The sequence below is a fragment of the Pogona vitticeps genome, chromosome 8, assembly GCF_051106095.1.
Source record: "Pogona vitticeps strain Pit_001003342236 chromosome 8, PviZW2.1, whole genome shotgun sequence".
NCBI lineage: Eukaryota > Metazoa > Chordata > Lepidosauria > Squamata > Agamidae > Pogona > Pogona vitticeps.
The window spans coordinates 111,479-243,419 of NC_135790.1; the positions used below are offsets into that span (position 1 = coordinate 111,479).

Consider the following 131,941-nt stretch of genomic DNA (forward strand, 5'->3'; position numbering starts at 1 on the left):
TCTCCCTGAGAGGTTTCTAAGCTGGCCTATCCATGGGTCACTACACTCCCCACCCCGGAGCCCAGGCCGGGAATGAATAGTGCTGCCAGCGCTGCTGCTGGACCCTGATTCTCCCTGCTGTTCGGGGTCTCAAGGAAGGGCTGCAGGCCCACAAGGCCCCGAGATGCCTTTCACAGCAGCGCAGGAAGCCTCTCGTATGGACAGGGCTCCCCCTCCCCCACCTTTGCAGCACACCAGGAAGAAAAGGGAGCAGGCAGGCTGGGCTGCTTTCTGGGCAAGCACAAAACGAAGAAAAGGGCACCCCCCTCCTCAGCCACCCCAAAAAGGGAAGGGGTCCCATCTTCCTCCTTTTCTCAATGGGCCCTTGAGGGCTCGTTGGCTTCTCCCAGGCTGGAACTACACACATGGCAAAAATTGGTTTAAATGTGAAATAACGTTTGCTGTAAACGTTACTTCACTTTAAAATCATGCCTATTGAGTGGCCCTTTTAAGGATTTCAGGTGGGTGGGTGGGTGGAAGAGCCCATCCTTCTCTTGCATGGTGGGCAGCTGGACTGCAAAGGGGCTCTGGTGGGCTGGACGTTCTGGTGCCTGAAATGCATTTTATTGCCCTTCCTGTGTTGTGAGAGTAGCCATGCTTCTCTGTTCAAACATATACAGACAGAAACATCTCCCTCCCTGTCTCTCCCCATCTCTCCTTCCCACCCAGAAATGTTGTGGCATCTTAACAACTAACTGTTCCATTTCAGTGTGAGCTTTCATGATTACATTTACTTCTTCAGAGACACACAGGTTCTTCTTGCCATGCCAGCTCATAAATAATGAAATAAGTGGGTCTGAAAAGAAATCAGAACATTAGTGAAGCTTCAGAAGCCCCTGACCTCAGCCTTTTGCTCACCTCCCTGCACCACCAGGTTTTATGTGCAGAATTCCTGACCCCAGATCTCAGCCTTGGGTCAAGTCTCCAAAAGGTAGCTGGCGCCTTTCCCACATGAACCCAGTCAAGTCTGAGCATGTTTGCTTTGACCTGAAAGGGGGGGGGGAGAAAGAGAAGGGAGTGTTTCCTCTCCCCCCCCCCCCCCGCAGTGAAGAGGAGGTGGGATTCTGGGGAGACTCCTATCAGGATAGAGACCCAGCATTGTCTTGCACTGCAGCCTTTCTGGACCCTGACCTCGGCAGGGCCTTAGGCAGGGTTAACGCCTCTCTCACGGCTTGCGAGGATCGTTCAGGCTGAGGAACAGGAGGCTGGCAAAGAAATGGAGCCCCTTCCTTGCCTTCCGCAGGCAGTGCTGGTAAAGGAGGGTTGCCATAGGCTGGGCTGGAGGAAAGCAGCCCCCTCCCACTCCCCAGTGAGTTCGACCTTCTGATTCCTGGTGCTTCTCCGGGGGGGGGGGCTTCTGTCAAGGGGTTTCCCAGTGGCTTAGGAACCAGAAGGGAGGTGGGCTGAGCCAAAAGGTTGCTTCCACTCCTGACCACCAGACCTGCGCCTGAGCATTCCTTCCCTTCCGTGCAGGCTGGAGCGAGGAACGCTGAGCCCTAGCGGCTGCGGGCCAGTCCTCTCCCCTTCCATACTGGGGGCAGGGGAGCAGGCTGGCCTCTCCTGCTCAAATGCCAGGAGCCACCCCTGGATTAGCAAGGCTTTGCCTCTCCAGGGTCGGGCGCTACCCAAGACCAGGCGGAGAGCGCAGCATGAGCTCAGCTGAAAGTAGACAGGGGGGGGGGGCGGCGGCGGCGAGATGGTCTTCAGAGCAGGGGCGTCCCGACGCACGACGACGGGGCTCTCCCACTCCTGATGCCTGCGGGGCGCGGGGCGCGGGAGAAGCGTCTTCTTCGACGACCGCCCCCCACCCCGCCAGTTGCCAGAAATGCGCTGCCGCCGCCGCCGCCCCCCCCCCCGGTGCCTGCCTGCCTGCCTGCCGCGCATCGGAGGCCAGCAGGAGGGAGGCGGATAAATAATGGGAAATAAAACTTTATGGAGCAGAAAATAAAAGGCAGATTATACAGATGTGCCAATTTGCAGGATCATTGCCTTTGTCCTCTTCCGACCGGCGGCTGCATCTGGAGCGTCGAAGCACCAGGCCACCCCCTCCGTCCCCACCCTCGTAGCGTCTCGGGAACGGGCCGGGCATCAGGGGTCCTGGTCCGCTGGCGACTTCCCCCACGCAGCTCCTTGAGCCCCCTGCAGGGCGGGGTGTGGGGGAAGGAAAGACGGGTCGAACTGCGAATCCTTGCCCGGGGCTGCAGGGAAAGGAGGGCGGCTCTCCGCTTGCCTCGGGGCGGGCCTGGGAAGGCACTCTGCGCGGGCTCAGAGGCCAAGCGGCTGGGGGGGGGGGGGAGGGCAGTCCCTGCCGCGCGTTGCCGTGCCCCCTAAGGTGACCGGTACGAAAGCGCCTCCCTCCGGCGGCTGCGGGGCACGGGCTGGCTTGTCCGCGGGCGACGTGTTTCAAGGGAACCAGCCAGCGGGAAACCTCGCCCCGAGCGGAAGCGAGCGACTGTGGTCGCCGCCGGCTTTTCCCTTGCCCTCCCGGAGCGCCCGGCGAGCCGCTCCACGGGCAGCCCATGCCCGGGGTAAAGGAAGGCCGAAGCTGGCGTGACCCTCGTGCTGCGGGGGTGGGTGCCGCCGCGCTGTCCCGGGCCACCAGCTACCAGGAGGAGCGGGTCTCCTGCCTGCAAGGGCGCCCCGTTCGCCTCCTCTGCGGGTCCGCAGGGCTTTTGTGTAAGTCTGCCGAGGCCCCCACCCCAGGCTCTTCCAGGGGAGAAGCACCCCGACCGCACTCTGGCTGGAGGCGGCTGGAGTTCTGCCCTTGCCCCCTCCAGGTGGAGGTGCTTTTGCCCCGGCGGCTAGGTCGCCCTCATAGGGGTGGGTGGGCGTCCTGCTTGCTCTCCGGCTCCCTGCTCTGCGGACACTCCCCCGCCTGTTCCCTGCTGCCTGGCACTGAGGCCAGCTTGCTTTTGGAGGAGACCCACCGCTGAGATCGTGGGAAGGGGTCCTTGCTGTGGGGGGTGGGGGCAGGAGAAAGGGGATGAGGCCGGCAAGGCCAGCCCGGGTGACAGGAGTTGGCGGGGGCGGCAGCAGGGGCGGGGCTCCTTTTGGTGCAATAACTCCAGCATGTTTCTTCCACCCACGCTGGCTACCCTCCTGAGGAGCTCAGAGTCTGTGCATGCGCAAGACAAAAGGGTTCCAACAGGACCCAACATCCGGTCCATCTGTATTTATTGCACAAAGGTCCTGGTTGGGCACAGCGCTGATTTGCCAAGGCAGGAAGGTCCTGAGGTTCCTGACCCCCCCCCCCCCGCGCCCAAGACCAGGCTGGTCCCCTTCCCTGAGTCTGGTGCTTGACAGGTCCCTGGGAAATCCCTCTGGGCTGGATGGGAAAGGCTCTCCCTCCTCACCAGGAGGGGGCGCCACCGGGTGCCCAAATACTGCAAGGGCGTTTTTCTCCTCTCCTTTTCAGAGCAGCTTTTTCCTGACTGCAAACAGCAGCGACCCCAGGAAGCCCCCCACCCCCCCGCGTGGCCTGTGGCTGTCACAGCAAGTGCTTGTTGCGCCTGGGGATGATTCTGCGAACTGTCCTGCGTTCAGAGATGTTCCGCTTCACCTTGACGGTGGCAGCGGCAGGACCCTCTGCATTCAAGGAAGGGCTGGAATGAGACTTTTGCAGGCTGGGGCAGCTTCCCTCCGCCTCTGACTTGCCTAGCCGAGCCTCCCACTGGTCCAGGTCTTCCTCCGCGGCGCTGCTGCTGAGCTTCACCTCCAGGAGCCGCACATACGTCTCGTACCGGCGCTTCTGCAGGGGGGAAAAAAGGGAAGGGGCCAGATGGCATGGCATGGCATGGCATGGGAAGGGAAGGGAAGGACAGGGCCCAGGCCATTTTCCAAACATGGCCGTGGTGGTCATTTCAGGAGTGTGGGGGCCTGATCCAGGGCCCCGATGCAAGGATGACCTTATCATAGGCATCCTTCAGTCTCGAGAGACTATGGTGACGTGCTCTGCATGGAGGACTTGGAACAGCGTCTAGTGTGGCTGAGAAGGCCAATTCGAGAGTGACAACAATCCCTTCCACACTTAGGACAAATGCAATCTGTACCCCGTCTAGCTCCCTGATTTTGCTGCTTTCGTGACCTATGGATGACCTATGACTTAGGTATTTGGATAATCAGGTGACACATTCGCAACCTATGAACATTTCAGGTTTCTGAGCAGATACAGTGGTATAGGAGAGAAATTGCAGTCATTACAAAGAGTTGCCAGAAATGGCTCAGGAACACACCAAAAGCAGACAAGGTAGCCAAGATTGCGCATGATTTACGAAACCTTGCCTTCCTCTGGTAGCAAAACAAGAGTCCCCCACATGCCTCGAAGGAGTCAGAGCGCAGGCCAGTTCATGTTTTGGACTACAGCTTCCAGAGTCCCCTAACCGGCATGACTTCCAAAAGGTAACTTCTCAGGGCGCCTGCCTCTCCTTCCCCACCCCATTGTGACAAGGCAGGATTATAAGGGAGAGAGAACCGGAGAGAGAGAGACTCTGCCGGCCTCCGCTCACTCGCTCGCTCGCTCGCCATACCTCATAAAGCAAATACTCCTTCTTGAGTCGATACTCCTCCAGGTCCCGGCCCCGGGCGCCGCGCTTGTCTGGGAGGTTTCGCTGGAGCTCCAGGAGGTCCTCAGAGGCCTTGTCCAGGCAGCTCTCGTGGGCTTCGTGCTGCTCCTCCTGTCACAAGAGACCTGGCGCGGTTGGCTCTCTGCCCGCTGGGCAGTCAAGCCCTCTGCCCCCCCCGCGCTGCCTCTGCAAGGGTCTCAGAGGCGGAGCTCTGACAGAACCCGTGAGGAGGGCAAGAGCGGGCAAGCCTGACGATGCCAGGGTGCCACCTGGGTCGTCAGGGCTTCACCTCCCCTCACCCTGATCCAGGCAGGTGGAAGGAAGGAGCCTCTTCAGCCCCCCAGGGATTCTGAGACGAGATTACTGGGGTGGGGTGAGGACTTCAGCTCCCCCTCCCATTTTAGCAATCTTGCTCCAGATAACGCAAGAGGCCTGGAGGCTTCAGCTGGTCCCCAGCCAGGCATTTCCCCAAGGTAGGGAGCAAGGCTGCTGGAATGGGGCCTGAGCTTCTGGCTGCCAGTAAAGCAGGAGGAGGAGGAGAAGAAGAAAAAGTAGGAGGAGAAGAAAGAGAGTTCGTAGCAGTAACGCCACTTGGCAGGGTCATCGACAGCAGCACACAGAGGCAGGGCAGAGGCTGCAAATCAGGTGCCCTGTAGGGAGAGCAGGGGCCAAGCGAGAAAGATCTCAGGAGGAGCAGGGTGGGGTCGGGTGGGGTGGGGGGAACAACGGGGACCACTCGCTGGGGGTTGAGCCACCTCCTTCCGAGCTCTCCTCCTGCCAGTCCTATAGACTGCCTGCTTGGCATGCTGGGCATTGTAGGAAGGAGCGGCTGGGAAAGCGAACAGAGTGCAGAGTTTCATCTCACCAGAGAGTTCTTGCAGGGGGCCGTTGGGAGAATGGGCCGGAAGAATTTCCGCTGGGAACCCACGGCCGCTGGGAAGGGTGGGGAGGAGAACATGGCAGCCACCAGGTTGATGCGAGAAATCCACGAGCTCATCTCTTCTGCACTCCTTGGAGAAGAGAGAGAGGACGTTGCACCAGGTTCTGAGCACCCCTTGCCAACAGGTGCGTGTGGGCTGTGTCAGGGCAGCAGCCCTGACCCAAGGGCTCCCCCAGCCCACCAGCGGAGGCTGCTGTTAGCTGCCATTCATCGAGGGCAGTGGGGCAAGCAGTCAGAAGGAAGGAACTGGTGAAAAAGACTTGGGAGCCACTGCCGTCCAAGGCTGGCAGTCTCTTTCTCCCCATGATTCGCAGTGCATGAAGGTGGGATTGCCAAGAGGTTCTCGGAAGGCTGAAAGGGCAAGTGAAGAAGGGTTGTCTGCATACCCCCCCAGCCCAAGAATTTCTGCCCCCTTCCTAGGAGGAGTGGACAGAGGAGGGGGTCCTCAGCGGACAGAAGAGGGCATTCGCACGGTTGCTGTTATGTCACGGGCATGCCGCCCACTCCCAACCTGCAGATACTCACGGGGCTTGAAAGAGGAAGACACGCCAGTCGGCCGTTTGGAGCCAGAAGACGTGGGGCCGCTTGGTGTACTTGCTGGCTGGCTCTGCCAGGGCATGGTGCACCCCGAGGGGCTCTTCTGTGCCCATGCCCTCTGACCGGCTCTCCTCCTGGGGAAGAGGACAGACCTCTGCATAGAGGGGGGACAGGCCCAGGGCTCCTTCTAAGGGGCTGGGACAGGAGCATGATAGGGCGGGGGGGCCCCCACAGCTCCCTTCTGGAGCAGGACCATGTCCAGAGCACTGGAATGTCCCCCCAAGCAAGGGCTTTTTCCTCATCTGGCCAGAGGGGCAGGAGCAGGGATGGTGCTGGTGGAGGAGGTCTAATCCGGCAAAGGACGCTCAGAGCCAGAGCCTTGGGCTTAAGGGAGCTGCTGGCTGCTTTCCCTTGGTGGTCTGAAAGGCTGGGGGAAAGGGAGGGGGCATGCATGGATAACTCTTACCCAGGAAACACAGCCTTTAGGGTAGGGGGAGGGGGGGGGAGGGGAGGGGAGGGGAGGGAAGGAGGGCCACACACTGTTCTCTCTCTTCCACTCTGGGGCTTGCCCCTGGGCCTCCTTCCCCCACAGGCTGAGTGGCCCTGTTAAGGTATAAGCCCCTTCTGCTCGGGCTGGGGCCGGTGGGTTCAGCTTGCATGCCCTAACGGCATCCTGGTTTTTTTGGCCACCCTTCCTCTCTCTCCCTCTCTCTCCCTCTTACCTTGAAGAAGTACAGCACCATTCCCTTCAGCACAGTATGGAAGATCTTCCAGCCTCTCTTGCCCCAGGGTGCTACAGGAGAGGAGAACATGGTTGGGGCGGGGGGGGGCAGGAGGGGAGGCAGAGTTAGACCAGGGAGGGGACTTCAAGCCACCCCAACCCCGCCGTCCCAGCCAGGCCACTGAACCCCGTGGCCTGGCCCCTCTGAAGGGCCCCGATCTGTCCGGGTGTCTCTCTCCCTCCCCCCTCCCCCGGGCAGCTCCAGGCACTCACTCTTCTTGCCGTCAGCCTCTGCATGCACCTTGCGCGCCAGGAGCCCCTGCCGGTAGGTCTGAGCCCCAGGGTCGTGCGCCAGGGACATGAAGGGGTTGCTCTTCTTCTGGCTGGAAAAACTGCCGCCAGAGGCGCTGGGGCGCTGGAGCTGTTTGGCCCCAACCTCCGTCTCGCCCTCATCTCTGCAGAGAAGAAAGAGACGCTCTCTAGCTTTCTAGGAGAGGAAAAGCTCACGAGGTCTGAGCTGAGCACCACAAAGGGACATCAGCAGCAAACCACCGGCCAGACCAGAACACTTGCTGGTGCTGCTCCTGTGCACAGATCGGGGCTGCCATCCAAAATGTGCCTCCTCAGGAGTAAGTCCTGATGCAGGGGCACGGCTTACCCCCATGGAAGCAGCAGAGGGCCTCAGAGTCCAAATGCTTGTCCCCCTTTCAGGGGTTCTGCTGCCAACTTCTCTGGAGTACTGGGGGAGGGGGAGAGCCTGTACTTAGGAGTCATCCACACCCGCTGGGCAATTCAGAGTCGGTTTGCACTGAATGTGTGGCCTCATGAGCTCTTGCTATGGAGACTGGGCATCCAGATTATTCAATGGCGTCTCCCTCTCCAGCCCCCAACTCCACCCCTACCCCACCCACCCCCCGCAGTAATTCTTGCAGTTGGTCTGCTTCTTGCTCCAAACCAGGTTTCGCCCAGGTATTACTTACACAGCCCACTCCAGCTTCTCCTGGCGGATGGAGTAATACAGCGCCTGCAGAAAGAGCAGGAGAAGAGCAGCTGAGGTCTTAGGGGTCCTCCCCTACCCACACCCTGGCCCTCCCCACTCTACTGGGAAGCACTTCCCCATAGAATAGCACACGTTGCCCCATCTGGCAGACAAGGCTCAGCCTTTCCCCTTCTCCTCTGCCCCACATCCATGCTCACCTATCACCAGAGCAACCCACATGTCTTGATGCTCTCATTTCTGCCTCCTCGAGGCTTCCAGAAAACTTTGGCTTTTCGTTTTACAGAAAATGGCAACTAGCTATTTGGAAAGTCTCCGGCTGTCCATGTGTCAGTCCCACCCCCCACCGCACCATGACAGCCCAGGGGTAAGGGCCCCCCTCCACCCACACTGAGATGCTTCCACAGCAGACCCATTCTGCTTTGGGCAGAAGTCACGCATTTGCCACATGCAGGATTGTGGGGGGGGGGGATTCATTTCCCACAGAACCTGCCTTCTCTCCCTTGATCCCTCCCCTCTCTCAAGATGGCAGCTTAGCAGCACTGCAGGTTGAGAAGGAGGAGGAGGAGGAGGTAGAGGAAGAGGAAGAGGAGGAAGAGCAGAAAACAGAGGAAGAAGGCCTGTAAGGGTGGGTGGCTTGCAGGCTACTGGCCTAGCCTGGGAGCTCCGTGTGACAGGCAACCTCTTCTTCTACCCCCCCCCGCACCCACCCATATACCTGCCAGAGAAAGAACACCTACCCCGGCAGGGCAGGGGCCCCCATGCGGGCAGGTGGGGCGGGCACCTACCTTCAAGAGCTCTTTAGGGAAATTCTGGCCATCGTTCAGGCCCTCCAGGTTGACTAAGAATGCCTGGCAACTCATGATCCGGCCAATATTCTGCTCCCACAGGCAAAAGAGAGAGGAAAGGAGGCACTCAGGGTGGGGGCAGGGAGAGGGAAGCCTGGCAGGTTTCAGCTTCCATGGCTCCAAACAAGACTGAACCCCCCCCCAACAAGGCCTCCCCTCCCCCTGAGCTGTGGACTCCGAACTGTCAGGTGGAAGGCCTTCCCCTGCAACTCTGCTCCATGCACCTCAGCACCTGAGTTCCGTTTCTGGGGCCCTGCGTGGGGGGGGGGAAGAGTCCCTAACCCATTGCCCTCAGGGGCCCGGGCTTCACACCTGGGCTTCTGGGAGCAGGCGAAGCCCCCTGCCCCATCCTCCCCCCCACCTGCTGCTACGTCCATGGCATTACCTGCCCATGCAAGTCAGTGTTGAGGAGCATGAGGGCACAGGTGAGTGTGTGCACAGCATCTGCGGAGGGAGAAGGTGCCAAAGAAGCAGAACAGAAAGGTGTGAAAACCCCCACTTGCTCCCTCCGCCTCTCCTGCATCACAAGGGGGGTGTGAAATCTGTGGCCAGCTGGGCAGGGCCACGGGAGGGCTTCCCAAGCTGCTAAATGCAGGCTTCACTTTGCAGGAACAATGCCTGCTTGCCCCCCCCCCCCGCTCATGGTGGGAATATGGAATGCCAGGCTTGAAGGGCTGCTCTTCTGAAGAGCTGCTGCTTACTCAGGAGTAAACCTCCTCCACTTCCAAGAGTGGGCATCTGGGTGGAGGCCACAGCCATCACAATCTTGCAGGGCATCTGCACAAGTGGGTGGGTGACGTGGCACATTGTGCAGTAGAAGTGCAAGCCCCCCTCCAAATACACACATTAACCCATTTGTCTTCTTTCATCGTGCACTTCCCTCCTTCCCACACCCAGTTCTCCCAGCCCCCACCAGCCCTGAGGGATGTCCATCCTCCAAAAGAAAACCCAGGGTGGAGGAGCCCTGGCAGATGCCTGCCTGCCAACTACTTCAAGCTTTTGGAGTGGGGGCGGGGGGAGAAAGCCAAGGTGGGGCCATACCTGGACTCTGGAAGGCCTGTGGGTTGCAGCGATGGTAGCGTTGGGAGAAATGCCAGAGAATCCTCTCCCGCTCCTGGGTCTCTCCTGTGAGCACAAACACCTTCAGGAAGGACCTGCCCGAGGAAAGAGAAGTAAGTGTGTGTGTGTGTGTGTGTGTGTGTGTGTGTGTGTGTGTGTGTGTGTGTGTGTGTGTGTGTGTGTGTGTGTGTGTGTGTGTGTGTGTGTGTGTGTGTGTGTGTGTGTGTGTGTGTGTGTGTGAGAGAGAGAGAGAGAGAGAGAGAGAGAGAGAGAGAGAAGGTGAATGGTATGGAGAGGATGCACAGCTGTGATACGGTGACATCGGAGCCTCATCAGTCCCTGTCTACAACCAAGCCAAAACTACACAGACTGGGCGGGGGGAGTTCCTTCCCCTTTCCTCCCTCAGGTTCCTACCTCACGGGGGGGGGGGACTCGAGAAATGCTACACACACACACACACACACACACACACACACACACACACACACACACTGTCCCAAGCTTCAGGACCTTCAGGAACAGCTCTGCCCCCTGACTGGCCTTGAGATGGGCCGAGGAAGAGGGGAAGAGCTGTCAGACCTTTTCCAACTGAGGAAAAAGGGTGGCCTGGCTCGCCCTGGCAAGCTACAGATATGTTCCATTTCTATTTTTTGACAGAGAAAAATGGAAATGCTTATCCCTCTCCACCTTACCTCAAGGCTTGGTCCAGAGTTTGCTGGCTGAACTCAAAGAAAGAGAAGTACGCTTCTGCCACCTTCTGGCTGAACTCGTTGCTGCAGACAAATATACAGAACACACTCAGTAGTTCAAAAACAGGGGACTGGGGGGCTGTCAGGCACATTTGGGTGGATGGGTGAGCTCTCAAGGCCCATGCCCCCCCCGAGCCTGTAGAAGAATGCCCAGACCATCTTGTCAAAGTTTATCACCTGACAGGTGTGTTTGTGTGTGTGTGAGTTAGGGAGAAAGACCAACGCCAGGGCTCTAGAGGATGGTGGTATGGCGACTGTAGTCCCTCAAACCCGTCTGCAGTCTATATTGTCTGTCCTGCCACCTCCCACTTGACCAGAAAAGCTTCATGGCAACAAGAGCTGCATGGAAAGAGATATATATATATATATATATATATATATATATATATATATATATATATATATATATATATATATATATATGTATGTGTGTGTGTGTGTGTGTGTGTGTGTGTGTGTGTGTGTGTGTGTGTGTGTGTGTGTGCGCGCGCGCATGCATTGAGGGTGTGTGTGCCTTCCTTCCCTTTCCTGCTTGTTTACAAAGCCTCACAGTGTGCAGACAGAAGGATGAACAGACTAGGAACTTTCCACTGGGGGAGAGGGAGGTTCTTTAGGGTGGGGGTCAGCACATGCCCACCCGGAGACACTGGACTGCAAGCCCCGGAATCCCACCATTGAAGTTTCTGACTGGGACCGAGGGGAGCAGCAGTCCCGGGAGGGGCGCAGAGGAAGCCCTAAACAAAACGGAGGAGGGAGGAGAAATAAAGCAGGAGGAGTGAAGCAGGGAGGGAGAAGAGGAGCCAGCCTAAATGGCAGGATATGGCCTCGCTGGGGAGAAGCAGAGGGAATGTCCAGAGTTGTTGTAGCAAGAAGACTTCCCGAACGCCACCATGAAGGCCCCCCTTACTTTTTCTGAAGAAAGGCCGCCACCTGCGACCTCTTGAACCCATCCAGGTGGTAGAGACGGGTGGCCAGCCTCAGTGCAGCAGCTTGATCCCCGGCGGTGCCGTTGGCAAAGAGGGGAGTTCCCTCTGGATCTCCTGGGTTCTTCGCCTGCAGAGCTTCCCCTGGCCTGACAGGATCCCTGGAGAGATGGTCTTCATCGGGAATGCTGGGGCTTGGGGGTGGAGTGAGGAAGGAAAGCGAGAAAGAAAACGGGCACAAAATGGCCACCGTGAACAGAGGCCAGAGCCTTGGCCTCCTCAGGCAGGAGAAAGGAGGGGGCCCCTGCCGGGAGCCTTCAGCCGCCCTCCCACGACTGGCCACCCGCATTCCCACCCAGGGGGACTCCTGCCTTGACAGCTTGTTTACACAACCCATCGAGCGAGGCAGGTCAGAAACCCCCAGACCAGCAAGACAGCCCTTTCTCACTGTCTGCATGAAAGGTCCTGGGTTTCCTCCCCTGGAGCATCTCCAGAGTGGGTTGGGGGACACCCCCCCCCCGCATGCATCCTCTCCACCTTACCCCACCCTAAGAGCCCTGCCTGCTCCCACCGCCCCATGTCAACCCTGAGCCACCCAGGCCAGCAGTAGAGGGGGGGGGAAGCAGCTCAGGAGCCCCCTCTTCCAGGCCAGCCAAAGGAGCCACGGGCTGCTCCTCTGCCTGGTAAGACCCCTAGACCTTCACCCGGCCAGGGCCAGGTGCGCCTTCCACAGCCTGCTGGAGCTGCTCTGCTTGGTTAGGGGTCGAGAGATGCAAAAGTCATGCCCACTCTCCCCACACGTCTCTCTCTCTCTCTCTCTCTCTCTGTGTGTGTGTGTGTAGGGGGAGGATGGGAAACGAAAAATGAAACCATCTATAACGGATCAGAATTTCTTTAAAAGTTTGGATCTTGACCCCAGAAATGTCCATCCAGATTTCTTGTTTTCTCTTGAAGACTTTCCTGCCCATCGTTTCAAACTTCCTTTCCGTTCCTAGCCTTCCACGGAGTGCCTCCCCTCGCATTCAGAGAAGGGTTCTCCACAATTCCCAGCATGGCTTTTCAGCTGCTCGGTTGTGGTCCCTGTCAAGGACTCAGAGCTGTGGGAAGAGGGCTTCTGGTCGCCAGGAGGTCCAAGGCCACGGCCAAGATGAGGAAGGCAGCAGCAAGCGCCAGCAAATGGAGGCTCCCCAAAGCCACTGCCACCTCCTCAGCGGAAGCCTCTCCCCCCCCCCCGCCGCCAGCCATGAGGCTGCCTCTGCTGTCACTCCCTCAGGCGCAGCTGCCCCCAACCACAGCAGAAGGATGTTGTGGGCAGGTTAAAGCAGTGGGGGGGGGGGCGGGCGGGCGATCGCCCCTTGATTAAGTCACTTACCACTGAGGGCTGGGTGCTTCCTCCTCTTTCTCTTCCTCCTCCTCCTCCTTATCATCCAAGGGTTCTTCCATTGCATCAGGCATCGCAGGGAACGCCACCCTTGCAACCCCCTCGGCTGAGCTCCCCAACTTCCTTCCTGCCCCGTCAAGGGTGATGGTGGAGGAGAGCAGCTCGTGCGCAGCCGCTTCCTTCTGCAAAGAGGAAGTTCCCCTGGGCGGCCCTGCCCTTGCGCAAGGAGGCACATGGCGGTGGCTGTGTGACGGAGCCCAGGGGCCCAAAGCCTGATGTTCCAGACTCTGTTCCGCATCTGTAGGGGCTGGGAGGGCTAGGCAGCTGGCAGGGGCCCCGCTGGCCTTTGCTGGAGGCAAGGGAGGCTTGGAAGGGGGTTGGCTCTCGGGAGGGTCCTGCAGCAGCAGAGCGGACGTCACAGAAGTCCTGGAGGGCAGGAAGAGCAGGCCTAGCCCTGGCGGGTGGAGGCTGCGGGTGGCACCTGTGCAGGGGGAAAGCTCAGTCACATGGAGCCCGGCTGGCCCTCGCGCTCTGCAGATCTGCCTGCCCACAGGGTCAGAATGCTTCCATGTGTTTGGGAGCTCAGTCAGGGAGAGTAAGGCTCCCGTCTCCACATGACCTGTTCTTGGGATGGCAACCAGCTCGTTCACAGTTGGGGAGCCCTCCCACCAAAACAGCACTGCTGTTGTCGCAGGGATCAGCAAAGGACCGTCTTGACCACAGGAAGGGTCCCTCCCCAGCTTGTTCTCGCGGGGCCTCCACAAAGCGCTGAGGCTTGGCCTTCTGAGGGTTCCTGCAAAGCCAGCTTGCTCTATTCCTTTGGCTGCCATTGAACTGGTGACTCTGGGGCCCTCTGTCACAAAGGGAGGCCATGTGGTGCAGCGGGAGTGACTGGGAAGTGCCTGCCCATTCAAACCAGCCCTCTTGGAGGCAACATCCGGGCTGTGCCGCCATGTGCATGGAAGCCACGAGTTTGGCCTCAATTGCTCTGGAGGACTGTCCTTCCACTGGCAGGGAAGCCGCTTTCTTTCAGAAGTGGGGGGAAGGCACTGCTCCGTGTTCCTGCAAAGAGGGCCGGACCCACAGCAGAACTCACCTGGCACCAAGCTTTCTGGAACACTGATGATGGGACTTTGGGCTTGTTGATCTGGAAAGCCACCCTGAGCCTGGAAGACAAACCGCGGGGGTCACAGAAAGCTCAGGAGCCCCGGGAAGCGGCTCTCAGCTGGTGGGGTGTGTTGGGAGCTGGCCAGTGTCTGGGGTGTGTTTTGTAAGTCAGAAAGCCAGCATATGTCTGGGGGGAGGGGCGCCAGTGTCTGCCCAGGTGGGACCAGACACCACAGCAGAGCCAGAAGGGACGGGTGGAGCCCAGAGTGACCTTGCAGACTCTGTTGGCACAAGAGGCAGAGGCACGTCGGAACGGAGCAACAGCCACGGAGAGTCCTGCCATTTAGCTGCCCGTGACTCAAACAGCTGGTCCTCAGGCAGCCATGCAAGAGACTGGACCTCCCCCCCCACCCAATCTCTAGCCAGTGATCATGGGCGCCTGCTGGCTGATACCACCAGCTTCAATCTGAGTTCTTGCCAGCCCACCTTCACCCGCAGCCCAGTCCCTGTGATGGGTCCCTGTCAAGTAGCAGCACATGAAACACGCCCAGCGAGGCAGGGCTCTTACCTCTCTGCCCAGCACCAGCGGACCTGGCTCCTCGGGATCCCCCTCCATGATCACCAAGGGAGACAAGGAACGGCCGTGGGACACATAGCTCGAGAGAGGGCATGGGGCCTCATCAACATAGCGCTCAGCTGCTGAGCTACGCTCTGGGCTTGGAGGACTCCCTGACCCACGGGTTTGGCAAAGCGGGCCCGCCTCGTCAGAGCCCAGATCACTGCTCGAGAGTCTCTCCTCACCATGCACAGTGGCTGGTCCCTCCGGATGGCCAAACAGATCAAGTCCTTCAAATCCAATGGCTCTTGTGGAGGATGGACTCTCCTGGAAGAGTGGGTTGCTGTAAAACAAACCTTCCACCTCCTCTTCTTCCAAGGAGGACATCTCTTCTTCTTCTTCCTCCTGCCTCCCTGAGCTCGCCTCCTCTTCCTCCTCACTGTCCATGCCCAGCTGAAAAGGCTCACTGGGAGCGGCCCAGTCCTGCAACACAGCCGTCGCTGGCGCTTCCTCCAGAGTCCGGGAGAGGACCTCCTTGGGTGGCTCCTTCTTCCTGTCAATCTCCCCTTGGAGGTCCAGGACACACTGCTGGGCTTGGCGGATGCTGGCCCAGAACAGGGCCTGGGTGGCATCGTTGCGGTTCTGCTCAAGATGATTTTGGTTCTCTGGTGATGGCACAAGAACATCTCCCAGCCAAAACTTCTCAGAGGAAGAGGCAGCCAGGCGGTCTGACTTGGCGGGAGGAGGAGGAGGAGGAGGAGGAGGAGGAGGAGGAGGAGGAGGAGGAGGAGGAAATTCCGTGTTGACTGTTCTGCCATGATTCTGAGGTAATTCCAGAATTGTCTCCTTAGGGGACAGTGGGGACTCTGAGTGGTTTTGTAAGAAATCTAAGTCTTCCAGGGTTGAGAAGGAAGATGGTGTTGACATGGCTCCTGGCACAGTTCCAGGAGTTGCCAAGGGGTCCTGCTCCCCTCCTGAGCCAGCACAGCCAGGATCCCAGCCCAGCTCGCCTCTTCTGTCAGTAGCCAGAAGGTGCCGGAGGTCAGCATCCCTGCAGGGCCCGAAGTGCTCCATGGTGGCGATCACCATAGAAGCTTCCCGTCAAAGTCCTGTGGGGCAAAGCCCAGGATCCACCTTTCCTTCATCCTTTTGTGTGGAGGACTGAGCAACACCGAGGTCTTCCCAATCCAAGTTCCATGGATCTCTTGCTTGGAAAAAACAGGAAAAAAAAAAGGCAAAGGACAAACATGAACGTTCACATTGAATGAAATGAAGAAGGCTTTTTGCCTGCTTCTGCCCGAGTGGAAGACCACTGATTGGGGGCGGGATTGGATTCACAGTTGCCGGCAGCTGGTGCACTTGCACCTGAGGAGTTCTGACCATCCCTGGACAGGTGGTCAGGAGAGGAGCAGGGAAAGGAGAAGCCAAGAGGAGAAAAGGGCAGAGGCCCCTTCTCTGGCCATCCATCAGTGGCTCTTTCCCTCACTCTGCCCTCAAAGTCTAGGCATGCAGGCCCCTCAGCAGCAAATGAAAGTCTGGGTACCAGACAGGCTGAAAAGGGGTGCTAGAGAGAGCAAGGGTGGGCCATGAGCACAAGCCATCCGGATGTTGCTGGGCTGGTGAGGAAAGCGGGAGCTGTCATAGGACAGAGTCCAGAGACCCTCAGATTCTCCACCTTTTAGAGCCGGTGAAGTGGCAGCCGACAGCCTATGCTGGGTGTAGATACATTATGAACGTAAATCGAGAGAGGGATCGAGATGTCCAAAACCAGTTTAAAGTCATGTGGTAGCCACATGGTTTTTGGGTGAGTGTGTGCATCCTCTTGGGAAAACTTTTCATCTGTTCTGTGTTATATCTCGGTTGAAGGAACTACCTGGGCCTTTAGAATTCTTGCACTTTAAGCTTTGCTCTGTGTCTGCCGACCCTCACACTGGCTGCCTCTCACAAGCACAAGCTGCTGCTGCTCTGGTGTTATTTTAAAGTATTTTTGTATTTCTTGTGATCTACCATAGCACTAGTATGATAGATTTTTTTAAATTAAAACTGATTGGATTGCAAGCTGTCATTGCAGCCCAACACACATGCATGGAGAGGAGACAGACAGACAGACACACACCCCTCCCAGAAGGTGGAGAAGGCAAGTGAGGGAGGGAACTGTGAGAGGCAGCCAGGAGAAAGCAAGATGAAAGGCAGGCCAGTGACTAGCAAAAAGAAACTGACCAGAGGGATTTACAAGATCAGCAGCTTCTAGGCTTATGAAGAAGGGAGCACTTTCCCTTACACAAACTTTCTCTCTCTACTGGCTCTCTTTTCAGATTGGATTGGAAGGTTTCCTGCAGCCCAAAACCCATGATCCTGGCACCTTGTCTGTGTCTCTGGACTTGATAAAGCCCAGAGACACAATCTACAGTAACAGAGGTGTTCACATATGCCAAAACATATCTGAAAGTTGAGTCATGGCATGACGACTGGACCTCTTTCTTATTAGGTTGAAACGTTTCACTGATCTTAAATTCCAACCTAATAAGACAGAAGTCCAGTTGCCACGACTCATCTTCGAGATACTGTAACATCATCTGGATGACGGAGAATCTTCACAGATATGCCAAAATGATTAAAAATAAATTGATTTTACAAGCGATTTAAAATAAACGACCCTCTCCCAGCCAGGTGAAATACCTTGCTTTCAAACAAAGGGGGAAAAAAACACCACCCTGCACTTGATTAGCACCACCCTGTGCTAATCCAGGTTTCTTTCCATGAGTAAGTGAGCTCTCTGGCACTTTACAACCCAGCCAGTCAGCCGGCCACTTGCTGAATGTGCCACAGGATCCTGCACGCTGCTGAAGTGCAAGGGGGTGATTGCACCTTGTGTACCAGGAGAAGAGGATTAGGAGAAACAGCTCAAGCAGGCAAGGTGGAGCCTTGAGCCCTCTTCTTGGTTTGTTTCATTGTTTCATTCCCTTGGGTTGAAAAGATTTTCAGTGCTCTTAAACCCTTAATCTGCTCAAAATGGGAATGAAGAGAGCTTGCTCTGCCTTGGAAAAACGTGGAAAGCAAGAGAGAAAAGAGGATTTTCTCCTGTTGTATCCCCTGCCACACAAGAGATTACACGGGGTCTGAACATTAACACGCTGGAAACCATTCCAAATACACAAAAATACAGGTTGGGGATGCAAATTTTGCAACAGGATCGTTCTAGATTTCATCCATGGAGATATATTTTTTTCCAGATGGCAGCAAGCAACAGGTAGGCAGGGTGGAATAGAGTGGGAATGGGAATTGATCCAGTAGGAAAGAGACAGTCTCCGATTGCCCTCCCCACCAAGGCAAAACATCCAAAGCCCCAGCTGTGGAGAAGCTCTGACAGATTTCTCCTCTCCAGCTGCAAAACAGAGAACAGGAGAGGGCAAAAGGGTACCCCCTGCCCCTAGACCCAGGCCTGTCTGGGTGAAGCAAGATCACTCCCCCCCCCCCGCATCAAATGTAGGTGACATTTCTTGACCACAGTCACCTTTGCCCTACTTGTGTTCCACCCCCACTGCCCATGGGCACACCTGCCCCAGGCAAGTGGGGCAGTCATGGCCATTTGCTGGCACTCCCCAAGCCTATGCTAGATTCTCCTGGAAGTCCTGGGGGTAGCAGGTGAGAGGCTCCCTTCCTTTCTTATCGGTCCCTAAAAGGCCCTCCAGCTGCCCCTCCCCCATGTTGACCAGCCTGGGAGGGAGAAAAGGATCCCGAGTGAGCTGCCCACTGCCTTGCAGATCAGCCCACAGGCTATGCCACGAGGTGGGTGGGTGGGTGGACCTGGCAGGAGGCCTGGAAATACCTATGAATCGCCACCTCCCCGACTCTCCCACACCTGCCCCCGGGGCTGATCCACGCCCAGACCTCAATAAAAGTCCGGGCAAGCAACTGTCTAGAAACAACCCCCTCCCGGAGGCCTAACACTGGAACAGGGAGTCAGCCGTCCCACAGGGTCTTCCTCCGGGTGGCCCCCTCCTCTGAACTTGAGAGGCGTCCCTTCGGTCCTGCGGCAGAAGGCCTCCTCGGGGACTCTGGACCGATCCGCCGCCGGCTCTTCGTCCCTTTCCGCAGGGCTCCCGACATGCTCGGGGTCGCTCGCTCGCTTTTTCTGCACGGCCTTGCGGACGCGCCAGGGAGAGGTCGCGCGTCCCCGGCGCCCCTTCTCCCGGGTCTGGCAGCGGCAGACCAGCCGCTGTCAAAGAAGCAGCCCTCCGGAGGCCGCAGGAGGCGAGACCCCCGGGCGCCGGCCTCCGAGCGGCAGGTGCGCCGGTCAGCAGCCCCAAGGGGGACGCCCGTCCGGGCGCGACGTTTCTGCACGCCTCGCGTGGCCCCGGCCGCGCTCCCCCCCCCCGGCCTTCGCCCCAGCCTCGGCCTCGGCCAAAGTATGGCGACTTTTCCGAGGGGTCCGGCCGGAGGACGTCGGCTCCGAGAAGCGTTTCCGGCCGGACCAGGACAGCCTACCTGCGGGAGACGAGGCAGAGGCCCGGGGAGGAGGCGCGCGGGCGCGGGCCGGGCGGTGGTTTCCTTCCCGGCAGCCCTCGGCGAAGGAAGGACGGTCCCGGTCCTCGAGCGTCCGCCGCCGGCCGGCCCTTCGCCTTTCCCCGGCCGCGGTCCCGGCGCGGAGGCCACTTCCCGGCGAGCAGCGCCACGCCTCCCCGGGCCCCGCCAACTCCCGCGAGCCTTCGCTGCTGCCGGGCCTTGGCTTCAGCCGCTTCCCCGCCTTCCCCGCCGCCGCCGCCGCCGCCGCCACGAGCGGGCCCTCCTCGGCGTCGGGAGCATCGCCCCACTCGTGGATCCGCAGGGTGGGAAGGCCCGACGCGTCCTCCGGCAAGGCTCCCGGGGGCGCTTCGGCACCGCTGCTGCGCCGCTGCACGGCCGGACTTGGGCGCCCCGCCGCTCCGCTCCCCTGCTCCGGCTGGCTTGCTCGCGGGGGGGGGAGCTGCCCGGAGGGGCGGGACGGCCGGTCCGCGACCCGAGCCCCCCCTTCGGCCCTCTCGCCGGGAGTCCGCGCGGCCCCCGAGCCTCTGGCGGCCCCAGGGAACGAGTCGTTGTGGGCGCGGACCGGACGGGACCGGACGGTTTCGCGCAACAGGGCGCGGGGGTGGGAAGTTCGCATCCGGGCCTGGACCTTCCCGGAACGCCGCCATTCGACTAGAACCGTCCGGTCCCCTGCCTTCGCCTGCTGAGGCCCCGGAGGAGGCAGAGCAGAGCAGGAACGGAAGCCCCGGCCAAGTCGCTCTCCCGGCCCGGCCGTTCCAGCCCACCGAACGTGGCCCCGCTCGGGAAGATGCTGCGGACCAGAAGAGCGAGCTTCCGAGGCTAGCGAGGCGACCGGCCCCTTAGCCTCGCCAGGTCTCCCTGACGCGGGTCCCGCGCGCGACCCACTCGCCCGTCCCTTCTCCTTGCCGCGCCTGTGCGAGAAATAGGGCCGACGCTGTTCCCGCGCGTGGCTGGTCAGGAAGCCCCGGGCGACCCCTCTTCTTCTTGGGTGGGAGGACAGCGCCGCTGCCCTTACGACCCTTTGGGTCTTCCCCCCCTCCCCCCCCAGCCAAGGGGGCCCCCCCGGCGGCGCTGGCCTGGTTCCCCCCTCTGTCCCCACACTGCCAAGCGTTCAGGTCACTCACATGGCGAAACCCAGGCCTCTAGGACCCCCCCCCCCAGATGTAGCTTCCCGGGGGGGGGGTTCTGGGCTGCTCCTTCTCTAACTACGGGTCTCTCTCTCTCTCTCTCTCTCTCTCTTTCTCCTCCGTGCTCCCCAGCTGGACTGGCGGGCGGCCTGGCCTGGGGTGCTGGGACAGATCCCTGGGATGGCGGAGCGGAGAGGGCCCTCAGCTCGTTCGTCCCTCGGAGCTTCCACCCACCTCTGCCGGGGCTCAGGCTCTTTCCTGCAAGCAAGAGTGTGGAGAGTGGTTGCCCCACAGGCTTACCCAACCCTTCTCCAGCGGCCAGGTTGGTGCCTGTTTCCCCAGCAAGCTCGGTGGGGGAGCAAGCGGAGGGCTTCCTGTTTCTCTGCAGAGCGAAGCCTCTGCCTCCTTGCCCGGAAGAACCTGGGCAGCCTACCTTCCAGGGCCGGGCAGCCCTTGGGCCCCATGGCCAACGCAGGACTGTGGCCTTCCGGACCGGAGGCCGCCCTCCCTGCGTGGAAGGACAAGGGAAGGACAAGTGCCGGGCAGAGGGGTGAGGGGCCGGCTGGCCACTGATTCATTCCCACCACCCCTTCCTCCTCCCTGCTCAGCGGAAAGTCTGCCTGTCCTTGGGCTTTCCATCCAGGGCTGCCTTGGGGGAAGGGGCTGGCCAGGGCAGCATCCCAAATTCCCCACTTTTAGTGGGGAAATGGTAGGGTGGGGCTGGGGTGGGGGGTAGACCCTTGATAAAGAGCCTTTTCAGCTATGAAGGCAGAAGGTGCCTCTGGGAAGTTGAAACCAGCACGGGAGGCCGCAGGATGTGGCCCCATGAATCCCTTGTATTGGAGCAAGAGGGAGAGACCCGCCAGAGCCTGGACAATAGCTGCAGCAAAGCCAGAGATTCCTTTCGGGGAGTGGGTGCAGGATGCCAGCCTCCCGGTCCTGTACATGTGCTCCAGTTCCACCAGCAGAGCAGGGTGATGGGGGGGGATGAGGTGGCCGTGGTCCCCCCGCCTCTCAGGTGGTGAGCAGCCTTTCCAGCTGCTTTTCATTCACTTCCAGAAATCTCGTGCCTTGGGGGGGGGGGTTGGGGGTGGGTGGGTGGAAATGGATGGCCCGCAGAGACCTGGGATCCTCTCCCAAGAGCTAAAGGTCAGGTCCCGGTGGGAGTGGGGGTGGGGGCAGACGGGAGTGTGAACATTTCCCTTCAGTCCCTCAGCCTTTCCACAAGACCTACCAGGCTTGACAGAAGACTAGACCGGTGGGCGCCACAGTGGATCCTGGCTCCTCAGCCCCAGGGGCCCTTGGGTCCTTTGGTTTGTGCCTTCAGAGCCAGTGGCCATTCCCCCTCCCCTGAACAAAGGCCATAACCCCCCAGGAGGAAGGATGGAGGCGGGTCCCCCCCCCTGATGGGCTCCTTCTCTTGCTGCCTGGAGAGGAAAAAGGTTAGTCACGCGAAGCGGCTTGCAGAGCACCTCTCTCAACAGGAAACCACCGCGGGGGGGGGGGGGGGGACGGAGTGACAGGAGCCACCAACCCCCTTCTCTCTCACTCTCTTCCCCTCAAGAAGTCAGCAGAGGAGGGCAGAGGGGGGGGGAGACCGGTCGCTGTGCCTTGGCCACCCAGAAGGCGGATGCCTTGCCCTGCCCTGCCTGCCATGGGTGATGAGGGGGCGCCCCATCCAGCTCCTCAAAGGCTGGGGGTGCCCGTGCCACCCTTCCCAGGCCACGCAGAACAAAGAAGCACCACCTCAGCCTCGGCCAGCTTTGTTGGCGTTCAGGCCGCCTTGCTGGCAGCCTCATTGTGTGCCAAAGTCTGTTCCTTTCCACAGACCAGAGGGACCAGGCAGAGAAGGATCCGGTGCTTCTGGGGTTTGGGGGGAGAGGGTGAAAGCAGACGGCTTGGAAGGCTTTGCCTTGCAAACTCACAGTAATGAGAATATCAAAGGCAAGTCATTAACGACCCCTGGTAATGACCATGGTTTATTTTGGCCCCTCCTTGGAGGGAAAGAGATGTTGAACTGATGGTTGTTGTGGGTTTTTCGGGCTCTTTGGCCATGTTCTGAAGGTTTTGTCTCTCCCCGCTCCCCCCCCCCCACGCACACAGAGGCTGTGTTTGCCGAGGACATCTTAAGGATAAGGAAAGAGGCGAATGGAGGTGTGGTAGGCATGATGTTGGCAGAGGGATTTTCACCCTGCATTTCCAAGTTAAATGGCAACCCTGAACTTAGTACAGGGGTTGGAGTGGCTGCCATTCTGTTGGTGGCACGCCAAGTGTGGAGGAGGTGCCACACTTCCTCCTGAGAACCAGGTTTCCCTTTTCCTGTTCTGAGAACACGTCAAGTCCATGGGCCAGCAAGAGCCCACCTCCTCCCTTACATTTCACTGCTAGGCTCAGTTGGAACCAAGATCCTTTCTCCTCACAAGAGCACAGAAGCTGCAAGGCCCTGTGCCAGCAAGGAAAGAAGGAAGGGAGGGAGGGAGGAAGGAAGGAAGGAAGGAAGGAAGGAAGGAAGGAAGGAAGGAAGGAAGGAAGGAAGGAAGGAAGGAAGGAAGGAAGGAAGGAAGGAAGGAAGGAAGGAAGGAAGGAAGGAAGGGAGGGAGGGAGGGAGGGAGGGAGGGAGGAAGCAAGGAAAGAAGGAAGGGAGGGAGGGAGGGAGGGAGGGAGGGAGGGAGGAAGGAAGGAAGGAAGGAAGGAAGGGAGGGAGGGAGGGAGGGAGGAAGGAAGGAAGGAAGGAAGGAAGGAAGGAAGGAAGGAAGGAAGGAAGGAAGGAAGGAAGGAAGGAAGGAAGGAAGGAAGGAAGGAAGGAAGGAAGGAAGGAAGGACCCTGTCAAGGAGGAGGGAGCCCTCTGGGCAGCAGGACAGGTTTTGCAGTGAGGCAGGCTGTGGCATGTGAGCCTGACAAAGGCAGGATAGCACACTGCCTGCTACACCTTACCAGCCCACATCTGCCTGAATTGTGAATCCTTATTATGACTCTGGAATCAAATGGTGGGACTGAAACCCATCTCAGCAAAAAGTTGAGGTGGGAGAAGACTGAAGTGCACTACTCTGTCACCCAGTGATCCTGGAAAAGAAAGAGGTGCTCACTTCTCTTGTGCAGCCACCCGATGAAGGAAACCCACGACTTTGCCTTCCCTGTGCATTGATGTGGGGTGTGGATGGTGGCTTAATTCAGATAGCCAGTCAATAATTTCCTCTTCAGGAAAACAAACCTCACAGGCGGATGCAGAGAGAGGTGGAAAGGATTCTTTGGAGCAGATGCTCACAAGAGAGGCCTTCCTCAGCCACAGGATGTGTTTTCCAAAAGCAGGGAATATGGAGAAATCGAGCCATGCTGGAAGCAAGGAAGTTTAGAATGGGTTCAAGAAACCACAGAAGGGCTGCAGGCACTTTTGATGAAAATATATTTAATATATTCGGAAAGGCTTTCATAGCCGGGATCTAATGGTTGTTGTGGGTTTTTCGGGCTCTTTGGCCGTGTTCTGAAGTTCTAACGTTTCGCCAGTCTCTGTGGCCGGCATCTTCAGAGGACAGCACTCTGTGCTCTGGGATTTTGTGACTTCATTATTAAAACATGGTCCATGTGGCTATGACAGTGGTGCACAACTTTAATTAAAAGAAGTAAAAACTTAGCAGGAGACATCATAAACATAAAAAAAAAAAACCTGGGCGTCTGACATCCAATTGACATGCATAGGTGAAAAAAAGAGGGGGGGGATTGGAGCTTGTATTGAAGCCATGGCAAGGACCACCAGCCCCCCCTTCTCCCCCAAAGGGATCACCTTCTGTCCTTGGGGCTCTCCAATCCAGAAGGCAATCCTCCCCGGCAACATTCTCGCTGGTGTTCCCTTCCAAGGGCTGGGAGCACACAAGGGGACGCGGGGCTTTTTCCATTCCTGGGAATGAGGACTTAAGCAACACACAGCCTGAATGCTCAGCCGTGACTTTTGCTGGCACCAAAGAGTGCCAGACCACCAGTTAGTCTTGGGCATTCCTCTGTTTGCTGAGTTCAGCATTACCATGGCTGGTGGTATGAGGAAGGCCACCAGGCTGGATCAATCATCTTCTGCTCAATCCTTCTCCAAGAGGACAGCTTTGTGCTCAGTCAAGCCAGAACCTATTCAGGAAAGACACCTGGGAGTAGGGAGGAAGGGGGCTGCGGCACTGCTGAGCGAAGTCCTGGGAACGGGCTCCATGTCAGGAGGTCTCGAGAAGCTCTGCCGCCGGAGACAGCAACAGGGCAGGCTCAGCAGGGCTGAAAGTAGAAGTCCACCACATGAGACGGCCCCAGCTTCTGAGTGAGGCTGACCGGCTCATTGGTCCTGGAAGAGGTACAGAGGAACCAGCCTGGATGGGCAGCTGACTCAAACCGCCAGATCCCACCTTGGTTAGATAAGAAGAAGGTGAATCGGGCTGACTCCTCTCGGCTGTCTTCAAGGAAGTCTGTGATGTTGATGGTCTGAGGCGGAGGAGGAGAGAGGCAGGTTACAGAGGGCGGGGGGTGGGGAAGGAGGGACGCCGCCATATTCCTGGCGTAGGAGGAGGGGAAGATCGGCCAAGCTGTTATGGGTCCCCGTGTCCCCTGGACTGGACAGCAGGATCCACCTTCCCATGACTACAATGATGCATGCACTGTGAAGGGATATGTGGCACACATTTGTGTTGCAAAAGGACACACTTCTACCCACTTGGCTGTTCAGCTGCTGCACCTGATTGCATTATAAACAGCAGCATCTGTGTGGTGCATCTCAGAGCATGTGCATCAGAAAGGGCATTGCACTGGGTCATTGTGGGCACCACATAAAGCAGATCCTGTCCACATGCTTGCTAAATGGAGACTGAGCTATAGCCATGGGACCAAAGCTAGGAGGGCTTCTGCAGGGCAAGAGAGGGAGGGGGCCTTGCTGCATGCTGCATCTCAGAGAGCTCCCTCTGCAGAGACTGAGAGGGCGGGAAGCTTGAGAGCCTCGAGGGGCAAGGGCTCACAAAGCCAACAAAGGCAGGTCATGGGGCAGGGGAACCCTTAACAGACCTCGTTTCCTCCAGGGTCCCTATTCCCTCCAGCCTGGGACTTATCAGTGGGTGATGTGCTCCCGTCTCTCCCACCCATAAATGTGCTGGAAAAGAAGGGGGTATACATGGGTCCCCCCCCATGCCCTAGGAAGAAAACCTAAGTGGGTCTGATGCTGCCCCTCCCTTGCATCTATGGGGGGGGGGCTTCCAGAAGTGAGGGAAGGCTTCTGGTGAGCCTGGTAAAAAAATAAAAATAAAAGCACAGTGCCCCTCTTCCCTCTTTTCCTTTTCAGCCATGTATTTCTGGTAGGAAGTACAGTGCCCAAAGGTGAGGGAGGTGGAGAACCAACAGGAGATGCTCTCCTCCTCCTCCTCCTCCTCAAGCCCCTCCCCCTCCCCCCAACATCTGCCCCGGAGGCAGGAGAAGCTGCGCTGGTGGGACTGGCGGGGAGGCGCCGCGCGTATCAGGGCTGCAGCCTCTCTCTGGCTGTACCTTGAAAGCTACCCTCTTTCTGAGGACAGCCCTGCTGGTCTCTTCCAACATGTACAACAAACCAGACCAAAGAAACAAACATTGTCACAATTATAAACCCAAACACTCCTGGCACTAAAACAAACGGATGAATTGTGTTTCCTTCCTTGTGTCACAGTCTCTTTCTTGGAGTACAGTATATGGTTTCATGAAGGCCCACATTGAAACACTGTATAACGTCTAGTCTTTCAGGTGCCACAATGTTTCTGTTGCTTGCCTCTTTCATGTTTGTTTCCCTTTTCCCCTCATCTGTTTCTGCTTCGGGTTTCTAGGCACTGGGTGCATAGCGGGGGGGGGGGGGAGGAAAGGGACCAGGAACAACAGCTCCAAAAAGCAGGCACGACCACTGAAAACTGCCCCAGTGGTGCCGCCTGACAGCCCTGCTCTGGCCGCTTCTCTTCCTCCCCACCCTGACCCCCCCACCTCGTTGGAGGCTTCAAAGGTTGGGTCCCCTCAGGAGAGGGTGGAAGTCAGGGGAGCTGATTCTCCCAATGGATATGTAGGGTTTCTCTCTCTCTGTCTCTCTCTCTCTTATACACACACACACACACACACACACACACACACACACACACACACACACACACACACACACACACACACACACACACACACACACACACACACACACACACACACACACACACACACACACAGAGAGAGAGAGAGAGAGAGAGAGAGAGAGAGAGAGAGAGAGAGAGAGAGAGAGAGAGAGAGAGAGAGAGAGAGAGTTCTCTGAGGGTGCTCCATGTGTGGCTTAGGGTTGGCTGTCCTGCGCTGCCGCCCCCCCCCCCCCCGGCCACACGACGGGAGCTCTCTCACCTCCAACTGCAGATGGGGTGAAGGACCCACGGAGGAGGAGGAGCAGGTCAGGCATCGCTTCCCATCCTGGATGCTCAGGATGACGGGGAATTTCTCACGGCCAAAAGCATGGTTGTGAACCCAAAAAAACTTCTCTGGGGGGTGGGGAAGGAAGGCAGAAAGAGGCTGTCAACATCCTGAAGACTCCCCAGGAGTATCTGTTTATTGAGTTACATTTTTTTTGTTCTTGCCTTTTCTCCCTTGAGCTGACAGGGCACCCACCCTGTGTCCCTTCAGTAGCCCTGGATTCTGTGGCTGACAGAATGAGGGCAGGTTCCCAGCCCACCAGGGAACTGCCAGGCTTCAAGGGCTTGGGAGGATATCCCAATGAATCGTCTCCCCCATCTGGGTGCAGGACAGACCGGAGGACAAGCCAACTAGGCAACCAAAGCTCCAAAATCCCCCAAAGCAGCCTGGCCATTAACCCCGCTGTGGAATTTGGGGCGCTGTCGCCCAGACTCCTTGAGGGAGGATCTGAGGACCAGAGTCAGGAGGAAGGGGGCAAGCAGAGAAAGAAAGGGGCCAGTAGCCCCTTGGCCCACTGTCTCCAGAGGGGGAGCCTAGGAGAAAGCCAGCAGCTCCAGGGCAGACAGACGGGGCGAGGAGATTCCATGTGGGCTCTTGGCCACAGCTTCTCGTTTCCTGCTCCCATGACAGACAGTAGGGCCCTGACGCAGGATCCAGCCAGAGGAGGCCACAACAAGGATGATGTCTTCAGCAGAGGCAGGCAAGGTGGAGTGCGGGGGGAGGCCTGAAGCACAGAGAAGCCCAGTGTGCTGATGAAAGTATGAAGGAGGAGGAGGAGGAGGAGAGACTGGGCCCTCCCCAGGTAACAAGGGGACCACAAGTTCCAGGGCTGGAGAGAAAGCTGGTGGGAGAGACTGGTGCCTGCTGTGCCTCCCCAGGCACATTCAGTGGCCAGCAGAAGACTCCGTCAGGAGGAGCGGAGCAGGCCAAGCCTTAGCAAATGCAAACAAACCTCCACGCTCCTCAGAGGTTTTCCGAGGAGACCTGCCAGAGGAAGACCCACCCGCGGCACCCACCCATGAGCTAGACAAGATGCAGCCTCCTGGGGCCACCAGACTCGGGAAAAGGGAGACTCACCTTCCAGGGCAGAATTGGGGCCTTGCAGGTACCCAGCCACAAGCTCATTGTTCTGCAGGTAAAGGGACTTCTGGCTCACATCCCAGATTCTGAAACATGAAAGCCAGGCTTATGGAAAAGAACGCTCTGCTTCTCTCTTGCTCTCTCTCCAGTCACCTCCCTGCCAGGGCTCCACAGCGCTACCTGGAGTGGCCTTACTAGCACCCAATGCTCCATCAGACCCAGGTGTTGCCTAGTAGACTGATTGGCATTGGTTGTCTCACAGATGGCCTTGGGTCACACACAAGGATTTAGCACTATAAAACCACACTGGGCAGGAATAACCCCCATAATCTCCCCTGCCAACCCCCAAGCTCTGCCTATCCCTACCGTGGTACCCTCTAATGGGAAAGATCCTTCCAGATGGAGGAGCCCCAAGACTGGCAATTAAAAGGCAGGCTCCTATCAGGGTATGTTTCTGGCCATCCTACTGTGGGCAACACACCAACAGTGGGCACTGTTGTGTGCCCACTGCACAGGGTGTGCTTTTTAGGGTTCATTTCCTCAAGGCTGGAATAGTTCTGCGGAGTCCCAGTAAGGGCATTGAGGCACACGGATTTCTGCATCGCTGCAGCTCTTCTCCATGGCTCTTTCACCAGATACATAGCCCAGCCTCCATCCTTCTAGGTTGCAGGAAGAATGCAGGACACTTACCGTGACCGGAAGACGGCTGCCTGAGCGCCAGCCTTCTCCCCACCTGAACAGCAAACGGCAAGGACAAAGAGGACAATGTTACTCCCTGGAGACTGCTGGGATATCATTGTGTCTATAAACTGGGCAGCTCTGTTGGACCAGCAGGGCCGACGCTTTATAAGTCCCTCACCAACCAGTGGGTGGGTATCTACGTTCTTGGCAGAGAACATAGTCAGTGAGGTCTCTGTGATAGAAGGCCTCAAAATTTCCAGCAACAGTGTTTTATGTTGCAATTCATGTTGCAACGCTGGATGCTGGAACTTCACTTCCTTAAAACGATGACCCAAATTCCTTTTGCTGCACACAAAAAGGGGAAGGAAACAGCAGCACAGAGTCCCAGGGGCATAAAGAACAGAATCAGTGCTATGTCTGCAGCAACAAACACAGACATACAAAAAGCATTGGTCCCTGAAAGTCAGCAAAAAGACACTTCTACACAGAAGCTGCAGCATCTGATGCTCTTCTAGAAGAGCAATTTGGAGATCTCGGATCAACAGCTGGCCTCTTTCTCCTTCGATCTTACCTCAGTTCTGGTCTGCACCTCCTGCTGCCAAGACGATTTCCCCCAACCACTCTGCCCCACCATTGCCACAGAAAATTAACAAAAGTCAGCTACAGCAAGGCAACCACAGAAGACATTTGCCTTGCTTGGTTAATGGGGTGATACAAGAGCAAAGCCCAAAGTGAGACAAGCGGCGAGCGTGGGGACTCCCCTGTGCTACCATACCAGTCCTAGATGGCAGCTCCTCCATCTGAGAATCACACATTGTTTGGACCTCGTGGGCTTGGACTGAGCTGTCTGAGGCCTCACGCAGCTATTTATGAGGCTGCCAGACAAGTCTTAGGAGGAGTGGCCACCCCAGGGAGGGCTGGCTGCTACAGAAGCATGTCTCTATAGGACAGTTGTATGAGATATGCCATTTCAGACCAAGTCTTCCAAAGTCTCCCCCCCCACATGCACCTTTATGATCTGTGCAGGCTGCCATGCCTAACTGTCCCGGTAGTTCAGGTAGGTGCAGGAAAGGCAGGAGGTGCCCCAGTAAGTCAGGAAGAGCGGGGATGGGGGTGGGGGAAATTTTTTGTGTGTGCAGCCCCACATTGAATACAACTTTCTGCCCCTTTCCCTGAGAGGCAGCTATGCCAGTCAGAAAAGATGGCACTGCCTAAAAGAAATAAGGTGGGTGGCCTGGCTCATGATCTTGCAGTAGCTTTATAACCAGTGATAGGGGCAGAAAGCAGCTTCCCAGAATTCTCAGTACTGTTATACTATTTTTTATTATGATTCAAAATGTGGGTTTTCTGCTCTTATGTCAAATTTATTTATTTATTTATTTGATTTGTATCCCGCCCATCTGATCTAATAGACCACTCTGAGTGGCTGAAAGGAATGCCTCAGCAGAAGACAGGGGTGGCTGTGAGAGGTCTTGGGGGCTTCCCCCTCCTAATACAGAAATTAATGTGCTTGTCAAACCACCTCTTATCTTCCTTCCCAACCTGTTGTTGAAAACATCCATTGCTCCTCTTCTCTTTTGAAAGAGACATTTTGCTGGCAAGGTTCATGTCAAACGCCAGATCAGTGACTCAGGTGAAGGCCCCAAACCTGTGCTCGCTTCAGCAGCACATATACTAAAATTGGAATGATACAGAGAAGATTAGCATAGCCCCTGCACAAGGATGACACGCAAATTCATGAAGCATTCATGAAAATAAGTAGAGGCCTAATGAAAAATAATGATTTTAAGAAAATATGGAATGTATTTCTGGAACATGTATTTTGGAGAGGGAGGGGGTTTACACCGAGGGAAGAAACAATGAAATTTTGGAGTGAAAATGAATGGAATGAAGTGTAATGCTAGTCCTGAAGGTGACGGGTGCACATGGGTAATTGTATTTTATTGTATTGTTTTGTTTTGTATTTTATATAGGGTTTTTCTGTGTAGTAGTAGGTTCATTTTGTATTAATAAAAAAAAATCTTTTTTAAAGCAAAAAAGGTCTCAAACCTTTGCTTTAGAAATGAGATAACTCATTGGAGGACCTGGCTAAACATCTTTTCTTTAGCACACCAACCTCCTGAACACACTTAACCTTCTTTGCTTTTGGCAGATGAAAATACTAATGGGCTTCATTAATATTTTGGTGAGATCAACACGGAACCCCCAGAGATCTACTGATAGACCTAAGAATCCCTGGAAAGCAGCCACAACTGCTGCTGGTCAGAGCTGCCACTACTACTATGCTAGAGGGATGAAGGATCTGAATCAGGAGAAGGCAGCTTCCTATGAGCCTAAAAAACTGGCTTTGATTTATCAAGCCTGGGGTGGAGGGGGGGCGAGGGAGGACTGCACCTCTGCAGATGATATTGTACCAAAATTCCCAATAGCCTTAGCCAGCCTCATGGTGGGGCTACTCCCCTCTGTCTCTTTACTATTTTGACGGATATACCCTGTTTCCCCCAAAATAAGACCTAACCTGAAAATAAGCCCTAGTATGATTTTTCAGGATGCTCATAATATAAGCCCTACCCCCAAAATAAGCCCTAGTTAAATGAAACCCCGCCCTCCACCATTGTGCAGCAACCAGAAGATGACATGACTATCTGAATAAATGTAGATTGTTGTAAATGAAAAAATAAAACAACCCCTGAAAATAAGCCCTAATGCTTTTTTTGGAGCAAAAATTAATATAAGACCCTGTCTTATTTTCGGGGAAACATGGTAGACAAACGCAATGTTTTGTACTTGCTTGCATCACGCACATGAATCACGTCCTTTGGGAAAATGTCCTTTAACACCATGTCCTTTCTCAATGCCAGGATTTCCCAGAACATCAATAGGACAATGTGTTTACCCGGCAGCAGACAACCTGAAGCAACAAAGAGGAACCCACAACTCAAGAGAATAAAGGAACCTGAGACTGGCTCATTCCGGCAGGGCACACTGTGCCTGTTCTGAAACATGTTTCACCATCATCACTCATAGACTTAGGCCACTACTATTCTCCATAGTCACAAAACATGGCAACAGAGTGTTCACACACAGAGGACTTAGTTTTTTTCTCAGAATGTAAGCATAATCTGCAAGGAGACAATCTGATCATGGAGGCCTCAGCTAATGGGCAACCAATATGACACTTGGTCTCTAAACTTATGAAGTTGCACAAGGAAAACGGTACAATGTTGCCGTGATGACTGCTTGCTCCCACACCCAGTATCTGCATCAGTAAATCTCTGGATATCTCTGGCCATGTTGTGAGCAGACTGCAGGGCCAGGGAAGCCTGTGTGTCCATCTTCCATCTTGTTCAGAGATTTAATTCTAATGGACTTCTCCCTTCCCTTCCAGTTGCTCCTTTGATTCTGAATGGTGGGACACCTTAATGTGGGGATTCCCTGCATTGTTTGTTGTTGTTTTTCCAGAGCTGCGGAGATTTGCAGATTAGTATCCTGACCAATGTGTTACCTAACAGCTGGAGTATAGCTTTTATTATCCTTCCCCCTCTGATGAGAAAGGAGGACTGCCCAAAATATATCCCGGTGCAGGACCGAAGACTTCGGTGTCTTCTGGTGGTTACATGACATCCGTTTTGTTACTGAGTGTTTGTTACTGTTACGTTTGTCACCCGTATTTTTCCTTGTTGCGAAACTGCTCTGACTTCAGCAAGCACTTCCTTTCCCGCTCGGCTCGGTTTTGCTCCGAGCAAAGCTTTGCCCTTTCGGTTCGCAGCGAAGCGGAAGGGCGAGGGGTGGACTCGGGGCCCCCTTCCTTTGGTGGACTCTTTCCTCCCGGTTGCTGGAGGGGGCGCCGCGGGCTCTGCTCCTGCGCGGGGACCGGCCCTTGCAGGAAGGGGGAAAGCCGGCCACCCCCGTCCGGCCCGGCGGTGTTTCCAGGGGAGGCCCACAGGTGCGAGGAACGGACGGAGGGTGAAGCTGCTGCCTCCGTGCCCGGCTCCCGCTTCCGGGGCTTACGTTTGACCTTCGCCTCCGGGGCCGAACGCGGAAAGGAGGGGGACTCAGCCAACGACATCGACCTGGGGAAGAGGCACGGCACACGCTTCCGACGGAAGTTCCGCCCGGCCCTTCCTTGCCCTCAGCGCCCGTTGCGCAGGCGCAGAAATTCCCTTCCGGGTAGCTCCCCCCGCCAAGCGATGGGAAGCGCATGCGCAGACCGCTTCCGTTCCGGAAGGCATTGCGTGGCCCGCCGAAGCAAGCGAGCGAGCGAGCGCGAGAGGGAGGCGGGAGAGGGGGAAAGCCGGGGCGTCGATGGCGGCGGCCATGGGCGAGCGGGGGCGGGCGGCCGCCTGGGCCGGGCTGCGGCTACTCTTGCTGGCGGCGCTGCTGACGGGCCGCGGGGCGCTCACGCTTTACTTCCACATCGGGGAGACCGAGAAGCGCTGCTTCATCGAGGAGATCCCGGACGAAACCATGGTCATCGGTGCGGGAGGAGGGGAAGGGGGAGGAGGGGGAGGAGGGGGAGGGGGAGGGGGAGGGGGAGGAGGCGGAGGGGGTCTCGCTCCCGCCGCCGCCGCCGCCGCCGCCGCCGCCGCTCACTCTCCCTTCCCGCTCCCTCCTTCCCCCGCCCCGCTGTCTTGCAGGGAATTACCGGACGCAGTTGTGGGACAAGCAGTCCGAGTCCTTCCTGCCCTCCACGCCGGGGCTGGGCATGTTCGTGGAGGTCAAGGACCCCGACGGGAAGGTGAGGGCGAGGATCTGGACGGGACGAGGCACCCCTCGTGGGACCCGGAGCTCAGTCGGCGGTCTCCCCGGACCCCGCTCTATGAAAGCGCTGGGACTGCCGCCGAGGGAGGGAGCCGGCCGGCCGAGGCCACCGGAGGCCGGGGCTGGCCAGGGCCTTCGCCTGGCCAGCCCAGGGACGGGGGAGGGAGAAAGAGGCGATGGGTCTCCGCATCGCCCACCCGGCCTGCCTTTCCTTTCCGCGGGGAGGCTTGTAGGTGGTGGTGCGCGCGCTCCAGATCATGTCCGCGGAGGGCGCAGCTCAATCGCTCCTGGTGGTTGCTCCTGCAGGTGGTTCTCTCCCGGCAGTACGGCTCCGAGGGCCGCTTCACGTTCACCTCCCACAGGCCTGGCGAGCACCAGATCTGCCTCCACTCCAACTCCACCCGCATGGCGCTCTTTGCTGGGGGCAAACTGGTAAGCCAAACCGGGCCCTTCACCTGGCGATTCAAAGGCTTGCACCTCTTTTGCCTTGTGGCTTCCTGGCTGAGGCAGCACAAAACCAGACACAGTCCTGAAAGACAGCCGGTGCAGAAGGACTGAGTTTTCATTATAGCCTCCTTAGTAGGTTTTCTGAAGCTACCAGACTCTAGAGTATCCTTTGCCTGCGAGATCTGAGGTATGGTGACCTGGAGCCGATCGCTGAATGTCCACTCTTCTGTCTTTAGCGAGTGCACCTAGATATCCAGGTTGGGGAACACGCCAATAATTACCCAGAGATCGCTGCCAAGGACAAGCTGACAGAGCTGCAGTTAAGAGCCAGGCAGCTTCTGGACCAGGTGGAGCAAATTCAGAAGGAGCAGAATTACCAAAGGGTGAGACACTTCTACAGAACTTCAGTATCTCCAGGTGATAATAATGGTGGCATCAGCACCAGGCATTCAGATGGTCCATCTGTGTCTTTCTGCTTAGAATTAACCTCATCTCACAGGTTGTGGGGGCTTTGGGTTATTTCTTGCAATCAGCATCATGCCTGAGGAGTATCACCTGAAAAGGCTTCAGTTTGTAGGGCAGAAGAGTCTTTGCCAAATGCTCCTCTGTGGGATGGGACATTTAAGCAGGGGGGAGAGAGAGAGAGAGAGAGACTGGGATTGTGGTTTGAGTGGGTAAACAAGAAGGATGTGCAGAAGGTGTGCTTGGCAGATGTTGCCAAAGGGATAAGAATGGGTACTTAGCTGTGTAGATGGGTGTGTTAGATGGGGACAAGGCAACAGTAGATTGACTCCCTTTTTACCTTGATTTTGCAGTACCGAGAGGAGAGATTCCGCATGACAAGTGAGAGCACCAACCAGCGGGTGTTATGGTGGTCCATTGCTCAGACTGTCATCCTCATTCTTACTGGCATTTGGCAGATGAGACACCTCAAGAGTTTCTTTGAAGCCAAAAAATTGGTTTAGTCTCTTGGATGACACAGACACTTACCATGACTCAAGGGTTTACTGTTTTGCGCATCCTAGACTCGCAGAAAACTGTGAAGGAGATCCAACATAGAACATCCATGGTTCAGCACCCAAAGCCTCCCTCTCCAAAGCCACTCGCCTCAAAAACGTTTCTGGTGCCGCCATTCTCCCCCCCCCCCACTGTGTTACAACAGAAAAAGCCAGGGCTGTTGGGGGTTGAGGAAGGGAAGTCTCACCCCCACCCCCGGTCATTCCAAGAAGGAAACATTGCTTTCAGGAGATATGGAAGTCTTTCTCTTGCTCTACTGTGGTGTTCTGATTTTACAAAGTTTTCTTTTTGTAGCTGACACCAGTGCATTTGTTGCCTTGCAAAAATTGTTCGTAACAACAGAAGGCAGTGGAAAGTCAAGGGGAAGCCTTAACTTATAACAGAACTCCACCCTTTCCCTTGAATAGCTGTGCAGTTGCACAGATTGCATGGGATAACAACAGAAGTAAAAATCAAAGTTTTATTCTGAAAAAATCAGGACCTTGTTTTTGCCAGCACTTGGCACCCCTCCCCAGTTGCCTGTACAGAGTAGTGGACCTCTCCCTTTTTTGGCAGTCAGCGTTTTCAGAATTCACATCCAGAGCCCCTTGATCTGCATTGAGAATTACAGGCGAAAGAGATGGCAGGTGTTCCCGCAAGAGCCTGGAGGGAGGCTTGCAGGTAACACCTGTGTCCCTTGGAGCTCAGGAAGAGAGGCCTGCCTGTGGCCAACTCCACGCCTGTTATTTTGGGTTCCAGCCAAGCTGGGACTTGGAATAATGAGAAATAGAAATGGGAAATGCGGCTTTCTTTGGAGAAGAAAGAATTTTTCCTTCCCTGCATGGTAGGGTAAATTTTTGACATTGTTTCTTGTTGCAGTTTTGGAGTGAAATAAAAGTTTTTCTGCAAAGGCATTTCTTATGTTTTAAGAGCAGGGTGACCTGTCCTAAGAAAGCAAGAAGAGTAGATTTCTGGCCCAGCAAAGGGTCAGTCTGGTCTTCAGTTCCCATTGAAGCTGAACACATACCCTCATGGGGGAGTGTACCAACAGCAAACGCTTTGTGGTTTTCCTTAGCGAAAGTGGTGGTTGGGTGGCTCAGGAGATGTGGCGCTGAGTTGGGGTGCAAAGGCTTTCCCTTCTTGATAGCAACTCCTGGCGGCCTCTGGAGCATTTCTCTGTTACTGAAGGATGGGAAGGAGTCCACAGCAGGATCAGGGAGGACCTGTGATTGGTGACCCTGTGCTGGTGCTTTGAGGAGAAGCCTCCTTGTCAGCTTTCCAGGGAAAGCCGTGGAACTGGCACAGGTATGTTCCCTCGACCATTTCTATTCTTCTCTGCCTTGGGAGAGAGGCCTTAGGGTTGCCATGAGGGAGGTGCACTACTGTAGCCATGGGAACATCCCCAAAGTCCGGTCCACGGACTGAGGACCACCACCACTGCCCTCAGCAGAAGAGAAAAAGATGGCTAAAAATGATGTTTTCCTGCTGAAGTGGCAGGAGGGAAGGCCTGCGTAATGGTAGGGGATCATGGTTGACATGCACATTTCCAAAGGGAAGAATCTTGGAATGTTGAATTCGGCAGCACTGACCCTGGAATGCAAGAAGCAGCAGGCAGAACCCAGATGAGCAAACTGCTTAAGGATAGATGGGATCCCGCTTCCAAGGGCTGCCTTGATAAAGACAACTTCTGTCTTCAGGGTCTACAATAATTTCTTCCATCTCCCAAACATTTGTGGCCCTGCGGAGCCCGGCCCTCCGGTCAGCGAAGCAGGACTGGCGACCCTTGGGCACAGGCATTCGCCTGCCCTGATCGTGGCCAAAGGATAACAGAGGTCATGCCCGATGCGCTCGTGAGTGACGTGCAACCTGCAGCGGCAGCCCGGCATCGGGGGACCCAAACAGGCTGGCTCTGGAGTGGGGGGCTTCCCAGCCAAGCCGCCCAGGGACCCCAATTCTTCCGACATCCTCTCTGGTGACTGGGATGCTCCGCTAAACCTCTGGCTGGCGGCTAGACCCATGTTTCAATACACACGTGAAGGTGAAGAGATGTCACATCCCGATTCCACCCTTCTAATAGCTGAACAGAGCCCCAGCAGAGGAGATGGGGAAGGTTGCTCACCCCAGAATCCCCAGATGCTGCTTCCATCAAAATGGCCCGGCCTGATGGACTCAGGCTCTCGGGCGTGGTGCCCCGCTCTTTCCCACGAGGCGTCCTCCGGCCTCCAGGGGGCGACGTCGAGTCCAAGGGCGTTCTGGCCGCGAAGCTTGCTGTCCTTCCGTGCAGCGTCCACGTGAGACGGCTCGGCGCAGGCGCACAACTCGCTTCCAGTTCTGCGAGTACGGTGGCGGCGCGGCGGCACCGAGGCATGGAGGAAGCGGAGCCGAGCTTTGCCCACCTGGGCCTGGACGACCGACTGCTGCGGGTGAGGGCCGGGCCGGGCCGGGCGGGGAAAGCGGGGGCGGAGCGGTGTTGACGAGGCTGCTTTCTTCCGTCCAGGCGGTGGGCGAGCTGGGCTGGGAGCGGCCGACGCTGATCCAGGCGGAGGCGATCCCGCTGGCGCTGGAGGGCAAGGACCTGCTGGCGCGGGCCAAGACCGGCTCCGGGAAGACGGGCGCCTATGCCCTGCCGCTCCTGCAGCGCCTGCTCCGGAGGAAGGCGGTGAGTTGGGGCGGGGGCTGGCGGCGGCAGGGGGGGGGCTTCCCCGGCTTCGCCTCCCTTCTCTCTGCCGCCCCTGATGCCTTCTCCTTGTCCTCTTCCCATCAGGGCGCGGAGGCGGTGGCCGAGCAAGCGGTGCGCGGCCTGGTCCTGGTGCCCACCCGCGAACTGGGCCAGCAGGCGCTGCAGATGCTCCGGCGCTTGGCCGCCTTCTGCGCCCGGGACGTGCGCCTCGTGGACATCTCGGGCCAGGCGGATCTGGCCGCCCAGAGGTGAGTGAACCGGGACCCCCTGGCGGAGCAGGCCGGACCTTCGGCCTCCAGGGCTTCCTTCCTTCCTTCCGTCGGAGGGGAAGGGAGGGGAGAAGAGAGAAAGGTGGCCGGCCCTTCAGTCACTGACCCGGAAAGGGCAGCAAGGGGTTGCCCTGTTTGGGTGGCAACTGGGAAGGTGGCAGCCACTGCTGTGAGGGCTGCTCGGTCTGGGAATTCCAGGGCAGCCGACTGGAACGTGCCTGGCGCCTTTTATTAGACAAAAATTCCAGGCTAATAGGTGACCCGGGACCTTGGGAATTGAGTTTTAGCTCCAAGGGTGGCCTGCAGCTTTGCTGTGGTTCTGTAGCCCCAGCCGTAGGTTTGCATGTCTTGGTCAGCAGGGCCTGTAGTGGAGACCCTCCTTGGTTATGTCTCTGTGTTGCTGCCTATTTTGCCTCCAGGCCCCTGCTGATGGAGAAACCGGATGTGGTGGTGGGGACACCCTCCCGGGTCCTGGCTCACCTGCAGGCGCGTAACCTGAGCCTGCAGGACTCCTTGGAGATCTTGGTGATGGACGAGGCTGACCTGCTCTTCTCCTTTGGCTTTGAGGAAGACCTGAAGAGCCTCCTGTGGTGAGTGTGGGCTGACCCTGAAGACTGGACGGTTGCCTGTGCCTTTGAGAATGAATAGGGAGGGCAGGCACCGTCTTTTACACCCCTAGGAGATGCAACAGCAGTGACTTTAAGGGTGCCTCACCAGAGACTGAAACCATCCATGCTCTTGTCGTTCCAAGCTGGTGTTACTGGTGCAGATTTTCCTCCACTGGCATGTGTTTTCACATACACACATGTGCACGGACACTTTGTTTAAGAATAGTGCAGTTTAAGAGCTTTGTTGGGGAGAGTGTTTCAGACATTCTTGCTGAATCTGTAGGATGGGGAGGCGGGTACTACGGAAGGGTAACGGAGTGCAGTTATAAATGAAATAAACAAATATATTTCCCCATGCTTTGCCTCTTGTGAGTTCAGTTCTTGTTATAGTGACTTGGGAACATCTTACTGGTTGTTGGCCAGGAGGGGCTTTTGTTCTGGCCTGTAAAGTGTTTCTTTTTTTGAGGTCTTTGGTTTTATTTCCAGCCATTTGCCCAAGATCTACCAGGCCTTCATCATGTCAGCTACCTTCAATGAGGATGTGCAGACACTCAAGGAGCTGGTGCTACACAACCCAGTAAGAGAGGGTTGGTTCCTGGGGCCATTTGGGCTTGGCCTGGGCAAGGTTGGGTCCAGGGATCCCTTTCCTGTCCTCCTTGCTGCTGGGGGGAGGCTCCCTGAAGAACTGCAGGGTGTGGCCCTGTGTTTGTTACTTCTGGAGCTCCTGGCCTGGAAAGGAAGGGATCCTGCTCTCTGAATGCCAAGGGGTCTCCTTCCACTGCTTTCTCTCCCAATGCAGGTGACCCTCAAGCTGCAAGAGTCGCAACTTCCAGACAGCTCCCAGCTGAGTCAGTTCCAGATTCAGTGTGAGACAGAGGAGGACAAGTTTTTGTTGCTGTATGTACTGCTGAAGCTGTCACTGGTGCGAGGCAAAGTTATCTTCTTTGTCAGCACCATTGAGCGGTGTTATCGCCTCAAGCTTTTCCTGGAGCAGTTCAGCATCCCTGCCTGTGTCCTGAACTCAGAGCTGCCGGTCAAATCCAGGTGAGCCCCTGCAGAGTAAGGCACTGTCACTGAGAGTTGGGTGGCAGACAGGAGCTGTAACCATGTGTTCTGGAGCAACCTTTTGGCTGTTGTTGTTGTTGGAGATGAATGGGTGCTGCTGGGGCTGGGGGCCTCCTCTGTGCAGGGGAACAGTGCCGTCCTATCCAGCGCTCAGTGTCCTGGTGCAGGTGTGCAGAAAAGGCTGTGAGGCTTGGGGTCTGCTGGGCTGCCTTGGAAACCCCGGCCAAGCCTTGACAGGCCTTTCTCCCTCATCAGATGCCACATCATTGCTCAGTTCAACCGGGGCTTCTATGATTACCTGATTGCAACGGATGAGCAGCACTTGACAGAAGCCGGGCAGCCAAAGGAACGGCGGAAGCAAAAGGGCGCCAAGACAGAAAAGTACGTTTGACCGGAGCCTTCCAGACATTGATGGTCTTGGTGTAGTTAACGTCCAGGTTAGAAGCAAAGCGAAGTGGGTGCCTAAGTGGCAGTTAGAGAGTAGGTAAAGTAAGAGACATTTGTGAGACAGTTTGGTGGCAGCGGAGCAGAACCTGCAAGGCTTAGACCCAAAGGAGAACGGAAGACCCAGGCTTTTAGTGCCACATCAGAACAAGCTCTCACAGCACAGCTTTCTGTCAGGCTGGACCACATCTGTAGTACTCAGGGCTACCATGCGTGATGTGAGAGCCTGGGCACATTCATCCTGGGGCCAGCTGCCATTCACTTCGTCTGTTTCCAGGTCGTTTGGGGTGGCTGGGTGTGCTTGAGGTCCCCAAGTGGAAGGGTCAGCTGTCTCAAAAGAGCACCTTCAGAGCTGATGGGTGGGCAGCCCCAGGCGCCTCTTCCTCCTGCCTTGCCCTCAGTTGTTCTTTCTCTTTGCTTTCCAGAGGCAAAGATCAGGAGTACGGGGTCTCCCGTGGCATCGATTTCCAGAATGTCTCTGCCGTCCTGAACTTTGACTTTCCTCCCTCCGTTGAATCGTATATCCACCGTGCGGGGAGGTCAGTAGCAAGTGGGAGCACGCGGCGAGGTGGAAGCAGCATCATTAGTACAGAATGGGTTCCCCTCTTAGAAAGTTGCTGCAGTTAACTAAGATTAATTATATATTTGTTAAAACTTTTCTTTCACAAATTTGGATTGCAGCCATGCAAAATTTCAACACATTAAGCAACATGCTTGCATTCTGCCCTGAAAAACAATAAAAAAGGAGTAACTTGCCTCCAAATGTCCAGGAAATAAATTTAAGCAAGGCTCAGTAAAAGTTCTGCATATCCAGATGAAAAGAACAGTGTAAAAGATCATGAATTATTGTTCCGATTTCTCCAGAAGTAGAAGGTCATTTGCAATGGCAGAATGGGATCTTTTTGAACTTTCTCTCCTGGACTGCTGATAGCAGAACTTTTAGCTGGGCAAGAGTGAAAACTCCAGCATGCGTTTGTTTTGAAAGTTAATAAAAACAATTGTCTGGTTAAAAAGGCAGCAATCCTGTATTGATTAGAATATTTCGAGCTTTCGCCTAGATCGCGTGGGCCGCCCCACCTCTGTGATACATTGCCTGAGGTCTAGTCTGGCTGCATCGTATCTCATGCGGAGAAGGCTTCCTGCAGAGAAGCCGTGCCCTCTGAGTAGAGCAAATAGGGCTTTTTTCCAAATGGACTGATAATTGTAGTCTTAGAGGGGTCAAGCCTGTGGGGTAAAAAGGCAGCCAAAACCTAAAGGTAGCAAGCCGGGCCCTCGTTTCAGTAGAGCGACAGTTTGAGAGGTGAATGAGGAGCTGTGCTGTGGCTCTCAAGTGGTTTTGACCAAGACTAAGCTGACAGAGCTTTACATGGGAAGAATAAAGCAGAAGCCCCACCTTTTGTTACCTGTCTCTACCTGGCTGCAGCTGGGGGGGGGTTGTGTAAGCCAGGTGGGGGTGCTTTAGCCAAGGGGCTCCGGTTACCTGCTGACCCTGCCTGTGGCCGCTTTGTAGCATGAATTCACCCGGCAACCCTCTGTCTTTGCTTCGGCCTGACACTTTTTCTCCTATGCAGGACTGCCCGTGCCAACAACCCGGGTACCGCTCTGACCTTTGTCATGCCTTCGGAGTGGGCCCTGCTGGCCAGAATTGAGGAGGCCCTCGGAGGAGGTGAGGGGCAGAGGCTCCGCTCTCAGGAGCAGCGGGAGGAAGCCAGGCACAGCCCAGCCCTCTCCTTTGGCCCATGTAGAGGCAGCTGGGGGGGGGCACCCGGGGGGGGGAGGGGAGAGCAAAGTGGCTTTTCTCCCAGAGTCCCAACCGCTATTCCTGCCTTTGGTTCTCCAGGGAGCAACGAAGCCCCTTTGCAGCCCTACCAGTTCCGGATGGAGGAGGTGGAGGGCCTTCGCTACCGTTGCAAGGTCAGTGGGGTTAGGTGTGTGCAGGGGGGGCAGTGTGTGTGTGTGTTTGGGGGTGGGGTTCCCTGCATGGCAGTTGCTGTGAGAAACCTTGGAATAGGGAAGGAAAAGGGTGCGGGGTTTTGTTTTGCAGGAGGGTTAGGGGCACATTGTGGGAAGTCGCACCAACTAACTCGGCACATGTAAAAGAACAAAACCACATGTTTCTCCACTATGTTCTGTCAATGTTTCCTGGTGGCCTCCCCAGAGGTTTCTCCCCCCCCCCCCAAGGGCTACAGGCGCATTCTCTCTCTCTCTCTCTTTTGTGCTGGGGGACGAGAGGGCTTTTCTTCCTGGCAGTGGGGCCAGTGGGGAGGTTGTAGCCCCACGACAGTCATCTGAACAGGGGAGGTTGTGCAAGCGGTCTTACTGCCTCTCCTTCCCTTCCTCGCCCCCCCTTAGCCCCCCCGGCATTGTGGTGGGGGCCTTGTGCTGTTGGTGGGCTGTGTGGCCCGCATGGCTACCCTGCACTTGCTGCCCCACTCGGGCCTGGTGCCTGAGCCTTGTGCCTTGCCTCTCAGGACGCCATGCGCTCCGTCACCAAGCAGGCCATCAAAGAGGCCCGGCTCCGCGAGATCAAGGAGGAGCTGCTCAACTCGGAGAAACTGAAGGTATCCACAGTGGAGGGCGAGGTGACCTTTTTCTGGGGCGGGGGGGGGGGGACACATGTCCCTCTCCTCTTCCCCTTTGTCTCTCAGGAGCAGCCTTTCTGGCAACCGTGGGTCTCCAGCTCCCCTGGGGTGAGGGGAGGGGGCTGGGCAACCGAGGGGCCTCCTTGCATCATTGGCTGTGTTTGGCTTGTCCTCTGACAGACCTACTTTGAGGACAACCCTCGGGATTGGGACCTGCTGCGCCACGACAAGCCCCTCCACCCGGCCATCATCAAGCCCCATCTGCGCAACGTTCCGGAGTACCTAGGTGAGTGGAAGGGGTGGGGGGGCCAGGAGAGGCTTGCACCGAGTCCAGCGGCGTCGGGCACCCCTTCCCTCTCCGGCTTGTTCCCTCGCCGCTCTCATTGCGCCTTCGCCCCCAGGGCGTTGCCCAGGCCCTTCTGACAGAGCGCGGCTCTTCCCCATCTTCAGCTGACTCCTGCGCTGGGTGCCTCCAGAGCTGACCCAGGAGCTGAGGGCTGCTGGCCTTGGGGGGGCTGTTGGAAGGGGAGGCTCTTCTGCCTTGGAGTGGGGGCAGGGGGGCAGTCTCTGGAAACTGACCCCAGCGGCCTCTTTTCCCTTTGCAGTGCCCCCCACCCTCCAGGCAGTTGCTCACTCCCACCTGAGGAAGCGCAAGAGGCCGAAGCAGCGGCCCTCCGCCCCCAAGGTTGGTGTTCTTTCTTCCCTCTTCTGTGAATCGGGGCCGCTAGCTTTAGTTCCCCTTTTCTGCGCCCATCCTTCTGGCTGTGGCCCCTCTTAACCCTACCTTTGCTGTGCAGAAGTACCTTGACCCCGTCTGTCTCGCTTGCTGGCATTGGCCTTCTCAGGGGCAAACGGGGGTTTTCTGTGGCCACCCGTTGCTGTGGAAAGGGGTTCGCTGGTATCCTCCTCCTGGACTTCTCCAGGTGGCGCAGGAGGGTTGTCTGGTCCATGGAGAGGGCCACCGCGTAGCCCCGGCTTCTCTGTGCCCTGCCTTGTCACAGCTGAGGTGGCATCGAAATCCTTCCTGCTACAAGCTGCAGTGGGGCTTGGGTGGCCTGTCTGTTCGAACCGGGACCCTGGAGATGTCAGCGGGGGTTTCTGGCTGGTCTTGGGCCAGCCCCACACAATTAGCTGGGTTTGTTTCATGGGACTGTTAATAAGGGAAGGCAGAGCTTTTCTCTCTCTGTGCCCCTGTTGGTCCTTCCCTCACTTTGGAGGGAGGGGGATCTGTACCAGAGAAGAGAGAAGGCTTCTGCCCAGGGTAGGGGACCTTTGCCCTCCCATTTTAACTCAGGATGCTTCCGAGGTCATGACTCTGCCCAGCAGGCAGGGAAGGCTAGCAGGCAGCTTGGGGTGTGGTGGGCCAGATGGCAAGGCTGAGGGGGCCGGAGGCCTCCATGGAGGCATCGGGTGCCCCGAGGAGCGGGAGATAGGGGAGCAGGCAGGCGAGGGCTCCTCGTGTCCCCAACTAGCTTCTCGTTCTCCCTTCGCGCAGGGTCGGCAGAATCCACTGCAGAGTTTCAAGTGCACGAAGGAGAGGTTTTCCAAGCAGAGACGACAGACAACAGGCAAGCTCATTGGAAGACCTGGCCCCTGAAGGCTCCTTCCTCAGCTCGGACTCGGCAGGAGGAAGCTGGGGAAGGGGGGGAGGCGGACGTCTTCCCTCCCTGCCCTGAGTCGGACTGTGATTTTTGTTCAAATAAGACTGTGTGTGGAAACCTGTTTGTGCCTGAGAAGGTTGAGTGTGTCAGGTCCTGAGGCTTGTCTTGTGACCTGCTGGGTCACAAAGGAGAGCCAGGGATCACTCAGGGTGAACTCCTTCCGGGTCACCAGTGGCCTTCCTTCCTGCCTGGGCTTGGGAGTGGAGGGGCACCACCTCCTTGCAGCCAGTCCCATGTTCCTGGGACTGAGCTCTTCTGAGCTGAGCACCAGACGCTTAGCCCCTGCACGCTGGGAATTTGATGGGAAGCTATGACCCCTTCGGCCATTGCTATACAGTGGGGAGGGGGGGGCGCTTCCCCTTACCTGCCCATCGGGGGCCTGGGCAGCCAGGTCCTTGTCCTGAGGCTGCTCAGCACTCAGATGGGCTGCCTTTGTCCTGTCAGTCAGGCAGTGGGTTTTGGCCAAGGGTGGCTCCTTGAATTGGCCTGCGGGACCTTCCCAGCCTTCTCTTGAGCAGCCAAAGCAAAAGGGGGAACGTGCAGCTGGGGGGGTTCTCTGCAGCCCTCAGGCAGCCACCTAGCTTCTTCCAAGCATGCCCCACTGTGTTTGCTCTGCCCTGGCCCCCTCATGCTGTGGGTCCTGCTCTTTGCTCTCTGGCCTTGGGGGTGGCAGGAAAAACCAGAGGGGGTCCCAGGCCCGCAGTGGCTGTGATCTTGGGAGCGTAGCGGCCCTAGGCCTTCTCCAAAGCTGGGCTCAGGCGCCGGTGCCTGCCAGGCCCTGCGGTGGCAGGTGGAATCTTTACCTGGCATGTGACCTTATTTATCAGGGTGGTAAACCTTGAGGAGGAGAAAACAGGATAAGAGGGCCTAGGTGGGGGCAGAGGGCTAATTGTGCGCCAAGTGTCAGCCAGGGAGGAAGGTGCCTGTGAAATGCGCTTTGATGCTTCCAGGAATCACAGAGCAGCCATTCATGGGGTGCGGTGTTTGCAGGAGAGGGCTGGTGGGATGGTGCCCTTCAAAGTCAAACGTGGCTGCTGTTTACAACAGGAGGCTGGCAAAAACGTTAGGGGATGTTCACACTCTTCAGTGCCGTGCCTGTTCGTCTCTCGTGGACGGAGAACTGCAGCCATACCAACTCCTTAGTCATCTAAACAGCCATTTTCTCTTTAGAGAATGCGGAATAAAATGCCTCCAGAAGCAAAAAAAATCGTAGTTTCTTGAGATGCTTGAAATTGGGCCCCAGAGACTTTGTGTGACCAGGCCTCATAGCCAGAATATCTTCCGGCTTCCTCAGTTCCTGATCTGTCTCAAGTGAGGGGGGCCACCAGGCCCAACAACCTCTTCGGCCCTTGTTGGGTGGATCGGGCCCTGCCGCTGAGAGAGTTGTGGGCTGGGCTCTGGCCTGTTCCTTGGGAAGCAGCCACCACAGCTCTTTGGCTGAGACCACCCACACGCTTACACCAGGTTTCTCCTCCTGTGCAGACTGTTTCTCGGACAAGGGGCCGAGGCAGTTTGGGAAGCCAGTGAGGAGGGCTGTGTGGTCTTGTCTGGCTTTTTCTGTTAGGGCAGAATGGGCGTAACTGCTACATCACTGTCATAATGCAAGCAAAAAAGATAAGGCACGGTTTTGTGAAACTCACCCAGTTTTTATCTATTTTGCTGCCTCCTATAGATAGATAGATAGATATATAAAGATGCCCTTCCTCGTTGGCCTTGACTGCTCCTTATCCTTCCCTTATCGCTCTGTGCTTTTGCATATTTCTTGCCTGACCCTGACCTTTGCCCCTGCCTCCCTGGGCTGCCCCCACCCTTTTTCTTCCAGCCTTGGCACCTGAAATGACCTCCTAAGATGTTCCCCCTTGCCCAGGTCCCATCTCAGCAGCCACCTTTTCCCTCCTTTCATTGGAACCAGCTCTCTTATCTCTCTGCAACTTAAATAAACATAGCTCAGGGCTTCCCTTCCTTGACCTGGTGCCTTTGACGTTGTAAGCTGGTTTAAGCAGCCTCTTTAGTGCTTCTACCCTGGAGGTTGCCTAAGACTGGGGAAAGGGTCTTGCCAGCACAGTAGCCGTCCACGCCTCTCCCTCCCTAGAGCCTGCCTGGCTTGGTGAGCCTCACCCGGGCTGCCCAGCAGTGACGGGGCAGGGTGTTGGTGTGTGTATGTGTGTGAGAGGGAGCATCCTTCCCCCTGAGCCTCTGTCCAGATGGGGGTGGGGTAGGGATGGAGGGTTGAACTAGCATAGGTTAGTCCTGTGTGCACACTTTGCGTTTGTTCTATGCGCTGCACGCTCGTAGGGTCCTTCCTCTTCCTCGGTTCTGTTTGGCCAGGGAAGCATGGTCTCCCCCAGTACATGTTTGTCACGCAGATGGGGAGGGCGGAAGGCACCAGGTTTTGAGCGGGTCATGGTCCACCTCTCCAGTCCCAGCGGCTCAGGTGTAAAGTACAAGCAAGTGCGTGTATGTGGCAGAGAGGAGGAATGGTGGCACGAAGAACGTCCTCATGGTGGAAGCATAGCAGAAGCAGCTGCCTGAAAGGGCTGCTCTTCGAGCTCAGGTTTATGGGTTCACCTCCCGGGGATGCTGTGGCCAAGTGGCTGCTGCACCACCGACTTGGATTAAGTGATCTTTGAAGCACCTTCCTGCTGTTTGGTTGCTGCGTGGATGGAGCTGGGTTTTGATGAGCACCAGTCATTTATGGCTTTGCTCCTTAGCCAGAAAACTTCCCAGAATGGCTTGTAAAGATTGGCAAGGCAACCTTTGCTATCAGGCTTCTAATCAGAAAGATAAACTCTACGAAAGACTGGATTTGGCTGCAAGCAGGAAACAGAGTCAGGCCTTGTGAGGGATGTCTTTGAGGCCTGGTCTCCTTCCCCGCCGAAGCGTTCCGTCTTTCCTTGCTGCACTTTGGTTTGTTCAAGCCTCCAGGGTACCAGCCTGAAGGATGGCTTTTAGAGGTCCAACCTCTGATTTCATCACAAACCCCATGGAACAGCCTGGCCTCGCTGACTCTCATTCACTTACTCACTTGTGAAGTAGCAGGGGCTACATACATATAGGAGGCTGAATCCGGGCACCCTGGTGTAGGACGAACAGTCCCAAGAAATGATACACCCAGAGGAGGACATCCAAGGTGGCAGAGGGCCTGGGCGGAAGGGCGGAAGGGGTTTGATTAGCAGGGAGAGGAGAAAGTGAAGAGGTGACAGGATGGAAAGGGGGAAAGTTGGCAGAATATTGTGGCCCTTGAAAGATGGAACAGAATTATTTCAGTTTCAGCTTTTGTGGCTTTTGGTTCCCAAAAGGTCACAGGGAGATACATTTGTTAGCCTTTGAAATGCTACAATATTCTCTCTTTATCCTATTTAATGCTGCCAGCTGACAGTAAGGACTGTTTGAGACTGGAATGGGTTAGGGCTATGATCTTGCTCATGGGGTTTTTCAGGTAGAGGCTGGGTGAGCACCTTTCTGTCCATTTCCTGCTCCAGGATGTGTATGACAAAGTGGTCATCCTTGGGCTCCAGTGTGATTCCACTGGAATGGGAGGTGGGAAGCAACTGGACATCTGAATCCAGAGAGTAGAGCCTGATGTGGCGAGAAAAATGCAGGCCATCAGAATCTCCAGGAGGAAGAGGAAAAGGTGGCAACAGGCAGGAAGGCACTGTAGTCCCCAGGCGAGTTTGTTATCGCCCAAATGCAGGGAGAGAGGAGAGGCTGCCTGTTGGAGCAAAACCGTGGAAAGTGTTCCAGCACCTAAAAGACTACCAAGACTTATTTGGCACAAGTGTTTATGGGCTGCAACTCAAAAATGCATCAGAAGAAGTGAGCTATGGTCATACACCAGCGTGTATGCAAAATAACTCCCCAAAACACCTTGTTAAGCGTCAAGATGTTGCAAGTCTCTTTGCTGTTTTTCCACGCTTCCATGCGGCACCAGAGATGGACCGGAGGCTGCTGAGTCGTCCATGTTGCCATCAGAAGTCAAGGAATGGGTTGTTTTGGAGAGGAAACCACCGGCGCCCCTCTCTGCAGAAAGGCCTCGCTGTCCTCCCAGGTGTGACAGGTGGGGGGCTGGCCCAACGGTCTGAGGGAGGAGGTTGCCCCAGAGCCCCTATGGAGGAATTCCCTTGGGAACATCAAGGAGAACCCCAGGCCCCAGTTAATGATTCACAGCTGCAGGGCTCCCTGATTGGTGTCCTGGCTTTCACACCAGGGTGGCCTAATACCTGGTGGCAAGGTGCAAGGAAGGCGTGCTCCTCGGCCAGCACAGGTGCTCCTTGGCCCTGGAGGAAGCCTCTGCTGCTGCTGCTGCCAGAATGCTGAGTCCTCTCCTGTTGGCTCTCGTGGTGGCCAGGGCAAGGCCAGCGCTGGTGAGTCCGAGCAGGGGGGACCGGGCGGAAGAGTCAGAGGGGACAGGCAGCTGCCAGGGAGCAGGAGGCAGGGTGGCCACCTTGCAACCCCGTTTCCCCGCACGGCTGTTTGCAGGCGGGTGAATGTGGGCTAGGCATGGCTCTTGGTAGGACTAAGCGATCGTGGGATTTGGCAGTGGAAGGTGCCTTTCCCAGCCCTGCTGAGAGGTGGAGAACGCCTCCCTTGGCTGTGCCGCACAAGGGGTTGGGTGGGGAGCTTAAACATGAACCTACAGCAGGCGATGCCCTCCTGTTTTGGCCCAGGGGGAGATCAAGGGAGATCACCTCTGCACCCCCTCCCATCAATACGTCACCCTCACTGGCCCGACCCAGGGGTTCCCCTGACCTTTGCCCCTCTTCGATCCTCCTGGCCTCCTTGTTGCCCCACTGGCACTTTTGCTCTTGTGTTGCCAAGGTGGGCATTCAAACAGCTCAGTCTGCCATTTTGCCCCCCAAAAATGCCATGGGGGGCAGGCATGCTGGATGGGATAATGGTTACGGGTTGCAGGCAGCTGGCTCATCACAGTCGCCCACCTGACACGAAGGCTACCCTCGCCCCCTGCCTGCTGTGCCAGGGCTTTGTGGTGCCAACCGTGAGAGAAGGTAATGCACTTTTATGGCTGGGGGATCAAAGCAGCCCTTCCTGATGTTCTTCTCCTGCCTCATTCTTTATGTTGTAAGCCACCTAGAGTGGACGAAATGACTAGATAGGCGGGGTATAAATACAATAAATAAATAAATAAAAAATTAACGCCAACCAGCCAAATGCACAGCGAGGCAGTGGCATTGTGCGTGTGTGACAACTAGGAGGCCATGGTGTGGAAATCAATGGGAAGCCCAAATTCACCCAACACCTTACATGAGTGCTGATTCCTGTCAGGCTTTTCTCATTAAATCACCCCCACCTCCACCTGCCCCCGCCTCAGCCTCTCCAGCCCCTTAAAACATCCCTGGAGGCAGTGGGGAAACCGAGGGCTGGAAGTGGCTGATTGTCTCCTCCCTCTCCAACCCCCAACCCCCCCCCCCGGATCTGACGGAATCAAGGCGGCCGCTCCAACTGAAATCCACCAGGCTGGCTACTGCTCCTTCTATGGGGAATGCGGCAGGAACCCTGACATCACCAGCAGCCTCCTCCCGTCCAATGTGCCCTGCGTTTCCAACACTCCAGCCCGGCTGGTTTCGGGCTCCCATCTCAGCCTCCTTGCCTCTGTCTGCCCGATGCTGTTCACGGGGACCGGGAGCACCTACGCCTGCTGTTCGGAGGACCAGCTGCACGCTTTGCAGGCCAGCCTTGCCCTCTCGCAGGCCATCCTCACCCGCTGCCCAGCCTGCTCGGAGAACTTTGCTGGCATCCACTGCCAGAACATCTGCAGTCCAGACCAGAGCCTCTTCACCAATGTGACCCGTTACTTCAACCGCACAGGCTCGCAGGGCACCCAGGAAGTGGGCGTCTTGGAGTACCAGTGCTACTACCGCCAGCGCTTTGCGGACGACCTGTTTGATTCCTGCAAGGGAGTCCGGCTGCCAGCCACAGGTGGCTATGCCATCTCGGCCATGTGTGGCATGTACGGGGCCGCCCTGTGCAACAGCCAGCACTGGCTGGACTACCAGGGGGACCCCAGCAATGGCCTGGCTCCCTTGGCCATCGCCTTCCAGCTGATACCGCCGGGCGGCCCTGAGACCATCGAGGGCGGCATCGTGCCCTTCAGTGCGACCGCCTGGAAGTGCAGCGAGGCCGTGAACAGCAGCCTGGGAGAGAGGTGCTCCTGCCCGGATTGCTCCCAGTCTTGCCCTGCTCTCCTGGCCCCTCAGCCCACCCAGCCACCCTTTAAGTTAGGGGACGTCGACGGGGCCCTTGTCCTCTGCTCCCTCCTCTTCTGCCTCCTGGCGGTGCTCTTTGGGGTCTTCTTGCTGTGCCAAAGCTGCTGTGCGCGAAAGAAGCCGAAGGAGGGCAAAGGAAAGCGGGCCACGGCTCCCAGGCCAACTTGCTCTGAGAAGGCGAGCCAGGCCACCCATGACTTCCTGGCCAAGGCCTTCAGCTCCTGGGGCAGGTTGGTGGCCTCCCACCCCATCACGGTCATTGTCGTCTCTGTCGTGGTGGTGGTCTTCCTCTCGAACGGGCTGCTCAAAATCCAGCTCACCACCGACCCGGTGGAGCTCTGGTCTGCCCCGGACAGCCGGGCCCGTCAGGAGAAGGACTTCTACGACCAGCAGTTTGGGGCTTTCTTCAGGACCAACCAGATCATCCTGACGGCCAAGAACCTCCCCAACTACACCTACGACTCCCTCATCCTGGGCAAGAAGAACTTCAGCGGGATCTTGTCCATGGAGGTCCTGCTGGACGTGCTGGGGCTGCAGACGAGGCTGCAGGGCATTGAGGTCTGGTCTGAGAAGCACGGCAGGAACATCTCCCTGAAGGACGTCTGCTACGCCCCCCTGAACCCCCAGAACGCCACCCTCCCTGACTGTGCGGTGAACAGCCTTCTCCAGTACTTCCAGAATAACCAGAGCCGCCTCGAGATGACAGCCAATCAGACCGTGAGCGGGCAGACGGGCACCGTGGGCTGGCGGGACCATTTCCTCTACTGTATCAAGTGAGTGCCAGTTGGGGGTGTGCGTGTGGGTGGGCATGGGGTGTGTGTGTGTCTAGAGGAAACAAGGAGGGCTGGTTCCCTTTCGGGTGGGAGAACTGGTCCTGGCTGGGGGGTGCACGGAGGGGAGTAACTGTGTTCCCTTCACATTCCACCTTGGCGGTCAAAGCGGGCCCGTTCCTGGTCCTTCTCCTCACCCCTTGCTCTGTGCCTGATGGGTGCTACTTACTGCTGCCTCACCTCACGGTTCCACAAGGAGGGCAGGCATCTGGCAGAGGCCCTGGGCGGCTGAGGAGAACCAGGGCTGTTTTGTGTGGGTGAGGCTGAGCCAGCACCATGAAGGGCCAGGCCGGGGGCGGCGGGGGGGGGGAAGAAGCATTTCTGGTGCTGCTACAGGTGCTTTCCTTTCTTCCAGGAGGAGGAGGAGGAGGAGGAGGAGGAGGAGGAGGAGGAGGGAGTCTGCGATGGGATGGGGCGGGAGAGGTTTCTTTGATTCCTGGCCTCACGGGCCTGTCCTTTCTTTTCCTTTCCTTTGCTCTTTTAGTTCCCCTCTGTCTTTCCAAGACATCACAGCCCTGGAGATGAGTTGCATGGCAGATTATGGTGCCCCCGTCTTCCCCTTCCTGGCCGTGGGGGGCTATTCAGGTAGGAAGCTCATGTGCCGTGAACTGCTGAGGAGAGAAAGGGAGGAAACCAAGTTCGCACTTGTGGGCCCCTTCAGGTTCTTTGCAGGGTGGCCCCACTCTTTAGCAAGGCAAAGGAAGAGGCAGAATGTGTTGTGAGTGTTCATAGTGTGTATATGTGTGTGTATGTGTGTGTGTGTGAAAGAGGGAGAGAGGAAAAAAAAGAAATTAAGGTTTCTTTCTCTGAATCAGAATAGACACTGGGTGGCTAGTCTCCTAACAAATTCACAATAAAGTGGGAGAAGCAAGTAACTCAACCGTTGGTAAGAAGGTAACGTTTCAGATAGAAAAACCAAAAACCCTTGTCCCACCTAGACAAATATGTGCCCAAAGGAGAGGAGAAACAGCACGTCTGCCGCTGCTTAGAGAAAGAGGAAAGGGAAACAGAGGCCGGAGAGGAGGAGAAGGAGACCGACAGGTGGGCGGACCTTTAGGCTGTCAGTCTGGCTGCAGGTGCAGGAAGAAAAGGCCAGGGAGTCAGAGGGATAGACAAGCCTCTCTCTGGCATCTCCAGTTGCCCTTCAAGTTATTTGGATTGGACAGGGGCTAAAAGGTGACGTTTGGAGGGCATCAGACCAACAGAAAAGAGCAGGAGATGGAGACCAGAATCAAGCACAGTGGCTGACGCCTAAAGGGCCCGAAGGAATTCCTTTTGGTTCTTTGTCAGGAAAAGTTCTTGGGCTGGTTCAACATTTCTCCTTCTTCCAGGTTCTTGGCTGGGCTTGGCTTGAGGTGGGATGATGATGCAGCTCCGTCCACGCTTGCAGAAAAGAGATGCTCAAATGCACACACCCTCTCCTGGCTGCTGTGTCACTGGCCAGACTCCCTGAGTCTTTTCTTCCGATGCCAAGCCATGCCTTGGCCAGGGGAGGGCGTGTGTGAGCCCAGGTGAGGTGTGAGCAGGAGGAAGCCAAGCTGGTGCTGAGGCAAGCGGAGAGATGTAGGGTCCCCTGGCATGGCAGCAAAGTGTGCCTCCGAGGCGACCAGGTGGACGAAGAGGGCTTCCAGAGCCCCACAACCTCCTACACTCGACGTGAACTGACACACCAGGGAACGTCTGATGAAAAGCAGGGAAAATACGATTGTCAGTAGCAGGAGTTTGAGAGTTATCACAGCACATTTGTTTAGGGTCTGAAAAGCACGGAAAACTGGGGAGTTTATTTAGAAGCCTTTAAATAAGAGTGAGGCCTCTGCAGACCAGATGTCGGGACAATCCTGGCCATCATGCCAGGGCTGACCATTGGTGAGCAGGCGTTCCTTGTGTGCTCTCCGATCAGCTCTGGCTGATGGGGACGCTGCTGGCTTTTCTCGGGATCCAGTCTGCCGCCCCCAGTGTTGAGGCTGGGCAGAGAGCTATCCAGCCCCAAGGAGACGGGGGGGGGGGGGGGGGGCGGCGGCAAGGCCAGGGGCCGCGCATGCTATGCCCAACTTCGATGGTCTCGCAGGCCCCAAAGGACGGCAGCGGCCGAGGGCCTCTTTGCCAGGCCCTCTTTCCCGGCCAGCTGCCTTTGCTGATTTCTGCCCTGGAGACGCTGCCCCACAGTCTGGACGGAGGTGCCCCCTGGAATGGCTTCTTAGCCCAGTGGGGGTGGGGAAATGGGCTGCTCTGTGTCTCTACTGTGCGCGTGTGCGTGCACATGCAAAAGGCCCTTGATGCCCTTCTCTCTTCCTAACAGGGGAGGAGTATTCGGAAGCGCAGGCCCTCCTCCTGACCTTCTCCCTGAACAACTTCCCCCCCAGTGACCCCCAGTCTGACTTTGTCCTGCTGTGGGAGGAACAGTTCCTGAAGATTGTGCAGGAATTCCAGCAGGAATATGCAGACCGCTACACGGTCGCCTACATGGCTGAGGTACGTGAGGCACTCCGAGTTGCCGCGGCCACCCCCATGAAAAATGACTGAGCGCCAACCTCAGGATGTCCAAGAAGGACAGCTGTCCCCCCCCCCAGGAGAGCAGAGGTGGGAAACGTCCTCGGCCCCAAGGCCGCCTTTCCTCTCGAAACACCCCCACGTGCCTGGGTGGCAGGCCAAGCAAGGGAAGGTCCGGCTGGCCAGTTTGGCCCCAGCCGTGGCGGCCCTCCTTGTTGCTTGACCGGTGAGACTCCTGCCTTGCTTCCCAACCTCCCTCTCTCCCCTGGCCCCCTCCTATGGCTGCAGCGCTCCCTGGAGGACGAGATCAACCGCACCACCTGGGAAGACCTCCCCATCTTTGCCATCAGCTTCCTAGTCATCTTTTTGTACATCACCTTCGCCTTGGGAGAGTACTCCAGCTGCCGGCTCGTTCTGGTATGTAGGAAGGAGCCGGCCTGGCTGCTTTTGAGCTTCTTGCTCGTTCTTTTAAAATGAAGAAAAAAACCCAAAAGACCAAAACCCCAACACTCCCCCCCCCCAAACTCCACATCTCACAGGACCATGGCCAAGCGAGTGCTTGGGGGAGGGGGGTTGCCCGGGTGGACCTCTCCTCCCTCAGCTGGGGGGGGGGGAGAGGGAGGCCGGGAGCTGCTGCTCTCTTCCCGGAGGCCGGGAGGGCAGAGGGTGGGAAGAAGGCCTGGCATCTCACCAAGGCTCTGGAGAACAGCCGCCTCTCCCGGAGGACCTCAAGGGCCACTCATGCGCCCCGGGGCCTTTTTTCGGCAGGAGTTTCCCCTCTTGTCTCTTGAGGGGCACAGTGGGGAGGGGGGGGGTCTTACCTCTGTCCTCCCCCTGTCTTGACTAAGAAAAAAAGTTTAAGAGCTGAAGGGGGAGGGGGGTCTTTCTCCAAATCACCGGGGGGCGGGGGGGTTAAACTGGTCCTGCTGGGCATCCATGCCCCTGGGGAGGGCAAGTGGCAGGGGGAGCTGCCCGGCAGGGACCCTGGCCTGCCCGCTCCCCACCCTCGCTTGTGGGAGCCCAGAGGCCTTTGCCCCAGGGAGGGGCAGCCCTCCCCTCCCCTCCCCTCCCGCCTCCCTCTCCTGCTGCTTTGCCTTCCCAGGTGAACTCCAAGGTGACCCTGGGCGTGGGAGGCATCCTGGTGGTGCTGGGGGCTCTGCTGGCCTCCATGGGCTTCTGCTCCTTTGTGGGGCTGCCCTCCTCCCTCATCATCCTGGAGGTGGTGCCGTTTCTGGTGCTGGCCGTGGGTGCGGACAACATCTTCATCTTCGTGCTGGAGTACCAGGTGTGAGATGTGTGTGCGCATGCGCAGAGGGAGACCAGGGTGTGTCTGTGCAACCTGAGGCAGTTTGGGGGGGGGGAATCTGGAGCAGGGGGGCACCCTTTTTGCCCAGCCACCATTCTGGGTGGCCTTTGGCCTTGGCTTGGCCCTGGGAGACGCTTGGGCCTCCTGACGAGGTGAGCTTGCAGAGGGGAGATCCACCTGCGGCCTCGCCTGGCGTGTTGCTTGGGGTGTTGTGCTCCCCCCGCCCCACCTCTTTTCTTCTCCTTTGCTCTGCAGCGGTCTGAGCCCCTCGCTGGGGAGACCCCAGAGCAGCACATCGGCCGGGTCTTGGGGGACGTGGCCCCCAGCATGCTCCTCTGCAGCGTTTCGGAAATCATCTGCTTCTCCCTGGGTGAGTGTGGAGGGGGGGGGCTCCTGGGTGACGATTCTGCCCAGGCCTTCTGGAGAGGAAGGCTCGATTCGCTCTGACCGCCTCGCTCCCGGGACACCCCTGTCTTTGAATGCTCCCCCTTTTGGGCAACCCCCTGAGTGGGTGTCCTGGGGCCGCCTTGGCAAGTGGACCTTGCTGGGAGGAGGAGGAGGAGGACGATGAGGGGAAGGCCAGGCCCCAAAGTGAGGACGGCCATGTGGAAAATCTGCTCACGGATCTTCACGGGCTTGTGCAACCTAGACGGTGGCTCAGGGGGCCTGAGTCCGTCTTCCCACTCGCCCTGGCCTGTGGCTAGCTGGAGGAAAGGCCAACAAGGCGCGTAACGTCAAAGGCACCCTCAACGAAAAGCAAGCTCACGAGGGGCCTTTCCCTGAGCCAGGAGAGAGAACCAGAGCGCATGTGCGCGCAGGACCCCAATGCCGCCTCTGTTCTCCTCCCCCCCCCGCTTCTTCCAGGTGCCTTGTCCCCCATGCCTGCCATCCGGACCTTTGCCCTGAACACGGCGGTGGCTGTGCTGTTTGACTTCCTGCTCCAGATGTCTGCCTTTGTCGCCCTGGTGGCCCTGGACTCCCGCCGGCAGAAGGTCAGGTGGGCTCTCGAGGGGTGCCCTGGGGTGGAATTGGCCGGGACGGGACAGGGGGGCGGCTGGTTCCCAGGATACTCCTGGCTTGTCTGCAAAAGGAAAGAAGTCCCCCCCCCCCGACACCAACACCTCCAGACTCGCCAGGCTAACGCCCACGGCACCCACCCACACCCTGCCGCTTGCTCTGCCCTCAGGCCTCCCGCTGTGACGTGTGCTGCTGCGTCCGCCTGAAGACCGGGGCTCCGGCGAAGCGGCATGCGGGTTTCCTTGGCACCTTCATGCGCCGATACTATGCCCCCTTCTTGCTCAGCCATGTGGTCCGGATCCTGGTGGTGAGCGTCCCTGAGGAGCCAAGGGCGAGGGAGGGCTGTGGAAGGTCAGCCACGGGGGGCCACTGGGTCGAGGGAGGGAGAATGAACGGCCTCCTGCATGGCTCTTGGCACCACCCATCCTCCCTCCTTATCCAGGTCCTGCTCTTCACCTTCATGTTCTGTGCCAGCATCTTCCTGATGGTCCATGTCCAGGTGGGGCTGGAGCAGGAACTGTCCGTGCCTCAGGTGAGAGGCTGGAGCACTGCGGGGGGGGGGAGGGGGCGGGGAGCGGATCAGGTGGACCTTGCCCTTCTCCACTTTCTCGTGTCCCCCTGAATTTAAGCATCCTGAGCTGAAAGGAAGAGGCCATACTGGGCAGAGCCACAGCGGGGTGGGTGGGTGGGTACCACAAGGAGGGAGGGAGGGAGGGGGGGGCAGCACAAGGCCCTAATGGGCTCCTCCCAGTGGGACTGAGTTCTCCTGCCACTCTTGGATGAATTGGGAAGAGGGGGCGAGAAGCCAACAGGTCAGCTGAAAGAAAGGGGCGGGGGACAGGGGTGAGGGTGGGCACGATGCTCCAGGGTGGAGCTGGGCACCTTGGCCCCTCTGAGGGGGCACCCCAAGGGAGGGGATGGGGCACCAACAGAGGTGGGCAGGATCTACCCAATGCCCTCCCGCCCTCCCCAGGACTCTTACATGCTGCAGTACTTCCAGTACATGAACCAGTACCTCAGGGTTGGGCCACCCGCCTACTTTGTCACCACTGGGGGCTACAACTTTTCCACCGTGCCCGGCATGAACGGCGTCTGCTCCAGCTCCGGCTGTGACGACAACTCCTTAACCCAGTTGATCCAGTACGCCACCCAGTTCCCGCAAGAGTGAGTCACAACCCCCCAATTTCCCCGGGAGGGGGAGCTTCTGGCTCCACTGCTCAGCATGTGGGGAGAAGCGTCTGCGCCTACAAGATGCTTGGGAAAGATATCCCACTCCTGCAGGCAGGCAGGCAGGGGAGGGGAGGGGAGGTCAGGGGGTGGGTGGGAGACCGGGCTTCCCTCTCTGGGAAGAGGGAAGGCTCCTGCCCCCGCTTCTTCCTCCTCCTCCTCCTCTTCCTCCTCCTCCCTGATGGGGGTCTGGCAGGGAGCAGGATGAGGGCAGGGGTGGCTGCTGAACCCCAGTGGGGAAGGGCTTGCCTGCCCTAGGTGGGGAGGGGAGGGGAGGGGAGGGGGGAGGAGGGGGGGCAGGGCCTTTGCCCACAGGAGCCTGCTGCCCAGCCTGGGGACCCGATGCCACTGCCAGCCCAGAGGGTCTGGTTCTGGGCCTCTGAGGGGGAGGCAGAAGGCTGGACGAGAACAGGCCTCCTTCCTCAACCCCGGCCATCCAGGGTGAGCAAGGCTGGCTCTCCCCCACCCCCACCCCGGCCCCAACTCCAGCCCCCAAAGGCCTTGGGGTTACCTGCCCAGAGCCAGGCAGGACTCCCGAAGGAGGGAAGGGGCCTCTCCGGTGGATGAGGAGGAGGAGGAGGAGTCAGCCACCAGCGGGTCCACCGATGGCCCTGTCCTTTGCCCCATCAGCTGAGCAGCTGGCTAGCTCGCTTCTTGGGGGGCAGCCTCATCCTAGGGACCCCGCCCGACACGCTCCTAGTCTGGGCTGGGGGCCACTCCGGAGAGGAGAACAGGAGCCCGTCGGCCCCGACTCAGGGAGAGAGGAAAACACCTCCGCCCTCTGGCCAAGGGGAAGCCGGGTTCCCAGGCCAGGCCGGCTGGGGCTCCGCAGAGGGAGGTGGAACCCTGGGGCGGGCTGGGTTGGGCTGGCCGGGGCCGAGGTGAGCCAGGCGGCCTCTTCCTGCCTCTCCAGGACCTTCCTGGCCATCCCAGCCTCTTCCTGGGTGGACGACTTCATCGACTGGCTGAACCCCTTCTCCAGCTGCTGCCGCATCCATAGTTTTGGCCCCGACAAGGGGGAGTTCTGCCCCTCCACAGACTGTAAGTGGGGCTGAGCCAAGGAGAGGGGACAGGGAGGTGTTGGAGGAGCTGTGATGGAGAGGAAGGTGGCAACCGGTGTGTGTTTGTGTGCGCAGGTGTGTTTGGGTTTGTGTGTGTGTACGCCGTGTGTCTTGAAAGTGCCCCTCCCGGATGGAGGTCCCCATGGGCCAGGGCCAGGCCCAGTCTTGAGCAAGCCCCCCCCCCCCACTAACCATTCCTTTCTCCCCTCCGGCAGCCTCCTTCTCCTGCCTGCTCCAGCGATGCATGCCTATCCCCAGCGGAGCCCTCCGACCCTCTGTCGAGGAGTTCCACCGGTTCCTGCCCTGGTTCCTCCAGGACAAGCCCAACCTGAAATGTGCCAAGGGGTGAGGGTTGCAAACAGGACCCGAAGGGGGTGGGTTTGAGAGAGGAGGGGCGTGGTCCAGGGCAGGAACTGAAACGCTACAGATCTCATGTCCTCCAGACCCTGGAAGAACCCTTGACCCTAGAGAACATCGGTTGCCCCAGGGAACCAGCCAGCCACGGGCATGGCCCCTTTCCCCATGGGGAAGAGGCGACAGGCAGAGGGGGCACCAAGAGGAGGCGACAGCATCCCTCCCCAAGCAGGTGGCGTATTTGCCTCCCCCTCCAAAAAAACAACAAAAAACAAAAACAAAACAAAAAAACTCCTGTCCTCTGGACATGCCCCCCAGCCTTGGTACAAGAGCTCAGCCCAAGAGAGCCCCCACCCCCCCAACAGAGCTCCATATACCCAACCCAGCCCTCTTTTTGGGACTCTTTTTCAGACTCTTCTCCCTGACAGCTGGAAGGGAAAAGGAGGCCAGAAAGCCTCACCGAGGGGGTGGGGGTGGGTGGGGGGAGGACAGGGAGCTGCTGCTGCTGCTGCTACCTCCGTGCAAGGGGGCAGCTGTCACCCGCAGGGGCTGCTGGTAGGAGAGGAGGAGTCCTGTCTGCAAACCGGGAAAGCAGGCCAAAAAGAATCTCTGGGGTGGTGCAGGGGGGTGTTCGAGCCATTCCCCAAGGCGGGCCCGTGAGGCCACGGCTACTGCTTCTGGCTACCATTCATCGCACCCCCCCCCTCTTTCTTCAGGGGCCTGGGAGCCTATGACACCTCAGTGCGGCTGGGGCCAGAGGGGGAAATTACAGGTGAGCTTGGAGGGCTGGGAGGTTGCTTGGGTGGACCCATGGCCTGTGGGGTGGAAGAGGGAGGAGGGGGTCCTGCTCCTCGACTGACGGGATCCTCTCGTCTGGAGGAGCATCTGCCAGGGGTGTTTCATGGAAGCCCCCAGACCCTCCCTTCTTGCCTCCTCCTGGCTGGAGAGGGGCCTGCATGGCAGGGGGGTGACTCCCTGAAATCTGGCTGGGGGGGTGGGGGGTGCAGGCACGCCAGCACAGTGACCCTCATGTTCTTCCCCCCAGCATCCCGCTTCATGGCCTACCACAAACCCCTGAAAAACTCAGCAGAGTACACGGCAGCTCTGAAGGCCACCAGGGCGCTGGCCGCCAACATTACGGCCACCATGCGGCAGGTGCCAGGCACGGACCCCAGCTTCCAGGTCTTCCCTTACAGGTAAGGCAAGAGGAAGAGGGTGGGGTGGGGTGGGGTGTGTTGGAGAGCCATGGGGCACAGAAGATGACTGCACCTGCGGCAGCCCCTCCCCCCACATTGCCAGGCCCCAGGGCACCCCCTCCCGCCAATTTGCCACTGGGCAGATAAGTAAATACCCCTCACCCTGCAGCCCGTTTGAGCAAGGGGAACTCTGCCCATTCGTTTGTGGTCTTTGCATTATGCAAATAGAAAAAAAAGCATCTGGGCCCCATCAGGGTGCCCCCATAGCCCTTCTTCCTCTCTGGCAGCTCCCAGCCCCCATTACGGGGCTGAGCCTGTGGCACTAGCTGCCCCCCCCACCCCGCGCTTCTCTTCTGTATCCCTGCGGCAGGATTCTGACCCAAAATTCCTGCTTGAAGTGCCACTATACTGTCTGCCAAAATGATCAGAAAATATTATTCCTTATGCCCCTCAAAGGCCACAAGCCACCTATTGTTCTTGCTGATTCCATTGTTTTTGAAATGTAACTTTGTTTTGTCCTTGTTATAAAAAAAGTAACTTGCCACAGTTGGTTTCTGAGGTCTGAGCTGGAGATAAAGGAGCCGCCACCAGCCAGCTGACACTTTGGATGGGGGCCGAGGGAGGCCATTTCGAGAGTGTTTTGCTGGAAGGCAGCAGAGGGTGAGGGTGAGCAGGTGGGGTGGGGGGCCCCCCATCCCCGCCCCCGCCCCTGATCATCTGCTCCTTTGGCAGCATCACCTACGTGTTCTACGAGCAGTACCTGGACATCCCTCTGGTCGGCTTCTTCAACGTGGCCGTCTGCCTGGCCCCCACCTTCATCGTCTGCTGCATCCTTCTGGGGATGGATCTGCGCTCGGGCCTCATCAACCTGGTCACGATCCTCATGATTGTGGTGGACACCGTGGGGGCCATGACCCTCTGGGGCGTCTCCTTCAATGCCCTCTCCCTCATCAACTTGGTGGCGGTAAATCCAGCCTGGACTGAGGAGGCTTGGGGGGGACGGATGGACGGACGGAGGAGGAGGAGGGCGAGGGGATCCCAGCAGTTCCCTCTGTCTTGGGGGTTTCAGGGTTCATCCCTGTGGCCGTTCCCCTCCTGGTGGCCGATGCCTGGGATGGGCTGCTTTCCAAAAACCTCTCCCGTCCACCTTCTCCTCCTCTTCCAGCAGAAGCAAAGGCAGCGGGTTGAATTCTACTCTTTTCTCTCCCTCTTCCCCCCCCCCCAGGTGTGGCTGCTCCCCCCAGTAACTGGCTGAGGTCTCTTGGCCTATCAAGAGGCCTCCCCCACTTCCCTCTGTGGACGCTGCCCCACGTCCCTTGCTAACCCTCCTCTCCTCCCGGCAGGCAGTGGGCCTCTCGGTGGAGTTCGTGTCCCACATCACACGGGCCTTTGCCGTCACCGGCGGCCCCAGCAAATTGGCACGGGCCAAAGAAGCCACGGTCTGGATGGGCAGCGCCGTGAGTAGACTGGGGAGGGTGGAAAGCTAGCTGGGGCCAGATGGGGGCAGTGGGGAAGGGATTGTCTTTGGGGTCTGTTGTTGGCGGGCTGTGTGAGGGAGGCAGAGGGCTTGATCCTGCCACCCCCACCCCCACATACATACCTGCCTGAGGGGAGGGGACCTCCAGACGCTACCCTGCTTCCCCCTTTCCTGCAGGTCCCAGGGCCTGGGCCTCCCTGCCCCCCCCCGCTGCAGAAGGGGGGCTTCCTTCCTTCCTGGCCACAGCTCCCTCACCAAGCAGCCGCTGCTGGGTGGCCTCAGCCCCTAACCGGGGCATCTGCTCTCCCCGGCTCAGGTGTTTTCTGGGGTGGCCATGACTAACCTGCCTGGGATCGTGGTCCTGGCCTTTGCCAAAGCCCAGCTGGTCCAGATCTTCTTCTTCCGCCTCAACCTCATCATCACCCTCCTGGGGACGCTGCACGGCCTCATCTTCCTCCCCGTCTTGCTCAGCTATTTCGGTAAAAGTCCCGTGGGGGGGCCTCTGGCTGCCCTCCTCCCCTCCTCTCAAAGCAAGCCTCCCACGGAGCCCCCGCCCAGCCAGCACACTCGAGGCTCCTGTTCCTGGAGTTGCTGATGCTCGCAGAACGCCTGGCCGGGCATGGCCTGGCCTGGCCATCTTTGTGGGCTCAGGGGCTCTGAAGAGCTGCTCTGCCTTCACTTAGATTTTGAAAGTGAGACAGAGCAAAGCCATGGATGGCCAGTTCACCCAGGGCGATGCCTGGCGCTGCCTTCATTGTCTTGCAATGCGCTCATACATTGAGGCGCTGAAAGTGCCGGGGAGGAATGGCACCGGCTGAAAGTGGGCACCGGCCCCACCCTCTGAGGAGGCCATCACGTGGCAGTGGCGGGGGTGTGTGCTTGAGAGGGGGGGGCCCCTCCTGACCCTGTCATTTCCCTCCACCAGGGCCTGACATCAGGCAGTCGGTGATGCTTCAGGCGCAGTCGAACAAGCAGCAAGAAGGTTTACGAGAAGCACAGCCCCGGAAGAGCAGCCCAAGCAACAGCCGGCTCCCGACGACGGCCCCAGCCTCCTTCAGGGTGGCCCGAGAAGAGCAGCTCTGAGCAGGCTGGTCAGCTGCTGCCTTGGCAGCAGGGGCTGGCGCCTCAATGCCCCTTGGCAGCTGGGCCGTCTGTCTGTGTCTGTGTGTGAGCCCTGCTCTCCTTGGAACAGCAAAAGAACCACAGCAGCAGAACGGGACAGCAGTTGTGAGGGACACAGCGTGTCTGTGATGTGGGTGCGAATGTGTGTGTGTGTGGGGGGGGGGATGGAGGACCTGCAGGTGGCTGTGTGCACACGCACACACGCCTATGGCAGATCCTCCTTTCACCCACCCACACATTCAGAAAGAAGGGTGTTTGGATGCCACACACCTTTGTTTCTATGAAGTCCTCAAAGCGGCTGCTGGCCCACAGGTACTCTGAGCAAAAGGGCCCCCCACCCTTCTTATTCCCCAGCTGCCCAGATCCGCCCAAAGACCTGCGTACGCCGGACTCCAGGACCACCAGAGCTTGTGCGCTTGGGCGACGTATTTTATTTTTTCCTGCTGTGCTCTCCTCCTTGTGCGAGACAGAGGCACAGGCTGGAGGGACAGCACGTATGCACTTTGCCGGCTCTGAGCGAAAGCTGGCCGGCCACCTTTGGGAGCACAAGATGAGCGAGAACGAAAACCTGTGAAATAAACATGGATGAGGATGCCTTCTTTTCGTTCACTCTGTTTTTTGTCTGGCCGGCTCCTGCCCCATCTGGCAGCTCCTGATCACACACCGATCCTCGGCAGGTGCCAGCCTGGCTTTCTCACCACCGAGTGCAGTTTCTCTCTCCCCCCCCCCCGAAACACCCCTCCTTCCTTCAAAAGGCAAAGAGAGCAGGCCGGCCTGCAGATTGGTTCTTCTCTTTCTCATTCACACAGGTCAACGGATGCAGGCATGCCTCTCTGTGTGAAATAGCATCTTTAAATAACCCCTGTCCCACCCCCAAAGGAGAGGAATGTGCACCCTCGAATCCATTGTGAAAGGGACAGGGCAGCAGATCTCCCAGAGGCAGGCAGGGAGGGCAGAAGGGACCGAGTGGGAAAGTGTTCCTTTCCCTCGTGAAATGAGTGAATAGGCGACCTTCACATCCAGGGGGCTGCCTGGCCCTGCCTAGCCATGGCTGAGGAGTGAAGGCAGGGGCAGTCCAATACTGTAGCACCTTGAGGGCCACCTGCCCCGTAGGGGTCGCTTCCACGTCTGGGATCACCCCCAAACACTGGCATGCACGTGGCACTGAGGGGGGGCCCTCCTTGCCCGGTCCTGTGTGAGAGGCGGAGGGGAAGCACGGAAGGCAAAGCAAGGGGCGGCTGCTTAGGGCCGCCCCGCTCTCTCTCCTGCCCGCGCCCCCAAAGAGAGAGACCACAGTCCCTCAGCTAGGGAAGGAAGAAAGGAAGAAAGGAAGGAAAGGGAATGGATGGATGGATAGATGGAAGGAAGGAAGGAAGAAGAAAGAAAAAGGAAGGAAGGAAGGAAGGAAGGAAGGAAGGCGTACCCCACCGCCACGCCCATGCAGAATTCTAGCAAGGGGGACGACACCCCTCAACTCCCCTTCTTATCCGTCGGACCGGGCCTCGACACGGTAGGGGGCAGTTTTGTCCGCTCCCCCGCCCCCCGGAACCGACGGAGCCGGAGCTTGGGGAAAAGGAGAGGCCGGCGGCGAGCGCCAGGCTTGCTCCGGGTGGCGTCCGGAGCCCTCCCTTTGCGATGCTGTGCCTGCAGGGGGGCGGGGCGGGGCGGCGTCCTTCCCGCCCCGTCGGGATTCCGGCCTGAAGGGCCAAAGCAGCAAAGCAAACGGCGGCGGGTGTGTGCGTGTGTGTGCGCGCGTCGGGGCGAGGCGCCATCAGTGACGCGCAAGGCGTCGGTCCCGGTCAGCCCCCGCCTCCTCGTCAAGGCACCTGGCGGAGCTTCCGATGTCCGGCGTGCATGGCCGGAGCGCGAGCCAGCAAGGCGCAGGTGCGCGTGCTCGCGGGGGTACAAGGTGCAGCCCTGCCCCCCCCCCCCCCCGCTCCCTCCTCCGGCAAACTGTTTATCGCGCAGGAAGGCGCCGCGGCCCCTTCGGACAACACGGGGCTTTCTTGGTCCCTGTGCCGGTTGCCCTCCAACAAGTATTCGCCGGGGGGGGTACAGAGGAGGACGGATCGAATATAGAGCCTCCGTGACCGGGCGCAGTCTACCTCCCTCAGCCCTCCCTCTTGCTAGATCCCCACGGGACGCCCCGCCTCCTCTCCTCTCCGGCGCACGTCTGCCGAGCGGCCACGGGGGGGCGCCCGCCCGTTTCCTTCCTCGGGTCCATCGCCTCGCGGCTTCTCGCGAGAATTTGTCCATTTCCCTGCCCCGGAGGATCCCCAAGATGGCGGCGCCGTGGTGGCGAGTGGGGCGACCGGGCCTGGAGGCGAGTGCCGGGCGGGGCGCGTCGGGGCCTCCGGAGGGAGGGACGGAGGGACGGAGGGAGGGCAAGTGAGCCGAGCAGCGGGGCTCGGGCTGGTGGGAGCCTCACCTCTCCGCTCTTCTTCTTCCAGGCCTGGGCGGCGACGCGCGGCGGCGGCGGCGGCCCCCGGTGGCTCCTCTGGGCCGGGCAGGGTTTCCACACCTCCGTCGCCCGCCCTAAGGTAAGGGCCGCTGGGTCCGCCTCGGAGCGAGATTCCTGGTGGCCGCTGCTCCCCCGGCGGGGAAGAGGCGCTTCTCGCCTCCCTTTTCCGGCAGGGACGGTGGGGAGTCTGTCCGAGACGCGGAGGCGCTGGATCTCGTGCCGGTTTCCTCGGAGGAAGGCACGGTCAGGGTTAGGTCTCCGCTACCCGGGAAGACCTGGTCGCGGGCCGCACGGGGCGAGAGAGGGACGGGGATGATTTTCCGTCTGGCTCCGGGCAGCCCTTCTTCCGAGGAGGAGGAGGAGGAGGTCAAGCCCCCTTGGCTCCCCGGGGCTCCTTCCGCGGGCCCTTGCCCTGGGTGAGATTGCGGAGGCTGTGAGGGGGCCGCGGAGAGAGGCCGGGCCTTGGCCTTGGCCTTCCGCCCTGGCGCCTCTCACGAGGGGCTCTTCTCTCCTTGCTCGCCCTGCAGGCCAAGGCTGCCCGTATTCGCAGCGGGAAAGGGATAATACCGGTGACCTACGAGGAAGCCCATCCGCCCCACTACATTGCCCACCGCAAGGGCTGGCTCTCTCAGCACACAAGTGAGTGAGGCCGCGCGGAGGGGATGGGATCGGCGGTCATAAGACACCAGGAGGGCCAAGGAGACTCTTGCTCCTCAGAGGGAGGCGGTGAGTGGGGCGGAGTTTGCTGTGGGTGCCTGTCCCTACAGAGAGGGGAGTTTTGGCCTCCTTTTCTCTTCTTGGGGGAGAGCCTGGTCAGTGTCCCTTTGTGACACGGTAGCTTGGAAGCCCTGTCCTCGGCCTTCCTTCAGTTGGCTCTCGAGTTTTACTTCATGGTGAAAGTTGAACTTACCTGGCCCTTCTGCAGAGGAGAATGAATCCATGTTGTTCCTCTTTAAGGCTGTTTCTTCCGGGGTGTTTCCTGATCCCAAACCTCACAAAATTGGTCCCTGTCTTTGATCCACCCTCTTTGTGTGTGTGTGTGTGTGTGTGTGTGTGTGTTGTCTGTCTCTGTAGGCCATCTCTGTGGAGAGGAAGGGGCAGCAGAACGAGCTGTGGAGGATGTCTTCATACGCAAATTCATCTATGGAACCTTCCATGGCTGCTTGGCCAATGAGATTGTGCTGAAACGCCGGGCCAACATGCTGATTATCTGTGCAGTTTTTGTCCAGAAGATGTTGCCTCATAAGTTGTACTTCTTGATTGGTTATACAGAAGTATTGCTTTCTTACCTGTACAAATGCCCTGTCAAGATGGAAGTGCAGACTGTACCTGAAAAGGTGATCTACAAGTATGTCTAAGCCCAGGTGGCGTCTGCAATGGTGTGTGTGGGGGGCCCTCACCTAGCACCTCTCTGTCCCCAAAGGTTCAGTCCAACTTCGTGTTTTGCTTCCCCCTCAGCAGAAGGGTTGCTTCCAGCTAGGACTGGGGGAAAGGTGAGACATTCAGAGATGCTGCTTGCTTGATGGCTGTTCCTGGTGTGCAACCAGTGACTCAAAAGATCTTGGTTTTTCTAATGGTATGAGTTGGACAAAGCTTGGGATATTGTTAATATCCAAACAAAAATGCTTGCTACTTGGTGTCACTGGCTGGTCTCAGGTTCTTTTATTTCTGAGCAAGTAGAATCTTTGTCTGCACAACTAGGCCAGAAATATCTCCTAAAATTATGGGAAACAGTTTGCTGTCTTTTGCTCTGAACAGGAACCACAGGGCACCCACCTTGCCAGTGCAGGACTGGACCATTCCCCAAGGCATCCCCAGCCTTGTTCAGGATAGTTCCATTGGTGCCCATTTAGCAGCAGCAAAGGGGTGTCTGACAAGAGGGAAGAGTTTTTTCCTGCTGCATTGGGGGTGGGGTGGGGAGCTTTGACCTGCGAAAGGAGCAGCTGGTCCATTGCTCTTTCTGTCTTCCTCCTTACTTAAAGATTGCGAAGTGTGTGCTTTGAGGCTTGAGAGGGAGAAAGGAAGTCTTACAGGGACACTGGACTTACTGGTTGATTCCAAGGCAAAGAAGTACATTATTTTTGCTTAAGACAGAGCTGTGGCACTGTAAAACCATGGAGTGGTGGTATGCTTGGGTGTGTGACCATAAATATCATAGCTCTTCATTCTTTCAATGCCTGTGATGTTATTCAACCAGTTTTTAAACAGACCTACCACATAGAATGGTGTGGCTTACTGGTGGGGATAATGACAGATTTTTGTAGCACAGTTTTGTACGGCAAATGAAATTTCCCTGAAAGAAAGTGCTCCTTTGCCAGTAATAAAATTGGATCCAATTAGCAGGCAGGTATCAAAGGGGACTGTAAGGAAAACCCCCCAGATTTCCTCTAAAAAGGAGAAGACATAACGTGCTCCTTTGCATTCATTGTCCTTTTGGACAGATAAAGTTGTTTGGTGCTTTTACCTTGGTAGGGATAAAATAAAGGAGATAAAATCCAGTGAACTTTGTATTTCCATACATCATGCCTGGCCCAGGCAGGCTCAGAAGCACACCCTGGTTGTTTTCTGTGGTTGTACTTCTTCAGAAGCCAAGTATTACCATAGGGGTGCCAAGAAACTGGGCTGCACCCATTCAGAAGCCTCCTCCTGTCTGAGGTGTTTGTCAGTGCATCCTGAACTCAGGAACCGAGTATTTCTAAGCTGCTACCATGTGTTTCTGCCACATACATGATGTTCTCCTTGGTGGGGGTGTTGGAAGAGCCGTGGCACACTGCCATGACCTTAGTCTCTGTTCCACTCCTCTACCCTCCTGGTTGTACCCAGTGATTCCTCACAGGTAGGAACATGATAACACGCAGGCTGGCTGAAAGTATTCGTATTAGCAGCTCTCACTGGGATGGGGAGGGATGGAGGCCAAGATGGGGTAAAGGCAGTTCTCAAAACTTTCGTTTCATGAACTGCCTCCTTTAGATTGATGCACAGTAGAATTCCCTTACTGGGTCAGAGACACTGCTCCCCACCCCCAGAGATGAACACCATGGCCCAGAACTCTATTGCAGTTGTGGACGAGGAGTCCTGGCATCATCAGAGATTATAGACAACCAGGGCTTTGCTCCTTGAAATATCATCCTTTTGGGTGGAACGGTCTGTCCCTGGGATCCCTAGAAGTGCTGAAGTCAAATACAGAGTCACACAAAGGGGGGCATGTTAGCTCCCTGGGCAAAGGAGATTTTGAAGCAGCAGAATCTGCATCAGAGTCACTTGCCAGCTGGTTCTTGGCATGCCCAACATCAGGAGGAGGCTTCTACTCTGCTGACTCTGCCCCCTTCTCTGCTGGCACCTACAGATTCCCAGTCACAGTAGGATCCAGTTCTACCCACAGAATGTGGTGCTGCAGCACATAAATGTTGATCCTTTTCCAGTCTTGGCATTTTGTGCAAAAGAAAAAAAAAGGCAGAGTGTTCTGTTGAGAGGGGGTACATAAGGGAAGAGCATAAATAGTCCTTCAGAAGAAGGCTGGCCTGCTGCTTTGTGTTGGGGGTGCTTCTGCCTGGGGTGAGGTGAGGATTGGCTGCAGCAGAGCTGTTGTGTGGGACCTACTGTACAATCCCATCTGCCTGCAATCAGAGATGAGATGGGACGGCTGGACGTGTGCCCGTCCATTGGGCTAGTAATGGGAAGGGCAACGAGGGCATGTGTACTGCCAGATCTGCAGGATATTTCTTCACATTGGCCTTGAAACAATAGAACCATGTGACTGTAGAACTGGAGGAAAGCCTGAGTGTGAATGAGTTCAATCTGATGGTGCAGAAATCCACTGCTAAAGCATCTTTGCCTGGCAGCCACCCAACCGCTGTTTAAAAATCTCCAACTAAAGAAAGCCGAATACCTTTCAGGGCAACAAATTCCCCTACCAGATAACTCTGGAAGTCAGAATGTTTGTTTCAACCTTCAGTCAAAATCTACTCTCCCTGTAACCCAGATTCATCAGAAGCAGCCTCACTTCACTATCCATGCGAGAACAATTCAGAGCTGTGAAGACGCTTCAGTGTGTTACTCTCCACTCAGTAGTGCTTATTCACATCCATTACATTAGTCTAAATTACTTTAATTTTTAAATTTTGTCTATATTTCACATGCATCCACAATTTAAAATTGTGTCGTGCTCTGATGTGAATAAAGATAGATTATGGGATTCACATCTGAAACAGGGCAGGTGCAGGCAGCCTCAGGAGCCTCCTTGGCCGAAACGGCCCCCAGTGTCTGCTGGGCTCCTGCAGGCAGCAGGAATTGCACCAGAGCTGTACAGGATCCAACATAAGTCCCTGTGACTGGATGACCCTGGGTGCAAGGCCTCCCTGGAGGTCATCCTTGTCTCTCCCCACCCCGCCAGCTAAACGAGGCATAAGGGAACAGCTGCCTCTGTTCGGACTTCCCAGGCCAGACCCCTTCATGGCTGCTTGGTTGGTGCCCTGGTCTGGGATGAACACAATTGAATTTGAGCTAGCTGAGTTCTGAGCAGCCTCATGTAGCCCATTTTAAGGAGTACTTTGCTTTGTCAGCTTATGCCTTAATCAGGTCAGTGAGGGTTGCATAATCTCTTCCATTGGTGTGCATGTTGTTACAACATCTGAAGACGAAGGCTGAATGTTAGCCACAGGACCTGTTACTGGCAGGTGCAAAGTTAAGAACAAGCAGAGGTGCCATCGGCATTCTCTGGGCTGCTGGACCCTTGCCTGTCATAGCCTGGCTCCCACTCCAGACACAAGCCAGCCTGCAGCTTACAGGTCTGTTCTGCTCCCTGCCCCCCCCTTTGTCCGAACAACTACCCTAATTACCCCACCCTAATCAGGTTTTCTGGCTTTGCTTCCATTTTAGCCACTTCATGATTCCACACCTTTGTGTTTAAGGCAGCTTTTCTGCCATGAAATACTTGCTCCCTGCATGTGTTTCTGTTCTTGCTCTCCTTGGGGGCAGGGTTGTGTATGGGTGAGAAGGAGAAAATGAGAAGCAACTCGCCCCAGAGGAATGCCCTTCTTTTCAGACCCTCAGGATAGCTGGCTTGCTTGTGTCTTTTGAAACTTTCATGCTGCTTGTCAGCCACATAAATCCTTCAACAGTTTACAATACCACCATAAAACAATAAAAGAATCAAATGAAAACAGAGCAATGCTATATATAGAAGAGGAAACAAAAACAGTTTAGGGTTGGAGAAAAGCCAGGGTGAAAAGACAGATTTTCAATAAACACTTAAAACATGCCAGCATGGGGAGCTACTGCTCAGGGAGGGCCATTCCGAGCTGCTACAGGTGGCTTTACATTCTACTGCCAACACCTTATACACAACTGCAACTCAGGAGCAGACTAGTAGTCAGCAAAGATCTTTCTGCAGAGATGTGACATGTATGCAACATAAAATAATCCCATAAACTTCTGATCAGTCCGAAGGGCAGCCCCATATAGAGTACTTTGTGGTAAGCTGATTTTGGGTTTACCAGAGTGTGGATGAGTAACCCTGTCCAGGAAGGGGTGCAGTTGGCAAACCAGCCTAAGTTACTCTAGGCACTCCTAGATGTGGGGTGGGGTTAGCTAAACCTCAAATGATAGCTGGCAGCCAGTACAACCACATCGGAAGTTTGTTCTGTGGGAACCTTAGGTTTCAAGGGTTCTTTTCCTTCTCACACAAAAATCTGGGTATGTTTTGATACAAAATCTCCCTAGCATACATATTTGAACATAGTTTTCTTAACACATGGAATTTTCACATACTAAAGAAGATTTTCAGATGTATGCATTTTAATTACTGTATTTGTTTGCATAAAATGTACAGAAAAAGGAACAATCTAATCATTCACTTGCCCCCTCTTCTTGACTGGAAACTGAAACGTGGGCATTGTTAATGATCTTGCAGACCACAAACTGGATGAATTCATTTTTGAAACACTGCAGTTAACTTAAATTTTGTCTCTCTCCCGAGTCAGTTCTCGCTTCTTTGGACTCAATCAGGTCAGTGGCTGTCAAGACAGGTTGCGGGTGCTTTCAAGCCTGTTCTGCCTGGATTTCAGGCCTGGAGGAAGATTCCTCCAGGAGTGGCTGGTAACCCAGTTTGCCTGATGGCTAACCTCAGAGGAGTAGCAGCCTTCTCTACTGCCCTCAGAATTCAGGTCTGGGGAACATACTGTTCTTGTATCTGGGGCAAACACCATTGCTTTCTATTGCTGCCACAGAGCAAATCCCTCACAAAGGCAGAAACTTTAATGTTGTTCCTTGCTCATCACAGAAAAGAGATTGTAGCAGGCTTCAGTAGCAGCAGGTATTAATCCTGGTCATCATCAACTCCCGTTCACTGGAGAAAGGAAACAGCACAGCAGCTCTTATTCTGGGTTCCCAAGGGATGCCTGTCCCTCCACCCAGCAAGCCATCAGCTGTGAGATCTCCCAGGCCCATCTGGAATGTCAGATGCTGCCAACCTTTGCTCCAGGCAGTGGTGGGGAGGGGGTGGTCATGCCATTGAGACTTCCTCCTGGCTGGCTTGCTCACTGGGAAGAAATGTGCTGCAGAGAAGCAGCCCCCAGGATTGGGTCTGGGGTCCAGGACCTGAGCCCTGTGCCTGGAGAGAGCGTTGTTTGGGAGCAGCCAGGCTCTTACAGTCCTCGTGTCGCTCACCTGCTGATCCCTATTCAGCCCAAGAAGGCAACGAGTTCACCCCAATGGCACTTGCTGGCAGCATGTGATTTTGTCCTCTGAACCACCCAAAGGTCAAAGCAGCTGCCTTGTGCCAATTTCTCCTCCAACCAAGCTCCCCACGCCTACCCAGGTTGTGGTTATGTCCCCAGAGAAGGAGACGGGCAGGCCCAAAACATTTTACAACCTGAGGCAGAGCAGCTGACCCACATCCAAGTCAAGCTGAATTGCGCCACAGACTTATCAAAGAACACAAGGAAACAAAAATACCCAAAGTGCTTTTCCTCACATTAAAAAGAGATAATAACGAGAAGTTATACAACTAATTAGACCCCCCCAACCCAAATCTACTGCCCGAGATAGTTCAATCACTCTGCCTAATAGCAGGGTTGGCCCTGCTCGGAAAGCAAGCCAATCGAGCAGGTTTGTTGCATTTCTCAGCAGCAAGGCCCTCTCTGGCTAATCAGTGTTCCGACTTTCTAGGCAGCACTATTAATAACCTGGATGTTGTGTGAGAGGCAGCACAATGCCATGGGGTCGGCTAGCCTGGCAGTTTTGTAGAGAGTTGCTTCTGAGAGGGTTGGATTTGATATATTTCACTTTTCCCTGGGACCTCTCTGTCACGCTCCAAGAAGCTTGGGAAGACGTCTCTTCCTTAGGCTCTGAGCCCCTTCCCCTTGCCACTGGGTGGAAGATATGAATTGCTGCCTGATGAGCATCCAGACCCTGACTCCCCATTCAGGAAACCAAGTGCCCTCAGCTGGGAGGCAAGCATTACCTCACGGGTCATGGGGAGATGTTTCATTCCCAATGGATAAACATTTCCAGCACCCTCCCTGTGACCACGGCTGGCTCCTCCCGAGACGGCGGGGCAGAACTGACCAAACACCGTCGGCCTCTGGACAAGGAGCCCTTTCAGGAGGGCAAAGGCGCCTCCTTTGCCAAGTGCGGTCTGGTCTCCGGCCCCTTGGCAGCCTCCTTTCCTGCTGCCCCCACAGTGCGTAGGAGCACTGAGCCCAGCCAGACGCAGGCCGAGGCCAGCGGGAGCCACAAGGCTTCCTGGCATCTGGTCTCCACAAGGCTGCCAGGATGAACGGCCGCCCAAATCACACACACACACCCGTGAATGCCCATGTGGCACCGGGAAGAAGTCTCTTTCACCCACAACGGTCCTCCCCTCCTGTTCTTGCTCCCATAAACAAGCCCTGGTTCCCCCGCGGCGGTGGCCAAGAAACCACTTGGTGGGGCCGGGAGCAGAGGGCGGCCGAGCGACAGAAGGGGAGCCCAAGCCACCTTTTGCCCGGTGGGGCTCCCTGAGGGCCCAAGGCGAACACGTAGCGACGGGCCTCATCCTGACCGCGTGCCCCCCCCGCCTCCCCCTTTGTAACCGAAAGGCGGGGAGGGGGGAGGAACGGTTGCCAGGGAGGGAGCCCTTCAGGACAGCCACCGGGGAGGGGGGGGGCTCGACCTTGAGGGCAGGCCGCAAGGAGACGGGGTGGGGGCGGCTTGCAAGCACCTGTCCGGAGCCGTCGGGTTCGAAAGGCCTTCCTCCTCCTCCTCCTCCATGCGGGCTTTATCCACTGGGCAGGCCGCGAAGGCACAGGGCTCCCCCGCCAGCCCCCCCGGGCGGAAACAAAAACAACCGCCCAGGCGCCTTTCCATGGGGAGGGGGAGGAAGGAGGCCCTTCAGGAAGCGCAGCGCGGGCGGCGGAAGAGTCTGGCCCGGAGCCTCGCAGGCGCTGCCCGCAGGCGCTTCCGGCCCTTCCCCCTCCGTCCGGCCACACCGGCCCCCTCTCCGGACAGGATCGGGCCCCTAGCTCTTCCGCGGCGCGCGTGCGCAGGCGGGTCCAATGGGGACAAACACCGCCCTGCCCCAGCCGGACGGACGTTCCGAGAGGGCGCCCGCGAGGCCGCGTGACCTAGGGGGCGTGGCCTCTGACGCCACACAGCTACCGTCGGGCGGGAAATAAGTCACCGGCTTGGCGCCCCAAAGCGGACGGGGCCTGGTCACGTGGCGAGCGCCTATAAAAGAGCGTGTGGCGGCGCGCGCAGCTCAGCCGGAGGCGAGCCAGGTGCGCATGTGCTGCAACGGGCGCTGCTGAAGAGAAAGAGGAGGAGACGGAGGAGCGCGCGCGCCAGCCCGGACAGAGAGAGAGAGAGACGAAGGAAAGAAGAGGCCGCGAGGGGACGGAGCTCCCGCGCTGAGGGACCCACCACGGCCCGAAAGAGCCCCCCGGCACAGGCGGTGAGTCCAGGGAGCGAGGGCGGTCGGTCGGTCGGTCGGGCTGCGCGGCCGTGCCTGGCTTGGCCTGCCTTTCCGGCTCCCCTCGCGCGGGAACGGCCGTTGTGGCGGGGGCGCGAAACCTCGCCTCGGGAGACGCGCGAAGGAGGGGGGTGGGTGGGCTCGGCTCGCTCCCCTCCGGACACCCGGTGCCGGCGGCGTGGCGGCGATGACCTTGGGGCCCAAGGCAGAGAAGCCGCGCCCTGCCCTGCCCGGCCCGCCCTTCTTCCTTCCTTCCTCCTCAAGCCCGGCCGGGGATCACCTCGTCGGAGGGCGCCCACGGGGGAGGAGGAGGGCCGCCCCCCAGCCTGCCGAGACTTGTCGCGCCGGGAGGCGGCGTGGTGTCTTCGCTTCGGGCCTTCTCTCCTTCCTCGAGGGCGGCCCCGGCAGGAGGGGGTGGCGGCGGAGGGTTGGGCCCCGCGGGGGCGCCAGGAGGGACGGGAGGGCTCTCCACCCCTGGCTCGGCTCCCCCGGCGGCCCCCTTTCCAGCCTCCCGCCCGTGAGAGGGGGGGATTCTCCGGACTCGGAGGAAGGAATGCTCCTCTCCCCCCCCCCGGTGTCTTTGTCCCGGGTCTCCCCTTCTCTTGGCGGCCTTTTTGTGGGGCTGCCTTGCGTGACCTCGGGCGGTGCCGCATCGGCCAGAGGGAGGCCCAGCCGCCCTGATGGGGGAGAATAATTGGCTTGCTCCTCGAAACCAGCACCTTTTTTGAAAGGGCGGCTGGTTTAAGCATCCCTTTCCGTGGGGCCGCGCCTGAAACCACCGGTCTGCGTTCCTGTCACTTCAGAAGAGCTGGACCCGCGGGAACAGTGGCTGATTTTGCTTCTCTCTTGACTTCCAGGGTTATGGGGGTGGGTCGAGGAGAGATCTCTGGGAATGAGCGTTGCTTTTAGTGCAAGCCTGATCTCAACTCCCCCCCCCCGCCATCCCAGTCAGCTACACTTTCCCTGTGTGTGAATAATTGAATGATAGTAATGATGCATTTCCAGGTTGGGGGGAACTTCTTCCATCATGGACATGTCAACATACAGAGATGCATTAACTGCGCCTGGTAGCCCCATCCCACCCCAGAGTCCAAGAAAGCCACAGCAGCAATTCTCAGAGGATGATTAGTGTGTTTTTGATGTTTTGATGGAGGAGTGGGTGACTTGGGCACCTTCAAGAACCATTTTTTGGCCTGTTGGGGCTCTCTGGGTACTTGATTATTGGACAAATGCAAATACAGTAACAGAAAAAAACAAAGAAAATAAAACTCACAAGAATATGCTGCTAAATAAGCAGAGGCAGATGATAGTGCACATACAGTATGCTTTTGAAAAGGATTACTTTCTGGGTCATATGCTGCATGACTGAATTGCGACCTAATTAAAAGGTGATTTATTTATTTTTTAATCTCCTGGAGCCTTTTAGGAAGTTTAACTTCTATTTTGGAAGATAAGAAAAGGGAGATCTAGGTAGGTGGGCTAGTGGGCACAAAAACAGCTTCCTTCCTGGTTTCAAAGTTAACGCTTCTTCCTATGTGCAAGAGCAAGTGAGTTGCCATCTGGAAACAAGCGGCTTTTCTGGTAAGAATGGAGGGGAGAGAGGAACTGGAAGGGCAGACAGGAAACCAGATGTAAGGAAAGCAGCCCCAGGGAACAGGAAAAGGCAGGAAGTAAAAGTTGTTGCGAAAAATAGTGGAAGGGTGGGAAGCCCATGTGCAAGATGGAGAAGATGGTGTGGGTTGCTTGGAGACTTTGTAAGCCTTATGTGGACTTCCCAGCTCCCACCCTGATTCTTACACATCTTCTGTGGAGACTTTGGATGTGACCTCATATGTAGAATAACTACACATGTGTGTTGGGGGAGGCTGTGCTCTTTAGCTTGGGGTTCTGGCAGCTTGTCTGTAGCCTCACCCACATTTTATAAAGGCTCAAAAGTATACGTGGATTTCTGGCAGAGAAGGCATGTTTTGCATTCTTATGCAGTGGACATTTGGGAGTGCTGGTTTTGCCTTCATCCTGGAGGATTGTTTTGACTAAATGGTGATGAAAGAGAGGGATCTGGGGCCTTTGGAAAGGATCCTTTCCTGTGTGGCTTAGTGCTTTGTTTTTGTTTTTGTTTCAGGATGAAGCACCTGTGTTTGCCTCTGCATCCAGCATCATGGCGCTTGAGTCAGTCTTTCTAACTCTGCAGAACCAAAGGAACTTGAGCAAAGAGACTGCCATATGTGTTGTATAGCAGTAGCTTTTCAGGCTGTAAACATATTAGCCTACAGTATTTAAATTTTGTAACACTATTTATTACAGCATTTTCATACCTCATATTTTTGTTTACATATCAAAGTAACAATCTGTTACTTTGAAACCACCGTGAGTAGAACCATGGATACAATTCTGACAGCTGTGACAACTGTTTCAACAGTCGCCACTACGGTGGGTAGCGAAGCCTCAGGCCCCTTGGTGGCTTTCCTTTGGATGCTAATATTGGGGTTCATCATTGCCTTCATCCTGGCCTTCTCCGTGGGAGCCAACGACGTTGCAAACTCCTTTGGCACTGCTGTCGGCTCTGGGGTGGTGACCCTCCGGCAGGCCTGCATCCTGGCATCGATTTTTGAGACGGTGGGCTCAGTTCTCCTGGGTGCCAAAGTGAGTGAAACTATCCGGAAGGGACTGATTGATGTGGAAATGTACAACTCCACCCAGGAGCTGCTCATGGCTGGTTCCATCAGTGCCATGTTTGGTGAGTCAAGTTCTGTTCCTCTGTGCTTGGTTCTGCCTGGAGACTTTAAATGTGGGATTCCTTGGGAACTGTTAGCAACATTGTGAGCCCATTGTTGGCTTTTTCTTAATGTCAGATTAAATTTTACGCTGGACTACAATCTTGGGTAGCTTTGTAATGGCTTGATGTTCCCTTAACAGTTTCACTTTCCTTGTTTAGGCTCAGCTGTGTGGCAACTGGTGGCCTCATTTTTGAAGCTTCCGATTTCTGGTACACATTGTATAGTCGGGGCAACAATTGGTTTCTCGTTGGTTGCCAAAGGGCAGGAAGGAGTCAAGTGGTCTGAGCTACTTAAAGTTGGTGAGTTCCCCCCCCCCCCCCACTTTTAATAAAAAAAGCTGGGACTTAATAAACGAGACTTTCCCTTGCAAGTGACTGGGAGTGGATTCAATCTCTCCTGGCAAAGTAGCTAAGGACAAAAAATGTTTCTGTCTTTTTAGTGTTGTCCTGGTTCATCTCTCCTCTCCTTTCTGGCATCATGTCTGCAGTTCTGTTTTTCCTAGTCCGCATGTTCATTCTTTCTAGGGTAAGTATTCCTCCCGTCTTGATGTGCATCTGATGTTAATGCTCATGTTGCTAAACTGACTTTAGGACTCCTAGAAGAGGCTGGAAGTCTCACCACGGATTATTAGCTGCGCCCCACAGAATAGGGTCTGCAGGCAAATTACATGTTTTTGTTTATGCTCGTCTTCTGGCTGTATGCTGAACCTCAGTTGTTTTTTTTAATTTATTGCAAGTTTCATTTTTCCTGTGTGTTCTTCAGGAAGCCTTTTGGAAGGGCCTGCGTGTCTTCTCATCAGAACAGGTGCTCCATGAGAGAGTTTCAGACACTGGCCGTAAAAGGCAACCAGTTGCAGGGAAAGGGAGAGTTAAATACCTTTGGAGGATGAATCTAGTCATCAGGTTTTTATGACGTAGGAGGAGAGAAGCGTCTTATGGTCTGGAGAACTCTGCTCTGGACATAGGCCTAGGGCTTGAGAAGTTCAGGGTTAAGTACAGGGTGAACTTCAGCCTGATCCCAGTGTGTGGGTGAGTGGTGTCAGTGTGGTACATGGTGAGATGCCAGGACTTTGATTGGTGCCGGTTGTGCTTGAACAAGCAGCGATGTGGATTTTCTAGAAAATTTTGAATTATGCTATTTGCATGATTGGAAAAGTTCTAGAACACCAGTTTTAGTATTATTGTTAACCCGTACTTATAAGGGTGCACCAGTTAGGGATCAACTTTAACTGTATTAATTGCAAATTTAACATTAAATTATGTTGTTTTTCTATCTGTTCCAGAGTGCTGGTTTGATATTGTCTTGTGATAAATCATTGTGTTATGTTTTGAAGCTGTGCAGTTTTAAAATGAAAACATTTTTTTTCTGTGAAGTGTTTTTAAAAATGTGCTGCTGTGAAGAAGGGGCTTGGATCTCAACATATGACAATGTATCTGTTTTTGTAGGCCGATCCTGTTCCTAATGGATTGCGTGCTTTGCCTCTCTTTTATGCCTCCACTATCGGCATCAATCTTTTCTCCATCATGTACAGTGGTGCGCCTAGTAAGTACCTGTAAAAAGAAGCTTTGATTTTTATAATTCTTTACTCACTTCTCAATAAAACACAGAATTTTACCCCTTTTGCTTTACAGGACTGAATTCTCCTAGAAGGCAGCTGGCCTGGGCCAGTTAAAGAAGGCTGCAGGCCAGCTTCTGCTGAGCTCAACCCTAGATAGTTGCCCTTCCTCACTCAAGGCTGCATACATTGTAAATGACTAGACACCTTTCTCGTTAGTCCTCGCAGGAGCTGCAGAGTCCGACAACTTGACCACTCCTGTGCTGCCCCTCCCCTATTTGCCTGTCTACAGATGTGATTCTGAATTTTCCTTTTCTCTCTTGCTTCCATCCATTGTAACTCCAGAGTATCACCCACTGCTGCTAAGCATGAGTTTCTCCATGCCCTATTAATCAAATTCAGGCCACTGGTAGACAGGCAGGCTTGGGGTGGGTTTCTCACTCAAGCCTCCAGCACCTGGATTGTCTTCCGTCCCCAAAGAGGTGTGGGTTTTCCTTCTCTTTCAAGAAGAGCTGACAACTGTGCTTTGAAGAAGAATTGTATACTTCTGCAGGGGAGCCTTCTGGAGTGAAGTATTAAACTGTTGGCAAAGGGTAAAGGAAGAAAAAGAAATGCAAAATGTTCGTTGTTTCTAGGAAGTGCTAACTTTTGAGTATAGACCACAAATGGGGGCTGGCACACGTGTTGAAGGGCACCCTTCTGCAGAATGTTCTGAGTTGTAGATAAGCTTAGCAGAGGTATGAGGACACTGTAATCTTCTGTTTGTGCACTTTCAAAATAATTAGGAAGTTAATAGGGGCTAAAATTTCAGTTATAATTATCTTTATCTGAACCCATTGGCCAGTGCACTTTTCTAGTCTGGAGAAAGAGCCCCCCCCCCCATGGTTGAAGCTCTGTCTGATGTTCAGGCACAGTGTATATGCAGGACTGGGACTGGCAACCTTCCCAGCTTCAAGTCTCTAAGTTCTAGTGGGATGCTGCAGACAAGTCACTGTCCTGTTTTTTAAGGGAAGGATCAGACACTAGATATGTCTCGTAAGAGTGGTCTCTGACTGCTCTCTTGTCAGGGGTAGTTTGAATGAGCTGCAACTCCAGATGTTTGTTGGTTCTCTCTACCAGGCCATGTAGCTTGAAGGGACTTGGGATGCACTGTAGTTCTCTATACACATATAACTGACTGGGGCTAGTAATTTTTGTCAGTGGAGTTACATTCAGCCAGAAACAGGCAAAGTTGATTTCTCACATTTCTGTAAAATAACTGCCATCCGATGAATCTTTAATTTTGGTGCAGTATAATATGGAACAGTGCCAGCTTTTAAAAGCCATAGGTTACACCTCCAGTAAGTGCAGTGACTTGTGGTATTTTTAAAGCTGGCACTGATGGATGCACATGTCAGCTTTTCCTCCCTATTTGCATAGTTATCACTGTCAAGCAGCAGAATGCATCCCAGTTGTATGTGTGTTTGTGAGGGGCAATTGTAAACCACTGCTGCCAGTTGGAGAATGTAAACAGGTATAGTAAAGACTAATGTGCCTGGTTTCAAATATTGTGCGGTCACTGACGCTGCTGCCTAATGGAGAATGTGAGAGTGTGTGTTGGTGAATGGGGCAGAGGAGGGTGTTTGCAGGGTCCTCTGCCTGGCAGTGGTTTTTGTTCTGTGCTCTTAATGTCAGTGGCTTGAGTTGCCACGAGCACAGGAGACAAAGCAGGCCTGGCACACTGTGACACAGCTGGAGGGTGGAAGCACCAGGCTAGCTGGGGCACACAGTGTCTGGGACTGCTGCCTTAGACCGGGATCCTACTGTGGGGTGTTCAAGGTGCATTGTTTTGTTTCCTAGTGCTGGGCTTTGACAAGCTCCCCCTCTGGGGTATCTTCCTCATTTCGGTGGGGAGTGCGGTTGCCTGCGCTCTCATCGTCTGGTTCTTTGTCTGTCCGAGAATGAAGAAGAAAATTGAAAGTAAGTAACATCTTTTAGGTAACACTTTTTTGCCTGTGTGGTTGTAACCTGTATGGCTGAGTCTAGCGGTGGTGTTTGCTAGCATAGCTCTTCTCTGGCTGTGGTACTTGGAATGCGAACGGTGCATTTAGTTGATGAACTGGCCAGTGTGTGTCTTGGCCAAAGGCGATCTCCTTTTGTCAGGGAGGGGATGCAGAAGGGAAAAGGGTCTCCAGTCCCCATTGCCTGTCTTGGCAACCATGTCATCTCTCTGGGGGGAGGGGGGATCCGTCCTCTGTCACCTGGCTTTCAGAGTTCTGGGGTGGCGGGCAGGTGGTGTTTTATCTGTGGACCCTGCTGAAATGGTGGTTGGTTTCTGCAGCAGTGTGGTTGGAGCCAGACATGCCCAGCAAATGTGGCTTTGAAAGAGGCAGGTTTGGTGTCCCTTTGGACAATTGTTTTCCTTTGCTGACTGCACTTCAATGTTCAGTACACAGAGTATGGCCTGATCCACTCTGCAAAGATGCTGAGCACTGTGTGCATGTCTTCTGAGCACAGCGCAAGGCACCACACTGTATGTGAAAGGCAGTTCTCTCCCTGGGAATGTAGTGTCCATACACCAGGGAAAGAGTGGGGGTGCATGCTTCCGTAGTCCTGCTCCAAAAGGTAGGTCCCTTGCAGCCTCTGCCTCTTCACTGTCACCTCAGGGGTGCTGGGGTGACAGCTCTTCCAGAGTGATTAAAAAGGTGTCCCTGCTAGCACACTCCTTAGCAAACTTTCTTTTTCTTCTGTAGAAGAGATCAAGTCAAGTCCCTCTGAGAGCCCCTTAATGAAGAAAAAGGGAAGTCTCAAGGAGCCAGATGAAATTAAAGCTACAGTGGAGAATCGGGTGGATGAGGAGGATGAAAGAAGCCCCAGTGAGAGGTCTTGTGTGCATTCCCTGAAGGGGCCTGTGGAGGAGAGGGCCGTCTCCTTCAACCTGGGAGACTTAGAAGAGATTCCCGAGCATGGCAAGCTGGTGAGAGTGGAGGTGAAGGAGACCAACCTTGATGGTGGTGAGTTGCTTTTGGCCTTGAGGTGGGGAGGCTGGTTGCTGCCAGGCTGGTGAGCTTGATGCTGAAGGACCTTGGTCCAACTCCGTGCCTTTGTGTCTCCAGGGGCCATGCAGCTTCCCAATGGCAGCCTGGTTCACTTTAACCATGCCGTCAGCAACCAGATGGGCTCCAGTGGGCACTACCACACCGTCCACAAGGATTCGGGCCTCTACAAGGAGCTCCTCCATAAGCTGCACCTGGCCAAAATGGGCGACTGCATGGGCGACTCGGGGGACAAGCCCCTCCGGCGGAACAACAGCTACACCTCTTACACCATGGCCATCTGTGGAATGCCCTTGGATTCCTTCCGCCCAAGGGAAGCAGAGCCGAGGGGTGCTGGTGGGGAGGAGACGGAGAAACTGACGTGTCCGGCAGCAGAGTCCAAGAAGCGGGTCCGGATGGATAGCTACACCAGCTACTGCAATGCTGTGGCAGATGCTCACCCAGCCGATGTGGATCTGCGGAAGGCAGAGATGGGGGTTGGCAACCGGAAGGGCAGCAGCGGCTCTCTGGAGGAGTGGCATGACCAGGACAAGCCAGAAGTCTCCCTCCTCTTCCAATTCCTGCAGATTCTGACTGCCTGTTTTGGATCCTTTGCTCACGGAGGAAATGATGTCAGGTCAGTTGCCTTGCAAGTTACCTGGGAGATGATGGATTTTCTCATATGGTGCAGAACCTGGCCAGGATGAGGGCTTGGGCCAATCTGTTCCTTCTCAGCCACCGGCAACGGAAAACCTGGCCTGCCTGGGTCCGTTTGGGCCCTCAGTCCTCTGCGGTTGTGAGGAGGCTGTTGCGTCCCCCTGCTTCAACTGTCTGTCTCTTTCTTCTTGGCAGCAATGCAATTGGTCCTTTGGTAGCCCTCTACCTGGTCTACGAGACGGGCGATGTGTCCTCCAAGGTGGCAACTCCCCTTTGGCTGTTGCTGTATGGCGGGATTGGCATCTGCATTGGCCTGTGGGTCTGGGGGAGGAGAGTCATTCAGACCATGGGGAAAGACCTGACCCCCATCACACCATCAAGGTAAGGAAGAGTGCTTTGGAGAAAGCTGAGCTCTCTCTCTCGCATGTGGAAGCAGCCCAGGGTTGCCGTGGCCTCGTGGAGGCCTGACCTGCTGTGAAGAGCTGTGCCAGTCTCCTTGTGCTGGAAAGCTGAACACCCTCTTGATGGGAGTTCTTAGACATGTTTGGAGCTGAGAAGGGCCTGATAGACCTGGCAGTCCCACCGTTGTGGAGCTGCAGAGGAGAAAGGCTGCAAGCAGATTCTTCTCCTCTTGTAAGTTCCATGGCAGCAGGGAGGCCTGGGCATCTTCCTACTGGCCAACAGGTAGGCCAATCGGCTGTGGTTAGTGGCGTTACGGAGCAGCACTAGCTCGGTCTCTGCCAGTGCAGCTGGGCTCACTGAGCAAGTGGCTGGTTGGACTTCTGGGTCCTCAGCCCTTTTCCTGGGGAGCCCTCTTGGCCTTTCTGCCTCCCCCCCCCCCCCGGCTTGGTATTGCTCTCAGCTTAGAATCTGTTTCTGAGGCTTAGCAGGCAGGCAGGTGTAGGGCCTTTCCTAGAAAGCCTTGAAGGGGGGAGCATTGGGGGTCTCTGAGAAATTCTGCCTTGTCCACAGTGGCTTCAGCATTGAGCTGGCATCTGCCTTGACAGTAGTCATCGCTTCCAACGTTGGACTGCCTATCAGCACAACTCACTGCAAAGTAAGTGGAGGAGTTTTCCTGTGGAAAACCTGCATCAATGTTTTTGGCAGGGGTGGCCCAGTGTGAGTGGCTTCCTCCCTTCCTGCTAGGAGGCTTGGGTTCCTGACTAGCTCCTGGTGGCCCCCATGGGTGTACTGTTGTCCTACTCACAACAACATGCCCCTCTAAGCTGGACAGCAGAATAGCTATTTCATCTTGGTCCAAGGTCTGCCCACCATGCTGGTGTTCAGCCTTACATTGATGTGCCCGGGATGTTGTTAATACTACAGATTAGATCTGTGCCCTGCTTTATGTAGTTGCTGAGGCCTTGAAGGGCTTGGGTGGGCGCCTGGGTGCTTCTCGTTATTCTGCCACTGCGAAATAGCCTGTCAGGGAAGCTGCCTGGGATGTGGATGGCATGTTTGATGGCCTGCCATGTACAGCGTGTGGAGGCATCTTGAGCATTCTGCTTTGTCCTTTCCACTAGGTGGGCTCGGTGGTCTCCGTGGGTTGGCTGCGCTCAAAGAAGGCTGTGGACTGGCGCCTCTTCCGCAACATCTTCATGGCCTGGTTCGTCACGGTCCCCATATCAGGCCTCATCAGTGCCGCCATCATGGCCCTGTTCAAGTACCCCATCCTGGGTGTATGAAGCAGGCGGCCGGCCTCCCTGCTGCTTTGCTGTGCCCACGCCCGGCTGCATATCCTTAGCTAGTGGCTGCAACAACAGTGTTAGAGCAACTCCACCGGGCGCGCTGCAGGAGGTGGGGCGGAGGAGTGTGTGTGTGTGTGTGTGTCGGTCGGTCTGTCTGTCTGTCTGTCTCTCCTTTGTGCTGTGCCTGCTTATCAGTGTGATCTCTCTTCTCAGAACTAGGAGAGCCCCACTTCTCCTGGGCTGTGAATTCTTGTGTCTATGTTTCTATACTTGTTTTTGTATCGACCTTTAACTTCATAATTAATGTTGTCAGACATATCATTTGTGTTTTCTGAGCTGAAACTCAAATCTGGCAAGCACAACAAGGAGGAAACAACTTGGCAGGGACTTGTGTGTTGAGGGGCCTCTTTTATAAATAAATCCTTTTTAAATAAAGACAAAAAGGCTGGGTGTATTCTTGGCATGGGAGTTAAATGCTGACCAGAGGGCAGGTGGGCTTTAGTCGGTGCTGCTGCCTGCAGCCCAGGAAGGCAGCAGCACAAGCAGGCACCGAAATAGGGTCAGCAAAACGCAGTGTCACTGCTTGGGGGATGGGGACCAAAAGAGAGAGGAAGCAGAGGAGAGTGATCTGGATGGAGTAGGGCCAAGGGCCGAGCCTCGCACCGTGTGCTGTCTGTGAGGGCAATGGACAGGATGTTCTGGGAGTTCCCAAAAAGCAGGCCTCGGGAGTGGGGCGGGGGGGGGGGGGGGGAAACAGCTTCTGCACTTGGAGACCTTCTGGCTTTCAAAGTCCCCTTTCACTGTGGATATTCAGAAGCCCCTTTTTAAAAAGCCCTTTTGGCCAGCAGGCACAGTAGCACATGTTGGAGCAGTGAATACTTGTTACGTGCCATCAGTTTGGAACCAACTTACAGCGATTCTGATAGGGCTTTCAAGGTAAGTGAAATATTTAAGGAGTAGTTTTGTCGGTTCCCCACACTCCCAATGATGAGTTTCCATGGCTGAGCCCCGGGGGTTCGAGCCCAGGCTGCCTGAATCACCCAGTCTGTCATTCTATCCACCATGCAACATAGAGTCTATAGATTGTACGTAGTATGGAACTTCACTTATCACACCTTGTTGCCTTCCAGAGAATCTGGCTTTCTAAAAGTGACAGAGCAGTGGGGCACATCTTCTCTGTTGGAAACTCCTTCGGGGGTGGGGTGGGGGGTTGCATCAGCAAACTACGCCTGGAACCTCTCCATATACTTGGAAAACTCCCAGAAGAAATGACTAAGTCTAACCTGTAGATTGTGGGTTGGGCCCAGGCCGAGTAGCTAAAGGGTTGGAGAGGTTATCGTTCTTCCAGCCGTCTTGGTGGCATCCCAGCCATGTTTTGTGGTCTTGAGCATGGGCATCATCCCCTTACAGCTTTTAGTTAGATGCCTTGCCGGTCTGGAGATGGACATAAGGTGCTCAGCTCTCAGGTGTGCTTGTTTGGGGTGGCAAGCCAAGTTCAGCAGTCCCCTTTCAGGGCTGCTGTTTCCTGTTTAACTTCAGGATAGTTCTGTTTTGATGCTGTGTATACCGTGTAGGAGTGTTGCAAGGAGGAAGGGCTGTGGGGAAGCGTGACTCCCTCAGTGCAGGAGCAGAACAGAGCCATTGCATTGTGGTGTGTTTGCCTACAGAAAAGGGTAGCTGCCAGAGGGACTGGGAGGGCTGCGGATTGGGAAGAGCGCTGGGATTCAGCCTTGCACTGTTCTGAGTCCGGCTGTGCAGGGCCCTCTCTCTGCTTGGCTCCTTTTGGGGACCTTGTCCTGCTCCCCGGCTCCTCCTTCCTCTAGAGTCCTTCCAAGACGACGGGTAGCTGCCGTGCTTCCTCTGCCAGGGCTGTTGCTTGTCATTGTTTTTAATGTGCCAGAGCAGCCCCCTTCATCATGAGCAATGCAGTGTCTTTAGGCAGGTCAGGCTGTGCCCTTTTGGGTGAACACTTAGAGGCACGTATGGTCAAGGTGATCTTTTGTTTAGAGAGTGCAGTTATAGTTTAATTTGCTGACATCTGCCATGTGTTATAGAGGGAGGGGATTATTGTGGTATGGACTATTTTCAGAGTTTGTCTTGGCAACGTCTGGCCGTGGAAATGACAATGATGATTAATCGCTCTCCAAAACAGTGTAGCCAGACTTGGCTCTTACAACCTTGCAACAATGCAGAAATAATTTGGGAGTTGTTAGGCTCTGGATTCCCAGTGAGAGAGTGCTGAGCTTGGAGGAGACTCCCCTTTGCCCGAAGTGGGCCTGGTTGGATTTCAGAGAGGGGTGGGGGAGGGGGCTGGGTCCAGCAAGGGGCAGCTCTGGAAGCCAAAGCACCCTCTCTTCTGGCTCCAGCTGGCTGCTGGCTCCAGTTTGCCTGGTGATACCATTCTCACCATCCTCTTCCCATAATTCCTGAGCCAGCAGGGTTCCCTTCCCTTGTAGTGTTTAATGGCAGGACGGGAACGAGGATGAGCTTGGTGGTTACAGTGTGTAGAGTTTGGGGGCAGTGTTCTGATGTGGAGTGGGTCGTCTAGGGCAGTGGTTCCCAACCTTGGGCCTCCAGATGTTCTTGGACTTCAGCTCCCAGAAATCCTAACCAGCAGAGGTGGTGAAAGATTCTGGGAGTGGTAGTCTAAGAACATCTGGAGGCCCAAGGTTGGGGACCACTGGTCTAGGGAGTGCTTAGGAATGTGGGGCCTGGGAAGAAGCACGGCAGGCTCGGTGTCCTGTGTGTGGCCCAAAGGGACCTGGAGCCTTAGCCCCAAGGGCCCCGTTCCTCCTCATGGGGACCTCAACTCCCAGAAACAGCAGCAGCCCACCTGGAGAGTACGGTAGATGCCTTGATGCAGGCACGGATCCTGCTCCATTGTTGTTCACTCTGGCATCTGCTGTCTGTCTCCTGGGCTGTGAGCCCAGGCCTCGGTGTGGGGTGAGGTGGGCTGCTCCTGCTAGGGTGCTGACCTTCGGATGAGCATGTGCTGCCTGGGGATCCGGCCTGAGTAGAGATCAAGGCTCTGCTTCTCGGGGAGGTTTCTCAGCCTTGGCAAGGGTTGCAGAAGCTCCTTTAGCAGTGGGGACCTGGCTACGGAGAGGGGTTTGAGGGAAGGTTGGAAAAGCGGCAGGTGGGAGACGGGCCAAGCGGAGGTATTCCTGCACTGAGCAGAGGGTTGGACTTGATGGCCTTGTAGGCCCCTTCCAACTTCACTTTTCTATTGTTTCTATGATAAAGAGATGGTTTGAGAGGAATGGCGATACAGCTTTTGCTGAAAAAGTCTTGCTTGCATCCCATTGCATGGGTTGATGGTTGGCCAGTCGGTCTCTCTTCTTGGGCAAGGCACTGGCATGTTTGGCAGCATCCTGGTTCCATGGTGGCCTTCATCCCACGGGCGCCTTTTTTCAAGCAGGGAAAGCTGCCCGGCAGCTGAGGGAGGGACTCCGTGCTGTGCTTGTTTCCGATTTGCTTTTAAAAGTTGCACTCTTGTTGTTTCCGTGTGGCAATCTGCTTAATTAAGTTTAATATCGTAGGTACTTAATGTTATTTGAGTTTTGTAGGTTTGTTAATTAAGCTGCCTTAAATCGTATACTTGTGTGAAGGGCTGGAAATAAAGAACTACAACAATAAATAAAAGGATATTTTAGCAGCCATCAAGTGCACTACCTTTATACTATATGGAATTAACCAGAGGTTTCGCGAGAGCTCTGCAATCTCTTTTTGTGCTTTCCTACCATGCAAGGCAGGAGGTGACCTGCTGTTGCCTGAGTGCTGTCGGTTTCTAAGTACTGTATTATATTTAGGTCCCCTCCATCTCTGAGGATTTTTATCTCCCTTTTCCTGAGAGGCTGAGGTCACGAGTCTTCCTCTTCTTTGTGGCCTGTTACAACGGGTTCTTCTCTGGTAAAGGTGACAACAAGGCCCAGGGAGCCTCATGGGTTTCCAGCTGGCTTTGGAGGGCCTGAAACAGGAGGGGGGGGGAGGGGTCACCCGTAGCTCAGTCCTGTGGAGGAAGGGCAGATGCTAGGTTGGGGCTTTTGCGGTGGACCAGCACCCTCCTTCTGTTTGTGTGTGTGTGTGTGAGAGAGAGAGAGAGAGAGGGATCCGGAGAACTCCCGTGTGAGAAAAACAACTCCCAGGCAGGGAGCAACCGGGGGCTTCTGGGCTCTGTAATCTCTTGGCTCCCATGGGTGGCTCTGCTTGGACTGCCAGGCCTCCCTTATCAGTGGGAAGCAGCCCACAGGTGGTGGCTCACGTGCGCGCCCGCCGCCTCCGCCTCCGCGAGCCCATCAACCTCTGCGACCTGAGGAAGCGGCTGGTGGCGGAAGGGAGCCTGCCGGGGCGAAGCGGCGCAGGGTTGCTCACGGCGTGGGCCCTTCTCCTCCTTGAGAGTCCCAAGAGCCCCCTCTGCTCCCCACAGGCTCCCTTCAAGAGCATGGCCAGGCAGGCCTGCCTGTAGGAGCTACCCAGAAGGGTTTGCTTCCGGAACGTTGCCCTTCCGGGCCCTGAGAGGCTCTATTTACAGGCTGTCGTTAGGAGCTGGGACTTGATGTCCCTTTGCTGTTGGTTGCTGGGCAGGGGAGGGTGAAGAATGGGGGCTTGGGGCAGGGGGTCTCCAGTGCTTAGATGACCTCAGTGCTCAAGGGACCAGATGGCCCCCTGTCTCCCAGTCACGGAAATTCGTGAGGTGGATTTCAGCTCTCTTTCCAAGTGCCCCTTGAAGAAGCGTCTTGCCTCTTTTCTTGCATACCTCCCACAGAGGGGCAGTGGCCCACTTTCCTTCCCACCCTTATGTGTGGGGGAGGGGAAATAGGCATCCCCACCCCCAGCATCTCCCAGAGGCCGCCTGCCTATCTGCCCACAGCTTGGGCTCCTGGCTCAGTTCTTCGGAAGGGCATCCCCGATGGCTTTGCTGTGGCTGCCTAGATGGGGTGCCCAGTTCTCCCCCTTCCCTGGAGAACCTCCAGCCTTTCACAACCCTCTTGTTGTAGGTGACACAGACTGCCAGGAGCCCCAGCAAGTGACCCGGGCAGGAGACCTTGACCTCCTTGCCTCTGGTCCATGGGGGCAGAGAGAAGCCCAGGCTGGAAAGATCTCCGGCAGGTGCCACCCCCACCCACCGTGCCAGCTCTTCTGTGCCAGCCTCTCTCTCTCTCTCTCTCCCTCCCCCCCTCAGCTGCAATGACCGAGCAAGGTTGCAGCAGGCAGGGCCCTTGTGCAAGAGGGCAGGGGGGACCTGGACAGGGCAGGGGCGGGGAAGTCTTCCTTGCATAAGGATGTGTGCTGAAGCAACCGTGCTCAGCTGCCAGTGGCCGAGGGATTGAGAGCCAGCCTTGATGACGTGGGTCAGCTGACCCGTTTTACTTTCCTGCTCATGGCCTCACTGGGTGCCCTGTTTGGCCAGCATGGGCCTGTTGCTTTTCCAGGCCTGGCTGGGCTCCCGCGGTGGCTCACGTAGGGCAACCTGAGGTTCAAGGCCTGCCGGGCCAGTCAGTGCCAAAGGATTTTGGGGGGGGGGGTAGTGGTCGTTCCAGGAAGGGTTGCCTGACTGTTGCAAGAGACCCAGAGGAAGGTTGCAGGAAGGGCTCCCCTGCTTACAGCTGACAAAGTAGGTGCTCTGTGAGTGCGCACGTGTGTGTATGTGTGTGTGGGGGGGATGACCCCTTTACATGGCCAGGTGGTTGCAACTTCTAGCAGCAGAAGGGTGTTCAGTGGCCAGGGTCCAGTGGTAGATTTAATAACAGTGGCAATTTAATGCCACTCATGATTGGGTTGCCAGTCACATTCTGAGTTTCATGAGTGACTTGAGGCTCGGATTGTGAGTGACCATTTGCCTCTATGCATTATGCCATTGCCCTTAACTTTTGTTACTGTTCTCCAGTAGAATTCCAGCGTCTGAAATATAAATAATTACATGTCCCTGCGATATTCAAGTCCTGCCTTTCACATGATGTATTCTGTATATAAGTTAAATAAGCAGGGAGACAATATACAGCCTTGTCGTACTCCTTTCCCAATTTTGAACCAATCAGTTGTTCCATATCCAGTTCTAACTGTTGCTTCCTGTCCCACGTATAGATTTCTCAGGAGATAGATAAGGTGGTCAGGCACTCCCACTTCTTTAAGAACTTGCCATAGTTTGTTGTGGTCCACACAGTCAAAGGCTTTTGCATAGTCAATGAAGCAGAAGTACAGTAGATGTTTTTCTGGAACTCTGGCTTTCTCCATAAGCCAACGCATGTTAGCAGTTTGGTCTCTAGTTCCTCTGCCCCTTCGAAATCCAGCTTGTACTTCTGGGAATTCTCGGTCCACATACTGCTGAAGCCTACCTTGTAGGATTTTGAGCATAACCTTGCTAGCATGTGAAATGAGTGCAATTGTACAGTAGCTGGAGCATTCTTTGGCACTGCCCTTCTTTGGAATTGGGATGTAGACTGATCTTTTCCAATCCTCTGGCCACTGCTGAGTTCTCCAAACTTGCTGGCATATTGAGTGTAGCACCTTAACAGCGACATCTTTTGAGATTTTAAATAGTTTAGCTGGAATGCCATCACTTCCACTGCCTCATTGTTAGTCATGCTTTCTAAGGTCCACTTGACTTCACTGTCCAGGATGTTTGGCTCAAGGTCAGCAACCACACTGTCTGGGTTGTCTGGGACATCCAGATCTTTCTGGTATAATTCCTCTGTGTATTCTTGCCACCTCTTTTTGATGTCTTCTGCTTCTGTTAGGTCCCTACCTTTTCTGTCCTTTATCATGTCCATCTTTGCACAAAAGATTCCTTTAATATCTTCAATTTTCTTGAACAGATCTCTGGTTTTTCCCTTTCTATTATTTTCCTCTATATCTTTGCACTACTCATTTAAGAAGACCCTCTGTCTCTCCTTGCTATTCTTTGGAAGTCTGCATTCAATTTTTTGTAACTGCTTTGTTTTGAACACCAAGGCCAAACTTACCTGTTGTTCCTTTTATCTCTTGACTCCCTACTTTAGCTTTCCAGTCCCCTATAATGAGAAGAACATCTTTCTTTGGTGTCAGTTCTAGAAGATGTTGTAAGTCTTCATAGAATTGGTCAATTTCAACCTCTTCAGCATTGGTGGTTGGTGCATAAACTTGGATTACTGTGATGTTGAAAGGTCTTCCTTGGATTCATATTGAAATCATTCTATCATTTTTGAGATTGTATCCCAGCTTTTCCCACTCTTTTGTTGACTATGAGGGCTACTCTGTTTCTTCTACAGGATTCTTGCCCACAATAGTAGATATGATAATCGTCTGAATTTGCCCATTCCTGTCCATTTTAGTTCGCTGATGCCCAGGATGTCAATGTTTATTCTTGCCATCTCCTGTTTGACCACATCCAGTTTACCAGGGTTCATAGATATTACGTTCCAGGTTCTTATGCAGTATTTTTCTTTGCAGCATCGAACTTTCCTTTCACTTCCAGGCACGTCCACAGCTGAGCATCCTTTCGGTTTGGCCCAACCACTTCATTAGCTCTGGAGCTACTTGTACTTGTCCTCCATTCTTTCTCAGTAGACGCCTTCTGACCCGAGGGGCTCATCTTCCAGCACCGTATCTTTTACCCTTTTGTTTCAGTCCATGGAGTTTTCTTGGCAAAGATACTGGAGTGGCTTGCCAGTTCCTGCTCCAGGTGGATTGTGTTTAGTCGGAACTCTCCACTATGACCTTTCAAGGTAAGAGAGATATTTAAGCAGTGGCTATGCCACCTCCATGCATTTCTGTGACTGAGGGGGGATTTGAACTCTGTTCTCCAGAGTCCTAGTCCATTATTCTATCCACTATGCGACACTGGGAATCGTGAAAATAGCTGAAGGTAATCTTTTCTTCACAGAATTGCAGAGTTACTTGACCTCAGGTGACATCATCATGTTCTCTGGGAAAGGTTACTAAGTGGGCCCCCACCATTATAAAGTTCAGTCCTTTTGTATGTGGCTCTTAAGCGTCCCAAACATGCCCACATTTTAAAAACTGCTGTAATAAGGGGCGCGGTGAGGGAGGAGAATTAGCACTGGGATGGGGGGTGGGGTTCAATAATCCTTCAGCCAGCACTCAGGAAGCCTGTGTGTGTGTGTGTCTCTTTTTAGCCTCACCCCTTACAGTAGTCTTTTGTGAAAGGGACATTGGTTGGGTTGTGAAGATGATGGTGGGGGAATGGTTTGGCTCTTGGGTCTGAGGCTGCCCACCCTTTCTTGGGCAAGCAACTGCCTCTGAGAGTCGCTGGAACAGAAGCTTTCCTTCTGTGAAATGGATCCTGGAGCCAAAAGTGGGGGCTGGGAGGGGTTGTTTTCTGTTTGAGAGTTCATCAACTCCTTGTCTCTTCTGGCACCCCCTTGGGGACTTGGGCAAATTCTGTTTCTTTCAGCCTCAGCAGTTTGCCCTCTGGGAAAGCGTCCGCATTTGCCACCTTGTCTATTTTGTGGAGGGCTGAGCCACCCGGCAGCATCCCCACAAATGCCCCCTCGTGGCCACTCTCTTGAAATGCCACTTTTCTGTATGAGCTTTGGGACTGGAACAGACCAGACTCTCCTCCTCCTCCTCCTCCTCCTCTTCTTTGTTTCAAAGCCAGATTGGCAGCAGCTGCAGACGTTCAGGGTGTTGGGTGTGTGGAAGCAACTGCTTCCGGTGAGCCTGCCTGGAGGTGGGCTGCCCCCCAGCAGCCCCAGTCCTTTGGGGACCAGATGCTGGGCAGCCTGCTCCCATTGACGCCAGCAGGCCCCACATTTCAAGTGGGTTTTGTGACCTGAGGTGTCTTGAGGGGTGCCCTCCCTGCTTCCCTTTCACTCGGCTCCCTGGTTGGTCCTCAACGCCACAATTCTGAAAACCCACTTTATACTTGGGTCATGGAGTATATCCTGTATCCTGGTGTTTGATTTTGCTGTTGCATAAATCAATTAAGTCTTTAATCTCTGTCAAATCTCCTTAGAGTCTTAATTAGTATGCAGCCTGAGTAACTTTGCACAGCCAGACCTTTCGGGGGGTGGGGGGGTGGATTTGGTCTCTGCACCCAATTATGCTGCTGGGTTTGTAGCAGGCTCCTGTCCGGTTGAGCCCAGCTTCAGCCACTTCAGCTTCCAAGGGGTTTCAGAGGCCAACGCCGAGATCTTGGGGATGAGATCCTTCAGTTAATGTTTAGTTTTTGGGTGTGAGGGTGGGCAAGAGCATTCCTGAGCTATCTGGGGGTGGAGGTGGAGGAGGAGCACCCAGGAGGAAGAGGCATCCCGGCATCAGCACCTTGGCATCTCCCCAGGGGTCACCTGAGGTGAGCTGCCAGCAAACAGGGAGGGAGGCATGTTTTGGTGTTGACAGGGGGGGCACTCCATGTATGGAGGGGGCTCCTTCTGTCCCAGCAGCTTGCCCAGCCCCTCCTTGGCTCACTCTTCAGGGCCAGGCAGGAACTTCTCCCCTCCCCCCACTTTTCAAATTCTGAACTTCAGTTGTTCTAACCTGGTGTTTCTAGTGGCTTGTTTCTTGTTTTTCTCCTTTAAAAAAGCAAAAACACACAGCGGTTTTCTATTATTTACCTTATTTTTTATCTTTTTGTTAATCACCAAAAGGTGTTGCAAGGGGGGGGGTGAGGTGGGCAGCATCCCTCCCCTTTCTAATTATTTTTCCTGGAAGTGGTTCATTGACAGAGTAACTCATCATGAATGGCAACCTCTACAGGCAGAGCAAGGGCTTTCCGTGTGTGTGTGTCTGTGTGTCTGTGTGTCTGTGTGTCTGTGTGCGTGTGTCTGCGCCATCGGCCGAACCCTACAACCATGTTTCCAGCATGTTACTCCGGGAAGAGGGAAAGCTGCATTTGTCACAGAGCCCATTGAGTAGAGAGGCATGTATTGTTATTAGCTTTTAATTCTGAGTTTCTGATTGGCAAAGGTGCCAGACAAGAGTGTATTTTAGCCCTCTATTCAGTTTGTAAGCCGAACACACCATAGGTATGGAAAACTGTATAAGATTCTTGTGAAGGAGGAGTGACAATTGGTGGAAGAAACACCAATACTCCCAATATGCTGATGACACCATTTAATGGCAGAAAAGGGCAGTGGCTTCAAATGACTCGGAAGGTGAAAGAAAATAGTGCGAAAGCAGGACTGCAGTTGAACATTAAGAAGACCAAAATTATGACTACAGAAGAATTATACAACTGTAAGGTTGACGATGAAGAAATGGAAATGGTTGTAAGCTTTTTTGATACTTTGCTTCAATCGTCAAGTCAAAGGGGAACTTGCAGCCAAGAAATCAGCGAAGGTGGTCCCTTCGCCCCTCGGCGGCGAGCAGGGCCGCGCGGGACGCACCGGCTGAGAGCACACACCCCCCCCCGGCGGAAGGTCCTCATCGCCGCCGCCGCCGCCGCCGCGGCGCTCCCCTCCCGTCGTCGCCGCTCGCTCAGGCCCGCCCAGCCGCCGTGCTCTCTTCCTCGTCCTACCTGCCGCCCCCCCCCCCCGGCAGGGACTCCGGGCTCGGAACCCAGCTTCCCGGGGCCCCCCCCCCGAGCAGCGGGGGCGGCGCGGCGGTCACTGGCCGGGGATTCTGGGACCTGGAGTCCGGAACGTCTGGAGGGCTGAAGGCGGAGAACGCTTGGCCCAGCACAGCTGGCGGGGGACGGGCGGGTGGCAGCAGCAGCAGCAGCAGCAGCGAGGAGGAGGAGGAGGAGGAGCGGGCGGAGGCTCTTCGCTTGCCTGGCTCTTCCGAAAGCCCAGGAAGGACCCGAAGGCTTAGACCCCTTAGTCCCTGGCTGGCTGGCTGGCCCGCCGGGTGTTTGCGCGCGCTCCGTCAGAATCTGGGCCCCGGAATGGCTCGGGCGGTGCAACTCTGCGTGGGGGCCTGGGGTGGGGTGGGGTGAGCCGCCGTGGGACCTCCGGCTGCTTGCTTTCCCCATCTTTGTCCAGGGTGTAGAGGTATGTCAGACCGAGAGGATGCTGGTGGCATTTTCTCGGTCTGACGCCTGAGCTGTGCTCATGCCAAGCGTTACGGGGTGGGGGGGTGGGGGTCGGTGTGTGGGGGTGTCTTTTGGGTTGCAGTCCATCTGAGCCCCGAAGAGCTCAAATTCTTCTGAGGAGGGGTTACCTGCTTTCAAAGAAAGGACACACACCCCTCAGGGATAATTCAGATGTGGGAGGTTCCCCACCCCCCAATTCAACCAATCAAGGTGGTGTTAAAGGTGGGAGGCCCATCAGAAGGAAAGGCCAGCCCCTGTTGTCCAGTGCTTTCGAATCCTGCCCCCCCCCCGCCGCCGCCCACGACCCTTGGACCCACCGACACAACCCCTTTCTCTCCTTGATGTGGCTGACTCAATATTTGCTATTTCCAAAGCTGTGGTAACCAGCAGAGTCTAGATGGGGCTGGGGATGGAGGGGGGGGACTGGACTCTCAGGAAGCTCCCCCCCTTGCATTCTGAGAAAGAGGAAGGCCGAGAACAAAACCAGCGACAACATAAAAGGAATATTTGTCTTGGCCCCTCTCCCTCAACTGATGTCAATCTAGTGACCAAATAAATGATGAATTGCCACAGAGCAGTTTATGCAATGGTGAACCAAATAATAAAAGAAATGGATTAACCGTCTTAACATCTGCCTCCATCCACACCCGGGCACCCAGTTCACGAGCAGAATATGCAGCAGGCCCCTGGGACACAGCGATTGATAGAGAGAGTGATATTGAAATAGGGACTGTGTTTGGCCAGAGCTCTCGGGGAGGGAGTCCACCTCTGCCCCCCTGCCGGCTGGGTCCCTAAAATCGCAGCCCTGTAAGAGGTCTGCAGCCCCCCCACCCCTGGGCTGTTCTGTCCATCCAAGGAAAAGCTAAAAGGAGAGGTTGGCCGGGCTTGTTTCTACTGTGCTCATCTCGATGTGTTGCCGGAGGATGTGGGCCGGATCCTTGGTGAGATGAGGCAGACACCGCCGATGGGCTTGACTCGGGCCCTTCCTGGCTTCTCAGGGCAGCAGAGTGGGATGCGGGAGGCTGACCCAGTGGGATCGACAGCTTTCATGTTCGATGTGTGGAGGGACAGGCCACCCTCTGCCATTTCTCTCCACTCTGTAATGTGCTCCCCTGTTCCCCTGGGGGTGACCTTGGTCTGCCTCCCCCCCAGAAGGGCTGCTGGTGGGAAGAACTCCGTCCAGCATCTCCCAGTGCTGAGCCCGGCTGGACTCGTATTTTCTCTCTTTCCACACCTCCTTGCAGCCTTGACCCTCTTCCCTGTTTTGCACAAAGCCTCTCTCGGTTCCCCTCCCCACCCCCAGGCAGGACAGGCGGGTGCAGCTGTCGTGCCCTTGCTCTTGGGAGAAGGTGGCGATGCTGGAAGAGGAGTGAGGGCGGGGGTGGGGTGGGGGTTTCTTTTCTGGCCGCCAACATTGCGTCCAGCGAGGGGTCCCGGGGAGGCCAGACAACAGCCCACAGGACAACGGCTGCTGTGCCCTGAAGGGGCGCCGCCGTGTCCTGGAACCCAGCACCTGGCCAGGCTGTCTGGGAGCAGGGAAAGCTGAGGATGAAGGCAAGGCAGCCGCCTGGGTGGTGGTGGTGGTGGTGGTGGTGGTGGTGGTGGTGGGGACCGCAGCTAAAAATGCACCTGGCAGGAGGGGAGAGGTTGGAGGCAGAGGAACACGGTGTGTGTTTTGTGGCAGGCTGGTGTGTGTGTACATGTGTGCATGCCAAGCCTAAGGTCAATAACTGGGGCTGGCTCAGATTAGGCAATGGGTCGGCAGGGGGAGGGGGAGAGGGAGGAGGCAGCCACCACCACCAGCACCGGGGCTGGGCCCCCCTTGGGGAGGGGACCGTCCTCAGCTGGGCAGGGCTGATAGCCTATCTCCCTCGTAAAAGGGGCCAGGCGGCCTGCCTTCTCCTACTCCACACGTCCAGCTCCAGCCACAGCACCAGGAGGAGGCCGATCCCCTCCAGACCCGGCTGGACGATGGGCAGCATCTCCCAAGCACCCTCCGAGGCCATGGATGGGTGCAGCTCCCCACCGGGCCCCAAAGAATGGGTGCCTGTGGAACACCGGGCGCCCGTCAAACGGGACTACCATCACCGGTAAGGGGGCGGTGAGCCGAGAGGGCCACAGCCTTTCCTGCTGCAATGGGTGGGGAACTGTGGTCTGGGGCCCCCCATGTATCCCAGTGGCCTCTTGAAATGTGCCCCGGGGGAGGGGGGTCCATCTGCCCACCCTACTGTGGGAGGTTTGAGGGAGCCAAACCAGCATCTGTGATGGGAGGCAGCAGCCTCGGTTCAGGGTCTTCCTGCTGGCCTCCAGAATGTCTGGTCCCACACCTAGTGGAGGGGTGGGTGGGTGAAGGTTGGCTTCTCTGTAACCAATGAGGTCTCTGGGGGAGCAGAGTTGCCCTTGGCCCTCTCTCCCTAGCCCTGTTGCCCCCCCCCCCAGGGGAGTCTCCTGGCTTCAGCAGTGCTGCTCCCAGGGCAAAGTTCACTAGAGATTTTTAACATGCAAATTGAGTTATTTTATAGTAAAATGATGGGGGGTGTTTGTGTGTGGAGGGATCCTGAGGGAGAGACCCTTTCCTTCTGCGGGGGGGGGGGGGAGAGGACTAAGGGGGTCTGTTCTTCTGCACTGGGCTTTTGCTTTCAAGGGATTCCTCTCCCTCCCCTCCCCCCTTGATTGGCTGACTGGTCAGTTCACCCTCTGACCCCTGGTTGGCATACTTGGATGGGGGGCAGGGAACGGAGGGGGTGAACTGTGCAAGCTTTCCTGGGGCTGAAGCCTTCAGTGGGGCAGTCCTGTGCCCACAGTTGGAGTTCTTCAAGGAGGTGGGTCCTCAAGGCATTCCTTGTGTGATCTCCCATGAGCTCCTTCCAGCCCTCCCAAAAAGGACCCTGGGCAGTGGCGGCTCCCTGGGCTGCAGCCAAACAGGCTTAAAGCAGAACAGAGCAACCCCCAGCCCCATTCCTCCCCCCACAACTACAAGCAGGGGCGCCAGATCCTAGAACACAGAGTTGGTTGTTGCCTGAGAAAAGGTTTCCTGATCTTTGGTTCAGGAATCTTTCACAGAGGATTTATTTATCTGACTGGGGGAGGGAGTGGAGTGCATACAAGTGGGGTCAGACGTCCCAAGTGGGGTCAGACACCCCTGTAGTGGGAAGCCTGTTCAGGCTGTTTGCCTGCCCACCCACCAGTCCTGGAAAGCCAACCTCGATAACGCTCACAAAAGCGGGGCATGCAAAATCTCGGGGGGGGGAGGAGGAGGACCCCTCCCTCTGTAAGAGCAAGGTCAGCTTGTAGCCACTCCTCACCTGGTGACCCCATTCTCCTTTTCAGGATCTTTGTGAACCGCAGCCTGGAGCTGGAGAAGATCAAATGCTTTGGCTTTGATATGGATTATACTCTAGCAAGTACGTGCGAAAGGTGCTGCCCTGTGCTGGTGAGAGATCACATCGCAAAGCTGGCGGATGGGTGTGCGCCCGGCGGTGGGCTGTAGGCAGGCAAGGCTTCCCGTGTGTCCGGGTCACTTTGGGCCAAGGAACGGTCTCTGCCTGGCCATCCCTCGCCTTTCCCTTGTCATGTCCGGGCGCATTTACTCTTGCTGCCTTTTCCACCAAGGCTTGTCCTCTCGTAATGCGCCTGAAGTGCAGTCGCCTCCCGGGAGCCCTTTTGGCCTCTGGAGCAAAGCTCTCCTCCAACACGACACTTTGAACGAACCATTCTCTTTTCCCTGTCGGCTTTCTTTGGGCCTTAGGGGAATTAGGAATATCCTGCTTCAGATGCTCTTACCCGGCAGAGACATGTCCTTACCCCTGAGGAGCTTTTCTCGTTCCTGCAGGGCGGTCTGCCTTGGCCTCCATTGTCTTCTCATTTCTTGCCTGCTGCCCCCAGTTGGGTTGTTGGTTGGACAGAGAGTTGAAGAACTTTCGCGACTTTTGATTTCTTCGTTGTCCCTGCTGAAGTTATTTAATTCTTCTGCAGTCGTCATTCTTGTCTTCTTAATGCTCAGTGTGCTTAGTGAGCATCTGAGAGCTGGCACCCAAGATTTCCTGTGTTTCCCTTGTTCTTGAACCATGTGGTCCTGCCTGGGCATGGATCCCCTGCCTGCCTGTGCCAGGCACACGCCATGATGTGGTTCCTCTCTGCCTTTCCAGTGTACAAGTCCCCAGACTATGAGGAGCTGACGTTTGAACTCCTGCTGGAGCGGCTGGTCTCCATCGGGTACCCCCACGAGATCCTGGCCTATAAATATGATCCCACTTTCCCAACCAGGTAAGGAAGGCCTTGAGCCGGCCCTCTGGGGTGTCTTTCAGGCTGCATGTGCTGAGGCAAAGCTCAGCGGACATGGATGGAGTGTGTGTATGTGGGGGGGGGGGAAGGGGTTTTCATGGGAGCCCTACTCACCTCCTCCATTCTTCCCCCCCCCTCCTCAGGGGCCTGGTCTTTGATGCCCTCTATGGGAATCTGCTGAAGGTGGATTCCCACGGGAACCTTCTGGTGTGTGCCCATGGCTTCCGCTTCCTCAAGGGGTACGTGTGTGCCAGTCTGAGAAGGGAGCAGGGTTCCCCCAGCTTTTCCTGACCTGTCCACAGTTGGGGGCTTCTTCTCCTGCTCCTCTCAAAAAGGACAGAACGGCTGCCCCTCAGAGCCAGGGCCCGGCAGCTCTTAACAGCTAGGAGGCTTTTCTTGATGCTTTGGACCAAAATGCTCAGACTCTCTGAGGGTGGGATCCCCAAAGGGGAAGGCTACTGTCGGGGGGGGGGAGGAAGCAGAAATAAGGCAGAAGGTGAGAGGGGGGAACAAAGCTGCCTCTTGCCCCTCAAGCCCCCCCCCCAGCAAAGGTGGCCTCTCGCCCACCATTCTTGTTTTCCCACTTCTAGGGCTGAAATTTGGAATTATTACCCAAACAAGTTCATCCAGAGGGATGACACAAAGAGATTCCATATTCTCAACACTTTATTTAACCTGACAGGTACGGCACAATGGGATGTGTGTGTGTGTGTGTGTGTGTGTGGGGAGAAAGTCCTGAGCCAAAGCAAGCGTCTAAGGCCTCTTTGTAGCACTGCCATCTCCTTGCCTTCCCCAGGATGCTTCTCTCTCTCTCTCTCTCTCTCTCTCTCTGACCACTCTTTCCTCTCCCTCTGCCCTGCAGAGACCTTCCTCTTTGCCTGCCTGGTGGACTTCTTCACCCACTGTCCCAGATATGTGACGTGAGTCAGCCAGGAGTGGCCTTCTCTTGCCTTGGGCATCAGGGGAGGGGAGGCCTGCGGGAGGATGGGGGCACGGGGGGGGAGGATGCCCCCGTCGGGGCCTGGCTCAGCGGGCCCAGCCGGCTTCCTTCCCCTCCAGCCTGGCCGACCTGGACGTCTCTCCTTCCCCCCTCAGCTGTGACACCGGCTACAAGCACGGCAACCTCTTCATGTCCTTCCGCAGCATGTTCCAAGATGTCCGGGAAGCCATGGATTACGTGCACCTTTCAGTGAGGGAGGGGTGTGGGGTCGGACGGGTGTGTGTGACGTGGCCTGAAGTCTTAGGGGCCCCTTAAGAGTGATGCGCGGCTTTGGCTGGTGCTTGCTGAGTGGAGGTGCCCATCTCTGACCCAACCGAGTCGCAACGTGCGTGAGCGCCTGTGGGTGGTGCTTAGCCTCGCTCTCCGGCGGCCTCCCAGAGACTTGTCTGGATGAGTGCGCAGTGGCAGAAACCTCTGGGCTGTGGGTGGGGCAGGTGCCTTGGGCTGCCTTCACGCTTGGCTCCTCTTTTAGGGCTGCCTCAAGGAGAAGACGCTGGAAAACCTGGAGAAGTTTGTGGTGAAAGATGTGAGTGGTCCCCAGCCTGGCTTGAGGATGGCTGTGGGGAGGCAGGGGAGGGGGAGGGGGAGAGGGCCATGGGCATGGCTTTCCCCACAGCCGGGGGGGGGGGGGCGGGCCCCGGAAAGGCAGCCCAGGTGGGATCCAGGAAATGGTAGAAAGCCTTCTGGCCAATGAAACGACCAGGTATATAGAGGTGTCCTTCCTGCTGAAGAAGAATCTGCAAAGTCACATCCTGCCTCAGGAGCCTTCTAAAGTTGTCTGAGAATGTAGGCAATGGCGATCAGGTGGAGGTGTGTGCCTGGGCTTCTGAAAGGTCTTTGACAAAGGCCCCCCCCCCCACTCGAGACTTCTCAGCAAATGGAGCCGTTGTGGGGTAAGAGGAGAAAGTCCCTTGTGGATCAGTGGCTTTCTAGAGAACAAGAATTTGAGAGAAGACATAGGAGACTCAGGATTGGGACCAGTGCCTTTTACCTTGCTCATAATTAATCTTGAGCAGGTGGCCAGCTATGTCTAGGAATCATCATCATCATCATCATCACATGCCATCAAGTCCTATGGTTTCTAGGTAGAGACTACTCAGGAGTGTTTTTTCCCCTTCCCGTTTTCTGGAAGTACTTCTGAGACGGTGCCGCTTGCCCAAGGCTCCCCAGGCTGGCTCTTCTTTCAGGAGATGCGCCGCAGTGGGGGAGTCGAATTTCCAACCCCTGGCTCCTCAGCCGGATGCCTAAAGCAGCCGAGCTATCCAGCCAGCTAGGTCTAGGAAGAGGACATGCCAATGGTTCAGGAGGGAGGAAACCAGCCGCCCAACCCGCAGGCTTCCTGTCGGAGTCTCTCCTGGGTCCCTCTGGGAATGCTGGACCTGAAGGACTCGAGAAGAGGTCTGCCTTGGTGCCATCCACCCGAAGGGCTCCCCTCTTGCCCTGTTCTTTTGTGCAGCCACGGATCCCTCTTCTGCTGAGTCGCATGAAGGATGCTGGGAAGGTCTTTCTGGCCACCAACAGCGACTACAACTATACGGATGTAAGTTGACAGCAGCCATCCTGACCCGGTGGGGCAGGGGTGCTTCTGCCCTCCTGGCACCATGGAGAGACACGATGGCCGCTTGGGCGTGTGGCCCTGGAAGAGGGGACGGTTCAGCTTCCTTCCCCCCCCCCGGGCACTGTCTCTGAGGACCACCACCCCAGAATGTCCTTGCAGATGGATCCCCCTGGCAGCAGCACCGGGGGGGGGGGGTCATGGTTGGGGGTGGGCTGGGGAGGCTCTTCACGGCGGTTGTCAGGACCCCTGAGTGGCAACGACGGGCAGCAGTTCTGCCTGTTCTCTTGCCCCTTCCCTGGCACCCATCGTTGGTGTGCAGGCTTGCAGAGCCACCCCCCCCCCGCCACAGCCTGGCCTTCTGTCCTTTCAGGCCATCATGACCTACCTGTTTGACTTCGCAGAAGGTGCTGAGGTGAGTTCCTGGGGAGGGGAGGCCATTCAGAGGCCCCGCTGGCCCCTGGCCCGGTTGGCCACACGGGACAGACCAGTCACCCACAAAGGATCCCCACCTCGCGCAGACCATAAAGAGGGAAGCGGGGCTCTGCGGACAGGCGGGGAGCCCAGCGCCTCACACGGGCGCCGCCGGGGAGGCCAGCGTCGTCCTGGGGCCCCTTTGCAGGTGGGGGTCACCGAGGCGCAGAATGAGCCCCAACGCGGGGACACGCCTTGCCCGCGGCCGGCCGCGCGTGTGGTGGAGGTGAGCTGCGGCCGGCGGCCCTCCGGGAGTCCGGGCCCGTCTCCTCCGGCTGGCCGGCAGCGACCCCCCTCCCTCCCATCCAACCCCTTCCCCTGCGCTCTCTTCGCAGGAGGGCCCCCCACCGCCGCCGCCGCGTCCCTGGCGCGCCTACTTCGACCTGATCGTGGTCGACACGCGCAAGCCGCTCTTCTTTGCCGAGGGAACGGTCCTGCGGCAGGTCAACACCGTAAGTGCCCGGCGGGCGGTGGGGAGACCCCCTCGCTTGCCCAAAGCAGGAACGGGGAGAGGGGTTCCTATTCAGCCGCCAGGCAAGGGAGAGGCCCCTCCCACCTCCGGGGAAGAGCTTGCAAAAGCGGGACCCTCTGGCTGTGGCGGAACCGGCAGGGGCAGCCGGACTGCAGAGGCGGGGCGGGCGCCTGTCCGAACCTGAGATCCCCCTCTCCAGTCCTGAGGCTCAACCCGCTTCTGAGTCCAGGACTCTCCTTGCCTCTGGCTGCAGGACACAGGGAAGCTGCGGATTGGCACCTACACGGGCCCTCTTCAGCACTGCGCGGTCTACTCTGGAGGTAAAGCCTTGGTGTCCCCCTTTCCCCTCCCCCCACCCTTGCCCCTCCTCCCAGCTGGCTGCCTACTCCCCCTTTCCCCTCCCCTCTGCTTCCAGGCTCCTCCGACCTGGTGTGTGACCTTCTGGGTGTGAAAGGCAAGGACATCCTCTATATTGGCGACCACATCTTTGGGGACATCCTCAAATCCAAGAAGAGGCAGGGCTGGCGCACCTTCCTGGTGGTGCCCGAACTGGCCAAGGAGCTGCATGTCTGGACAGAGAAGAGCGGTGAGGGGTGGAGGAAGGCCGGGGGGCCAAGCCAGGCTCCCCCTTGTGCGCTCTGCATCTTCCGCAGGGCTGTGGCGGGGGGGGGGGTCTGCGGGAGCTACGGCCGCCCCCTTGTCCAGGGCGGAGGGTCTGCCCCGTGCCTGCCTTTGCCGGAGGGCCTCGCAATCTCGGGGGGGGGGGCAAAGGGCTGGGGATCCGCTCCCCCCCTCGCTCTGCAAAGGGACGGAGCGGCCGCTGCCTCTCAGGACCGCCTCGTCTCTTCTGCCCATAGAACTCTTTGAGGAGCTGCGGAGCCTCGATGTGTTTCTGGCTGAGCTGTACCAGTGAGTGGCTTCTCCTCCTGGCCCCTTGGCCGGCGGCCGGCGGTCTCTTTCTGCACGCCGTGCTGATGATGGGTTTTGCCCTTTTGCCGGTGGCTGGGGTGGGGCTCTCCAGTCCTTTGCCTCCCCCACTCCCCCCGTGTGGCAAAAGGAGTGACTCTGCCCCCCAGGAGAGGCGGAAGGGCTGCTTTTCTTTCACCTCTGAACACTTTCGCCTCGACCGAGCCTGATCCCACCTCGGGTGAAGAGCAGGGGGCAGCACCCTGCTTGCCGAGGGGCACCCCTGATGCCCCCCCACACCCACCCTGGCCGGTCCTGGGCTTCTCCGGGGAGCAGAGGTGTCTGCTCTGGCCGGCCTCAGGACTCTGAAACCCATCACCCCAGGGCAGGCGCTTGTGAGCCAGGCAGACCAGACTCCTCTGGGCAGCCACCACCTCCTTTGGAAAAGCCTGCCCCCCCCTAGCCCCCACACTGAGCTTGTCTTCCGCAGTTGATCTGGGCTTCTGCCTGACTGGAAAACAGGGTAGGGCTTGTGGCCGGCCCCTGCCTCCACTGGCCGGGGTGTGTGTGTGAGATGGCACCAGCACCTCTCTTGTTCTGGCCAGCCAGCTGGGCAAGCATTCCTGCGTGGGCCAACCGTGGATTGAGAGAGAGAGAGAGAACCGATTCCGACAGGCATTTCCCCTGCCTTTTCCAGACACCTGGACAGCGGGAGCAGCGAATGCCCAGATATCAGCTCCATCAAGAAGCGCATCCAGGTCTGCCTCCCTGAGCCCCCTGCTCTCTCCTTCCCTCCCCCTGTCCTGCTGGGGTGCTCTTTTCCTGGACTAGCAGCCCCCTTAGGCCGTGGTCCAGCCGGTGCAATCATCTCCCCTCCATGGTCTAGTTACCAGGGTAGACCCAGGACTTTCTCCCTCACCAGGGAGGTTGAGGGCAGGGTAGTGATGCCTGGCAGCCAACCGGCCACACTTCGCCTGCACATCATGTCTCCTTTGCCCCCCCCCCTCCAAGCTGCAGCTGCCCTGCTTGCCTGCCTGGGCCGTGTCCCTCCCAGGAGGGCAACTGAGAAAGGGGAGTCCCCTCCTGGCAGCACAAGCCCAGGCAGGCCTGGGTTCAAGAGGCACCAGAGCCCAACGCAGGCACACCCACACGGCAGGCTGTGACTGGCCCACAGCATGGCCTCTTTCTTGCAGGCGGTCACCCACGAAATGGACATGTGCTATGGGAAGATGGGGAGCCTCTTCCGCTGCGGCTCCCGCCAGACCCTCTTTGCCAACCAGCTCATGCGCTACGCTGACCTCTACGCGGCTTCCTTCATCAACTTCCTGTACTACCCCTTCAGCTACCTGTTCCGGGCACCGCCCACCCTGGTATGAGGGTCAAAGCTAAGGCAGGTGGGGAGCACGTGGGGCGGCCTGGGATGCCAGCCTTCTTCCACCGAGGGTGCTGCTGGCCGAGAGGCAGGAAACAAACTCGCCCCTTGGGCAAAAGGCACCCACGGTGGGACTGCCGTGCTGGGAGGGCGCTCCCACTGACCCTTTTGACCCAATGCCTTTTCCCACTTACACTCCAACCCCCCACCCCCAGATGCCCCATGAGTCAACGGTGGAGCACATGCGGATGGAGCTCAGCACTGGAGGGTCTCTCCCAGGACACCCGCTCAGGAAGCAGGTGAGCAGCCACACCTCCTGGGATCCTCCCTGCCCTCCCCACTTGACCTGGACAAGCTGTCCTGCCCTCCTTCTCGCCTCTGGGCCCTCCTGCTGCACGCACACACACGCACACAACCCATCCATGGGAAAGTAGGCCTTAAGGCCTCCACCTTCAGCTCCACACCAGGGCAGGGAAAACAGAAGACCAAGAACCCCACCAGGTCGGGATCCAGCACAGGGGCTGGGCAGCCGCGTCAGCCAACGAGCTCACGAGCCACTTGCACAAAACCCACACCAAGTTGCCACCCCACGGAAAAGGCAAGGCGGGGAAGAAGGCCTGGGATCTGTGCGTGAGGGTGGGTCGCGCCCTTGGGAACTGAGCCGCGCCACCTCCATGGGCCGGGCCGGGGCCTGCTCTCTTCTCCTGGGCTGGCTCTCAGTCCCTCCGGGCCTGCCCCCCCCCCCTGGCTCTGCCCTGCCAAGAACCCTCCTGCCTGAGGAATCCCTGCCACCAAAGCAGGGCGGAGGCCATGGCTTGTGCAGGAACTTTATTGATTTACAAATCGATGGACAGAAGATGCCTTTGGTCCCACCTTCCTCCCAAGAAAGGCAGCTCACAAGAAGGGTGTTTAGGGACAGAAATAAAGCCCAGTCAATTACAGTATTAGAAAGGAAACAAAGCTATGACGTTTTAAAGCACTTTTAAAAACCTGCCACTAACGAGGCACAGCAGGATCCCCTGTGGTCCACCATACTTTTAAAGCCTTTGTATTCGAAGTTACAGACTCCACTGGCCTCTCCAGGAGGCTGGCCCTGAAATAGGTGACCTTAAGAGAAGGAAGCTCATCTACGCCACCCCAATGCCACCTTCCCCTCTTAAACCCCACAGGCCCAGTCTGGGGGGTGCGGCAGGATGGGCAGGGCAGGACAGAGAGGTCTGTGACCTCCCAGGAAGGGCAGGCAGGCAGGCAGAGAAAGGTAAGCAGGGCTCCCCCTGGGTGTCTTGACACCTTTAAATATTTGTGCCCCATTCACTGCTGCTGTGCGGCCTGTTTGGTTTTCCCCAGTCTTCATGTGCGTGCGCACACACCCCACATACCCTCCAGAGGGCAACCTTAAGTGCATTTGGCCAGCCACAAAACTCCTGGAGAGGGTTTTCTCTCAAGGGAGGGAGGGGGAGGGTCACCATCTGCGGCCTCTGCCCAACACGGTGGGCTCTGCCTCCCACCCACAGCCTGTCTCGAAAGGCTTTTCTTCTGCCTTGCAGGTGCCTCCCAGCCTTTCCCAGGAAACTGGCCCCACGGCAGAAAACGATGCCAAGTGACTCGGATCCTCGCCCCAAAAGGAGGTCCAGCCAGGCGGCTCACAGAAAGACCCCTGCCCCCAGTCCTGTGCCCGGTCTCTGACGGCCCACCAAAGCAGCAGCTTTCCAGGGAGAAGCTTCAACCCCCCCCCCCGTGGCTTTTGTCCACTTCCAAAAGGGCTCCTGGTTCCCCCCCCCCCCGCTGCCTTGACGCACCTGGCTCTCCAAAAGAGTCACCCAGAAAGCAGAGGCTCAGCCAGCCAACCTCCCAAAGGGGGCCAAGAAGTTAACCTGGGAAACCGAGACGGAGCCTGGCCAGGCAACAGGAATTGGACTGCCCATCTTCACGTGGAGCTCTTTTCCAGCCCACCTGGCACACGCCCCCCCCCCAGTTTCTGAAAGGCCCTCAAGGGGCGGGGGGCTAGGGGGTTCAGCCGACAGCCGGACAGCCTTGCCCACCACCTCTGAGAAAAGGAAGGCTGTGGCCCCAGGCGTGGGGGAGAGGAACTGCAGGGAGCCAGGGGCTTGGCCCCCAAGCAGCCCTTTAGCCGAGCAGCTGGACAAAGCCTGGGAAGGGGGTCACGAGGCCGGCACCGGGGTCAGAGAAGCCAGAGACAGTCGTGCCAGAAGTGCTGGGCACGGCACAAGGAAGTGCTGTCGGGGTGGTGCCCAACACAGACATCACGGCGGCAGCTGATAGATTCTGAAGGGAGAAATCGGGGTGGTTCACGCAGGTGGCGGTGGCCCTTGGTAGCTCTGGTTTTATTGAGACCGTCTAAGGACATGGAGCTATGTCAGACCTAAGGACCAAGTTTCCTCCCCCTTGGAAACCACCCTCTTTCCATGGGAGAAGAGAAACGGCGCCCTGAGGCCCCCACCCCAGAGAGGGAAAGCGTTCTCTCCCACAGAGGCTTCTCCCCTGCACACACACCCCGTTCCTACAGTGGCTCCCGGTCCAAAAGAGGAATGGATTCCTCGGTTGCAGGAGCGAGAATACAGACCCTTGGGGCCCCCAAGGCTAAGGGCCCCTTTCTGGGCTGCGAGGGGGGGCAGATGGGCAAGGGGCACAACATATGGAGGGCACGCACACTCTTTTCCATGCTCCTCCTCAACTGGGCCACGGGCGGGGCGCTCCCGAGAGGCGGTCCTGCCCGTGGGAGCCGAGCCCTGTTGCCAGCCCAGTCAAGCCCACCTCCTCCAGCAAGGCGTCGTTGTGCCGGAAAATAAACTGGCTCTCACAGTCTGCAGATGCGATTTCCTCCAGGGAAGACACAACTGGGTGGTGGTCCTTCAGCATCTGGGGGTAGCAGGCGGCAGCCCTCTCGATCCTCAGGGAGCGCCGCACTGGGGTCAAGAGCTTCACCTCTGGCCTGGCGCCACGCGCGTCCACCCTGAAAGGCCGGAACCACCGTCAGGGACTCTGCTGCCCGGTTCGTGATGGGCGCTGCAGGGAAGGCCCACGAGGTTCCTTGCCCAGGAAACCGCAAATGTGGGATTTTGCAGCCTGAAGCCCTGGCTCGAGTCACCCATGTCTGCTGTGGCCTGTCTGGCCTGGGGCCCTTTGCCTGCCACCCTCAGCACCAAGACAAGGGCTTCGGGGGCAGTGGGGAAAGCAGGGTGGGAGGAAGGCCCCTTACCTGAACAGAGGGATGACCTGGAATTTGACTGCTGAGATGGGCTTGCACACAGGCCCTTGGTTTTGGCCCCGGGGACTGGACTCTGTCTGTGCCTTGCCAGGGAGGAGACTGTCTGGAGTGGGCGCCGCTGACAGGAGAGAACAGAGGCCATGTGAACCGGGAGGGGCAGGGAAGAGCCCTGAGCCTGCTCAACACCCGGAGAGCCCCCGGTGTGCCCGGCTTGCCTCAGAGCAGGAAAACCTGCCCCCAAAGAACTGGTCAAGATGGGAGAAGAAATATTCCTGCTTCGCCACCGAAGTTGGGGGCTGCTTGTGGCTGGCCACTTCCATGTAACATCCCCCTCCCCCTCGTTGAAGACCCCAAATGGACTCTCCTCCAAAAAACAAGCGAGGACCTGGAAACGGGCTGGCGGCAGCTCTAAAGGCCCTCGCCAGCCGCTCTGTGCCCTTCCTCCCCGGCTGTGCTCTGCTGCCATGCAGTCCTTCCACAAAGCAGGGAAGCCAAGGTGGGCTTCCATTCCCAAAGAGAGTGATGGGAGGATGAAATAGTCCCGGGAAGACTTGGAAAACTTTCCATGTGCATCTTGGAACAATCACAGTTGGGGCACGGGTGGGGGCTGGGCGTCAGAGGGTTCCGCCGGAGTTCAGGGCCCCCAGGACGCTACTTACCCCACGGAGTCTTATTTGTGTCCTTCAACATATCAGCCATGCCATCCCACAGTTCCTGTAGTGGCTGGAATAAAGAGGAAAGCCAAGGCTGAGCATTCATTGCATGCCCAGAAGAAGCCTTGCATGGTCTCATTCATGCACTTTTTCTGCATGGCTTGGTGGGGGCCAGAAATCCTTCGGCGTAGAGCCTCAGCAGTGTGCCAGACAGTTTGGAAAGTGCCTTCGACCGAAAAGGAAGACAAGCCCGCGTCCCGGCTCAGCCTCCTCTGGGTCCGGGGGTGGGTGGGGTGAGACTAGGCCTCCTCCGAACCTCCCCGTTGTGCTCAGGCCCCACAGAACCCGGGCCAGGCATTCCCACAGGGCCGGGTTGCCGGTCTTTGGCTGCTTGCACTCACCACAGCCCCAGCGCGAAGGGCCGCCTCGCAGAGCCCGGCCGCGTCAAAGGGGCCGCCTCGTGCCAGCAGCAGCCGCGCCTTGCAGATCCAGAACTGGGCAAACTTCTCTACCTCTGGGATGCGGGAAAGCCTGGCCAGCAGCTCTTCTGAAAGAAAGCCCTGAGGGAAAAGAGCAGAGGGGGAAAAGCCCCAGGTGGCTGAGGAGGGAAATGGGTGGTGCCTGGCCTTCCCTCCTCATACCTGCACATACCCAGGAGACCTTGGCCAGGACAGCAACCCCGTCCTGCGCAAGGCATGCCGCCCTTCCTTTGCCTCCTGGAGGCGCTGCAGGAACGGTGCTGCTGAAGCCATCAGGAGACGCCTCCTGGGGCCGACGGTCAGGCCTCACCGGGGGGGGGGGGGGAATGTGCTTTTGTAGAACTTCCCATATTGTGACCCTGATCATTACAAAGAAGCGAAGGCAACACAGCCACGTTTTCTCCTGCCCCATCTTCTGTGGGTCCCTCCTACCACACGACAACCCCCCCCCCCAAAGAGCAGGTGGATCACCAAGGAGCCATGCAGTGCCCCCACCCCCTCCCCTGTCCCCTCCCTCTGGCGCCCAGCCCACCTTATCCGCCAGCTGCAGGCACTCGGCCAAGGTGCTGGAGATCTCCCTGGCCAGGGTGAGCTGCTGCTCCTGGGCCTCCTCCTCCTTCTCCTCCTCCTCCTTCTTCTTCTCCTCCTCCTCCTCCTCCATGCGGCGCCAGAAGGAGAGGTTTAGGCTGCTGGCCTTTTCCTCAGGCCTCTTTTTTGCCGGGAGGTTCATCGGCGGCCGCTTGTAGCTCTTGCCCCGGGAGGCCAGCCACTCAGCCAGCAGCTTCCTAAGGAGGAAAGGAGGACCACTACTCACAAGGTGACCACGCTCGTTCTTCCTTCCGGACCAAGGCTGGAGCCCTGCAGGCTCTGGGCGGGTGGAAGCGTCATCAAACAGGGCAGGCCACAGATAACTCAACCCCGCCCCCCCCCTTTCTGCCACCTGCCCTGCGGTGCAGAAGTGCCCAAAGGCAGACCCCACTGAAGGGGCCCGGGAGCCTCCTCCTCCTCCTGGGTCAACGGAGAAGGCGGGCGGGCGGGCGGGCGGGCGGGGAGGGATCCTCAGGGGGGCGGCCTACGCCGGTACTCTCCCTGGGTGAACCCCCCCTGCAAGGAAACGTTGTTGAACAGCCCCAAGAGAAGGGAGCAGGAGCAGCCACTTGCCTCCGGTCCTGAGGGGAGGGGGTCGGAAGCCCCGGGGGTCTCCTGGGGGGTGGGCCGCCTGGGTGGGGGTGAGCATCTTCCATGGCCCGTGGGGCCTCTGGCGGCAGCGGCCAGCTGGTGGTCCACGGCTCTTGTCCCCAAGGTCCCGGGTGCCCGGCAGCGCCTCTCCTCGCCCACTCTGCTCCTCCTGGGGCTCTTTCTTGGCCTGATGCTGCCGCAGGCGGCCAAAGGCCCCTTGGGGGGCATTTCCCGCAAGGCCCCCGTAGGTCTGGGGGCCCTCCTCTCTGTCAGCACAGCCGGGCACCCCTTCGCTTGCTGCCGAGGCGGCCTCTCCCGGACTGCACGCTGGGCCAGGGGGTCCGCCCCAGTGAGGCGTTCCCCTTGCAGAGGCGCCGGGTTGGAGGGCTTTGCTGCCCTGGGATCAGGGCCTCGGCTTTTAGTAGCCGGTCTTGAAACAGTTGGGCCTCCCTTGGTTCGAAGGGGTGGCCGGGCCCCTGAAGCCCGAGGGGCTTCCCTCCGGGAGCTCCCAGGCAGGCCCCTGGGCTTCCCTTGGGCCTCCGCCTCCCGGCCGATTCCGTGGGGGATGTTTCCTGCGGCCTGGCGGCTCTTCTCCCCTTGCCCCTTGGCGGTGGCTTGGCAGGGGCCCCGGAGGCTGCCTCCGGGCGCGGCCCTCTTTTTCTCAGGCGGAGGCCCCTCCGCGCCCCCTCGGTTCTCTTTCTCGCCTTCTCTCTTTGCCTGGCGCGTCAAGGCCTGCCTCCCGCCTGCCCGACTGACGATGCCAGGGGCCACTTCCCTCCGTGCCGTTCTTGTCGCCTGGCCCGAGGAGGGGCGCTGGCCGGGCAGCTCGCAGCCACCTGGGAGGCGCGAGGGCGCGGCCTTGGCCTGGGATGGCCGCCCAAGGGGATCCTGGCCGCCCTCATCCTTTCCGGTCCGTGCCTGCCGGGAGGTGGCCGGGCCCCCATTTTGCTGGCCTCTGATCCCCTGGGAAGAAAGAAGAGCAGCTCTAAAGAGCACAGCCGGGAAGGGCATCATCCGCTCCTTTGCCAAGGGGCTCCGGCCTCTGCCCTCCCAGCGGGGCCCCCAAACCCCAGGGGCACCGGGCGGGGGGGGGGGATTCCAGCTTTGTGGCCGACTTACAGGGTCCGGCCTGGAAAGAGCCCGATCCTGGCGACTGGTCCGATCCTTTAAGGAGGGCCTGGGGAGCAACCAGAAGGGGGTGGTTTGCAGAAGGACTCCGCCGCCCGAATGCCTCTCCCGGGCAGGAGAGACGGACGCCCCCGACCCCCCCCCCCCGCCGTCCGAAGGCCGCCCCAGACGGGAGAGTTCTCAGGAAGCGGGGCGGGGGCGACGACCGGGGGGGTCTTCTTGGGGGCGAAGCCCGATCTCCGCAGGCCGAGCCCGGGCGGAGGCGGTCCGGCCTCTCCGCGCTGGAGCCTCGGGCAGCTGCCGCCAAGACCGACGGTGGCAGGGATTCCCCCCCCGTCTGGATCCCTAAGGGGGGGCTCAGCCCGGCCCCCCCGCCCCGCCCCGCCCCGGGGAAGACTCACTTGCCGCCTCCTCCGCCTCCGCGCTGCCGCCGCCCGAGCCTCCCCTCGGCCTTGGCCGCCAGGTACTCCCGCAACTGCCGCCGCCGCTCCTCCTCCTCTGCAAGGGAGGCACCGAAGGGTGGGTCCGGGCGCGGGGGGGGGGGGACGAGAGCGGAGCCCCCCCCGCCGCGAAGCCGCCCTCCCGGAGCCCCGCCCCCGCCCCCCCTCCGCCGCCTGCCCTCTGCACATGCTCCGGGCAGCCCCGAGCGCGACGTTCCCCGGGTCGGCTCCTCACCAGCGGCGGAGGCGCCCCCGCGCCGCGCTCCGGCTCCCGCTCCGCCGCCGGGCCGCCCGGCCTCCATGCCTGTCCTGGGCGAGAAGGGCCCGCCCGCTCCCGGTCCCGGCGGCGCCCGTTGGGCCCGGCCCCGTTCAAAGCGGCCAATCGGGGACGAGGGGCGGGGCGGGCGGAGTCGCAGAGGCCCGCGATTGGCCGAACGGAGGGCCGGCGGCGGAGCGCGCGGAGCCCCGGGGGAGGGAGCGCCTGCCGCCGCCCCCCCCCGGGACTCCCTCCCTCCCTTCCTCCTCCCGCCCGTGTCGGGGGCCGGGGGCGTCTCAGTGCGGGGGGGGGAGGAGGGAGGAAGAGAAGCAGGCGCCTCCCGTTCTTCGCAGGCTCCTTTCCGTGCAACAACAGCAGCAGTAGCAGCAGCAGCGTGCGTGCGTGCGTGCGTGCGTGCGTGTGTGTGTGTGTGTGTGTGTGTGTGTGTGGCCGGGGGGGGGTCCTCCGCCAGGGCTGCCCGGGCGATCCTTCCCGCCCGAGACACAATCCCTGCCTCTGGGGCAGAACCGGACGCGGGAAAGGTTGGCGAGGGCGGCCGTGTTGGGGCTGCGGGAGGGCGCGCCCGCGCGGGGTGGTGGTGGGGTTTCCTCCGTTCCTGCGCCCGGTTCGCCGTTCCCTTTTGAAGGACGGCCAGGCAGGCTGCGGGACCTGATCCGGACGGGCTGGCGGGGGTGGGGGGAGGAGAGTCCCGGGGTAGCGAAGGCTGGGGCGTCGCTGGGCTTCCCTCCCGCCCCCCCACCGAGTCACAAAGCACAGCGGCCTCCGCCTCTAATAATGCGTGCAATAATTTATTCTGAATAATTTATACAAACATAACCACGACCTTCTGGCAATACAGTTATTAAATTAAAAAATAAATACTTTCATGACATATAAGCCCTCGCTCGAAGTAAAGCATCGGTAGGTCCGAAGGCATGACAAATTACAACCCAACCGCAGGGCGTTCCGTCGTCGCCCGGAGGAACCGAGGACCGCGTCTCTGACCGAGGGCTTCGTCCTTCTGCAGCTGAGGCTCGGAGGGAAGTTCCCGGAAGCCTCTCCTCCTCGATGCCCGAGGCCGAACAAGTCCCCCGATGCGATTTCCCCCCCCCCCTCGGTCAATAGGGAGCAAGGCTCCCGATAAATATATAAATAAATAACGGAATAAATAAATCGGCCGAGGGAGGTGGTGGCGGCAGGACAGCCGAGGTTGCCCCTGCTGGAGGCGGGAGGAGGACGGAGGTCGCGCCCGAAGGATGATGCCCCGGGGTCCGCAGCGGGAGCTCCTTCTTCCCTTGAATCCGCCGCCGCCGCCGCCGCGGCGGCCTCAGTCTAGTCGGTGAGGTCGTAGTCCACGATCAGCGCTCCGCCGGGCTGGTTGGTGATGCCCACGGCCTCCGAGCGGGCGGAGGTGCAGATGAACCAGCCCGGGTAGAGGGCCGACTCGAACCGGGTGTGGGTCCCGTGGACGCGGTAGAAAAGGAAGCGGCCCAGCGTGGCTTTGTCCAGGTCTCCCCGGAGGGTGGCTTCCTGCCGGCGGAAGGAAGAGGGCAGGCGTGAGTGACCGGGCGCGGTGGCGGCCAGACGACGGGCACAGCCTCCTCAGAGGCTCGCCACCCGCCGCCCCGGCTCTGCGGGCAGCTGCCCTTCCACGCCCCGGACACGCTGACCCCGTCCTAGGGAGGGCCGGTTGTTGTCCCCGCCCGAGGTGGGATCTCTGAGCCAGGCTGGAGGGGTGCGCGGAGGAACTCCGTTTCCTGACAGGTGAAGGAGAGGGAGAGCCCCCCACCCCACCCCACCCCAATTACAGCCCCCTTTCCCCCCTCCAGAGGCCGAGGGCCTGGAAGGGCCCCTCACCTCCAGCTGCAGCAGAGGCGGCTGCCCGTCTTTCTGCACACAAGACAAGTAGAGGTTGCTCCCCTTGATGTTCAGGGCCGTGGGGGTTTTTTCACCATTCGTGTCAGGTTTGGGGCGATATATAGACATTTTTAGCTTCACTGCAAAAAAGAACAGGGAAAACATGCCAGTGAAACAGAGCCAAGGGGACGGGGCTTGGCTGGCCAGATGCCAGGGGGCGGGAGAGCCTCCAGTGGCCGGACCTCTTTCTGGTGGGTGGGGGGGGAGGGGAGGGGGGGGCCGGGCCCGTACCTGCGTGCTTTGTGTTGGGGCCTTGCAAGAACATGGCCAGCAGCTGCGGAGGAGGTTTCTGCAGGACCAGCGACTTCTGGGCAATGTCTTGGATGTCACAGCAGATCTCCTCCGAGAACTGGTAGATGGAGCTCACCGCGTGTGTGCATCTGTTGGTGTCAAACTTCACTGGTTCTGGAAAGGAAAAGGTGCCTCAAGTTGAAAGACACTTTTGCCCCCAAAAGCACTGTTGGCCCCCTCTCCCTGGCCTTGGCCCCCTCTCTCCCAGAAATGCTGAGCCCAAAAGAAAGAGACATCATCCTCTGCTATGTAGTCCTTTGCCATCCCAGCACTTGGGGGGAGGGGAGTTGGGGGGGCGTGCTCCGCTTTGTTCCCAGTAGGCTATTCCTCCATGGTCACCCAGTTGCTCCCACTGGCTTCCCTCCAGAGCCCCATGGGAGGTGCCAGGACCTCCCCCCCCCGAACTGGCAGCAGGTGGATCCTCCTTGCTCTCAAGTCAGAGAGACAGAGAGACAGAGAGAGAAGGCACCAAGGCTTTTCAAGTTCTCCTCTTGTTTGGGAGGCAGGAAGCCAGAGAAGGAGGATGATGACCCAGCGGAGGTGGGAGGCCTCTTTCGCGGTGTGTGCTCTCCTTCGTGCTTGGCCTCCTCCCAAGGCGGTTTGCCTTTCTGATTAAAATGCAGAGGTTGCTTTTCAAGTAGCTGAAGGGAAACCTTTGTTCCAGCTCAGTGTGTTTTAACTAGCAGAAACCAGGAGGAAGCACCGTTGGATTCAGAGGAGATTATGCCAGGGTCACTGGGTCTCTGATTGGGCTGGATGAAGGAATGCTCTTTGGAGAGAGAGAGAGAGAGAGAGAGAGAGAGAGAGAGAGAGAAACACCCCCCCCCCTCTCTCTCTTTCTCTGACTTTCTGTCTCATTTGACTGTAGCTGGGAGGAAGAGTGGGAGCTTCTTAACCAGAAGGAAGAACTGTCAGAAGCCTCCCTGGGATCTCCTAGGGCAGGTCCTGAGTTCAAGAGGGTGCCCCCGTGGCGGCCGCTCCGTACTGTACCTAGCACAGCATTCAAGATGTCCATCAGGTCCTTGTCGGTGAAGAGACTGCCAGGGGACGTCTTCTTCATCTTCTCGATGGCCACCACGATGATGGCGGCCTTCCGGAAGCCCTTGGCAGAGGCTTTCTGGCTGATCCTCACCTGAATGCCCAGCTGGCAGGCCCAGTGGGGGCCGGCATCCTCCTGGGTCAGCCCTGGCAAGGCTGCCTGTGGGGAAAACAGACTCCAGCTGAAGGCTCCTGATAAGCCACGGCTTCCGAAGAGACACACCAGTTGCTCAACTGCCACGGCTGCCACAGCAACCGTCTTGGCCTCAGCCAAGGTTCTGGGAACCCAGAGGACCCCCACATTTCTCTCAGCTGCAAGAGGAGCCCCAGAAGGGGGGGGGCTAACATCTTCCCATGGAGCAGGTCAAATATAAACATAATGTTTTCTTTCCTTTCTGCAGCCCTTTAAATTGAAAGAACTCCTCCCCTTCCTCTGTGTCTCTATGAGGTACCATGAAACCACACACACCCCCATCTGTCTTTCCTTGGGGTCTCAAAAGGCCTCGCTCCCCTTTTGATGGTGGCTGTGAACAAAAGCTTGTGGAACTGATGCAGCTACAAGGAAAGGACAGGGCATTAGCTAGTGGGAGACACACCATTCCTTCGTTAGGCAGAAGTATTCCAGGGGCAACCCTGAGTAGCTGTTGGGATGGAGTGGCATGTCTGGATCAGACAGGCAAGGAGCCGAAGCCATGAGGTGCTGACCTTGACTCCAGAATCCTGACAGACCTGCTGTCTCAGCTGAAGCTCATCACCCCAGAGGAGACTCCCCCCCACACACACACATGTGGAACCACTGGAGACAGGAGCTCAACATCTGAGCCCGACTGCCACCAGATGCTTCCTGCTCTCTGGGGACCCTGTTTGGCAGCACAGTCTGTGTGGCACCTGCCCTGGGAAGCCCCTCTATAGGCAAGGGAGGTGGGGCAGAATTGAGGGGGCTGGAGCCTCACTGGCCCGAGTAAGAGGGACAAAGGAAACCCAGACATTCTTGGTGCCAGGTCTGCAGGGCAAGACTGCTGTGGACCAAACCGGCCACGTTGTTTCCCGGGGGGCCCTCCTGCACTAGTGAGCGGGAGGAGGAGGAGGAGGAAGAGGAGGAGGAGGAGGAGGGTCAGTCCTGAGCAAAAGGAGCCAAGTAGGGACCTTACTTTGGTCAAGCAAGGACCGTCCATTTCGTAGAACTGGATCTCATTCTCACTGCAAATGAAGCACAGAAAAAGCAAGTCAGGGGAAGGGACGCAGGAGGATGCTCCTTCTGCTAGGCCAAACTCATGGGTTGGCGTCCGATGCTCTCCCAAGGTCTCAGGCAGAGCATGTTCTCAGACCCACCCGAAGATGCTAGTAGGACCTGGGCCCCGGGCAGCTTTTCCTAGGAACGGCGGCCCCTCCCCTTGTTGTGGGTTAGGGTAGAATTAAGGCAGGTCTTCAGAAATGAATCTTGGGACGAAAATCCTCTGTAGAGAAGACTCTCCTGCCCAAGACCTCTTCCTTCACAGGCCAGGGATGGTGCTTGTAGCCAACAGGCTGAGCCAAAAAAGTGGACTGAAGTGGCTGAAGAGGTTCGCCAGGAAATATGGGGACCTGAGAGGCCAGGTTAGAACTCGCAAGGAATCACACGGCCAGTCAGTCGCCCAGCGGAGTCCCTGAGGAAGTGGCTCAGGTCCACGGGGTGGTCTTTGGGTTACCTGCAGAAGTCCATCATCTCCTCTTGGCCCTCGGGGACTCTGGCCATGGCGCTCCTGAGCGGTAACACTGCAGAAGAAGGAAGAGAAGTCAGGCCGAGAGCTTGGCAGCTGCTTTTGCTATCGGAGGGGAACGGGCGGGGAAGCCCAAAAGCCAGCAGTGTTCCTGGTCCCTGGTCCCAGCGGGCTGAAGCGGCTGCAAGATGAGGAAAGCTGTGTTGCCCTGGAATCCCGGCAGGGCGACTTTGCAAGAAAGAAAGAAGCGGATGCTAGTCCTCACTGTGGTTAGACACGAAGCAGAGCTCTGCTCTCCTCAGGCTTCCCCCCTCCCCCCACCTTGCACTGCCAACCCGTTCAGAAGTGTTACCTGCACAGAGTGCGGTTGCTTCCAGAAAAGAGGGTCTGTACGCCTCAGACTGGCTTGAGTGAGCGTGGATTGGTTTGCAGGGCGGCCCCTTATATACTCTGCCACAGGTGGAGCGTCATGGCCCAGACTTCCCCTTTGAGCATGTCATTTCACAAGCGGTGAAAACACACGTTTCAGGAATGGGATGTGGTCATTTTGCTGAACATGCAGATTGTGAAAAGGCAGAATTTTTTTGGGTGAGCGTCACTTGGTGCCGAAGTGAACGTCCCCCCTGAGAATGGATTTTCTGTGAATCTGTGTTTCTGCTAGGTGATGCCAGCTGGATGCTTTCACAGAGCAAGATTTTCAACCTGGGGAAGAAGGGCTGTGTCCTGGCCAACACTGCTCACCCAAACGGCGGGCAAGGAGCAGCCTGGCTGGTGGTGAGACGCTGGGGTGGGGACATGGAGCCCCCCTCCCCCTGGCAATACAGTAGGAGGCAGAGCGGTCTCTCTTGCACCCCCATCAGCGTCCAGATGCAGTGCGATACCTGCCATTCTTTGACTAAGGAGCCCCCCCCCTTTGGCAGCCCCTGGAGGTGTCATCCTGTGATACTTCTGGTTCTTCTGGAAACCTTCCAGTTCCTTCAAGCGAGCGCATCCTGTCTGCAACCCTGCAGCAACCTGTGCTCCTGGCTGGAGGGAGGAGTGGAAACCAGTGGGCCTCCTGAAGGAAGGAAGGAAGGAAGGAAGGAAGGAAGGAAGGAAGGAAGGAAGGAAGGAAGGAAGGAAGGAAGGAAGGAAGGAAGGGAGAGAGGGAGGGAGGGAGGGAGGGAGGGAGGGAAGGAGAGAAGGAGAGAAGGAAGGAAGGAAGGAAGGAAGGAAGGAAGGAAGGAAGGAAGGAAGGAAGGAAGGAAGGAAGGAAGGAAGGAAGGAAGGAAGGAAGGAAGGAAGGAAGGAAGAAGGTCACCCATGTCAGAATGGGTGAGGGACACCTCTCTTCTGTGACAACCCTCACAATTCCCTGAAACCTGTAATGGCTGCCCATTTCCTGTTGTGCTATTCCTGTCTCCACACCTTCTAGCTTGCCATTTTTAAAATGCAGGCCAAAGAGATACTTCTGTTTATTGTTCATTTCATATTAAATATTTTTACCCCACGTTTCTCCTTAAAAGGAACACAAAGTGGCTTAAATCATTAAAAGACAATATTTAAAAGATAAAAATAACACATATACAAATATTTTAAAAGTACCAAATGAACACAACATGAGACATAGTGAGCAAAATCAACACCAAAATGAGATTCAAACCAACAAAGTGCAACATTCCATTTAAAAACCTCTCTCAGACAGCCAGTCACTAAGGGAAAGCCTGCTTTTACTGAAAGTTTGTGAAAGGACAGCCAAAATGTGGGCCAGGACAGACTTATTCCAGAAACAGAAGCAGCTGGTGCACCAGTTTTAACTGTGCAAAGGCACAAGAGAGAGAGAGAGAGAGAGAGAGAGAGAGAGAGAGACAGAATGAGTAACAAGGCATCATCATCATCAGGGCTTAGAAAACAAAATGATAGGAAGGAAAAGAGAGTCCTGCTCGTCTGTCCCTCTTCTGTGCAGAGAGAAGGTGCCATGGTTGTTTTGGGGTGTCATGGGAGTCTCACCAAATGACGTCCATGTCTTTGGAGACCATTTAGCGCCATCTTGGTGTGCTGATAGTGGGTGTGCAGTGCATATTTTGGCCCACGCTGAAAGGCCCCTATCTGCTGGGCCCATTCAAAAGGCAAGCCCCTGAATAAGACACTTCCAGTCTCCCCCGCAGAAATGCCCATGCACATCTACAGTCGGCTTGGCGCCCTTTCTGGAAGGCCTGCCGTCCCTAACAAGCCTGTCTGGAGGGCAGGGAAAGGGCGCCGACAGATGTTCTGTCATGGGCAATGCTGTTCTCTTCAGACAGGTTTTCCCTTCGTGACTGGCAGTTTCAAGGGTTCTAAAATCAGGATCGTTAATATTTTGTTGGTTTTAATTTGTTTAATAATGCTTTTATTTAACATTTTAATCGTTCGTTCGTTTAGTCGTTTAGTCGTGTCCGACTCTTCGTGACCCCATGGACCAGAGCACGCCAGGCCCTTCTATCTTCCACCGCCTCCCGGAGTTGTGTCAAATTCATGTTGGTTGCTTCACAGACACTGTCCAGCCATCTCATCCTCGGTCGTCCCCTTCTCCTCTTGCCGTCACACTTTCCTAACATCAAGGTTTTTTCCAAGGAGTCTTCTCTTCTCATGAGATGGCCAAAGTACTGGAGCCTCAGCTTCAGGATCTGTCCTTCCAGTGAGCAGTCAGGGTTGATTTCCTTCAAAATGGATAGGTTTGTTCTCCTTGCAGTCCAGGGGGTTCTCAAGAGCCTCCTCCAGCACCACAATTCAAAGGCATCAATTCTTCGGTGGTCAGTTTTCCAGCATTCACTTCCATACATCACAACAGGAAAAACCATAGCTTTGACTATTCGGACTTTCGTTGGCAAGGTGATGTCTCTGCATTTTAAGATGCTATCAAGATTTGTCATTTTAATACAATGTTTATTTAATTCTGTTTTAATATATGAAAAAATTATTGTTTTTAGCTACTTTTAAAAATGTTCTAAGCCACCTTAAAAAGCATCTTAAAAAGCAGAGACATCACCTTGCCAACAAAAGTCCGAATAGTCAAAGCTATGGTTTTTCCTGTAGTGTTGTATGGAAGTGAGAGCTGGACTATAAAGAAAGCTGACCGCCGAAGAATTGATGCCTTTGAATTGTGGTGCTGGAGGAGACTCTTGAGAGTTCCCTGGACTGCAAAGAGAACAAACCTATCAATTCTAAAGGAAATCAACCCCGAGTGCTCATTGGAAGGACAGATCCTGAAGCTGAGGCTCCAGTACTTTGGCCATCTCATGAGAAGAGAAGACTCCTTGGAAAAGACTTTGATGTTGGGAAAGTGTGAAGGCAAGAGGAGAAGGGGATGACCGAGGATGAGATGGTTGGACAGTGTCATCGAAGCAACCAACATGAATTTGACACAACTCTGGGAGGTGGTGGAAGATAGGAGGGCCTGGCGTGCTCTGGTCCATGGGGTCACGAAGAGTCGGACATGACTAAACGACTGAACAAACAAAACACTTTTAAAAATGTTCTAAGCCACCTTAGGTCCTTTTATGGAGAAAGAAAGAAAGAAAGAAAGAAAGAAAGAAAGAAAGAAAGAAAGAAAGAAAGAAAGAAAGAAAGAAGGAAGAAAGAAAGAAAGAAAGAAAGAAAGAAAGAAAGAAAGAAAGAAAAGAAAAGAAAAGAAAAGAAAAGAAAAGAAAAGAAAAGAAAAGAAAAGAAAAGAAAAGAAAAGTAAGTAAATGTGGCATCTCTCCTGGTACGAATCAGGGAGCTTAAAAGCTGCAAACTGCTGACTTTGAAACCAACTTATAGTGACCTGAACAGGGTTTTCAAGATAAGTGAGATATTTAAGGAGTGGCTTTACTGGTTCCACTGCCCATGTGAGTTTCTATGGCTGAGCAGGGATCTCAACTGTGTTCTCCAGCATCCTGGTTCATCGCTCTATCCACTGCACAACACTGGGGGTGTGGATTGACTTTAGGTGGGTCTAATAACAGCATTAATCGGTATGGATTTTGGAATGCTTTGTGCTGCCACAGCTCTCTCTGCTCCTCCGTGCCACACAGGAAGCAGCCTGTAGGGATGACTCACCCATGTGAAAAAGGATGCTTATCGCCTCTACGGGATTGACTGACCACGGCATAGCCTGAATTCTGAGAGGCACATCCTTCGCAGAACGGAAAGCAGCGTCAGGCAAAGCAGGAAGTTAGGCAGGGCTGAAACTCTGAACCAACAGACTGCGAAACACTGGGGTTGTGTGGATGCTGTCACTCTGCCGCTGTTGTGACAGCAAGAGGATTTCCTGTACTCTCTGTGAAGTCCCCACTCTGGCCCTTCTGCCTGGCTTTGCATAGGCTTTTGTTTCTACTGACAAGGTCCCTAATTTACATAAATGCAAACTTGAGAACCTGGGGGCTCACCCCTCCTGAGCCAAAGTTCAGCAGCAGTGACTCAGAGGGAATTCCTGGGGCAAACCCTGCCCTGGGGGAGGGACCAAAAGAGAGGGAGGGGGCTCCTGTGAACTGAAGAGTTGCATGGAAGGGGGCCTTTGAGCAGGAGAACCTTGCCTAAGAGCCGTTTGACAACTCAAGAGGTGTGCTTAGGGTGTCCTTTGTGGGGAGACCTGCTTTTTCTTAGGGGAACGAGTGTGTCAAGATCTAGTTGGTGGGTCTGCAACTTTGGAGGGTCAGGCAGATCTGCCAAGGCTTAATGGAGCTGTTGTGCAAGCGACACCCGGCCCAGTGCCCTCTGCCACACAGTGAGAGAAATATGCGTCAACGGGTTGCTGTTTAGCATATTTTGCACCCAGAGCTACCAGGGGGAATTCTGGAGAGGAATTTTTGGATGGAGTACTTTGGGGGGACAGTAGGAGGTCTGAGGTTGAGAAGGAAGTAGGGATCCCACAGGGAAGTGAATAAAAAGCATCAGCTAGACGAGGCAGCAGAGAATGGAAGTTTAGCCAAAATCTTAAGCATGAGCCTTGAGAAGGTCCATTATTACAGGACGCCATCCCCCCTCTGCTCAAGCTGGAGGGTACGGGGCCACGGACCTTAGCACGGACAACTGTGAGACAAGACAGAAGCGTTTTGAAATGTGGATTGATCACATGAGGCTAATAATTGCTTGGACAGGGAAGCTGATCAACAAGGAAGTACTACTCACATGAGCAACAAGGGGCTGGGAAACCCAAAAAGGAACTAGGGAGGCCACGCAGGAAAGTGAATAGAAACCACGAGCAAAGAGAGACACAGAATGCAGAAAGCCAGGGGACGTTCGTCACATAAAGAGAAGTGAAAAGTTCAGAGGCTACAACTAATGATTCAGAGTAACATAAGTGGGAAAAGAAGAGCAGGAAGGGAAAACCTCTTGGCTGAAGAACTTGAAAAATGGATGGGCTCCAGCATTGCCTCTTAGGGATGGTCCACCCAGGTCACAAGAGTCACGAGGGGCAGCAGCCATGGTAGCTTGGCCAGAATGTTCTGCCTCTCAGTTTCATGGCAGGGAAGGAATATCTGATAGTTGTCTATCCTTCCCTGTAGTCTTTCAGGCAAAGTTGCTGCCTGCCGGCTTTGTAAACAACTAAACAAATGTTGCATAATGCTTTTGTTTGGTTTCCTCTAAATGCAACAATAGCCATGACATTTAGATGATTGCTGTTGCTACTGTCTTTTTACTTTCCAAACACTATAAATTTTACCTTAAACAGACTAAACTTCCTTAACAGGCGATCAGTACAGATGGCCATCTGCTCTGGCCCTGGTCCACGTGTGGCAATCCCAGGAATTGGTGGCTGGAGTCAGTTCTGCCCAAAGAGAGTCTGGGAGGAAAAGGCAGCCTGGTGTCCCAACCTTGGGTCCAAGCAGCTGATGCAGAAAGGGGTGCCCCGGCTTTGGTGGACTTCCCTGTTTTATATGTGGTGTTTTTTTGGGGGGGGTCTTTTTAGATTTGTGTAATGTGCTGTCCTTTGTTTGCTCTAGCGCGTGCGTGGGGGGGGAGCCAGCTACTCTGCCCCCAAGCAGGGCAGATCCTGCTCATTCCGATGCACGGGGCCCTTGGTTTCCACCCCAGAGGCCCAGCCTGAGGACACCCCTGGCCTTCGGTTACTCTGTCCCTAACGCAGAAGGAGTGCAACGAAAGCCCCTTTGGCTCCTTCCCATCACAAGCATAAAAGCAGCCTGCCAGCTTAGCTGGCAAGAGAGAACGGGGTTGCATGGAAGCAAGATGGAGGGTTGGAGCTGAGCGGGGGGGGGGGGGGGGCTCCTGCTGAGCAGCTGCCGCCTTGGCAGACCATACACCAAGGACAGGGGAGGGGCTGGTCTCTGCAGCTTTATAGGGGTGGTTACGTTTGCTCTTGGCTGCTGATGCTTATTAGATAAGGTTAATTATGTTTTCTTAATATCTGTTTTTATGGTTAGCAGGTCCTGTGGAAGGATCGAGACAGACAATGAGCCCCTTGGGGGTGATTAGCCAGGAACATTTGCTTGAGGGCAGAAGTGAAAGGAGGCTGAATCTATTCCATGCACGTACCTGGATCTGACCCGCTGGAAGGGTAACCTTTGGCTCAAAAATGGGCTGCAAAGCCAAATTACCTGATCGTTGGTCCTTATATATCACCAGAGCTCTCCCACTGACCTCTTCCTCCTGCCTCTGCTTCTGAGATTTATAACACACACACACACACACCTTCTTCTGCAGAGGCAAAAAATGCTCCACTTCTTTGTGAAGCGGGTGAAAGTGCCTGCAATTTCATAGAAAAAATGCCAGGCTGATGTAATGCAAAGTTTGAATGATCTTTCTTTTCCAGGAAGAGGGGAGTGGTGGTGGTGGGGTGGTGGGGGGGGGGTGGAGAGGAGGGGATAGCTGCCAGAGAAGTGAAGCCAGGATTCACCCTCCGGCACAAAGGGCTGGCAGGAGAGGCAGGTGCCAGCTGAATAAAGAGGCGGCCTGGAGGCAAGGACCGGGGGGTGGTGGTGGTGGTGGTGGTGGTGAACACCTCTCTGGCAGAGGCTTTCTGGTGTCGAGGAAGCCATGAGACAGCTGCTGATGTGTAGGTCTGAAGCTCTGAAGGAGGCGTGATGGTTTCCTCTACATTCTCTGCTCAGGGGCACCCACGCCAGGTCCTCACATCTCTATCTACGGGCTGCTCCGCTTGGAAGCCACATCCGGTCTGTGCCTCAGGAAGCAGAGGGAATAGGGGAGGGAGTGACTTTGCTTCCTCTCGTCAAGCCTGCGGTGCTCTAAATCCCCCTCTCCCCCTCCCTCGTGCCCAGTCCACAGCCCCGGTGGATTGGGGCCACTTTGCTGGCAGCATCTTTCAGGTCGGTAACAAAACAAGTGTGCAGCTTCCCTGTCTTTCTGCAAGGGAGAGGGTGTCTCCACCTGGCTCTTCTCCAGCTGCAGTTCATTCTCCTACATTACTCCTTCTATTTATTAAAAGTTTTAGAGCACAGAGGTGCCTCTTCCGTGGGGAGCGGCCAGCGGCCAGGTGGGCACTCGGCTGCAGAAGAAGAGGGAGGCAGCGGGCCTTTCTTCACCCGCCTTGCCCCCCCCTCGTCACCACACCCCGCTCTTCACCTGAGCAGCGTTTTTAGGAGAGACATTGGACGGGCCTCTAAGCCTCCAGTTCCCTCCGAACCCTCAGGCTCTGTAAAAGCTGCTGAGCCAAGAAAATAAAGGGGTCTTTTAGAAGCTGAATTGCTAACTCCGGCGACGGATCCCGAGGACAAGACCCCGGCCCACTGGCCGGTCACTGGGGAAGGCGACCTCCCAGCAGATGGCCAGAGAGGGGAGGCGGCGAGTGCCAGGCTGGGCCAGGGGCGCGCGCGCGCGTGCAGGTGAGCAGGGGCGAGCGGCTGAGCGCGGGTGGGAGCGCGGGCGTGGGCCTGCAGTCCTCCGGGGGTGGTCAGGCCGCAGCCAGCTCCTCAGCCGGCAGCGCAAAGAACGGGCGGAGGCGGCTGTTCTGGTCTGGTCTGGAGAGTCCAGCCACTTTGCTTTGGGGTGAACACTCGCCTGCCCCCTAACAGGGCACCACCCTCTTCCCCCCAACTCTTGGCGACAACCTTTTGTTGATTGGGACATTGTGTGTGTGTGTGTGAGAGAGAGAGAGAGAGAGGGAGAGAGAGAGAGAGAGAGAGAGAGGAGGACCCTGCCTTCACGCCACCGCGCACGACTTGGCCGGACGCGGCTGGAAACCGATGCCGGTTCCTGACCCGACACGGGTGCGGTGCGGCAGCTGGACTCCAGTCGCCTCGCCTTGCTCCGCCTCCGCCCCAAAGTGTGGCCGCCGCCGCACGAAGCGCTGTGGTCGTGAGGAGGAAGGAAGGAAGCGGCCGCCTCAGGCCGACGCGCATCCCCGCGATAGCCGGCCGAGCCCCGGGAGGCGATCCCCGCAGATCCCGGCTCTCCACCACGAGATGGCAGCAGCCCGCTGCGGAAGGAGGCCGGCCGGCCGGTGCGGGCCCCGCCAGCCCTGGCACCGGCGGCGGAGCCGGGCGTCGCCAGCCGTCCCTCCGCCAGCGCCAGGGCGAAGAAGGGGAGGCGGCTCGCAAAGGCCCCTTCCCTAGCCCAGGGGCCGCCGACTCCGGGCCTCCTTCATCCCACCTGGACAGCGCCTGTACCCCTCCGGGCCGGCCTCCCTCCCCGCCCGAGAAGCAGGCGAGGAGACCCTTCCTCTCCCTTTCTTGCTTTCTGATGACTTCGTTGTCCCTGCCCGAAAAGAAGAAGTGGTGTTGGTCGGCTGGCCTCCACCACGGCCCCCCCCGCCTCCCCCCACGAGGCACGTTGCTCACACTGCGGGGGCAGGGGGGGGCCTGCACGCCTATTCCCCCCCCCCCCAAGTCTTCATTCTTCCCGGCTCAAGGGGCAGGCGGGCAGGCAGGCAGGCAGGCAGGCAGGCACGCACACACACACACACACACACACACAGAGCGCGAGAGAGAGTGGGCCACCAGGCCACCAGTTCCAAGGGATGACACAAAGGTCTAATCCAGACCAGGACTGGCCTTGGCTGTCCCAGGGAAGATCCTTCTGGAAGGAGGATTGTCTTCTGGCCTTCTGGCAGCCTTCCCAGTGGAGGACTCCTCTCCTTCCTGAAAGAGGACTGGTGGCCACCAGGCCACACAGGATGATCCGTGTGTTCCATCCCAGGAGGAGGGTGGACGAAGACAAGCGATGGGGTCCCCGTCTCAGCAACACGGGGACTGTTTCAGGTGAGTGGGATCTCAAGGGTTCAGCAGTGGGGAGTGGGGGGGCTGGCTGGCTTCTGAATTGCTTTTGTGAGGAAAGGAGGTCTCTGCCTCTCCTCAAAGTGGCCATGCTGGGCTGCTCTGTGGAAGAGGGTGCCTCTGCTTTTACACACACACACACACACACACACACACACACACACACACACACACACACACACACACACACACACACACACACACACACAAACACACATTTCCCTTGTGAGGTTAGATCCTGGGTTACTGTTGGTGCACATCATCTCCCTGGGAAGAGAGGTGGCCACCCGCTCCTTGCTCACCTGCCTCGCCCTCTAAGGATGCAGAGATTTCTGGACCGTTTGTCCTCCCCAGGGCCAAGGGCCAAGGGAGGCTGAGTTGAGCCACTTGGCTCAGAGGGCCTGCCACGTGGGAAAAGGGGAGTGGTAGTCTGGCTCAAAAGCAAAAAGACCTGTCCGGTGGAGAGCCAGGCCAGTCTCCCTCACCCCACCCCAGCTGAGCCTGGCACCGTCCTCTGCTGTGCTGGACAAGGAGAGGCCTTAGCTGAGAGAAATCCGATGCTCAGGAGGAGGGTGGCAGGAGGTCAGAGGCAGGTGGGGGAGGATTCTGCCCTCCTGGCATGGGTGGCCTTTCATTCATAAAACCCAGAGCCCTCCCCTCTTTCTCTTACGTGGTCAGGCTGAAGGCCTTTCCGTGGTCAGGCACTCATCAAATTCAGTGTGGTGGTGGGACCCGTGGATTGCTTGTGTAACTCCGACCCTCCTGGGATGGAGGAAACAGATGACCGTCACACTGCATCCAGAAGCAGGTCCAGAAAGGAGCTCTTCATTCTTGGGGAGCAGCCGTTGGTGTGTGTATTAGAGGTGGGGTGAGCTTAGAGGGAGGAGGGAGAGAGAAAGGTGGGCAGAAAGTTTGGCCTGCTGGCTTCTTGGTGTCTGCATTGTTTCTTGCGCATAAATTGAGGCTGGGTGGGGGAAGAAGAAGAGGATTTCTAGGAACCTGTGACACCATTTGGCAGTGCTTGGTGGGCCCCATTCATCTTGTTTATCTGTTTCTGCTAATCTAAGGAGCAGCATTAGCTGGTTCTATGCTCAGCAGGGACCTACCATTGAGCAGAAGTAAATGGTCTCCTTAATAACTACAAATCAATTATCAGCGGGCTTCCTAGGGGAATGTTGTTCTCTACCTTTAGACAACAAACAACGATAAACTCAAATCCCACTTCTCCCATGAAGGCAAAGAACAGACTGCTGACATGAAGCCAAAAACAATAACAGAGAGAAACTGAGCTGCACATAATAGGTTAATTAATTATACTCCTCGGGTGGCAGTGGGACTGATGGTGGCAGCTCTTGGAAAAGCAGAAGTGTTTCTGATTTACCTGGAGAGGGAAGGTGCTGAATTTGCTTCTCTGCTTAAAATGGCTTCCTGGACCTCACTGGGCACGAACCCATGGCGTGGATTCAGGGCACTAACACAGGGGGTGACTCCTGGATCCGTTTCCTGGTTCTTGAATTCATCCTCGTGTTGGCCCATCAGTGAGAAAAATAACTAAAAGAAAGCAATGAACCAGGTACTTTCCCCTCTGTGTGGACAAGACTATAGGTGGAGGGAAAAAGCCCACAGGTCACCATGGAGAAGGATCCCTGTGTGTGGATTGGGTGGACAGAAGAACAGGGTGTGTGAAAGAGCAGGCTCTGTGGCCTGAAAGGGTCAGTGGCTGGGTGAATTCACAATGCCGTGTGTGTGTGTGTGTGTGTGTGTGTGTGTGTGTGTGTGTGTGTGTGTGTGTGTGTGTGTGTGTGTGTGTGTGTGTGTGTAATCTATTGGTTCAAACCACGTCTATGATGTGAGTTCAAGGTAAATTTGTGCAAACAAACAAACAAAAAAACCTCCGACATCATCCACCCAAGCTCCGTGGTATTGTGTCGTGGTCAGGAAGTCCAAAATGTTCCAAATGGCTCCAGGTTCATGCCTAGAAATGTGAGAGGAGGAGAGAGTATGTGTGAAACTGGGTCATTTAGAAAAATGCTGGATGATTGCGAGAAGCAAGATCAAAACCGTGACTCTGTGGGCTGTGTTCCAGTCCTACTGTTGTGTTTTGGGGACATAGCAAAGATCAGGGCTCTGGAGGCGACAGGCTGCTGATCTTGGGGCACCAGGTCCTGCATGAATCTTTACTGGCAAGAGGTGGGCTTCTGTGCCACCCAAAAGACACAGATATGAACAAAATCTCTAGTTAAAACCTCCCCATCCCAGTGGAGTTCAGGAGTCCTTATAAATCCCACCAGGCAGGGATCTATCCATGATAAATTTTTATTTATTATTCCATTTATATACTGCCCATCTAGCAAATCGCTACTCTGGGCAGTGTACAACAAGGAAAGAAACATAAATTATTAAATTGCTCTAAAACAGAATAAAGGAGCCACACTGGACAGCAACCTTATCTCCCTGCAGAGCTTATGCCTCAGGCTGGGGAAAGGCCCGACCCTGACGGAGCCTGTCAAGAGCAGGGCCCAGAACCGGCCCCCTCCCTCCCGCCTCCATCGGCCACAGCCAGCGGGAGGCCTGGGGCTCGTGGTGGGGGCAGGAGGTGGATATTTTTCATCATCGCCTCCCACAGAATGTCTTCAGAAGTCCTCATTGCTTTTTGCAGAGTTATTCAGTATTAATTCTTAGCTTTGTCAGTTGCCTGGGGTATACGCGTGTCATCAAGGAGGAAGGCAGGGTGTAAATATTTTAAGGAAAGGAATTAATAAATAAATAGGTGGTGACAGCCTATGTTCCTGGAACATGTGGTGCTGCCCATTCAGGGTGTTTCCAAGGATATATGTGTGTGTGTGCGTGCGTGTGCGTGCACGCATATGGACGCAGCTCACGCTCAGCCAGAGGGGTCTCTCCTGACCCCTCCTCGACTCCTGATGTCTCCAGGTGTCTTCTGACCGGTCGGTTTCCAGCCTCTTTCCCGGGAGCTCCGGGAGAGTACAGCTGAACACCACCGTGACGAAGCTCCGCCTCCTCCTGGACCCATCTTGATCTGCTGCAAAGGCGAACTGATGCAATGGGAAGTGTTCAGAAGCAGGGGTCAACTTTTCAGTCGCTTGTGGGGCCCTTGCATCCATGCCTAGTTTCACCTTTATGCTTTTTTGGCATTTACGACAGACCCCCGGAGCCCTTGTCCCACTTTTAGAGTGACGTGTTTCCCGCGCAGAAAGAGTGTCTGTCCAGCCAGGGAGGCGCGAAGACCACATGGCCGTCTCTCTCTCTCTCTCTCTCTCCCGGTGGCAATCTTTCCTTGCCTGCGAGCTTTGGGTGGTGCTAGCAATGCAGTGAGGCAACGACTGCTTGTCTGTGAGTGCAAAGCGGTGTGCCTAAAGACGCCGTCTCCATGGTTGGGTGTTCCTTCTCGGTCTTGTCCAAGAGTGGCTTCTCCTACCCTTCTGGCCGAAGGGGAGACCTGAGTGCGCCGAACCTTTCCCGTCTCTCTTTGGGTGGGGTTCGTCCAAGCCATGTTTTTTTCCACTTAGCTGTCTGATGATTTTGCACCCAATTTCATCCGTTTTTTCCTAAGTAGCCAAGGAAGATAAGCCAAACGACATTATTCCAGAGTGACTGCCCCATCTTTTGTGGCCACCCTCTTTTCTGCAGGCGATGGCAGAAAGCAAGAGGTGGAGTTGCAAGGAGGTTGTCTGCAGATTTCCCTCCTTGAACTGAACCCGGCACGTCCTCCTGCCCTGCCTTCTCTTTCCTCCTTCTCTCTGTGCCACTCTCACTAAATACATAAATAAATAAACATCATAAAAATTTTAAAATAAACCTGTTCTTTGGTTAATGTGGGGAGTTTATGGCCAACTGCTCTGATTTAATGGCTGTATAGCCATTCTGTTGTTAACAAATCAATATTTTCCTAAGAAACCATATGGACTTGCCATAAATATCCCTGTAGTTGTAGGAAGCTCAGCCACATAATTCATGTGCTGGAGCAGCCCTAATGAGTTACATGATGGCTGTGTCACAAAGAATATTTATTAGGGAATAATGAAAGTTGGATGAATTGGATTGAAAAAGCAAACCCACAAACCTGTTCATAATTCTCCTTTTGCTCAGCAGGTCCGTCTTTAAAATGTACCTGTTTATTGTGAAGAGGCCGACTACAAAGTAACGGGAAGCACACATCATTTATTTGGGCTTGTAGCAGATGAAGTGCACACTGTAATGTGTACAAATTTGCAGCTTACTGCAAGCAGACTAAGTGGGAAGGAGGTACCACCTGTGTCGGGGAGGGGAGAGGCATGCCCAGTTATGCAGGCGCCCTGTTTTCTTAGCAGAGGGCAAGAAGCGAGACTTCCATCAGCAGCATCCGAACTCAGGCCAGAAGTCTGGGGGAAAGCAAGGATGCAGCAGGAGGCCTAAGCTTCAGAGCACAGGATCAATATGCCTTGCGCTCACTTCTCTGGTCATGTGGGAAGCCCACCTGAAATCAAGCCAGGGAACAAACTGTGGAATTGTAGAATTCTAGGATGGGCAGGGATCCCAGAGGTCACCTAGCCTAACTCAGTGACGGTGAACCTTTTAGAGGCTGAGTGCCCAAACTGAAAAAACAACAACCCAGGGAGTGATGGGTGGCAGCAGAAGTGGAAGTGGTGGCGGAAGGGGGAATCCCGGGCACGGAGGTGCCTCCAGACCCCACTCCGGATCCACCTCCAGTCGGGCCCAACCCTGCCACTGCCTATAGCTCAGCTGCCATCCCCCACCACCAGCATCAGCTGCTCCAGATCCTGGCCCGTTGCCTGTCGGAGTGCTAGCACTGCGGCTGCAGGTGCATCCTCAGGTTCGGCTGCCGGGGGTAATGATCCAGCAACTTACAGCTCACAAGCCCAAAGAGAGGGCTCTGCGTGCCAGCTGTGGCAGGCGTGTCATAGGTTTGCCATTGCTGTCCTAACCCTTGTAATGCAGGAAACCCACAGATAAAGCATGCCCCCCCAGCCCCAACGGAAGATACCCCCCCCCGCCCTTCTGAGCCTGTCTGTCTCCTTGTCAAGCAGTGTTTCCCACCGAGGTGTTCTGGTGAAAGTTCAGTCTCAATCTTCTGGCTTGTCATTTGCCTGCTCAGGTCTGAGCCCTACCCTCTGAAGCCACAGACAAGGTTCTGCCCTCCACGTGGCAGCCCTTCACAACGTCTTGGAAGATGGTGATCGCGTGGCTCCTCTCAGTCTCCTCTCTTTTGGGCTAAACATGCCCCACAGAAGATGCGTGATGTGTGTGATAGTGGCTGGTGAGGATGACAGGACTGTAAAGGGGCACAAGGGAGCCTCTTTCGTTGCAACAGGCCACCAGGAAAGGAAAGCAGAAAGGAAAGGAGGAAACAAGAAAAAAGGAAAGGCAGGCCCCACTCTTGCAGGCTTCAACATTTTATGACTTCCCAAGGTGACATCTCTGGAGCTAACAACCCAAAACCTGTCACCCGGGAACTCCTTGATGGGCGGTGGTGGTGTCTACACTTTTCAAACTGATCCAGTAAACACTGCCAGAGGTGCGGAGGTACACTGACACACTTGCTGCCTGCCTCCACTTCTCAAAAGGGCGCATCGTACATTTCTGTCAGCCCTAATCATGCCAGATTCCCACTCAGCCTGGCAATCTTCCGGCAGGCAGCTGTGTCTGCAAAAGACTCCTGGCTTACAGGCCTCTGCTCCGTTCTCTGCTCAGTCGTGACAGAGGGAAGAGCGTCCTCTCCGACCTGGCATCTGCAGGCCAGTCTGCTCAGCGCAGGGCCTTGCCTGTCGAGCAAACGGCGGGCGTACAGTTTCTTCAGTACCCGAAAAGGGTGAGGGATTTGGAGAGGTAGGTCTGTTTGGGGGGCTTTGAACCAGGATTTCCAAAAGCAGCACTGGTGCGCCTTGTCCTGAATGGCACACCCCAATTTCTGCAGCATGGGATTAATCCAAAGCATCACGTGTGAGCCAGAAGATGGGAAGAGGCTACTATGGCAGGCGAGGTGGCAAACGGCCCCTCTGGACCTTGGGCGTGATGGCAGAGAACAGCAGCAGAGGGAGGGAAGGGGCCAGTTGGGGGCCTCCGGGAAAGGCCCAGGGGGCTGAACCTGTGGGGTCTGTTGACTGGCCTCCTCTGACAGCTGCTAAAAAACCCAGCCAGACTGATAAGGATGGCCCTCCGTTCTGGGCCCTGCAGTCTGAGCAGAGTCCACGGTCACTGGAGGCCCCA

At 56.6% G+C, this 131,941-nt stretch overlaps 10 protein-coding genes, 1 long non-coding RNA gene and 1 other non-coding gene across 22 annotated transcripts; 7 read left to right on the plus strand and 5 right to left on the minus strand.

The window, feature by feature from the left end:
* Nucleotides 1–3,196: 3,196 nt before the first annotated feature.
* Nucleotides 3,197–21,434, minus strand: LOC110072244 (PH and SEC7 domain-containing protein 1). 5 transcript variants are annotated; one of them, XM_072978966.2, is made up of 16 exons: nt 21,308–21,434; nt 14,432–15,623; nt 13,853–13,922; nt 12,748–13,237; nt 11,360–11,569; nt 10,396–10,476; nt 9,686–9,798; nt 9,030–9,088; nt 8,585–8,674; nt 7,780–7,823; nt 7,073–7,254; nt 6,801–6,871; nt 6,067–6,212; nt 5,467–5,611; nt 4,566–4,712; nt 3,197–3,787 (listed from the first exon to the last, which is right to left on the minus strand). In XM_072978966.2, the coding sequence occupies exons 2-16, from the start codon at nt 15,506–15,508 to the stop codon at nt 3,527–3,529; spliced, it is 3,186 nt and encodes a 1,061-aa protein (XP_072835067.2). In that variant the 5' UTR covers nt 15,509–15,623; nt 21,308–21,434; the 3' UTR covers nt 3,197–3,526. The 5 variants fall into 5 exon arrangements, with proteins under 5 accessions (XP_072835067.2, XP_072835068.2, XP_072835065.2 ...); XM_072978967.2 differs by lacking the exon at nt 21,308–21,434 and adding an exon at nt 20,308–20,327; XM_072978964.2 differs by lacking the exon at nt 21,308–21,434 and adding an exon at nt 18,908–19,049.
* A 2,029-nt stretch (nt 21,435–23,463) lies between these two features.
* Nucleotides 23,464–32,403, minus strand: LOC110072063 (interleukin-1 receptor antagonist protein). 2 transcript variants are annotated; one of them, XM_020780085.3, is made up of 5 exons: nt 29,043–32,403; nt 28,277–28,319; nt 27,584–27,672; nt 26,441–26,574; nt 23,464–24,532 (listed from the first exon to the last, which is right to left on the minus strand). In XM_020780085.3, the coding sequence occupies exons 1-5, from the start codon at nt 29,080–29,082 to the stop codon at nt 24,320–24,322; spliced, it is 519 nt and encodes a 172-aa protein (XP_020635744.2). In that variant the 5' UTR covers nt 29,083–32,403; the 3' UTR covers nt 23,464–24,319. The 2 variants fall into 2 exon arrangements, with proteins under 2 accessions (XP_020635744.2, XP_020635739.3); XM_020780080.3 differs by having other exon boundaries at nt 28,277–32,403.
* Nucleotides 29,918–30,024, plus strand: LOC140701933 (U6 spliceosomal RNA). The gene has a single exon (XR_012080947.2). It is a non-coding gene; the product is annotated as a U6 spliceosomal RNA (small nuclear RNA).
* An 80-nt stretch (nt 32,404–32,483) lies between the features above and the next one.
* TMED4 (transmembrane p24 trafficking protein 4) lies at nt 32,484–35,381 on the plus strand. Of its 2 annotated transcripts, none has more exons than XM_072978970.2 (5): nt 32,484–32,744; nt 32,905–33,005; nt 33,335–33,460; nt 33,712–33,892; nt 34,291–35,381. In XM_072978970.2, the coding sequence occupies exons 1-5, from the start codon at nt 32,573–32,575 to the stop codon at nt 34,320–34,322; spliced, it is 612 nt and encodes a 203-aa protein (XP_072835071.1). In that variant the 5' UTR covers nt 32,484–32,572; the 3' UTR covers nt 34,323–35,381. The 2 variants fall into 2 exon arrangements, with proteins under 2 accessions (XP_072835071.1, XP_072835070.1); XM_072978969.2 differs by having other exon boundaries at nt 32,493–32,744; nt 33,712–33,858.
* An 808-nt stretch (nt 35,382–36,189) lies between these two features.
* Nucleotides 36,190–44,987, plus strand: DDX56 (DEAD-box helicase 56). Its single transcript, XM_020780086.3, has 14 exons — nt 36,190–36,894; nt 36,969–37,130; nt 37,236–37,399; nt 37,840–38,010; nt 38,515–38,605; nt 38,828–39,072; nt 39,349–39,474; nt 39,963–40,076; nt 41,109–41,203; nt 41,378–41,451; nt 42,009–42,098; nt 42,300–42,405; nt 42,725–42,804; nt 43,615–44,987. The coding sequence occupies exons 1-14, from the start codon at nt 36,622–36,624 to the stop codon at nt 43,714–43,716; spliced, it is 1,893 nt and encodes a 630-aa protein (XP_020635745.3). The 5' UTR covers nt 36,190–36,621; the 3' UTR covers nt 43,717–44,987.
* Nucleotides 44,988–49,270: 4,283 nt separating this feature from the next.
* NPC1L1 (NPC1 like intracellular cholesterol transporter 1) lies at nt 49,271–62,678 on the plus strand. Its single transcript, XM_020780351.3, has 18 exons — nt 49,271–50,777; nt 51,319–51,419; nt 53,134–53,306; nt 53,613–53,741; nt 54,427–54,609; nt 54,886–55,000; nt 55,495–55,622; nt 55,817–55,954; nt 56,090–56,179; nt 56,621–56,811; nt 57,788–57,915; nt 58,151–58,280; nt 59,006–59,061; nt 59,335–59,485; nt 60,218–60,449; nt 60,829–60,942; nt 61,279–61,441; nt 61,888–62,678. The coding sequence occupies exons 1-18, from the start codon at nt 49,402–49,404 to the stop codon at nt 62,043–62,045; spliced, it is 3,756 nt and encodes a 1,251-aa protein (XP_020636010.3). The 5' UTR covers nt 49,271–49,401; the 3' UTR covers nt 62,046–62,678.
* A 566-nt stretch (nt 62,679–63,244) lies between these two features.
* MRPS24 (mitochondrial ribosomal protein S24) lies at nt 63,245–67,043 on the plus strand. Of its 2 annotated transcripts, none has more exons than XM_072979068.2 (4): nt 63,245–63,594; nt 64,535–64,624; nt 65,073–65,184; nt 65,620–67,043. In XM_072979068.2, exons 1-4 carry the CDS (start codon nt 63,442–63,444, stop codon nt 65,901–65,903), a joined length of 639 nt encoding a protein of 212 aa, XP_072835169.2. In that variant the 5' UTR covers nt 63,245–63,441; the 3' UTR covers nt 65,904–67,043. The 2 variants fall into 2 exon arrangements, with proteins under 2 accessions (XP_072835169.2, XP_020635747.1); XM_020780088.3 differs by lacking the exon at nt 63,245–63,594 and adding an exon at nt 64,253–64,407.
* Nucleotides 67,044–70,323: 3,280 nt separating this feature from the next.
* Nucleotides 70,324–73,194, minus strand: LOC140701877 (uncharacterized). Its single transcript, XR_012080865.2, has 2 exons — nt 72,746–73,194; nt 70,324–70,891 (listed from the first exon to the last, which is right to left on the minus strand). It is a non-coding gene; the product is annotated as an uncharacterized LOC140701877 (long non-coding RNA).
* An 8-nt stretch (nt 73,195–73,202) lies between these two features.
* On the plus strand, nt 73,203–83,626 carry SLC20A1 (solute carrier family 20 member 1). The gene is made up of 11 exons (XM_020780089.3): nt 73,203–73,474; nt 75,615–76,229; nt 76,428–76,568; nt 76,709–76,794; nt 77,715–77,811; nt 79,664–79,783; nt 80,557–80,817; nt 80,920–81,475; nt 81,691–81,876; nt 82,468–82,552; nt 83,019–83,626. The coding sequence occupies exons 2-11, from the start codon at nt 75,872–75,874 to the stop codon at nt 83,178–83,180; spliced, it is 2,052 nt and encodes a 683-aa protein (XP_020635748.3). The 5' UTR covers nt 73,203–73,474; nt 75,615–75,871; the 3' UTR covers nt 83,181–83,626.
* Nucleotides 83,627–95,011: 11,385 nt separating this feature from the next.
* LOC110072068 (cytosolic purine 5'-nucleotidase) lies at nt 95,012–107,038 on the plus strand. Of its 2 annotated transcripts, none has more exons than XM_072979154.2 (18): nt 95,012–95,090; nt 97,480–97,553; nt 98,298–98,415; nt 98,577–98,672; nt 99,024–99,115; nt 99,296–99,353; nt 99,529–99,622; nt 99,906–99,959; nt 100,890–100,973; nt 101,362–101,403; nt 101,798–101,914; nt 102,188–102,254; nt 102,350–102,520; nt 102,792–102,843; nt 103,538–103,598; nt 104,034–104,210; nt 104,428–104,511; nt 105,760–107,038. In XM_072979154.2, the coding sequence occupies exons 2-18, from the start codon at nt 97,535–97,537 to the stop codon at nt 105,814–105,816; spliced, it is 1,443 nt and encodes a 480-aa protein (XP_072835255.2). In that variant the 5' UTR covers nt 95,012–95,090; nt 97,480–97,534; the 3' UTR covers nt 105,817–107,038. The 2 variants fall into 2 exon arrangements, with proteins under 2 accessions (XP_072835255.2, XP_020635752.3); XM_020780093.3 differs by lacking the exon at nt 95,012–95,090 and adding an exon at nt 96,001–96,239.
* CKAP2L (cytoskeleton associated protein 2 like) lies at nt 105,026–112,255 on the minus strand. 2 transcript variants are annotated; one of them, XM_078379613.1, is made up of 6 exons: nt 109,735–109,961; nt 109,106–109,358; nt 108,496–108,654; nt 108,101–108,164; nt 107,433–107,559; nt 105,026–107,186 (listed from the first exon to the last, which is right to left on the minus strand). In XM_078379613.1, the coding sequence occupies exons 1-6, from the start codon at nt 109,815–109,817 to the stop codon at nt 106,904–106,906; spliced, it is 969 nt and encodes a 322-aa protein (XP_078235739.1). In that variant the 5' UTR covers nt 109,818–109,961; the 3' UTR covers nt 105,026–106,903. The 2 variants fall into 2 exon arrangements, with proteins under 2 accessions (XP_078235739.1, XP_072835256.2); XM_072979155.2 differs by lacking the exons at nt 105,026–107,186; nt 107,433–107,559; nt 108,101–108,164; nt 108,496–108,654 and adding exons at nt 110,872–110,929; nt 111,282–111,378; nt 111,556–112,255 and having other exon boundaries at nt 109,202–109,358; nt 109,735–110,715.
* A 114-nt stretch (nt 112,256–112,369) lies between these two features.
* Nucleotides 112,370–117,663, minus strand: LOC110072197 (interleukin-1 beta). Of its 2 annotated transcripts, XM_072979157.2 has the most exons (7): nt 116,875–117,663; nt 116,511–116,577; nt 115,974–116,022; nt 114,775–114,982; nt 113,725–113,898; nt 113,434–113,573; nt 112,370–113,106 (listed from the first exon to the last, which is right to left on the minus strand). In XM_072979157.2, exons 2-7 carry the CDS (start codon nt 116,555–116,557, stop codon nt 112,909–112,911), a joined length of 816 nt encoding a protein of 271 aa, XP_072835258.2. In that variant the 5' UTR covers nt 116,558–116,577; nt 116,875–117,663; the 3' UTR covers nt 112,370–112,908. The 2 variants fall into 2 exon arrangements, with proteins under 2 accessions (XP_072835258.2, XP_072835259.2); XM_072979158.2 differs by having other exon boundaries at nt 116,511–117,663.
* Between the last annotated feature and the right edge of the window lie 14,278 nt (nt 117,664–131,941).

Excerpts from the sequence above, each read along its gene's own strand:
- LOC110072244 (XM_072978966.2), bottom strand. The coding sequence starts at position 15,508 with ATGGTGATCGCCACCATGGAGCACTTCGGGCCCTGCAGGGATGCTGAC. Across the intron at positions 13,923-14,431 it reads CGCTGGTGCTGGGCAGAGAG|GCTCAGGGTGGCTTTCCAGA; the intron begins GTAAGAGCCCTG and ends TTTGTCTTCCAG. Across the intron at positions 5,612-6,066 it reads GTCTTCCTCTTTCAAGCCCC|GAGTGCAGAAGAGATGAGCT; the intron begins GTGAGTATCTGC and ends CTCTTCTCCAAG.
- LOC110072063 (XM_020780080.3), bottom strand. The coding sequence starts at position 28,767 with ATGCTGCAGCTTCTGTGTAGAAGTGTCTTTTTGCTGACTTTCAGGGAC. Across the intron at positions 27,673-28,276 it reads GCAGCCGTCTTCCGGTCACG|AATCTGGGATGTGAGCCAGA; the intron begins GTAAGTGTCCTG and ends TTCATGTTTCAG. Across the intron at positions 26,575-27,583 it reads CCCCAATTCTGCCCTGGAAG|AGAAGTTTTTTTGGGTTCAC; the intron begins GTGAGTCTCCCT and ends CCCACCCCCCAG.
- TMED4 (XM_072978969.2), top strand. The coding sequence starts at position 32,573 with ATGGCGGCGGCCATGGGCGAGCGGGGGCGGGCGGCCGCCTGGGCCGGG. Across the intron at positions 33,006-33,334 it reads TCAAGGACCCCGACGGGAAG|GTGGTTCTCTCCCGGCAGTA; the intron begins GTGAGGGCGAGG and ends TTGCTCCTGCAG. Across the intron at positions 33,461-33,711 it reads TCTTTGCTGGGGGCAAACTG|CGAGTGCACCTAGATATCCA; the intron begins GTAAGCCAAACC and ends TTCTGTCTTTAG.
- DDX56 (XM_020780086.3), top strand. The coding sequence starts at position 36,622 with ATGGCCCGGCCTGATGGACTCAGGCTCTCGGGCGTGGTGCCCCGCTCT. Across the intron at positions 39,475-39,962 it reads AAGGGCGCCAAGACAGAAAA|AGGCAAAGATCAGGAGTACG; the intron begins GTACGTTTGACC and ends TTTGCTTTCCAG. Across the intron at positions 41,204-41,377 it reads TGAGGAGGCCCTCGGAGGAG|GGAGCAACGAAGCCCCTTTG; the intron begins GTGAGGGGCAGA and ends TTGGTTCTCCAG.
- NPC1L1 (XM_020780351.3), top strand. The coding sequence starts at position 49,402 with ATGCTGTTCACGGGGACCGGGAGCACCTACGCCTGCTGTTCGGAGGAC. Across the intron at positions 50,778-51,318 it reads CATTTCCTCTACTGTATCAA|TTCCCCTCTGTCTTTCCAAG; the intron begins GTGAGTGCCAGT and ends TTGCTCTTTTAG. Across the intron at positions 60,943-61,278 it reads CGGTCTGGATGGGCAGCGCC|GTGTTTTCTGGGGTGGCCAT; the intron begins GTGAGTAGACTG and ends TCCCCGGCTCAG.
- MRPS24 (XM_072979068.2), top strand. The coding sequence starts at position 63,442 with ATGGAAGGAAGGAAGGAAGAAGAAAGAAAAAGGAAGGAAGGAAGGAAG. Across the intron at positions 63,595-64,534 it reads TCGGACCGGGCCTCGACACG|GCCTGGGCGGCGACGCGCGG; the intron begins GTAGGGGGCAGT and ends TTCTTCTTCCAG. Across the intron at positions 64,625-65,072 it reads CCTCCGTCGCCCGCCCTAAG|GCCAAGGCTGCCCGTATTCG; the intron begins GTAAGGGCCGCT and ends CTCGCCCTGCAG.
- SLC20A1 (XM_020780089.3), top strand. The coding sequence starts at position 75,872 with ATGGATACAATTCTGACAGCTGTGACAACTGTTTCAACAGTCGCCACT. Across the intron at positions 79,784-80,556 it reads AATGAAGAAGAAAATTGAAA|AAGAGATCAAGTCAAGTCCC; the intron begins GTAAGTAACATC and ends TTTCTTCTGTAG. Across the intron at positions 81,476-81,690 it reads CACGGAGGAAATGATGTCAG|CAATGCAATTGGTCCTTTGG; the intron begins GTCAGTTGCCTT and ends TCTTCTTGGCAG.
- LOC110072068 (XM_020780093.3), top strand. The coding sequence starts at position 96,121 with ATGGGCAGCATCTCCCAAGCACCCTCCGAGGCCATGGATGGGTGCAGC. Across the intron at positions 98,673-99,023 it reads GGCTTCCGCTTCCTCAAGGG|GGCTGAAATTTGGAATTATT; the intron begins GTACGTGTGTGC and ends TCCCACTTCTAG. Across the intron at positions 100,974-101,361 it reads GCGACTACAACTATACGGAT|GCCATCATGACCTACCTGTT; the intron begins GTAAGTTGACAG and ends CTGTCCTTTCAG.
- CKAP2L (XM_072979155.2), bottom strand. The coding sequence starts at position 111,622 with ATGGAGGCCGGGCGGCCCGGCGGCGGAGCGGGAGCCGGAGCGCGGCGC. Across the intron at positions 111,379-111,555 it reads CGGGGGCGCCTCCGCCGCTG|AGGAGGAGGAGCGGCGGCGG; the intron begins GTGAGGAGCCGA and ends CCTCCCTTGCAG. Across the intron at positions 110,716-110,871 it reads CTCTTTCCAGGCCGGACCCT|GGGATCAGAGGCCAGCAAAA; the intron begins GTAAGTCGGCCA and ends CTTTCTTCCCAG.
- LOC110072197 (XM_072979157.2), bottom strand. The coding sequence starts at position 116,557 with ATGGCCAGAGTCCCCGAGGGCCAAGAGGAGATGATGGACTTCTGCAG. Across the intron at positions 116,023-116,510 it reads GAGATGATGGACTTCTGCAG|TGAGAATGAGATCCAGTTCT; the intron begins GTAACCCAAAGA and ends CTTCATTTGCAG. Across the intron at positions 113,899-114,774 it reads CATCTTGAATGCTGTGCTAG|AACCAGTGAAGTTTGACACC; the intron begins GTACAGTACGGA and ends TTTCCTTTCCAG.